At 42.2% G+C, this 142,887-nt stretch overlaps 6 protein-coding genes, 1 long non-coding RNA gene and 1 other non-coding gene across 14 annotated transcripts in view; 5 read left to right on the forward strand and 3 right to left on the reverse strand.

Moving 5' to 3' along the window:
- The first annotated feature begins 6,539 nt into the window (after positions 1-6,539).
- On the forward strand, positions 6,540-51,781 carry LOC115573938 (pleckstrin homology domain-containing family G member 1). Of its 2 annotated transcripts, none has more exons than XM_030405047.1 (17): positions 6,540-7,021; positions 26,296-26,867; positions 32,275-32,375; positions 33,464-33,533; positions 39,520-39,566; positions 41,779-41,929; positions 42,377-42,508; positions 43,294-43,476; positions 43,588-43,683; positions 44,075-44,161; positions 44,569-44,602; positions 44,771-44,863; positions 45,210-45,271; positions 45,366-45,551; positions 45,637-45,756; positions 45,842-47,711; positions 47,815-51,781. In XM_030405047.1, exons 2-17 carry the CDS (start codon positions 26,445-26,447, stop codon positions 48,810-48,812), a joined length of 4,653 nt encoding a protein of 1,550 aa, XP_030260907.1. In that variant the 5' UTR covers positions 6,540-7,021; positions 26,296-26,444; the 3' UTR covers positions 48,813-51,781. The 2 variants fall into 2 exon arrangements, with proteins under 2 accessions (XP_030260907.1, XP_030260906.1); XM_030405046.1 differs by lacking the exon at positions 6,540-7,021 and adding an exon at positions 15,342-15,869.
- A 1,377-nt stretch (positions 51,782-53,158) lies between these two features.
- tcp1 (t-complex 1) lies at positions 53,159-58,141 on the forward strand. Its single transcript, XM_030405567.1, has 12 exons — positions 53,159-53,310; positions 53,817-53,902; positions 53,993-54,121; positions 54,435-54,532; positions 54,625-54,735; positions 54,869-55,050; positions 55,561-55,687; positions 56,196-56,371; positions 56,513-56,636; positions 56,925-57,117; positions 57,248-57,411; positions 57,714-58,141. Exons 1-12 carry the CDS (start codon positions 53,238-53,240, stop codon positions 57,925-57,927), a joined length of 1,677 nt encoding a protein of 558 aa, XP_030261427.1. The 5' UTR covers positions 53,159-53,237; the 3' UTR covers positions 57,928-58,141.
- Positions 53,564-53,701, forward strand: LOC115574705 (small nucleolar RNA SNORA29). Its single transcript, XR_003982560.1, has one exon. It is a non-coding gene; the product is annotated as a small nucleolar RNA SNORA29 (small nucleolar RNA).
- A 49-nt stretch (positions 58,142-58,190) lies between the features above and the next one.
- On the reverse strand, positions 58,191-63,092 carry acat2 (acetyl-CoA acetyltransferase 2). Its single transcript, XM_030405568.1, has 9 exons — positions 62,918-63,092; positions 60,829-60,963; positions 60,513-60,694; positions 60,150-60,267; positions 59,914-60,057; positions 59,682-59,804; positions 59,399-59,553; positions 59,205-59,315; positions 58,191-59,100 (listed from the first exon to the last, which is right to left on the reverse strand). Exons 1-9 carry the CDS (start codon positions 62,976-62,978, stop codon positions 58,930-58,932), a joined length of 1,200 nt encoding a protein of 399 aa, XP_030261428.1. The 5' UTR covers positions 62,979-63,092; the 3' UTR covers positions 58,191-58,929.
- A 784-nt stretch (positions 63,093-63,876) lies between these two features.
- Positions 63,877-70,485, reverse strand: wtap (WT1 associated protein). Of its 2 annotated transcripts, none has more exons than XM_030405188.1 (8): positions 70,263-70,485; positions 69,652-69,689; positions 69,480-69,535; positions 69,320-69,378; positions 69,048-69,175; positions 67,737-67,915; positions 65,232-65,386; positions 63,877-65,092 (listed from the first exon to the last, which is right to left on the reverse strand). In XM_030405188.1, exons 2-8 carry the CDS (start codon positions 69,679-69,681, stop codon positions 64,434-64,436), a joined length of 1,266 nt encoding a protein of 421 aa, XP_030261048.1. In that variant the 5' UTR covers positions 69,682-69,689; positions 70,263-70,485; the 3' UTR covers positions 63,877-64,433. The 2 variants fall into 2 exon arrangements, with proteins under 2 accessions (XP_030261048.1, XP_030261049.1); XM_030405189.1 differs by lacking the exon at positions 70,263-70,485 and adding an exon at positions 70,036-70,196.
- Positions 70,486-71,857: 1,372 nt separating this feature from the next.
- sod2 (superoxide dismutase 2, mitochondrial) lies at positions 71,858-74,847 on the forward strand. Its single transcript, XM_030405190.1, has 5 exons — positions 71,858-71,995; positions 72,603-72,808; positions 72,999-73,115; positions 73,861-74,040; positions 74,171-74,847. Exons 1-5 carry the CDS (start codon positions 71,949-71,951, stop codon positions 74,314-74,316), a joined length of 696 nt encoding a protein of 231 aa, XP_030261050.1. The 5' UTR covers positions 71,858-71,948; the 3' UTR covers positions 74,317-74,847.
- A 24,977-nt stretch (positions 74,848-99,824) lies between these two features.
- The window catches only part of fndc1 (fibronectin type III domain containing 1), a 43,841-nt gene continuing 778 nt past the window's right edge, over positions 99,825-142,887 (reverse strand). The window contains exons 2-22 of one of the 5 annotated variants that reach the window (XM_030405981.1): positions 134,982-135,173; positions 132,823-132,891; positions 128,088-128,333; positions 127,820-127,918; positions 127,201-127,318; positions 126,441-126,628; positions 125,787-125,894; positions 124,864-125,052; positions 122,105-124,771; positions 121,821-121,936; positions 121,370-121,481; positions 120,858-121,208; positions 118,971-119,045; positions 117,813-117,971; positions 113,767-114,003; positions 109,263-109,371; positions 104,443-104,522; positions 104,107-104,136; positions 103,383-103,544; positions 103,150-103,272; positions 99,825-100,629 (exon numbers count right to left, since the gene is read on the reverse strand). In XM_030405981.1, the coding sequence (XP_030261841.1) occupies positions 100,514-100,629; positions 103,150-103,272; positions 103,383-103,544; positions 104,107-104,136; positions 104,443-104,522; positions 109,263-109,371; positions 113,767-114,003; positions 117,813-117,971; positions 118,971-119,045; positions 120,858-121,208; positions 121,370-121,481; positions 121,821-121,936; positions 122,105-124,771; positions 124,864-125,052; positions 125,787-125,894; positions 126,441-126,628; positions 127,201-127,318; positions 127,820-127,918; positions 128,088-128,333; positions 132,823-132,891; positions 134,982-135,173 (5,546 nt within the window). In that variant the 3' untranslated portion in view covers positions 99,825-100,513. Of the gene's footprint in view, positions 100,630-103,149; positions 103,273-103,382; positions 103,545-104,106; positions 104,137-104,442; positions 104,523-109,262; positions 109,372-113,766; positions 114,004-117,812; positions 117,972-118,970; positions 119,046-120,857; positions 121,209-121,369; positions 121,482-121,820; positions 121,937-122,104; positions 124,772-124,863; positions 125,053-125,786; positions 125,895-126,440; positions 126,629-127,200; positions 127,319-127,819; positions 127,969-128,087; positions 128,334-132,822; positions 132,892-134,981; positions 135,177-142,887 lie in introns of those variants that run through there. The other 4 variants (XM_030405979.1, XM_030405982.1, XM_030405983.1 and 1 more) reach the window with 4 other exon arrangements.
- LOC115574449 (uncharacterized) overlaps positions 138,524-142,887 on the forward strand; it is a 5,434-nt gene continuing 1,070 nt past the window's right edge. Inside the window, exons 1-3 of the long non-coding RNA XR_003982488.1 lie at positions 138,524-138,668; positions 140,897-141,010; positions 141,120-141,430. This is a non-coding gene — a long non-coding RNA (uncharacterized LOC115574449). The remainder of the gene's footprint in view (positions 138,669-140,896; positions 141,011-141,119; positions 141,431-142,887) is intronic.

Genomic DNA, 142,887 nt, shown 5'->3' on the forward strand with positions numbered 1-142,887 from the left:
CCTGAGCCACTTACACACCAGCCTCCACTTGATTGATGGATCATGTAGCCGGTGAGATTTCAAATTAAGTAATATATAGTTTGTTAAAGTGTTTTCAGAGCCCTAAACTTGGAAGTTTATGTAGTTTATGCGTTTTTGCTCTTTGAATAGGCTGTTTTTACACATATGCACTTGTTTTTGACTATTTTATATGCACAGAGTTTGTATAAATAAATAATATAATGTGTTTTTGTTCCTGTTGCTCTCGATCTGGCTAATTTTAGGTCACAAAATGGCATTTGTTTTTCATAGCCATAGTCCTGGTCAGAGCTGCTGTACTGTGTCCCCGGTCAAACTGGCATCGTTGTTTTCAGGGCGTGTTCAGTCCCGCTCTGATGTCCAGCTGCATTCACCAGGACGTGGCTTCGCTACAGCAAAAAGTATTTTGAGTAGCAGTTAAGCTACGTTTGAATTCCTGCCATTTTGTACAAATGAAACCTTTCAAGACAGCTGTGTCAGATCTTAAACTCTGACTGTGAAGGAATCCAAAAAATCCTGCGCACTGTCAATCACTTATACTGATATTAGTATAATGATATAGTTTAGGATACCACGTGTTCACTTGTGATGTCAATCTTTGCACAATGTTCTGCTTTTTAAATGCAGAAACCCCCCAAAAGTATTACTATAATCTATATGGTTGCCCACGTTACCACAGGTAAAATGCTCCATCTCAGTGTTGTTTACCTCAAGATTTTCAGCATGTGGGGCCGGAGGCTGTGAATGCATTACATGTTATATATTTTGTTGCTCTGGGATGTAGAAAATGCTGTGTCAGGGCGTCTGTGGGTGTTGAAGTGTTTATGGGGCCCATCTTCCTCTTGGTCACATCTGGGCCGAGTTAAGACCTGTCACTAACATCTGCATTTACTGTAAATACGAGGGGAGAACATTTTTCCGAGCTCCAGAGTCTTTTAATGGCTTTCTTCAGACTGGAGACATATTTCTAGTCTTGGTGTCAGAGTGTTATTACAGAGACGTGTGACAGCAACTTAAAAGCCATCAGCTGGACCACAGTTTGAATTACTGTTGATACGGTAGCTCGCAGCAGAACTTGGCCTCCGTGTCCATCAAACTACAAACTCTTGAAAGAACACAGGCCATGAATCTATGAATCACGTTGCTTAGCAACTATTAAAAACCTGCTAATATCTGAAATCTGAAATGTTACTCTGCTCTTCCATCCCTCTATGTATAAGGCAGACTTCTTCTGTAAAACATTCACTTCTGTGGATACTCTACAGCCAGTATGCCGGTGCTTAAACGTATGTCAGCAGTTGTCTTTCAATACAGATTTCCTTTGAAATTCTAATGAATTCATAAAATGTATTCATCATGAAAGCTTCAAAGAGTGCCAGTAAAAAGCTGGGCAGAGCAACATTTGCTTCAGTTTGTTTTTACTGACAATGTAATGCAGCACCTGCATGGTAACGATGTGTCGACTCTAATTTCTATTTATTTTAAGCTTATTACGATATATTGGATTTCAGTATAATACGGTAGGATAACTGTGTTTTGCGGTAATTTTACATCAGCATGTTACAGTTTATTTACAGAAGGCAAATACATCTGTTTAATTTAATTAATATAAATCCCCAAAATATAGCACCTTGTAAGTCATTCAAAACATTTATCAACACAGTGCGAAGAAACAACAGCGTTGATGTCAAAGACTTCTTTGTACCGTGTTGCAGAGATATCTTGAGAAGTTAGCATGCTAACCAGCTAGCTCCAGTCTGTCCTGTCTTCTAATGATACTTTGTACCGCAAAAGGTGACAGTCTTGTAGTTTGACCGTATTGCTGTGCATTGGATAACACACTATTACCCTAATGACAGAATAAACATTCAGTGGAATATTTATCACATATGTCCGTTTTATCTACATGCAACTGATGAATATTTAACAGTGCTTTAAGATACTGTGGCAAAGCCTCCGTAAATTTGGAGCTATTCATTACAGTGTAGTTTTGATATGTGACGTGTCATGTGTGCATAGTTTTAAGTACGTTCATGCTAAATGCAGCTGCGTCTGCTAAGAGGGACTTATACGATCAGCGTTGAAATTTCTGCCTGTTTTGAATGGCTCAATGCAGATCAGTGTAGGGTTTACTCCTAATTTTGGGCTTACTGCTTACAAAACCCCACTATTTACTTTATCGTGGTGGGGGCTGAGAGGGCTGGAAATGAGAGAGAGAGAGACATGACTGGAGGAAAGTGAAGCCGGAGAAAAGGAAAAAAAATGAAAGGAAGGGATTGGAAAAGGGCAAAATAGGGGGAACCATTACAAGGAGACAGACGGCTGACGCTCGGAGGGGCGGAGGGGGTTACTGTTCGGGGGAAGAGCGATTTTTCTTTTGGTACTGTAAATAATAGCCCCTGCTTGAGTTGGACGGCTTTCACGGCTCCTTTTGTGTGCAGTGACATCTTAGGTTCCCCAAAGAGAGGAGAGGGCCGGAGAGGGCTCGGCTTCCAGGGTTTTCACTGGCATGGGAAAAGGCAGAGTATTAGCCCAATATGAATATGAGGGAAAATAAAGCCTCCGCAGGTCAAAGGGAACCTGCCAACACGCACTCCTGGCTCTTTATCCCACTCAAACCCACATAAGCAGACGTACGCACACACACACAGACATGCTCGGAGTGTGGCGCCTACACACACACACACACACTCACACACACACACACACACATCAGCGCTTCACCCCTGCTTTATCTCCGTCTGAGCAATAATGTGTTTTGGCTTGTACTTCTGTCGAGAGAAGCCCAGCTAGCGGTCGAGTTGTGGTGTCTCTTTCTCTGTTTTTAACTTAACTTAAAGCTTTTTAATCTTAATGCCAAACACGTGCACTCACTGAGATTCCCCCACATTCATATTTATAGCAGTGGTGGCAATATCAGTTTCTCTTTTTAAACCACACCAAGAAATATTATTTTAATCTAAGTGTGTATACAGAGCTGCCAAGACAAAGAAGTGATGACTCTTTCAAGAGGGCCCTTTAATGCAGACGATGATGATGTCATGGCTTTCTGCACTGAGGACACTTTGTCATACAAATTCTCTCCCACCTTTGATACACTTGATATACTCCATGTTTTTAGATTTAAGTTTTGTTGCAGGAAAACTTGATATTACATTTCTACTCTGCTTGATTTTTGGCACACTCTCTGGTTGTATGTGGCCTGCAGGGCTTACAAATTGAGATTTAGTACGGTCATTAAGTGGGTTTGCTGTTTTAGCTGGAGTTTGATGGAAGGTTTATATCAGTTTGATCTCCGTGCGTTTAGAGCTGGAGGTGTAAATCCTTCCCCCCCCAGCCGTCGAATAACCCATGCAAACTCTCCAACACTGCCACACAGTAATCCGTGAGGTCCAGTCCTCAGCGTCACACTCCTCTGGCATCATCCTTGTTTTTATACATCCGTGGCAGTGTCATAAAATAAAGAACGCGATTCTCGGACAAATAATTACGGCTGCAAGTGCGGGAAGTCATCAACATTTTTAATGGTTTTTCAGGAAGTTATGAACACTAAAATACCATTTATACAAAACGTCTTTTTTCAAATCATAGCAAATCAACTTTATTTATGTAGCACCTTTCATTCAAGCATGCAGCCCAAAGTGCTTCACAGAGAAAGATGATAACAACGAAGACAAAAATAAAGACAGGAATAGGCCACAGTTAATAAAAACGTGCACGTTTAGAGTAGAAATAACAACACTGAAGCAATTTTTTTTTTGTTGATAAAAACCAAATAAGAAATGCACAGGAGATAGAAATGTTAAGAACACTAGCTTTTAGGATTTAAAAACTAGGGCAATGACTGATGGGGCACCCAAAGTAAAAGCCGGGCTAAAAAGAAAAGTCTTAAGGATTCTTGTAGAAATGTCCACAGAGGTGGAGTCTCTGAGATCCTCGGGGCCATGGTGGCTATAAGTTTATTTTATCTAGTTTATTTTTTTCACCATCATCCTCCCTCTTTTCACAACAGCAGTAGAAGGGCAGGAACACAAAAGTATCCCACTACAGGTTCGAAAAACACAGTGTATTCCTCACGCCCCTGATGACATCAGAGAGACGAGGATCACTTTGAGAGAATAAACGTGCAAGAAATACGTTTTAGCTCATTAACGTTTCCTGCGCTGTCAGTCTGATGTCACCAGGAAGTCGCTGGGCGGAGGAGATGATGATAATAATCGTAATGTTGGGTGACGCTGTAATGACAAAGCCATCACATGAGGGTGATTCACCTGCGCGATGATGTCACATCCTGTTTGATTTTTGTTTTTTTTCATCTGTAAACAAGCGACAGGGGACGGGCAGGAAATGGTAGAAAGGGGTGGGGGACAGGGGTTTTCTTCCTGTTGTGAGTAAGGGAATCTCTAAGCTGCCGTCCAATTCACAGTCCCACTTTGGTTCGGTCGTTTCTGCTTTCCTGTCGGAGAAACATCAGCGTCAGTCAACACTTTAATGATCCTGTGGTATCCACCAGTGGCTGCAGACAAAAATAATTGACCTCTTTCCTCTTTCGCCGTTACAGACAGCTCTCTTATTCTGAACTTCAGGCAAACAGGAGTTGCCTGTGCACAAAGAGGAACGGGATATGACTAGTTTCCTCTTAATAATCACACAGTTGAAGGTAGCTGCTGACATCAAAACAAGCTGCACTTAACCTACTTTCTCTAAGTGTTTTTGTGAGGCTGCAATCAACAAAACTGGTCGTGATGAGTTGATTTAAGGTCCAGATTAAGCAGATCAGTTGGAAGAAATAGAAGATGCTATTCAACACTTTGTTGTCATTAGTGTTTAATCACCTGAAACTAAGAACCATTATATATTTGTTACCTTATATCTGGAACAGCAGCTTGACTTGTGCGCGGAGGTTTCATCCGTGATGCGGTGATTCTGGTTGCCTGTGAAACGATCAAAATCACTGCAGATTGATCGACCGATTACTTGTTTCATATCTTCAGCTCTGCCGTTGATTTTCCTTTTGAAATTTCAAGCAGATGTTTCTCAGAAAAATGGAAAACAAACTGGCCCTAACCTTCGCCTCAAACAGTGATCGCATTACCTTTGCTGAACCTGTTTATATGCTGTTCGTCTATTGTTTATGGCTCACTGTGTATACCTAGAATGAATACGATTTTAGAGATGACCTCCGCCATTAATTGTTGTTGTAATCATATATTATTTGGTCAGCGATAACTCAAACAATCACAGGAGACTGTTGAAAAGTCAGTTTCGTCTACTCTTCTGTGTTTGACAAGCCACCTGACACTTGCAGTAAACTCCACCCATCTTGTCCTTGAAGCAAAGTAAAAGCACAGATAAGGGCGACCGAACTGGCAGGAGGCTATCAGCTTGTTTTTCCTCGACACGGTGCTATCGTCCGTCTTTGTCTCGGTGTGTTTTTAAAGTGCAAGGTGTTGTGTTGGGTTACAAAGGCTCGCCGCTGGGTTTGTTGGGTTTATCCAGGTTAGGATAATAATCGCTGACCCACATCGGCCCTGTTTGTGTGGTCACTGGTCACTGCTACAGTAGGTCACAGACAGCGGGGGCTGAACACGTCCCTCATGTTGATTGACGCTAAAAGTCACTGCATGCTCTATTGTGCGTGTGCGGATCGCGAAGATTTAGGTCATTTTTATTTTAGGGTTAAGTGCGTTTTAGTGGGTTCCTTATCAAAGGTCAATGTTTGCCAACGTCTGCGACCGCACAGGAGCACCACGTGCGGTTTTGTTTTCCCTGGAAAAAACTTTTAAGACCGGGGAAACCATGGAAGTGAGAAAGTGTGTGTGCTGACAGGGGCCAGGAGCTGCTTTATCAATCCCAGGAAGCCTTGCTACCAGGAGGCAGGAACAACAGCCGCTGGCTCCGAGAACGGGGACTTTCCTCCATCCTGCTCCGTTAGGATGCAGAACAATGACCGACTTACTCACACACACACACACACAATGAACGACTGCTGGATATTTTCTGTGTGTGCTCATAGGGGCTTGCTCACAGCAGGCCGAGCTCTGAGCTCTGTGATCTCTTGCTCTCTGGCTGTTTTTGGGTAGTCTAACCTCTTCCCCTGACCCCGACCTCTTATATCCAAGAAGCTGTGATATTGAAAGTGGCTCTGGGGACTCGAGAGCAAGAAAAACAGAGGCTCCAGACTGATCCTGTATGCAATGTGACCCACTTGTCGTGTTTTTCGGGGTTAGACGAGACGGCTCGTCCTTGCGCTGCCCTCTTTTTTCTTTCCTCTTCTGCATCAGCTGTTCTCTTCCTGTCTTGCCCACCCACACCCCTCTCCTCTCAATCATCAGTATCTCTCGATCACCCCCCCCCTTCTATTCGGTCTCTTCGTCACAGTTTCGATGACGGCTCCTGTCGCCTTTTTTTTTTTTTCTTTTTTTCCCAGTGTGATTTCTGTCACCAGTGTCGCCTGCAGTGCTGGCTGCTCTCCAGTTCTTGCAGCAGAGAGAGAGAGAGAGAGAGAGAGAGAGAGAGAGAGAGAGAGAGGAACGAGAGAGAGGGAGAGAGAAAAAGAGAGAGAGAGAGCAAGGGTCCAGTTGGAAAGAGAGGGAGAGAGACTAGTCTTGCAGCAGTAATTGGTCAGGAAGTGGGCTGCTTGGATGTGCGAGCACTTCTCTCCCTGTCTCTCCCCCCTCCCCTCCCACTGGGCAGTCAGTTCAGTTGCGTTTTTGCCTCCATCTGCTCCCCCCTCTCTCTCTTTCTCTCTCCCCTCTTTCCTCTCTCTCTTTCTCTCTGAACTGACCTCATAGAGGGGTGGACCACGGACCGGGCCGCCTTGACACGAGCCTACCTCTCTGAGTCAGTCTGCGTTTCTAAGACGGCACATGTACTGGTGTGAAACCCTTTTTTTTTTTTTTTTTTTTTTCTTAAATGCCTGGACATGGATCTAACCTGTGACAGGATACTGGGATACCAGCGGCTGAGGAAAGGCTAAATCGTGGGGAATGGTCTCTGTGAGGTGAGTGACAGGTTGTCTTTGGTTTTTGGATGCGAGAACTGGTTCCATCGCACGCCACAGAGGAGAGTTTCTTCCCTCCTTAAAGCTCTTTATTGAATCGTAATTGCAGAGGTCGACTCCACCAAACCCAGCCTGACCTCCAATTACTTGTTCCAAAGTTTCAATTAACTCTAATGCCACCTCTGCCCACTTGTCTAATTATGAAGCACAAGTACCAGTTTGGATTTAAGCTTGGGAGTCAGCGGTGAGCTCGGCAGTAATAATAATAATAATAATAATGCTTTCAAGTCTGTGTATGAGAGGACAATCAACATTTGTAGGTGTGTTTGTTATGTCTGGTCTGATTTGAGCCTGATTTAGTGTTCAGTTTTTTATTTTGTGAGAAAGATTAGTCTTCAGGCTTTAATAGAGGTCGCAGAGAAAGTTTGATAATGAATTATTGCTTGGTAAGTTATTTGACAGTGTTATTTAAGTACTGTAACCTCAAACTCTTACCAAAGTGTTTGGTGTGTGTGTGTGTGTGCGTGTGTGAGTGTGTGAGTGTGTGTGTGTGTGTGTGCGCCCATACACGTGTGTTCTCCTTTGTGGTCTGTCCTCATTCTGGGAGCTCTAACTGGAGCACCCAGCTTTCTGAGGGACACAGATTCACGGACAAAATGGGATGGACTCATTCGTTGTCATGTGTGACGTTAATCATTAAGATTTATCTCATGAAGTCATTTTGTTATCGGTTGTCTGAATTCCTTTCTTCAAAAACGTGGTCACGTTGTCTTGTATGTTAGATGGGACTGATTGGGAGTGACCGATTGATTGATGATAATGCTCAAAGTTCATAAATTCTTGGATTCACTTTCTCTGATACTTGTTATAGACGTTATTGTCGACCATTTTATAGGGTTTGGTTGCTTAATGGTGCACTATGTAATTTTAGGGAAGACATTTTAGTTCAGTTCAGTTCAGAAAACTTTATTTATCCCATACAGGCAATTCAGTTTACAGCTCCCAGTTATATTAAGTTAGAAAAGAAAGAAATAAAGAAAAAAAAACAAAAAAAAACAAACAAAAACAAAACAAGACATACAACAATCATTAATCAGAAGAGAAAGATCTTCACTGGCTACTTTTTTTTAATGCCTAAACAAACTATGGAAACACAATTTTTGTTTGACTTTAAATTTAGTTTAAATTTGGCGGACCGCATTTCTAGATTCAAACTGTCTACTGGACCTTATTTTCCTCTTAGGACAGCTTCTTTATTCAGCTATGAAATTAGTTTTCTGCCTTATTAATATTGCAAATATTACAATTCTGACTTTGAACTTCTTCTCCAAAACTACGTAACGCCCCTTTAAACACCTTCGGAAATTCTAAATATATATCAAAATGGCTTTCAGATCTATTCTTTTGCCTTAAGAAAAATCCATGACATAAATCTTGCAAATGTAACACAATAACATGGATCTAAGTAATATTTTATTTCATATTCATGCTATATTGGAGATAGAATAGGTGAACGGTACGTAAATGTTATTTTAGTAAGAGTCACGTGTTTCCCTAATGGGAGAAAAGTCCCTCTGTCTCCACTCTGCTGGTCTCCTTTCCTGGAGCAGGACCCTTGTCCTGCATTTTAATCTGAGGCCAAACACAGCTTCCTCCATATATCCGCCACACATGCTCACACACTCACTCAACACACAGTTACACTGAATATATATATACACACACAAATTCATCGCCCTTAAGAATCGGGACACTTACTTTTCGGTCAGTTCTACAGTATGCTACACAAACAAATATATGTGTCACTTAGCGAACTGGAGTGATTAAAAATGGGAGATCTGAATTAAAACAAAAGAAAAGACAACACACATTAAGGGCCAGTGTGTTGCTTCTTGTAATGTTGATGTGCAAAGAAATATCTGTCCACAATCCCCACGGCCAAATGATATTCACTTGCAGGAATTGAAAGTTATAATTCCCGTAAACCACCTGTTTTTCTGCTCTTTCTCCCCCGTCTCTCCTCCCCTATTTGCCCCCGCTAATGTGAATACCGACTCACTGCGTAGACGAATCCTGACATTATCTCCCATCGTAAATACTTTTCCTGGGTTGTTCTACGGGCCGGAGTTGCCACCCTGCTCTATCATTAGCTGCGGCTGTTGACCTTGTTGTTGTTGACGTAGCAGCTGTAGTTATTTCTGTGTGGCACTGTTGTTTAGTCTGCTGGAATGGCGAAGACGCTCCTTGTTTTTTTTTTTTTTTTTTTCCCTGGATTCTCCCTCCGGCTCCTCCAAATTTGAGGGATGCCTGCTCTTATATAAGCTGAAACCAGTGCTCCAGTCAGACTTCTGGCTGGCCAGAGTCAGAAATTCCTGGACTTGTCCCGGCACTGCGAACAGACTGCTGTGGCCCAGAGGGAATACCATCCAGGATTCTGGAAATCTCATAATTCTGGCAAAGGGGAAAATCAATAATGGTTATTACAGTCAATCAGGATAGTAGATTTTACACGGATAATATTGGCATCAGCACGGAACATGCTTAAGGCTTCTTACTGGCTGTTATCCAGAAATCCACTCACGATACATGGAGTCTGATTATCTAAGCAGACACGCAGAGGTGCTGTTACAAGCGTGCTGCAATGCATCAACAATTAGGACTAGGACTAAGACAGCAGTTAAGTGGATGTCTGTAATTTATACTCACAGAGCTAAAAGATGGGGCTGGTAAGACTATATCAACCAGCAAAAGCAAGCAAAGTTTTGAAAGTATCCAAACGGAAAAAAATCCCACCTCCTCTCCTGGGACTACGTGGACTGCTCTGTAGCTCTCACTGGCCAGCTGGAAGGTGTATTAGCGGCTAGTTCCCTTTTGTTCAACACTCTTTTAACTTTTAAGACCGATAGATAGAGAAACAAATGACTCTGTTAGATTCGGAAATGCCACAATCATGCAAACAAAGGCAAAATAGGCGTCGCTGACTTACCTCAGTCTGAAAAAGCTACTCGGCACGACGGTTACTGCAGTTGTGTGATTTATGCTAACGTTAGCCGCTGCAGAGGTGTGTCGTTGTAGCAGTGGCTCATGCATTGGGTGCAGGGGCTGCGTGCTTTGTGGTACCCGGTTGGCGGTTTTTGATTTAGTGATTGGAGTCGGGATGTAAAGAGATTCTCAACAAAGCTAACAAAAAGTGCTTCTGGAATAACCGAGCAACCCTTACTATTTGAAATTCTAGTGGAGATCGCAAAATATCGCTGCCAAATACGTCAGGATGATTTGTTTAAAATGATAGCCTGGTTCCATCGCTCTGTTTCTCATTAAAAGCCCAAATCCGGATGTAGTTGCCATCAATGGGAATACCAGCGGGTATACCTGTGTTTCTACATGCTACAGTTGAGAAATTCTGACCAAAAAGATCTTCATGGTAGAGATTAAAAATGGGATCTTCTGCATAGCTAGCTACCTGGCTAGTTTCATGAAAAATTGGCGGCGACAACCAATTGTACGACCCAAGTTTTTTTAAGGTGCTACAGTGACATTGAAATACACATACTGTTGTGCTTAGTCGTTGTTTTGGGCTTTTTTGTATGAATGCTGGTAGTTACCTCCAGACAGTCAGGCCAGCTGTTTATAGTTAGCATGCTAAGCTAAGCTAACCAGGTTTTAATATGGCCTTAATAGCTATGGACAGAGAACATGGACTCTTGAGTCTGAATATTTCAGTGTAAACATAAAAAAAGTGAGAGAAGGATTGATGCGGAGAGAATGTTTCCCAAAGAAATTAAAATGTTCATAATTTCAGCATATTTTTACATTCAACTGACAAAGCGGTCTCCCGGCTGTAGTTATTATGACATGAGTGAGTAAAGGGGATCGTCAGCCTGCATCAGGAGGACACGGGGTGGGCAGACATGTCAACAAAACAATGGATCTTTAACACAGGAGACAGTTGGTTGTTTCCAATTTCCAACAAAGACTCAAGGAACTTTTGTAAGGATGTCTGCGCTCGTTCCACAACCCTTACAATTGTGGTTATTACTGTAACCCCAGGGCTGGTTTTCACAAAACATAACCAAATTCCTTTTTGAAACCCAAACCAAATTCTTTCCACATTTTTTGGGAACAGTTTTGGAAGGCACAGACTAACAATTCTCTGATGATTGTGGCCTCAGTTTAGAAAACACTTGTATGTGTCGTCCTGGAGAGCGAGGACAAATGATCGAGTATGTATACGTTACTGTCAGACAGCGAGGAATTATATTTTCCAACCTTGGTGTTACTTAAGAGGGGCTAAAAAAGGGGGACAAAACTGTTCGTTCAGGGGGTTAATGAAGAGCTCAGGCGGCAAGAACAAAAGCTTCAAGAGTTGTGACACTTAAAGAGTCCGAGAGGAAAGAAAGAAGGAGAGTGTGTGTGCAGATGATCCATCTCACCAGCGACAAAGACGGACAGGGTCACAGAGGGAGGGGGAAACTGTATATGAATGACCCCTCCACCCACAAAACTCCTGCCATTAGTCACAGTCTCTCTCAGTCTGAATCTCTTCCCGTTTTCTCCGCCGTGTGCTGCATACGTTACCACAGAAACGTCCTCACTTTACACCATGGACAGCTGAGAAAATGAAGAAGCTGTCGGGCTGCCTGAGGAAGTGTTTGCACCTGATTTCACACATGCAAACACACACACAAACACACACACGAGCTGCCCGCTGCAATAACAACCATCAAATAAGATCTCCGCCTCCCTTCGCCTGCAGCCCTCCTTTCCTCCAGGACATGCTTAAGTGGTTGGGGATAGTTTTTTTTTTTATTTCTGATTGCACACACACTCTTCGTGCACTAAAGCACTTTCAAGAGGCTGCGGACTTTTTAAGTTTACAATGCGGTCGGAAAAACAAGCGATTGTGTGGCGTGTGTGTGTGTGTGTGTGTGTGTGTGTGTGGGCAGTAAAAGTTAAATAGAGTGTGTATGAACCCTTTGCCCCGCTTCGCTGTTTGCACTGCCTGAGTGTTATGAGGAATGGAGTGGTTTATTAACAATAAGCATTTTCTTCCTTCCTTCCTTCCCTCCTTCCCTCTCTCTCTCTCTCTCTCTCTCTCTCTCTCTCTCTCTCTCTCTCTCTCTCTCTCTCTCTCTCTCTCTCTCTCTCTCGATGTCTCTCTACATGCCACTCTGCCTTGGAGATGAATTCCTCAACTGCCGTCATAGTGACCACCACGGCGCTCTGAGCCCCGATCATCTTGGCAACCCCTCAAACTCTCAAACCATCAATTCCTATTCTGGGTGCATGAGAGAGTCTTACTGCCTTGTTATATGGCTTGTTGATAGCCTTTAGAAAAAAAAAAAAAACGGGGGGGGGGTCTGTTGGGAAATCTGTGCTCTGAGTTAGGAGGGAAATGATAAACTCCGAGACCAACTGCGTCCAGCGTGATGATAGGGAATAAGATATTGAGCTGGAGTTTGGCTGCTGTTTAGCCGGTTGGTACTGTATTCCCTCAGATAATACCAAATCCCTCCCTACCTCAGCGTTTTAACGGGAAACACGCAAATATGGGGAACCAAATGTCACTCTGGCTTCAGTTTCAGCTCGGCTATAACTCCCTGTGAGTCAGGCTCATCGTACAATTACCACAGTGCAACTCAGCTGTGCCTTTAATTAAACCCTCCCCTGGCTCCCGAATGCCCCACACCACAATTTTGCAATGCAGGCTTGTTAAAAAAAACCAAAAAAAAAAAACCTGATGATGACGACATGTTAACAGTTTATGCCCCAAAGTAAAAGGATTAAAAGACAAGCGTCACATTAATATGGTGTGCTGAAACATTTGAGACAATGGTGTCATAAATCTTCTTATCTGCCCCCTAACACAATATGACACACTGGTTCTTTACAATTCTCGGGCAAAAACCGAGGAAGGAGACTGTGACATTTCTAATATTTTACGTCAGACAGTCTGCCAGGATGAGTTGTCATTTGCCGGGTCAAACCTGCAGCCAAAACATTCAGGCTCATCTTTGATCCTTATCAATATTTCAGCCTTCCTGTCGTCCCTTTCACCCCCCCCCCCTTTTTTTAAAGCACTTAGTCTACATGTGTTGCAGCTCATGCAGAGGTTGTCATATCCAGTAAAAGAGGAGCAGTATTGTTTCCGTGGTCGGAGTGTCGCAGGAGGCCGTCGGAGCAAACAGGGGGCATCAGATAAGCCGGACTGCCGCTGTAGGTTTCTGTCATCAACAGGTCATGCTTGGCTGAACTGAGGAGTTTAGGCACTCCCTCCCTGTGTGTGTTTGCCAAGCTGGAGGTGCTCGTTATGTACTCTGTGTGTGTGTGTGTGTGTGTGTGTGTGTGTGTGTGTGTGTGTGTGTGTGTGTGTGTGTGTGAGGGGTGGAGCTGGCAGGGGGGACTCGTGTTTAGATTCGGAGAGGAGGTCTAGGGGCTTCGTGGTTCATCGGACCCTCAGACCATTAGAGAGAGGGGTCGTGCTTCTTGGGATCTGCTCTGTGTGTGTGTGTGTGTGTGTGTGAGGATAGTCCAGGGGGTCTTTATTATTGTATTGATGAGGAGAAGGGGGGGGTGTTAGCTGGACCCCATGCTGCTGGGACCAGTCCCTGTCTTTAGAGAGCGACAACTAATAGTCAACACATTTGCTTTAGTGCGCGAGACTGAGGGCCTATTGTCTCCCGTGTGTCTTCCTTATGGGCTCATGGCCTGTTCTGAACTATAACCGCTTTCTGACATTATTCACTTCAGACCACCTCTTTTGCTCGTTTGTATTTCTTTCAAACCAATCACATCCTTTTGGCCCATGCTTAACCTAGTGACGGTGCCCCTGGAAAATAGTGTAGAGGAGCTCTTTGCACGAGGGGCAAGCCGACCCGGACATTAAGATGTCTGAATCCCTGAAAGAAGGGAAGGTGAGAGGTGTAAACTTGTGCAGGTTTGGATTAGGCGGATTAGGATAATGGAAACTTGCCATTTTCAATGAGGAGGTCGAGGAGTTGCAGGCTTTAAACATCCAATGAGTCAGACTACAACCTGTAGACATATCCAGCGCATAGCCAGTACTTTTGGAGTACTTTTTAAAAAATCCGTACACTTAGACACTGGAAATTGTCAAGTATCAAAGGCTGGCATTGAACACTTGGTCAGATTCTTATCTTAAATCTCAGCATTCTTCCTCGTTGTCATTACAGATTGCAACCAACTGAGTACGCCTCATCGCACCCACCCCTATGATAGATGCTAAAATTGTGAAAGAGGCAAATGGGCCTCTCTTAAGCCAATATTTGGTTTGTCCCTGCTGGGCCACTGTAGAAACGTAGAGGTGCAACATGGCGGACTTCCACTCCCTCTGTAGAAATGTATGCTTATTTCTTATTTTCAGGAAATTAGGTTGTAGTCCTCATCAATCCTACACACTGCACCTTTAAAGGGTTACTCCATTGATTTAGCTACGCACTCTAAAAGTTGTCATTAAGATTAAGGAATGGTCACAGTTGAGGCAGCAGTGGGCGAGGTGTCCTGTCTTTAAGGCCCTAGTGTGAGTACAGCTCCAGAACCGATCCTACAATTACCACAATGCAACTCAGCAGTGCCTTTAATCAAACCCTCCTACGGCTACCAAATGCCCCACACCTCAATTTTGTGATGCAGGCTTTCTGTAAAAGTGCTGAGGATGATGACACATTAACAGTTAATTCCCCCAAGGTAAAGGATTAAAGAAGACGTTTCACATTAGTATGGGTGCTGAAACACGTGAAACAAATAATCTAACACAAGCCCGGATGGATGCGAACCCCTGGCTGATGTTCATGTACATGCTGAATCCCACTTCTGACATTTTGTGCGCCCATTCAGTCAGCCTGCCTCTGATCTGGGACACAATGAGCGGTGCAGTGTCTCGCAGTGGACGAGTAGCTTTTGTTTGAGCTGGCACCCGGCCTATTGATCAGCCGTAACCACCACCCCCTCCGCCTCTCTCTGCCTCTCTCTAAGTGTGTGTGTGTGTGTGTGTGTGTGTGTGATTTCTGGAGCTGTGCGCTAACAGTGGCAGTTCAGCTGCCTGCTGAGCGTGCAGCAGACGAACACACACAAAAGGTGTCGCCAGACCCTACAAGCGTTTACTAGGGCCGAGCTAAAAAGTTTGATTTTGGGGAACGATGGTAGAAGAGACAGAATTGAAGGAGAGAGGGGGAAAGATAAAAGAAGGAGCAAAAAAAAAAAAAAGAGGAGAGGAGGCACTTAATGTGGAACTCCCAGCTCCTTGTAATTTGCTGCAGGAGAGAGAGGGAGGAGGAGTCAGGGGGAGGGGAATACCCAGCAGGGAGGGAGCAGCGGAGAGAGCAGAGGCCATTCACTCTGACACACACACACACACACACACACACATACACACTGGCATGCAAACACACACATGAACAGTTTTAGACGCACACATGCAGGCAGTGGATGTGTTGCCACAGGAGAGAGAGAGAGAGAGAGAGAGGGAGAGGGAGGGAGAGAGGCATTCAGACAGAGGAGATCAAACTGAAGTGAGAGAAAACCCAGAGAGGAGTGTGTTGGTGTGTGTGGTTTAGCCTGAGAGTTTGAGAGTTTTGGGCTCCGGTGTATATTTTGGAGGAGCGGACTTGCACGTTTGCTCCCAGAAGAACAAAAAAGGATTCACAATGACTGAGAGAATCTCGGAAATCTAAAGGGAATTTTTTTTCTTACAACACTTTGCTGGGAATACTGCTTGGAATACTCTGGATATGTGACCTGCTCGGTTTTCCCTTAAAACCTGCGCTCCTTTTCCAACCTCACTCACCCTCATTTCTATTGAAGAAGAGCCAAGCCACAATGCCTACTGGTAAGAGAGAGCTTTTTCTTTTCTTTTCTTTTTTTTATCAAATATATTCAGTCATGTATCCCAGCGTGATCTGATTAAAGTTTCTTCCAGAAGTGATTGTGGGACTCGATTCAGCTGTCATGTCTGCAAACCCCATCAAAACAGGATTAAACCATAATTCCGTTGAACAATTTGTCAATGAATGAGTATTTGTTTGAAAAATGAGAGTTAATGGGGCACAGTGTGGTCATGGACAAGAAATGCAAACTCAGAATTTTAGAATTTACACTATTCATGAGGTCACTCTACAAACTTTATCCATAACTGAGCAAATAAGATGTCCTCGGATGAAAACAAGGTCCACAGAACACTGTTTGAAGCTGGTAAGGTGGCAGGGTCCGCCACATATAAACAAAGTAAAACAGTATGAAATCGTGTTGTGCTTTAAAGTCAGTTTGTTTATTCAGTTTATTCAGTCATGAAAACAAAGAGAGATTGTTTATTGAGGTTCTCTTTTTCATCTCATTTACATTTCTTCCCCTAAACTACATAGTGCACCTTTAATAACACGTGTTGCACCACAGAGAAAGTATAAAAAGTGGTTCTTCTCAAGTGGCATGTGGCCAAACTTCAATCACAAACTTCATACGAGTCACTGGTGGTGGCTCTTTTTGTGCGGTGTGTGTATGAGTGATATTTTGTCCTCAGCTGACAGCACCATGTGAAGCGTCTCCTCGCCCTGCGTCTCTCAGCGGCACAGTTGTATGAACAGCGTCTCCTGGTTTGTTTTCTCACCCCTGGCGTTGAAGGGAGCGTGTTTGCTTTCCCGCAAGAAAGCCCTAATGATGCTGAGACGGTGGCGCACACTGCCTCTCTGCTGTTCTTTCACAGTTATAAATGTTGTTTCGTTGGTTGTTCTGGATGCAGTTTAATGCCAGAAACTTTTTTCAAGAGATGGCTTTTGTGTGTTTCATTTTCCCCGAAAAGAACTGTTACTGTATTCCTCTTTTTTTTTTCTAAGGCCACCCCATGTGTCGGCGTCCTCTTGCTGGGTGTAGGTTTGACTGAGTGTTGAAATGCCATTCTGCTGCCTGTGACCCAAATTAGAGCCTTGAGGGCAGCAGTTGGGGGGTGGCTACAAATGGGGATGGAAGAGAGGAGAGGAGGAGGAGGGGGGGAATAATTACTGTTTAGTGCAAACTCTTTGGTTTAGAGGTGCCAGAGACAATGGACCCCTCCGTCCTCCTCCTCCCACCCTGCTCGCCCCAGTCCTCTGGGGAGGTGGAGGACATCTGCCCCCCATCCCGAGCGCTCACGTGCGAGGAGCTGCAGCCCTGTGGAGGGGTGTGGTGAAGGGGGGGCAGGTCCCTTCGGAGTAATATGAAAACAAATCAATAGTGTTCCAATCATACAATCAAGCAAGTGCACGCGTAGCTACAGGAGGGCTAACAAGAGAGTGACTGATGTGGATGCAGAGTCCGGCAGGCAAGCGTTTTTCTCCGGGCTGACATCCAGAGAATGAGGCTAGTATGTCACACTCGGAGGGGAGGGCCAAGGGTGTGTGCGGGACAGGTCGCGCGGGTGTCCCAAGGGTGGGTGTGAAGAGTGTCTGAAAATAGGGAGGTGTAAGTGTTGCGGGGTGGACATTTCTTTTTTTTCCCACAGGAGGCTAAACACCGGTGCTGTCAGCTGAGCGGTACGCCTTACATCAGCATTCCTCGCTGATGTCCAAACACAGAAACTCCACTGCTCGTAAACAGTGGGCGAAGATAAGAAGGTGTGGATATAAAAACCCTGTGGGATGTTTAATTGTTTGGTTTCGCTCGATCATGAGAAAAAAAAAAAAAAAACGCCATTTGTTGCCAATTAGCCTCCCAGCTGTGTGTGTGTGTGTGTGTTTACTTTAACCGCGTTTCGGGAGGCAATGAAAGCCGCAGGAGTCTATTAAGTCGCACGTCAAGTTGAAGCTTCCGTCTTTGCCAGTCGTGACGTGTTGTTGCGGAGATGTTTGAAATGCTTTTTTCTCCATTCCTTACTTTCTCCTTCTCCTTCCATTCTCCGCAACATCTGCATCATAATGTATGTCCACGGCTCTTTGTCGGTCCGGTGATAAGTTGCTCGGTGGAAACCCCGCCTCCCCGTCTCGAATCCCAACCTCTGTCCTCTCTTCTTCTTCCGCCTCCCGCGCCGCTGCAGTCGTCCGGCCGCGGTGTGAAATCCCGAGTGACACTTTAAGGCCCTTAGCGTCAGTTGAGATCAGGCCTGCGTCTCTATCAGAAAACCTAGAGACTGACCTTAAGTGGACGCGGCAGACGTTGTGAGGCCGCAGCCAGACAGACAGCGCGGGCTGAGGCGCCTCATTGTGCCGCTGCAGGAGAAAACGGTGTGAAGACGAGGGCGCTGGGGGGAATTCGGTTGATTGGTTTGAGATGGAGAGAGGAACCTCTGAGGGCTTGAGTTCCACAAAAGGCGGGATTCAAAATGAGCGAGTGGGGAATGGAAAAGAGAAAAAGGAAAGAGGGAGTGGGTGGTGTTTGACCTTTGGCCCTTTCTTCTCATCTCTTCTTCCTACTTTCATTCCTCTGGGTGCTCTCCTCCTCATTTCTCACTCTCTCTCGGAGACACACATGCGCTCTTTTCTTCATCTTTCCGCCGTTACGTTCGCCTCTGACTTCCAGTGCTATGAAAATAACAAATTCTTCTTCTCTGCCATCAAAGCAACCTCTGGATTCGGTTACAATGTAAATGCACCAGGACCGTAAAGTCAGCAACAAGCTGCTTGGCAGTGAACGCCATCTGGTAGGCCTGTTGCAGAATAAACAAGAACACACACGGACAAACAAGGCTGATTAGAGGAGCTGTGCGAAGTGTGTGGTCAAGTCCTGTCTGGTTAAAGGGACACTGCGTAGTTCTGGAGACGAAATTCAAAGTCTAAATTTTAATAGTTACAATATTAACGAGGTTATTATACAAACATAGAAGTATTTATTATGTTCCTTAACTGAATAAACAAGCTGTGCTCAGAGGAAAATAAGGTCCCCAGAAGCTAGAAAGGTGGCAGGGTCCGCCACATGCAAACAAAGTAAAACCGTATATAATTGTGTTGTCCTTTCATGTCAGTCTGTTTTTCAGTTTATTCAGTCATGAAAACAAAGAGTTTGTTTATTCTTCCGATTCAAATTTCTTCGCACAAAACTACATGGTGCACCTTTTAAATCCTGGAGATATTGTTCTTATTCTGTTTCATTTGGAACAACTCCGCCTCCTTTTTTGTCTTAAATGGGCTCAGTTGTCAGTGGAGCTTCCATCCAATGGGTTTCTTGAATGTGCTCTCAGAATTTAATTAAAACTTCTCTTCAGGCGACAATTAAGATCATCTGCAGGGTTTATATCCCTCCTGATCATTATGTATGTCAGCAATTTGAGCGTGATTAGGGAGTGTTAGGAACGCGTGTAAATATGAGCCCCGGTGGTCTGCAGCCGTACACACAGTGGGCTGGTCAATGTGTATTTTTACATAGTAAAGTATATGCTTGCAGAGGGATGGTCTTAGCCCGGAGGAATGTCCTGTGGAGCGAACTTGGAGTTACTTTATATCCTGCCAAACATATTCTGAGTTTGAATGTATCATAAGGAAGGAGGGAAGAGGAGAATGGCAGGAAGGGAGAAAGAAAACGGCAGGAATCGAGAAAGTGGCCGGAATGTCGTTAAAACTTTAGTACGAGCGGCATTAATGAGGAAGGAAGGGGAGCGATGGAAAGAAGAAAGGCGACAGTCTTTTTCGGCTGACAGAGCCTGTTGTCCTCGCTGACGTCATGTTGGAAATGATGCTGATGGGAATTTTATTTGCGCATCCTCTCAAAATAACTGGCCTGGTTTTGTTGGTGGGGCAAATGATATAAAGCAGATAGTTCCATAGGCTCTGGTTCTCAGTGTCAAGGCCATTAGGAGTCGGTCAAACGGCCAGATCAGTGTGTCAAAGATCGAAGATTTGCTTTGCCTCCAAGCCTGCAGTTCCTTTTGAAATTATTATTTTGACAACCTCCTCCTAACGCAGTGTTTGGAATCGCATTTTGTTCTTGGTGTTTTCATGAAGGAAGATAAGAAGAGTCGAAGGCTGTTTACACTCCTCACAGTCGCGTTTCGACGAGGTTTATCTTGCTGGTTGTAAATTTCGCCGTTTACCTTCAGTTTGTCCCAACGCAGCTCCAAACTTGCTAAGCACTGAGTAGCCATCTGTCGCTGATATTTCCTACCCTTTTAGTGCTGTTTCCTGCATATTTTGATGCGGGAAAAAAAATTCAATCATATTTATCTATTGTTTGTCTTAATTTATCCATAGATCCATAGATTATTCTAGCAGACCCCTCCACTTTTATCTGGTCCTTCCATCTCTTCTGCTTCATAGTACACCACATAATATCAGCACATCGCATTGCTCACTTAATGTGCGTCACTCGATCGATCTAAAATTAAAAAATACACACACAATAAGGACATCATGTCATTGACAGTGAGCCAAGCAGCATAAGCGTAAATAAAACTGCATCCAAGTCTTTGTGGCGTGTCCCAGCCAACAGCGTATCTGCCCTTTTGTTGGCCGCTGTAATCATTCATCCTCTCCAAACCGACCCTGAACCGTTCCCTCTCTTGCACGACTCGGTCCTCGCTCGTAGCAGAAATGCCTTCAAAGTTCAGCCAAATCTAATGTGAGCCGTCGGAGCCAAACCAAGTGGGTATTTTCCAGTCTTTTCAGTACCAAGTCCCCTCTTTGATTTCCCTGGGTTTTATTGCTGAGGGACACTCCCTGGAAGTCGCGTGCAGGCTTTGTTGTTGGACCCAGCGAACTACACATTGTCGTTTTATTACACTTGTCTTGAACCCGATGATTACGGGATGCCGCGCAGCTCGAAATAAACACGCAGCTGTCCTGTCTCCGGAATCTGCATATGACATAATTTCTGACATATTTTGGTGTAAAAGTCCAGAGAGGATGTTCACATGCCCGTCGCAAAGCCCTCACAGAGCTGTCTGTGCTGTTGGAGCTACTTCTGAGGACCATCGGGGCTGTAAAGGGACGAGGGTGCTCACAGCTGTTTGCTGACCACTCCAGAGTAAAGAGCACTTCAGGTGACCGTAAAGTGTGAGGCTGAAGTGGACGGGTTAAGTGTAGCATGAGTCATTAAACCTGGCCGGACAGGTAGAGTGGCCCGAGAGTGACGGCGTCGAAGGAGGAGAGTGTTCAGGCCCCAGTCGGAGCAGCACATCAACTGTTTAAATTTAAATTAGTGTGTTGTTAATTCATTGGAGCTGGAGCGACTATTCAATTAATCGATTAGTCTTCAAATATGTATGATAATCAGTTAATCATTCCAGCTATTTTTCATTGAAAAACATCAAACTTTTGTCGGTTTAAACTTCTTAAATGTGAAGATTTGCCGCTTGTTTTGTCATGTATGACAGTAAATGAAGGATCTTTGTTGGTTGGACAAAAGAAGCAATTTGAAGATTCTTTGCCATTTTATAGGTGAAACGATAAAAGACAGAAATGGTGAACATAATCAGCATGAAATGAATGAAAGAAGATCTAATGAAAGTAATCGTCCAACATCCAACTCAACACTCACTGAATTTCTGTGTTTCCCTGCCTCCAAAAAATGTTGTTTCCTGCTTCAAGATCATCACTTTATTCCACTGTAAGGGCCCGTGTCCACATGATGTTTTTGTTCGGGCATGAAAACGCTGGCAGTGCGCTCGGGAGTGCTGGATTGAAGAGCTTGTGTGGTGAGAGGAAACAACACAGAACGTTGGTTTTGAGCGGAGGTCGGCTGCACAGCTCACAACAGCCTGGCAATGCAACGCTCACCAGCAGCATTTAGTGTGCGGCTTTTCTGTCTCTGTTATGTTTCTGTCTGATAAACTCGGGATAAACAGACACAGCCAGAGCACGTTTTTTCTCAGTTTTCTTGACGAGTCCATCCCGATCTAATATATGATTGTATATGATCTAAATATAATGATCACATTCTGTGAATAACTTTTGGGTAATTTGAGATTGTTTTCGACTAAAATAAAAAAAAATTGCACCGTTAAGTGTTCGTACTTTTAGATGTTCCTTTAAAGATAACATTTCTGCCTTTAGTCATTTTTTTAATCCATATTTTAATAATCAAAATAAACGGGAATGTAAAGGTTTTCTAATCAAAATGCATCAGAAGGGTTCTGTTTACTTGTGAGAACCACACTCTCCTAAAAACTAAAACACCACATGTGACTCTCAGTGTTTTGTACCCTCTGTGGACTCTGTCAGTCTTCAGTCTGGTTCTCACTGTTTGCCTTCCAGGCAGCCTCGATGTTCAACATATTAAACTTGGCCGAATACTAAAGCGCCCGAGCTCTTTGTCTTTTTCAAGTTAAATGAAAGCCAGAGATTGAAGCCAGGTTGTTCAGGCTCCGACTGATTCTCTCCCTCTCTAGCCTGGCAGGAAACGCAGCTATCACACACCACCCTAATCCTCACATGCAGGGACACACACACACACACACACACACACACACACACACACACACACACACACACACACACATACACACACGCACGCGCAGAGGAGAAACAGTCCCAACCTGCGTGCTTATGACCATAATTAGAGATCATTTACAAGGATCAGGTTGAACATAATCTGGACAGGAGGTAACTAAAGCTTGGCCATCTTTGCTCCCTGTCTGTGTCTGTGTAGCGAGTGTGTGTGTGTGTGTGTCCAAGAGCCAGTTCACCCAGGAAACGGTCGGGGTGTGCCCCAAACATGAAGCTGGAAGGTGGGAAGGAGGGGCTGGGCAAACACAAGATGGAGCAATCTCTCTCTGAGATGTTTGGGTTTCACTGCAAACGGAAACACATGGCCTCTCTGTGTTTGCTCGCCGCGTATGTTTGTGTGTGTGTGTGTGTGTGTAACTGTCTGTCATGTGCACAGCCGTATCTAGCTGCAATAGCCGGTGCGAGGACCATTAAGTTATTAGCTCGGTTAGTGTTATCTGAGGAGCGATAAACTTAATGCATTTAGTGTGATTTACATACATAACCTACTGTGATAAGGAAGTAAATATCATAGATTTGCCAAAGAGTCAGTTACCTATTAATGTTACGGTATGTGATATAATACAACCCATTGTGCTTTGTGTGCGGTTACTTAAAAGCAGCATGTTGCTTATCCAAAAAGCCAAGGCTGTTGGTTTATGTGTGTGCGTTGTTTTCCTGCCCTCAGATTCCTCCTCCTGTCTGATCTGTAATTGTTAAAAAAAAGTGGGTCAGGCACCGGGAGCGCAAACATTTGGATGGATGGACGCACGCACGATGAATCGGCTCCAAACTTGTCTGAGGAAAATCCAGTTTTCATGCCACTTCAGTTTTTTGGACGCTCCAATTCCTTCCTGCTTTTCTTGGCACGGCTGTGGAGCGAAATTAAAACTGCAGAAAAGCTGCGATTCAGCGCTTCAGACTCGGGCTCTGCCCCTCAACGCAGTTGTTTTTCGAGATTTCAAAACATTTCCTTCTGAGGAACAATGTAACCAGGAACTCCTTTTTCTATTCCTGTGAAAAACACGATGGTTAGGAGAAGCGGGACGGACTTAAGGGACATGACTTCTGGACTTTGGACGTGCACTTATCAATACTTCTTTTATTAAGAATTGTTCAAATAATAGAATATAAAGATAAGATGCTACTAAGATACTTTGCATTTCCCCCTCAGCTGTAATGACTTTTAAAGCCTATTTAGCTCGTTTAGCTGATTGTTTTGGTTAGCCTGAATACTCCACAAAAGAACAGAGCGACGCAGGAATGAGTCCTGAAACCTGGAAATAAGTTAGCATATTCGCACATCCGCTTCCTGAAGTCAGTGGGTTTCAGTTTAAATGTCTGAAAGAAGGTCTGTGTTTAAAGGTGCGATATATAAGAATTGTGGTTGAAAACTTGAAAGTATGTTCTGAAATTATCTAGAGAATTTTAAGAAATAGCAGGCGTCATGATGTCTATGTCATTAGCATGCTAACCAGCTCGCCCCAATCTGTCTCAATCCAAAACTCCTGTGCCAGCAGTGTGAACACCAACACTACCCCGGCGCTCTGAGCTCGGGCTGTAAGTGTTTCAAACTTGTGTTTCAAACTTGTGCCTCAAGCTGGCAAAAAATGTTATCAAATCTGAAGTGTGGTAACGCAGGTTCAGTTTCTTGACTTAGTACCAGAACAGCAGTGGCTGCCAGAATCAACCCTGTAATCTTACCATCAGAGGCCGGTCGAACAGGCACTGTCACCGTGGCAAAAAGACCTCCGAGGTACCCGTTTGAAAGGTGAGAGAGTGGATATGTACTGGGATTCTTTGTGCTTGTTCTCAGTTTCACCTTTCATGTTTTTTGAACGCGAGTCTGTGATCTCCGACGCTTTGAAGTGAGACGGGGGTTTAGGCTGAACTGGTGCTGCTGGCAGCGAGGGAGCGACACCGTCCTATAGTGCATTGAATCTCAGTGTTGCCACAACACCGGAGCTGCAGGGTCGCCGGTGTACAGGGCTTTGATGATAGAGGCCCGTGTCAAACTCCGACCGAGCTGGTACGAGGAGCTCTCTCAGGTTGTCCTACCCTTGCTTGTGTTTGTTTTCTCCCTGTTTTTCCCATGAAAGCTGGCCTTTCTGCGAAGCGAGACCTTGGAAAACGTTGAAGGAAACTTGGAAGGCTTCTGTTTGATATGTTGCATGTGTGGTTTCACTTCAGCTGGCCAGGCTGGGAGGCCTTGAGAGAGAGAGCTGGTAATCATATCTTAACGGATCTCTCCACAGACACAAGGTTGTGAGCCAGTTTGGCACCGGCGTGACGCCAGATAGACTCCTGTATCTGCACACACACACACACAAACAGCCAACCTTGCCTCTTAAAATAGGGCTTTCATTCATTGCCTCAGAGTGGAGTGTTCTCAGCATCACACCGTCAATCTTGTTGTTTAGTTCAGTCCCTTTCGCAGTTTTTTTTCCACACACAGACATTTATCTCTCGCACAAATCACAGTTCTGTTCTGTTCTGTTACTCTTCTTTGTATGTGTTTTCTCTCTCGCTGTTCAGCTCCTTGTACACAACATGTTTCTTCGGGTAGAAGTGAGGACAAACCTGGGAGGGCTGGCGGCCCTCGTTTGGCGGGTGGTCAGTCAGACTGTGGTCAGCTGGAATGCCAGGAATTGGGATGCCAAACAGATAGAGACTGTAAGGCTATATGAAAGTGGTATTGTAAGTGTCCGACGTTACATACAGTGAGTCTTTTTAGCATTTAGTGGGAGCGAGGGAAATACAGGGTCAGTGTTTGTCGAGCGTTTGACTTTTTAATTTGAATTTTAACGGCTCTGTGTGAGACTTTCCAGTGTCAGTAAATCGACGGGACTTTAAAGTTTGAGTGTCGTGTAATTACTGTAAACAAACACGATTTTACAGGTGCATGAAATAGTAGTACTCCATGTTGTGTCCACTCTGATTAATGGCCCCTATTACTCGTTTGTCTGCCTAAGATCTTTAAAGGAGTAACTCTGCCAATTTAACACATTAAAGCGTCTTTACTGGTCTTGGGGAGTTCTACAGCATATGTGGAAAAAGTAGTATGAAGACTTTTGTGGCTCCAGAGGAATCTGAAACCCTTGATCAGATTTGAAACAGCAGAACCAGATATCACCTTTTTATTTCTTTTCAAAAGCTTTCCGCCTACAATACCCACAATGCAACTTAGCCACTGAGTGATATCACTGGAGGCACTCTTGCAGATTACAAGCAGCTTCGTCTGGAGCCACCGAACGCATTACATGTTTTTTTGTGTGTCAGACAGCAACATTGTATATGTGACCATTTATTTGGAAAACACAAGGACAGGAATTCCAACGTAGGCATGTATAAGAGATACCAGAGGTCTAGACTGTGGTCATATATGTTTGCAGTAATTATACCCAGGCATCGTGACCAATACATCACAAACAGTGTATTTAAATATTGCAATGGGCAGAGCCATTGTGTCTGCAGGGGCTGCATCGGTGTGGATGTGTTGCTACTTATGTACAATTCTGTGCTTTACTTTGATAATATATACATTTCAGATCTGATAATCGATAATATTTTTGACACCAAGACAGGATACAGTCGTTGATTCAAATTTGAAGCTGGACTGTGCAGCTTTGGAAGACTCTCTAGGCAACACACAGTAACTGTCTTGCTCATCGAATTGCTTGGAAAGTAAATTGGACCAGTTGTGCAAATTTCTCCACCAGTATGCACTTGACACTTGATGGTAAAGTGTTTTGCTGTAGTTTCACTGAAATGAACAAGGGAGTTGGTGTGTGAACATGTTTCTATGTGTGAGGTTGCATGAACCCCACCGACTGATAAAGAATCTCTTCCTCTCTCTCTCTGTTTCCTCTGTAGACGATTACAACTACCTGCCCGATGTGCTGCCTCCTCTTCCTGAGGTCCCGGACTCCGGCTCAGTCCTGAGCTCCGTTGACATACAGGCCCGCTGCCTCCGCAACCCGGCCTTCCGCTACACCTCCTCCCGCTACTGCTCCGCCCTCAGCATGGACTCCTCACCCGACAGCGCCGAAAGGCCAATCAGTTACAGCTCCACGTCCTCGTCCGCTTCGTCCCGGGACAGTCACTGCTCGCTGGGCAGCCGCTCCACCCTCGTCACTGCTCCTCACTGTAACCCGGTGACCTCAGATCGGGACTCCGGGGCGATTCGGTTGGAACTGGTCCCCGCCCGGCAGCTGGGATGCCGGGAGGAAGATGACAGAAACGATGGAGGGATGGACACGGGGAGGGGACAAGGGAAACAGGGCAGTGGGCAGAATGTGACAGAACATTCGGAACCTGAGCAGAGCCCAGACGGGGGAGAGCGGACCGGTCAGGTGCAGGCGCCCAAGACATATGTGGACCGGGTAGTGCAGGAGATAATTGACACAGAGAGAACCTACGTCCAGGACCTGCGAAGCATTGTCGAGGTAAGAAACACTCTTCCATAGTGATATGTTGATAAAACACAAACTGTGTCAGTATTAGAAGCAGAAGGATCCTTGATATTGGCACGACTTTAAGGGTGTATTAGCACATTTGGCAGGAAATCAAATGCAGAGAGAGGCCTTGAACAAATTTGAGGATTATATCAGCTCCACATGTGGCCTCACACAGGATGTTTGTTTGAATTTAAAAATGTTTAAACAGACTACAAGTAGTAAAATTACCAATACAACCGTGTAGAAACACTTGATTACAAGGTAAAGTCCTGCATTCAAAATGTTATAAAGCTCTTAAACGTACCACAAGAAACCGAAACCATGGACAAGTCATGAAAGTAAAAAGATTGTAGATGGTTGAGTTTTGACGTATTGAGGTGTCTCAGAGTCAGTCATCATATTAGCTACATACATTAGCTCATCGACATGCACACTGCAGACAGCTTAAATCGAATTGGAGCATGTAGTTGTACGTTTCAGAGGCCACACCTTTCCATCTTTCCATGAGGAATATGGGCCTTTTTAAAACAACAGATAATACACATCCTTCACGTCTTTGTGGTTTTCCTCACACACGTGACACACACCGCTCGTTTGCCTGCCGGGAACCTCCGATACAATAAGGTCACCTGCGCTCGCAGGCGGGGCTTACCGAGTTACGCGACACCGCTGCCTTTGTGCTGCAGGCACAGGAACACATTCAAAACTTTTTTTTTTTTAAAGCGCACACACGGATAAATACGCTCTTTTTGTGGGGTTGGCTTTGAACTGCAAGGACACACATTGCCTCTAGTCAGCGCTTTATTGGCTTTGTTAAAGATTGGGTGTAGTGGCTTGTGTCAAAGGTCGCTCCTTTCTCTTCCCTTCCTCTTTGTTTCTCTGCTCAGCTCCTTTTAGCTCTTTATGAAACTAAAATTAATGTTGTCTGTGCTCAAATGTGGTGCGCACATGTGATGTGTGTTTTGCATTTTGCACCCTGCAGCCTAATTTGAATTGATGGCGTCAAATGCTGAAATATTTGTATTGAAATTGTCGTATTCTGCATGTGTTGGAGCTTTTTCCTACATTCTTCTTTTCACATTCCCAACTCCTGTCTGCGTGCTATTTGGGGTTAGAAAGGTTCATTCCGGGGAATAGCTGTTGTGCAGGAAACTCGTATCCCTCAGAGACGCTGTAAGCGGGAGGAGTGAGGCTTCGGGGTTCTTCTTGTCCTCCCCTCTTTGGACACAGAGGTGAGGAAAAGGGGGAGAGAGGGAGGAAGTTCGGTAGAGGGGTTTAGCTCGGAGATAACAAAGTCTAAAGTAGGTTAGGAAAACACAGAGCAGAGCTTAGGAGCTGCACTTAATAGGCCTCTACTGGCTTTACTCTGCAGACCACCCAGCCCTGGAGGACCACACTTACATGGCAGGACAGCTAATTCGTCACCGGTACTTTGGATAAAGACACGTGCATTTAGCCTTTCCTCACCCCTTTTAATGACAGTTCCAGTGAGTGCACAGCTGATGTATTGCGCTGATTATATCTGTATGAATAGAGCCTTTTAGCATGACAGTTTACCTACACAGCAGACAGCTGCTGGACAGCACAGCACTGACCCGCCTATTATCAGCACTGTCCTACGTGAGCCGGTCCCACAGTAATCCCTTTTGCCTGTGCTGCTTCCTGCGAGGGAAGAGGGTGTTACAGCCTGAACACAAATATTTACCCAGACTCCCCCCCCCGGGCTCACCTGTGTTTCATCTGTCAGCGGCCCGAGATGTGGTCCACGCTCACACTCCCGCCCAGGCTGCCTGTCGGTGAGCTGTACTTTGTGAATTCAGAGTACAATTTTTACGCCAACATGAGCCCATGTATGGCGTTTTTTAAATGAGGGCAAACCTGTCAAACGAAAAAAATAAACAATTGACTCCTTTCCTATTGCCAGTCGATGAGTTTGCCTTCCTGTTTTTATTTCCGGTGAGTCACGTTTGAAGTCATGAACGCACCCGAACAGGAAAAGTATGCAGCATGGGAGCCAGTGACTGTGTTACAGTGGTTACTTTTTAATAATGCTGACTGAGGGATGACTGAATGCTGCTTGAACGTAGACAGATTGAAAAGTGTTACGCACTTAACTTCAATGTGCGCAATAGCATCGTACTGGAAAATGGGCAAAAATTAGCGTGTCCACCCCGGTGTTGTTTTCATCACTGCTGTTTCGCAGCTAGCATTAAAAGGGCGTGCTAAATATTTAGCAACAATGTCACGCAGCATACCCAGGTAACGAGAAGAAGCTCACCTAAAATCATGTCATGATCATGATCACCTAAACAAAACATAATTCCATAACACCAAGCACCAAACACAAAAGCAACAAAAACGGTGTGCGCCCTCCAAAGCTGGCGCTAGCAATCATAGTGTTTCAACTGGCCCTGAAAGATCAACATGATGCGACCTAAGAAAGCCAGTGCAAATAGACAAAAAATAAGCAAATGTTTGATGACATGCACAAAAGCTTTAGGCCAAGATTTTAGTTTTGAGGATCTGAGTTACACATTTAGATTGACAGGAAGGTTGACAGCTATGTCGGGGGTCACGTGAGGTCAGAGGGTCATGTTTGGATGTTGTTGGCTGCCGAAGGTGATGTGTAATGTGATCTAAATATAGAAAACAGAATGCTGAATTTCATCTTTGTTCATCTTTTGCGTTCTTCTTGTCTGTTTGCATGGGTTTTATTAAGCTGCAGTGTTCGAGTTGAGCTCTCAGGGCCGTCGCACATTTCTGTGTGATCAACCCTCCTTGGCTCGATCAGTGTGTGTAATGAGGCCAATCCGTTTTCCACAAACAACCCCAAAGACAAAGTTCTCATCTTTCTTTCCCCTCCCACTCCTCCTCCTCCACCTTCCCCTCCACTTCCTCCTCCTCATCTTCCTACTGACGTTTTCCACTCTGAGAAATTGGAAGCAACGCCAAACCATTTGAAGTTAAGATTGGAAATAAACTGGAAACATCGCATCAAACTTGGCCTGCATAGAAACATCCAACACAATGAGATTTGGATGTTTTGCACTCGGCATTGGTCCGGAGGAATGACTTACTACTGCGGTGCAGAGTGAAGGAAGCGTTTGGTGTGGAGGAAAAAGAGTGTGTACTTGAGGAGGTTAATGGTTAACACGAGAAAGTATCACGTTTGTACATGTTATGTCTAAGCAGGGAGTGTACCTGCATGCGTGTGTGTGTGTGTGTGTGTGGATCTGAACGCTGCCCATTGTCAAGCTCAGTCAAGCTTTGGCTGAATGCGATGAGTGACTGGGTCAGGCCGGGTCAGATCGGTGACCCGGCGGCTAATACAGCATCACATTACACATCACCTCCGATAGCCAGCGAAATCCAGACATGACCCTTTGACCTCACGTGACCCCCTGATGTAACCACCAACCTGCCTGTTAGTCTAATTGTGTAACTCAAAGCCTCAAAACTAAACGTTGGCCCAAAGCTCTCTAAACCCTGAACAACCAAGATGGCTGTCATTTGTTTTAGCTGGGATTATTCAGTCTCTTTTTTTTTTTTTTTTTTTTTATCCCTCCCTTCGCCTATCCAAACACAGTTTAATGGCCTGCTCAGACTCAGCCATATAATAATAATTATGATAATAATGGCTAAATACATTAAACACTACCAGGAACAGAAAATTGCTGCAGCAGACTGGAAATTTTGCAAACAGACTCTACGTCTCTCTGCTCCCTCTTTGAAAACACACAAGTGTTGTGTGCTGAAATGATCAGTGGGTGTGTGTTTGTGAACGTTCGGGACAGCCTTGTACTTTTCTCAGTGTTGTAATGTCTCTCCTGCCCAGTCGCAGGTTGTGGTCTGGTTTGAAATCTGCCAACAGGATGCTTCTGCCTCCTCAAACCCGTATCCAGACCGCTCCTAGTGTAGAGTTTGAATACAGCTGCTGCGTGGGTGATTGAGTTGATGTTTGTGTGCGTGAGCAGGTGTTTTGCGAGGCTGGTTGGCAACTTTCAGAGTTTAAAGGATAAGTTCACCCAAGAATGAAGATTCAGTTGTGATCTGCTCACCCTCATGTTGATAGAAAGTCTGGGGGAAGTTTTGTAGTCATGGTAAAACAGCGTGGCAGCATTCAGCATCTCAGGACTTGGAGATTTCTGCAGATAAGCTGTACGGAGTCATTTCATGTCCATCTACTTTGGTTGTTTTGAAGAATGCTGTAATGCTGTTTTGCTGTGAAGCTCCAGAATTTTTTTTGTGAACTATGACATTTTTTAAAACAAATTTTTTATGTTTTATTTATATTCTTTTTAAGATGCTTTGTAGGAAGCAGAAGGAGACGGATGTTTTGAGACATTTATTGTTGAATTCCCAGCGGCTGGCAGCAGTAGATGTAAAAGTGGTATTGTTTGGGTGCTTTATTGATCAGCCACGCCGCAGAATACTGAACAAGCATGATCAGTGTGCAGAAGAAGCTTTTAACAGAAAAACATTAAAACAATCCGTCTCCGTCTCTGACACCTCTCACTTTCTTGCTCCAGGGCAGACTGAGAGCTGAAGCCGGTGTTGTGTCAGCGACTCCTCTCTAATGACAGTGATGGACGCAGTGATAAGAAAACAAGAGAGAATAGACTTACGGTTGTTTTTCAACATGGGCGAACCTTTGTTTCCCAGCATTCGCTCTCAACCTGATGACCTGTGCTGTTTCCTTATCAAACTGTTTACACAAAACAACGCTGTCGTTATCTGGATTAAAACAGGTTTTTACAGCAGGTCAGAACGAATTCTAGTGTGGGCCCTTTCTACTTTAAATCTAATCAAATCTTTGTTTTGGTTTCTGCTTTCGTATGAGGGAACCTTTTATTACCGGTGTTTCCCACACATATATTTTACATGGGCAGTTTGCCCAGGTGTAGTAGCGGCCGACCAAGTAAATTTGGTGACTCATTTAAACATTTTATATTTTCTGAGTTTCATTCTCTACCGTCGTCAAAGCCGACACAACTTGATTGTTTTTCGCCAATACAGACTCAATGGGAATATGATGCCTGCAAGATGCAAAGTGAGACGAACCACAGCGTTGAATCTTTTGGAGTCTGGGTTGAATTTGGAAGCTAGTCAGCAAGCAGAAATAAAAATAAAAAAAACACGTTTCTGAAAGCCCTGAATCATGATGCTAACGTGTTATTAAAATGAATCTTAAACTAAAGGAATGTTACTTAAGCAGCTCTAAAAATGTGGCTATTCACACATTAAGTTGTCAATGTGCCAAGAGAGTCGTGGGCTTCGAAGTCCGTAGGAGACTCGGTGCGAGCGGTCCGTCAAAATCAAGTGTGTGTGTGTGCCAAGATGGCAGCCAGGTACAGTACAGCTCCATCATGGCAGCTTTCTCTCTGTCTCTCTGCAGGACTACTTGGAGTGTATCAGTAACCAGTCTCGGCTGGCTTTGAGCTCTGAGGATAAAGGCTCTCTGTTTGGCAACATCCAGGACATCTACCACTTCAACAGGTACAACACACATACAAAAAGAGACTTGACTACTTCTTCATCTTCATCATCCCAACAATAAACTTTGGCTGATGTGATGCGTCCCTATTTCCTTGATTTTCAGGCAGCTCCACATTTTGAAGCGTTTCAACAGATTTGTCAGTTTCTACTTGGACGCAGGCGGCTGAGAAAATGTCCCAAATTTTCTGATTCAACCCCTTCATGTGAATATTGTCTTAATGTTAGTGATCAACTCAGGAAACAGGTTTAACTCCTTCTGTAACGGGTCTAAACTCAGACATATTTAGCGAAAAACAGTCAGTTTGTTAATAGAGACTAGAACTTGACTTTGACTCGCCCCAAAAGGTCTAAAAAAAAAAACAGTTACACATAAAAACGTTGACTCTCTCAGGTTCAACAAACAATGTCCTGCAAATAGTGAAACTGGGCTGAGCCACCTGTTGATTTCTGGGAAGGGCGTTGTCGCGGCAGTCAGGTGTGTGTGTGTGTGTGTAATAAGTCCCCGTCTGCATATTTGTGTCCTCCGGCACCACTCTTAACTGTGTGTTTGTGTGTGTGTGTGTGTTTTTGTGTGTGTGTGTGTGTGTGTGTGTGTGTGTTTGGCTAGCTGAGCATCAGCCATGGTGGTCTGGAGACACAAACACACACACACACACACACACACACACACACTCATTTCTCCTACCTATTCATTTCTCAGCTGTCCCACAGACAAACTGGCCTGTAAAAAGGAAGCATGAAAGCGGTTTGAAGCGATCACAGTGACCTCATGCTTCAACCATGAAACAATAACTCCCAACGGTGGCCTTTTTTTCCACACACATTCACACACATACACACACATGGCCACACATGGGAGATGCCTGTTTCAATTCATGGAAGTTTCTCATTTGTTCAAAGCCGAGTGCCCTAAGACCTAATTTCTGTAGTCGGGGTGACTCTTGCTCCTGAATGTCTCAGTTTGGAACAATGAGTTGAGGGCGAGTCGTTTGTATTCACATGTTCACATCGACTACTGATCTCACTGAGCGGTGTGTGTGTGTGTGTGTGTGTGTGTGTGTGTGTGTGTGTGTGTGTGTGTGTTTCAGGGACCTTCTTCATGATCTTGAGAAGTGCAACGCCGACCCTGTGGCCATCGCAGAGTGCTTCGTATCCAAGGTAACAATGGTTGCCTCCCTGCACCCCTTTTTTCTTCACCTCTCCACCCCTCCATCTCTCTGTCTCCCGTTTTGAAATGAACATTCACTCAAGTATCATATCATATCATATCAGAGTCTAATGTGAACAGGTCATGGTCCTGAACTGATCCGTACGCACATAAGAACATTAACACGTCACAAAACTTCACATGCAGGAATTGAAAACATCCGATTTGATGTGATTTGTGAAAAAAAAAAAAAAACAGTAACATATGAGCGAAAAAAAACTAATTGGATTTGGCCACTTGTGCCTGCAGTGTGAATGTAGCTTACTCCTCTGCATTTATGAAACAGTTAGAGTTACTTGTTTGAGACACGGTCTGGTTGAGCCCCTTGTATTTTACATTTTTTTAAGCTTCTGAGTACTTCTACCTCCGCTGTCTGTCTCTCTGCCCACATGCACCCTCCTTCTCTTCTTGTTGAAACTCGTTCAAACAGCTGGTTCCAACACACACACACACACACACACACAAATTAGAAACAGACAATGTTCTATTACAGGAGATTAATTTACAAAAATCAGATAAAGCTGCTGCACGAAGTCAGTAAACTTTATTAAGCCTCGTGTTATTTTTTGGTGGTTTGAATGTGTGTTTTGAGTGCGACAGCAGGGCAGGAATTTTAAGGACCGTCCAAATGTATAATCACCTTTTTTTTTTTACAGGGGGGGATAATAGCAGGGCTTCACCGAGACAAACTGGACTCGGCAACTCGGCTATCTCTGCTCCTTCTGTCTGTGTTTCAGCCTTTATTCCTCCTCTGCTCCTTGCCCATCTGTGCCCTCAAAAAAAAAAAAAATGATTGCATGATTATGTCCCATGATGACTTGCTGCATTCCAGCACTTCCTCTGAAACACTTTACATTCCCTCCTCCCTGCCCGACTGCAATTACACCCAACACCACAGAGCAACTGTCTGACCATCAAGTCACAGACTCCCTAAATTCAGCAGCTGTTGTTGAGACAAACCCGTTTTATAGCAGCCCACAGCAGCACTCTGCATAATTAACTGGGATCCATAAACAAACCAGCGTGATGACATCTTGTAACCCACTGATTCATGTTACAGTCGCAAAAAAAAAAGGCTTTACGAGAAAAGAAGCCGATCTCAGAAGAGCCCTTAACCTGAAATACACGCATCCTATTGTTGACTTTTTATTCTGTAGCCAGCACAGCATTCATTATAAAAAAAAACAGTATAACATCCTCATGGTGTTTACTGTGTGGTTTATCCAGAGGTTAAACTGGGTGAAAGCCAGTTGAGAGCAAGGCTCAACCTCTGGAAGTCAATAAAACACCCTGCCCCTCATAACTGCTCTCTCATGCAACTCTCACTCGACTAAAGCAACCAAAAACAGGGAAGTTCTCCCACTGTAGAAAAATGAAGCCAAAATGTCCTAAACTGAAGCGTGCAAGAGGAGGAGACCCATACTGCCACCCGCCACGTTCGTGATGTTTTGGCTCCACGTTTGGGGAGCGGTCACATCGTCCATCTTTACATATGTTTATACCCAGCCGGTTATTTTGCATGGATATAGTTTAGCTGCAGACCACAGGTCTAATATGGTGCCTGCATGGTGGCCATGATTGTATCCCAAAGTAGTCCTACATTTTACTCTTGGGTCATTATGACTGTCAAATTTAAATACAATACATTAAGACGTTTCTTTCCTTGTAGAAAAGTGTCAGGATGTCGTGGCATCGTTTCAACTGATTACACTATTTACACTAGACTTATTAAAGAATATTACATATTAATGGTCAACATTTTCAAACACAATAAACAGCCTTTTCTTTGTTTCCCTTGAAGAGAGTCACCAGACTCCCTTTAAAAAATGCTCAATTTTGAGACTTGTTGAGTTACAGGAAACTTAATAAACTTTGTGAAATGCTGTCCACAACACTTTCTTGACTTATTGGGCCTACTTGTTAATTCGGCTGACTTTTTACATGTAGATATTTCTGTCTTTGTGTAAAAATTGTATCTGTTTGTAGGTGCACATTTGCATATAAAGTGGAGGTCACTCAAGAAGCATGTTGAGACGCCTTCCTTTATTTACTCATATTCATATGAGGAGCAGCTGAGATGAACATACAGTATCTTTAACTGTGCGTTTAAAGAGTTGGCGTCTTTTGGCTTCTATAGATTTTACAGTGAGTACGAGTGCTAAATCATTTCGTCACCACTGACCATCACACTCCCTTTATATTGAGACATCCAAGGACTCACATTCGTGTGTGTGTGTGTGTGTGTGTGTGTGTGTGTGTGTGTGTGTGTGTGTTTATCATTTCACATGCATTCTTCTGGTAAAAGGGTTGCAACCAGGGTTCTTTTGTATTGCTGAAAAGTTAGTCACAGTTGCTAAGAACCAGAACAACCACAAAACTTTTCTTTCGCTATCTGCAGCGTAATCTGCGCACACAGACAGACACACACACACACTCGCACACACACTAATGCGTTTCTAGTCTGAGCACAGTGTTTGAAGAAGAGACAGATCTCGCTGTAAATCTCTCCCTCTCTCTCAGATAATTGGCTATCTATCCTCATGTTCTCTGACTGTGCTATGTGTTGACTAAGCCTCCAAAGCGTTTTTATGGGTTGCTACATGCTGACTGAAGCACAGAGGGCACAATTACAACAAGATCTTAAGCTTTTCTTTTTTTCACCCCTACCTGATGACTCAATGTGACCTGACCAGTCTCGACAAATCGCAACAAAGCCGGCTGATTAATTACTTTACCCTATTTTTTGTTTTTGTTTCAGTGTATCATCATTAGCAGCCACCGCTCAGAAAACTAAAAATCTTTCTGTATAATTTTCATCTAGATTCTGGAAAAAGATATGTTTGATTTTTCAAAGTTCAAAACGCTCACATGCAGCATTTGGACATGCTGATTATATGATGTAGCTATAGCTTGTATATATTTCTTAAAGGGGAAGTTTATTACAGATCTGAGCTATTTCAGGGTCGGCTGGTTTCATGGTTGGCTTCAAAGAGTTTGTGCAGACATGTGTGCTCGGCACAAATTTGTAGCCCCGTGGAAGCATTTGTGTGTCTTGCGGTCTCGTGTTCACCGTCCAGACGGATATTAAGAGTGTGTATTAGGAGTGTGTGCTGGTGTGTGTCATCAGAAATCAATGGTGGCACATCTGGTTGTGTTTAGGCCTGGTCTGTGGCGGCAGACTGCTGGAGACGAGGAGGAGAGCTCTGCTCTTCAATTTAGGACGGTTCCCACGGAGCACCTCAGGCTAACAAATCATGAGAGTGTGTGTCTGTCCATTTGTGTGTGTGTGTGTGTGTCCAGTTTGTTTTCAAGTAGTTTGAATTGTATGGTGTAGCTTGAATAGGAATGTATATTTACATAAAGCAAGAAACAAAACATTTACATGCATTCAGTCTATGTATACTGTAAGTTTACTGTAAATGACATGTTGGAAAGTGTGTGTGAATGTCCATGTTGTGTGTGTGTGTGTGTGTGTGTACACTTAATGGACGAGGACAGACTTCTGTCATGTGACCTGTGTGTTTATGATGTCGCTTCCTGGTAGCTGTCCACATCCTGCGACCCCCGAGTGTTTATGGACACAAATAGAGTTTAATTAAATGCAGTTATGCAACAGTATGGGGCTCATCTCCCGGCCTCCAGGAGAGCACAAAGAAAAGGAACTCAAAGTTATAAAGAAAAAAAGCCAAGGATATTAGTGGAATATCCTTAAAAGATCGATGAAGAGATGAGATAGAAATCTGGGCGATCCGGAGTTGGAGAGCACAGGAAGCCCGTCTCGTTCTAGCTTTGACAAGTTACGCCGTCTCTGGTGTCTTTGAAGCTCAGAGAGGCATGCAAGGTGGGAAAAGTCTCAATTAAAGGGGCGGCGATGAAGTATGAGGGGATATTTAATCCGAGCGCTCAGGGCTGTTGGGATCAACAGAGACTTAAAGGCCAGGACGAAAGGCTAATCATAAGCTACGGGGTTGACTTTCAATTAGTAGCCGTGAGCGGAGGAGAGAGGATGCCTTGTCCGTGGGCTCAGAGTGTGCCGAGTCGTAAACAAGAAATAACCGGCGAGTCATCGAAACTTTGTAACATTGGTTTTCTATTTTAGTATATTAAAAAGCATATTAACTTTATATTAAAAACCAATCATGTTGAAAAATGTGCTGCTGTGTTGTAAGAAAATGCAGACTTTGTTTTTGGTTCCAGTTGCCACTGTGTTCAAATCACTTTCGTATGATATGAGAATTTATTCGCAGCCTCTTTAAACTCGCTTTGGTTGTGTCATCCAAGTCTGCGTCAAGTTTTGTCAGAGGATTGTTCTGGTATTGTTGTGAGAAAATGGAGTAGACTTTTCAAATTAAACTGCAATTCAAGGAAACAATAGTGTAACGCTGACAAAAATTAATGTGGACCTCATGTTGACTCTGATCCGTCTCCAGTCTGCTCACAGGTTTTCCCACCAAACAGAGATGAATGGAAACTGAAGACGATCAGGAGTAAAAACAGAGAAAATGACCTTCAAGTTTTGTAGCTGCGCAATAAAGAAAAATATGATTAATCATAAAACTTAAGTTTCTTCATATAGCACAAGCCAAGAAATGACATTACAAAGAAAATGTCATTCTAATCGTTGTTAGTATATATTATAACAAACTTGTTGCATATGTTGACATTTAGAGTTGTTCTGAGTCTGTCAGGCAGGTTGTGCACTTATAAAAACTAAACATTGTGAAGTAAATGCTGATTGCACAGTGTAATGTCTATAGACTAATAACAGTGTCTGCGTTCAGATCGCTTGCCTATAAAATTCACTTTCACCATTCAGCTTTGTCTGCCACTGGGCACGAAATCTCCCAGGAAAATGAAATCAAGCTGGCAGCCTGGCACAAATGCTATCTGCTTGCACGTCTCCATTATAGCCTAAATGATTGAATGGACTCATGTTGTCTTTGTGACGGCAGCACCAACAATACTTTACAATTAAACCTTACAAAACTTACAAATGCTGAAAGGGCGGAGGTTGTCTGTTACCACTTTTCGCTCTATTTTTTTCGAGGCGCATATTATACAACTAATCATTTTGCACACTGCTGCGTTGTTTTTTAGTTTTGTTTTTTTTTCAGTTCTGGCCAGCTATTGCTAACAAACAATTTCATATGATGTGTGAATTTATTTGCTGATTGAAACTGGCTTTTGTTGTGAAATCCAGCTCTGTAAACATCAAGTGGGAGTGACTGTTATGAGCAAATGGAGTAGACTCTTCAAACTAATCCACACTGCAAGAAAACAAAAGTGTAACACTGACTAAAGTTAATGTGGACCTTATGTTCACCATGATCAGTCATCAGTCTACCAATTCATTTTCTTATCTTAGAAATGAAAGGAAAACCAGTGACTCTGGACTGGTTATAAGGAAACAGAAAATAAGTTTTAAATGGGCACTATCCAACAAACTGTAGCAGTTTACATGTATTAATCATTTTGTAAGAAAAATGGACTTTTGGGTCTCATTACCAACTCATCAAAACCAGCTTTGAAATGCCTGAAGCTGGTTAGGCAAAAAACAAAAATGCTTTTTTTTTTTTTTTTAATCTGAGCTGATCAGGCAGGTTTTGCCCTAACTTATCAAGTTAATATAAGTAAAGTAAGTCAAGTGCATGATTTGTTGTTAAAGAGCAAAACTTGCAAAAACACTTCATGGGCCTTTAATTAGTGTAAGTGTAATTATGTCGCGGAGCCCAAAACCACCAAAAGGTCAAAAACAAAATTCAGTCAGAAACTCATCCTCATGATGGTGAACATGATGAACATCTGCATATTCATCCCTCAGCACACACACGCCCACATCTCTACATCTCACACCTTTTCTTCTCCTCACTCTTCAGTTCGTCCTGTTTCCTGTCAGTAAAACACATGACCTAATTCTGTCCTTGTTGTGTTTCACAGAGTGAAGAATTCCACATTTATACTCAGTACTGCACCAACTACCCACGGTAAGACCCCAACCAGAGTGTGTGTGTGTGTGTGTGTGTGTGTGTGTGTGTGTGTGTGTTACAGTACAGTGTCTCCTTCACAGAGCCCATCTTCTTGTTGTCCTTGTCATCCTATCTTGATCTCACCTCCACATACCGTCGTCCCAGCGTCTCACATGGCTCCATTGTGCACATCGATCAATGCGTTTCCCTCTTTTCTCCCTCGCCGACGAACTGACACGCTCCATAGAAGCCACCTCAGCAGGAGTCGAAGTGTCTACCTACAGTTGTGCCTCAGGGTCTCCCTCCCTCCCTCCGCGCTCCGTTTTCTTTCCTCTCATTCTTTTATCCGCTGCCTATTGACAGAGTTACAGCTCGCACACTGACAGACGGGGGTATTATAGTTGTCACCTTATCATACCATACACCGTTAATGTTTTATTAAGCTTTGTGTGAGTGTGGTCCTGTGGGGGATCGCTCGGGAGGAGTGATGTGGAGGGTTTTTTGTGTCGGTGTGTACATTGTGTGTGACTTAAATGGGCTGAAACGTGAGGCTGTTCTTCACGCCAAGACAAACTGCGCCAAGCAAACACACCTTCTCCTACGGCTACCATTCTGATGATAAGAAAAGGCACGCGGGGTAGAAACTGTTTACAAGCTAATGACGACTAATTGAACGCTGATCTTTGTGTGTGTGTGTGTGTGTGTGTGTGTGTGTGTCGCTGTGTGTGTGAAGGGGCTATTGTCAGCTGTTTGAGATAGACCTTCTCCCACATCCACACCACAGCTGGTGACCCCAACCAAGGTCACACACGACAGACACACACACACACATGCACGCAGACACACACGCGCATACATGGGAGACACTCGCAATCACAAATGCACACGCGCGCACACACACACACACACACACACACACTCACAGAGGCTGCAGATGTACCGCGGTCATGCTGAGCTCTGAGGTCGGGTTTCCTCCAGAACAATGTAAGGCCTGTGTGGAGCTTCACTGGAATTTAGGCATGCAGACATGCACATGCATGCGCACGCACACACACATACACACACACACACAAAGAAACAGAAGAAAGCCGAGCAATTCACCACTGTCTTTCTCTGTCCTTTTCCACTGCGCGTGTGTGCACACACAGACACACAAACAGCCTACATTTGGTCTAGAAAGGTTTTCCCCCTCAGTAGGTCACACAGCAACGACAAGTAAATTAACTTCTTACTGCTGTTTTAATAGAATGTGTACCAAACACATGATCAGAGTAATCCAGTAGTTTAAAGTCTTTTAAAAATGCTATACAAACAATAACCTACAATCACCATTTATTGACTTTTGCAGCTCTCACAGGACTTCTACAGTACCTGCTTTATAATAAGAAAGACATGAAAACCTCACCCTCTACAATATGAGAGCTGCAAAGGTCAATAAATGGTGATTGTAGGTCATTGTTTGTATAGCATTTTTAAAAGACTTTAAACTACTGAGCCTGTAGTCAGAAACTATGCTTTAAACGAGCCGTTCCTTCCACGGGGTTGTGATGTCACAAGTATTAAGTCACCACTTTAAGTCACCACGGTTAAACAGTATTGGGCGGCGCCTGCTCAGACTTGTGACAGCTGACCAATCAGAGCAGACTGGACTTTTCAGGAAGGGGAGGGCCTTAGATTTGCTGGTACTAATATAGAGCCATCAGACAGAGGGTGAATAGAGGTGCTACAGCAAAAATAATGTGGTTTATTTAGCATTAAAGCATGCAAACATTTTGTGGAAGGATTCAAACATTTTAGATTATGCGACCTTGAAGTGGAATAAAACACATTGCAAGCAAAAAATGATAAAAATTAATTAAAAAAGACATTTATTTTTACATGCGTGAAGACTTTATCCGAGCAAAAACACTGAACATTAGATGCCTACAAATGTGCTTCCGACAGAAGAGATGTGGGACAAAAGCAGATTGTTTACGCACGCACAGTGTAGTGCATTGGGTCTAGAGCATCACAACTGAAATATGAAATAATCATATGTATTATTTTGCACAGATTTCTCTTTTGAATATCATGCAAATACTCAAATGAATAATGTGATATTCATTTCAACAAAAGGCGGATGAAAGGTTGGAGGACGATCATTACAGCTCTCGTTTGTCATCACAAACACAAGGTTTACACTTTTACTACAAATCCCTGATATCTCATTCGTCGTGTCTCGTCTCCACAGGTCGGTGGCTGTGCTGACAGAGTGCATGAGGAACAAGGCGTTGGCCAAGTTTTTCCGCGAGCGCCAGGAATCTCTGAGACACTCCTTGCCCCTGGGCTCCTACCTGCTCAAGCCAGTGCAGAGGATCCTAAAGTACCACCTACTGCTGCACGTAAGTAAAAAAACAGTTACTTTTCACCTACACAAAAATGCACGGGCACAGGAGAGGACACCGGTGGATAATGTATGCCAACATAAAAAAATGTGTCAGGTTACAGCATTTCTGAGTCCTCCCCAAATAACAGTCTCCACTGGAGAAGCCAAATGTTTAGCCATATGGTGCTCAGTATGTATGTTCCTGTGTATGTGCTTGCATTGGAGTGTGTTTATGTGCAGAAACACACACACAAACACACACACACACACACACAATGAAAAAAGTCCTCATGTCACTGAAATCTCTGATTATGTCTCATATTAAGAGTATTGCGATATTCTGACTTGAAGTAAGGAAAATTACATAAAATCCTTTTCTATCTTTTTTCTTAGATTTGAGTGTATGTGCATACATCATGTCCAAGTGCTAGCTCCTAGCGTTATGTGTGTGTCGTCCTTACAGGAGATAGCCAACCACATGGAGAAGGACACGGAGACCTACGAGGTGGTGCAGGAAGCCATAGACACCATGCAGAGAGTGGCCTGGCACATTAACGACATGAAGAGGAAACACGAGCACGCCGTCAGGTTGCAGGTACAGCTAGCGCAAAAATAAGAAAGATTCCGTGTATTTGTGTCTCTCAGTGTGCGGACCTTTCCTGAATCCATTAAATGTTGAGCGTGTGATCGCCCCCACGATGCTTCCTGCACACTTTTCACATCTTTCATTATTTCGAGCCTTTCAAGGAGCCGATTATTTTACAGTCCTGCACAAAAGCTATGTGCACTCTAGGTTCTTGAATCAGACGAGGCTCTGATCCTCCCCACGTCTTTCTTACACAAGTCCCCGCATTTTCCACTGGGCTAATGACGGCCTTGCATAGAGAGGACACATAAAAGAGAAGCTTGTTTCTTTTATCAGCTGGGAGCCAGAAGGGTCAGATGAATGCAGGAATGTGTGTGGAAGCGTTTACTCTCGGTGTCTGGAGAAAGGGTTGGCTTGCTATTACATTTTCCAGGATTTTTTTGTTTTGTCCGCTTCATTATAATTATTTTCTCCTGTGTACCTCTCTTCAACCTTTTTATTTTTAACCTTATTTATATCCTTTATCTTCATGCCATCTTTTCAGTGATCCATCTATAATTTTATATTTTATGCTTTCACTTGTATCTGTTCATGGTCTCCACGTTGTTTTGAGCTCTCACATTTCAAAGCACTTTGTAACTGTGTTTAAATCTCATCTATGAGCACGTCAAGCATCTTTTTCCAGCCATTTTCTTTACCTTTTATCCAAGTATGGAATATGTTTTTAAAATCACCTGCTTTGTTTGCATTTTTACCTGCATTACATTTAATCAGTTTTTCTGTGCTTTCTGCAGGAAATCCAGAGCCTGCTGACCAACTGGAAGGGACCCGATCTGATCGGCTACGGCGAGCTGGTCCTCGAAGGAACGTTTCGTCTGCAGCGAGCCAAAAACGAGAGAACTCTCTTCCTGTTTGACAAGCTCCTGCTCATCACCAAGAAACGCGAGGAAACCTACACGTACAAGGCTCACATACTGGTCAGTCGGGCTACTTCCAGCGACCCGAAGAGACGCTAGGATAACAAATGTTTCTTCCCAGAAAAAGATTTTCTAACAAGACTTCCTACTTGTCTGGTTTTTCTTTTGCAGTGCTGCAATCTGATGCTGGTGGAAGTTATTCCTAAAGAACCGCTGAGTTTCAGCGTGTTTCACTACAAGAATCCCAAACTTCAGCACACAGTCCAGGTATAGAAACATTGCGCAAGAGAACACACATCATAACACAAGACGTCCAAGTCTTTTGTGACTGTAATTACATGTTTTGGTTGAGCTGTGAGCTATCCGCAGCCTTGAGCAAGAGTGAAATAAGAAAGTGTGACAATTATTTGCAGGTGTCTGATTGTTTTGTAGATCGTCCAGGCTCACGCTCAGAGAGATGCTCAGACATGTCGAGTGCTAAGAAGCTAATGCGGCCATTGTTGTTACCTAACCACTGTGTTTTGGACAAGCACTGAAAAATATGAGAAAGTCTGTGTGATGTAAGAACGTCAGGGTTAATCCCGACCCTTTCAGCCACCTTCTCTGAAGTTCATGACTGACATTATCTTCTCTGTGATGTTTCCAACTCTGCCCTCAGGCCAAATCACAGCAAGACAAGCGCATGTGGATCCTACACCTCAAAAGACTCATACTTGAAAACCATCCTGCCAAAATCCCTGCCAAGGTAAGAGCAGCTTGTCTCCTGACAGCGTGTTCGCTGATGGCATAAACACATAATTTGAGTAGGATGTATTGGAAATGTCAGTCCCTTCTCACCCACTTCTCTTCTCCTTCGTCTCCGCCTTTCTTTCCCTCTGATTTTTCTCTATTCCTTTCATGTCTTTTGACAATTACTGTTCTGTCTGTCTGCCGTTGGCCATGTTTAAGTGCAACCTGAGGATTTCTCTTCAGGGGTGAAGGTCATTGAGAGGGTCCGCTGTGATTACATAAAGGGGCTGCTTGTTAAGTGTCAAACTTGAGCAAAGTTGTTAAGCCAGGCCTGTAATTGGGCGCCACCTTGTGGCAAATCTTATGTTCTTGCACAATCTGTAACCTGTTGAACTCACCATCTTTTTGATATTTGAATTCTAGGCTAAGCAGGCGATTTTGGAGATGGATGCGATGCGTAAGTGCCAATTTACACACAATCTATAGAAAAACGAATTAATCAAAATCATTAATCTCTTGTCCTCAAAATCTACAAAAAAAAATTTTATGTTTTGGGTTTAACCATATTCATACATTTTAATCATAATGTATTTGTTGTGTGACATCTTTTCTGTCATTTCTTTAGATCATCCAGGGTTTCATTACAGCCCTGATGGAGACAAGAAGGACTCCCCTCAGACCAAGGAGGGTCCCACCCCTCGAAGAGGACGCAGGAAAGGTGAGAGATTAAAGAATGTACCGTTTTTTTAAAAAATGTATTACTTTGTGTGGAAGCTCTCTCCTGCCAAATAATAACTAGGTATCTCTAAATGATGACGTAGTAGGAATATGGAATATGGATGAAATGAACACAGACAGAATGCCCTGTCAATATCTATCTATCTAACATTGAGCAGAAATGACCCTTAAGTCAAAACATTGCGAAGGTTTCTCATTATTTTGAAACACCAACTCATCATTTTAATTAAGTTTCTCTGTTTTGATATATTAAGTCATTATTTAGAGTCCTTGTTCTACTTATTTTGTGAAGAATTCATCCATTATTCCTTTGATTGATTTCCCAGAACCTCTATCGAAATTACTGAGGAATGCCAAGCAGAATGCTGCCAACACGGATGGCGAAAAGGTGAGCTACGACCAAAGATGATAAACAGTTTTAGTTAGAAAAGCATGACTATGATTTCATTTTACTTAACACTTCATGACTTGCTCCTCTTCAGCGGCAAAGTCTGGGTGCCACCCTACTTTCACCAGTGTCCCAGCTGGCTTTGGGCACGATCGGCCGCAGCCGCAGCCTCATCAACCAATCACAGGAGTCCCTAGACCCTGGGGATCACTTTGACCACAGTGACAGAGAAGAGGAGCCGCATCAGCAAGATGCTGATGATGAAGATGACAGTGGCCTGGTGAGTTTAAAGCTGCCCAGTGAAGATCCCACTTTAATCTTTGGTCCTTCAGACATGTTGTTAATGCCGAAAACTGTGCATTCAGGGAGGCGGAAAACGACTGCGAGTCCCCGGAAGAAGCAGCAGGAAGAGGCTGAACCCTCAGGCATCTGTCGATAGTATAGAACAGTGGAAAACCTTCAACATGAGCCCTTCAGACCTACAGGTATTGATCACAAATGCACAAATAATCAAATTCCGTCTGGATGTTTTTCAACTGCCTTTACAACTTCTGCTTTTTTTTACCATAGAAAGCAAGAGAGTCCCTTGTGAGGGAAGGAAGTCACCACCCTCCACTTCTCAGGACACCTAACGTGGTTGAGGAACCGCCAGAGACCCCCATTCCATCCGTAGTAATCACAGAAAGTGACCATTCTGTGAACAATATCTGGGCAGACCACCGAGCTCGCAGGGCCATGTTCCCAACCCGCCAGAGAACCATGCAGCCTGATGACGAGGACGAGGACATCTACCAGATGTTTGTCCCCACAGAGCCAAGTGGACCGGAACCAGAGGCACCGTCAGAGAGGTCTGAGGCCACCTCTTCACCCAAGACAGCGCGGCCCTGCAGCTGGCACGACGAACAGGTTCCCACCGTGCAGGTTGACCCTCCTCCCAATGGGAGCAGAGTCCTGCGGAGGGCGAGCAGTGCTGGAGAGAAGGCTACAGAGGCTATACAGAGTCCTGATGATGACCAGTCTGGCCATAGTAACTTGGAAGTTATCCATACTGAATCATCCAGCAATGACATATCTGGATCGTCCTCAGCCGAGCAGCTGACGATAGATGATATCGAGAATGTGTATGATAACATCAGTTATGAGGACCTAAAGAGCATGGGCCTCGTGAGAAGAGACCCTGAGGAGAACCAATCACGGAAAGAAACCTCTAAAGATGTACAGGGTTCCCAGAGCCAAACAGCAAGGTTACCAGGTGCTCCAGAGGTTCCAGCGGTCACAGAGCCTTTGATTGAACCAGACAGTTCATCAGAGAGCAACAGATCCTCCACACAGGATGGGAGGCCACATGGGACATGTGACCTCAAGATAGTAGAGGAAAACATCTATGACACCATCTGTTTCAGGGAGCCCCCAACAACAGAGCTTAAAGGAATGAGTAAAGGTAACAAATTAAAAGATGAGAGGGACAGTCTGCTGGCCTCTGAACAAGACCTGACTGAAAGCCTCAGAGGGTTCGTATCTGAGGAGAGCCTCCACTTCGGAGAGGATGAGGAAGCAGACACATCCCATCCTGTCCCATGTCCCTGTGAGCCGGATTATTCTTCCTCCTCCGCCTCTGAAACTTTCTCTCAGCGCTCCCATAAAGGCGATAAGATGTCAGAGCAGGTCGACGAAATCTGGAACGACCTCGAAAACTACATCAAGAGCAATGAGAAGAAAGCCGATAGACTTCCTGCTGCCTTCCCTGTCAGTGCCAGCGAATCGCCCAAGAAGGCTTCCTCGGTCAAAAACAGCCCTACAAAGCGAGCGCATGTAAATAGTCCTCTAGCAGCCAGCCCTCCCACCAAGAGTCCCCCAACACATCAGCCTAAAACTCCACCTGTCACCTCAACGCCGTCATTCACCATCCCGGTCATCAACCTCCCCGACCTTCAAAGTGAAGACACCCCTGCAGAGGAACACCATAGCCCTCCTCCTGCACAACGCCCCCTTCCTGTCACCCCAGAGCCCCTCCCAGGCACAGTTAAGAACATTCGTAAAAGACTGGCTCGCCTCAGCAGTGGCAGCTTCCGCCTAGAGGATGACGACCTGGTCGAGATTCCTCAACGAAATGTAGCTCAGAAGGACATTCCCATCAAGGACCTTCATAGCTTGTTTCCCGGGGAGCTGGCAGGGCTGGACACACCCATTGCCTCGTCCTCTCTCTTGCTCTCTCCTCTGGGTGAATCTGTGGACTTCCCCCTCGACCTGATGGATAAATCAAAGAGCCGGGTGTTCCTGATGGCAAGGCAGTATAGCCAGAAGATCAAGAAGGCCAACCAGCTGCTGCGTATGAGGAGCATGGACCCTGGAGACTGTGGCACTCGGGCCAGAGCTGAGAAGAAGCAGAAAGACCTGGCAGCTATTTTAGAAGAGAAGAAACAAGGAGGCGCTGCCATAGGTAACACAAAACATTTAGCTCTCGGTGCTGTCTTTTCCCTAAATGTAAGATCTTTTCCTCATTTCCTCACACATTTTTCACATCATTTGTCTCTCCTCTTCAGGTGCAAGGATAGCAGAGTACTCCCATCTCTACGACCAGGTCATGTTTAAAGAGCCTCCTGGTCCAGCTGGTCAGACCTCCACAGCCCCACACCACACACACCCAGGGCTGCCATCTTCTCCGTCCATGCCTGAGACCTCCCTGGAGGAGGAATGGCTCCACTCCACTTACAGCAACGGGGAGCTGGCCAGCTTCATTTCCTCATCCAGTGAGGTGGAAGATGGCCGGGCGTCCTCAACCCCGCATCGCAGACTTACCTCCTCCTGCTCCATCCCTTCCCTCCAGAGCTTCCCTCCCTCTCCGAGTAGCCCACCGTCCCAGAGGTGGAGCATGACAGCGCCGAGTGAAAAAGAGGAGCACGTGTACAGTTCCATCAAGAGACATCCTTCCTTTAACACTCCATCTTCACCCTCCTCAAAGTCTCCCCCATCCACTCACTGTCAGTCAGTCGGCTGTCTGGGAAGCCAGCAGCAGGAGAAGAACCAGTCTGGGCTCAAATGTAACGGACCCACTGTGGGTCAATCCACAGACAGACTCCACGGGCCCAGTCTGGGTCGTGCTGGTCGGCAGAGTAGCCTCCCAGAGCGCTCCACCCAGGGACAGTCAGACCTCACTTTACATGACGGTCAGCAGGTGGTGGTCCTGAACCGGGCTTCTGCACTGAGCATACTCAGCGCCACCCAGAACTACCTGGCTAATTTTAAGGACAACGGGGAAGATGATGATGACTATGTCGAGATCCGCTCAGAGGATGAGAGCGAGCAGGAGCAGGTCAGGTTGGCGCAAAGAAATGGCAGCTCAAGCAATCAGAACAGGGGTCTTGTCCATTCCCAGAGTCTGCCGTGCACACCAGGGCACTCCTGCGAGCCACTGAGGTCTTTTGACCGTGAACAACTGGAGAAGTACCTGTGGAGCGAGCCGCAAGCATCCAGCCAACCCAAAATTGTCCAGTCCCTGAGGGAGAAGTTTCAGTGTCTGAGCTCCAGCAGCTTCGCCTGAGTCCATATGACAACCAAAACATATATAAACATACAGCATATAGCAACAAAAGGGACACTGCTGCTTTGCCTTGAATATGCCCTACATCATTCAACATCATAAAACATATTAAACATAAACCATCTCTCAACATAGATCAGAAACAATTTCTTTGACTGCAGACATGTTTGTAACAACTAACCTCTCTGTTACAGGGCTTCAGTGTAAAATGCACAGTAGGTTACTATTAATAGTCGAAATGCCACATCAAAGCCTGCATGTGAGCTGCCTTAGCACTTCTTATGTATGTTTCAAAGTGATCCCGTGGGGAAAAGTTAGCAAGAAGTGGTCGACGAAAAAAATATTCTCTTTCTAACTGCATAGAACACAGTCGCACAGCGGCCATTTTCCTCAGACATCACAGGAAGGGTGGGAAGCTCAATCTAATAGTGCTGTATTCTAGGGTGCAAATCTTATAAAGGTATGCAATCTGTCAAATTGTTATAATTTCACTGCTTCCTGATTGATTATAAACTACAACTACACTGTAACTATAACTACAAGGGGTAGTTTATAGTTTGTAGCTTTCATAAGACAACAGCTAACTTAAGCATTTGAACACATTCTAGGTGGCGTAACTGTTTGATAAGATATGATTAGAAAAAGGCTCTAAATTAATTCAGACATATCAACACACGTCTTAGAGACTTATGTCCAAACCTGGAAGTAAAACACACGGGATGTACTCCAACGGTAATGTTAACTGGAAAGTTGTTAATTCATTTTATGACAGCTAACGTTAGCATTGTACCACATTCTAGCTAACACTGCTGTTTTATATGATACAAGTGGGAAGTTGAAATAAATTCCAAAATGTTTGCACACATCTTAGAGACATTTGTCAAAACCTTGAAGTGAAACACACGGTAATATTGGCTAAGACGTTGTGGAGTGCTAACATTTGCTCATGAGTTATCAAATCTGTTGTTTTACCCTAAAATGTGGCTGAATGTGTCCAGATTGTAACTATCCATCATCTTCTCAGTTGCTGATGAATTCGGAAGCACAACATTAACGCTAGCTAGAATGTGGTCGAATGAATCGGCTGCTGTCTTACGGAATCTAATCAGTTATCAAAGATGTTGTTTACCTTGAAGTTTGAAGTTCCTCCAGATTAAATTCTTTATTGTCTTTACAGTAGTTACTCATTCAGGAAGTAGTGAAATAATACCAGTTTGCCAGATCACCTACTAACCATGTACCACAGCAGCATTACATTATCCCAGCATTCAAGTTTCACACCTTGAGTGTGACGTTGGAGGAAAATGGCCGGCATGTGAATAAAGTCTATCCAGTGCAGCTGAATGGATTCAAACTCTTTCTATTACTTCATATGTGAGCCTTGTGGAAAAGACTGGAGTCGTAGGAACTGACTCCGCCGGAGAACTTGCCGTGCCAATAAACTGTTGTACAGACACACACAGTAGTTCAGGATATCTGTTACTGATTGTAAAGAACTAGAATCTCCCGCTGCCCAAACATTTTGACCTGAAGTACAATAATCAAGTCTTTTGTGGACCTCCTCGAGCTCTTTCTTTTAATTTGCTGTTAAGATTTTTTTAACTGCATTCTCAGCACTAGTTAATCTTAACCAGTGTAGGAGCGGTGAACCACGGCGGTGGCTGGTGTGTTTTAATTGTGCTTTCACTATCAGACCGTTCAAATTCTGTGGTCTTCAGATTTGCTACTCAGGCTAGACTGTCACTTTAACAGCTTTTTTTAGCAGTAAGGATGCAGCTGTAAAGAAAACACTGTTCGCTATTACAAGATCCAGTTAAGTTAAGTTTAACTCGACTTAGACCTGTAAGTCTATTTGAAGTTATTGTATTTCACTCTACCCACCGCCTTCGCCATCACTAGGGTCGTCACGCTTTAAAAATCAAGAGAAGACGCTGATATTTTAGATGATCTATAAGGAACTGTAGGGCTTCATATTTATTTTTTAAAATCTGTGAGTAAATCAGATGTTTTACACGTTTTCCATCACGCAGAGTGAAATGTGCATCTCAACAATGGGATGACGGTCGTTTTTTTAAATCACACTACTTTTAACCTTTGTTTTTAAGAGGGACCACGAATGAGAGTATCAAAGAGAGAGAGAGAGGGTTAAAAAGACTACAGTACTGTATTTGGTGTATATTTTATTTTTCAAACGGATAGTCAGCTGTTTGTTTGCTTTGTTTACGTTACGGGACACTGTCACACTACTGATATTGCATCCACAGTCACAGAAAGAAGGTCAGATCTAATAAGGTATATATAACACATATATACATACATACGTTTTCTCTCCCTCACACACTTCAACTCCACAAAAGGTGTCCTATTTATATAATTATTTTCTTTTCCCCCTTTTATTTTGGCCCTTATCACTTTCATTTTAAGCCACAAACAAAGTTGTAAAATAAAGTAAAATGTATTTATTAAAAGGTGGTTTTCATTCAGATTAAGGGGAGCGCAGACAAAAATTTGAAATACTGTGAATATTTTCAGAAGTGGGTTTTTCTATCACGCACTGCTCGATTAATACAAGTTCCAAATCACAATAAGCACATGGACAGTTGAAAAGCACAATCTCACAGCCCACTGTTCATATCAGGAAACGTGCATCGAAAGCAAGTTAGGAATATGAAGTATGTTTTTGTTTTTGTTTTTGTTTTCATTGTACATTTTGTCCTCTGTTTCACTGGTGGGGATCGTCTGTCTCGTTGACTCTGTTTTGCACTTTTCTGTCTTTTTTTTTTTTTTTTACATTTTATTTGTAAACACTTTGTAAAGATGTACATTTTAGGAAAGTTATTCTTGTATGCCATAGGTATGCTTTATAATGCTTTAATGTTTAAGTTAAGTGTACTGTATTTTTTTAACTGCCTAGTTGTCATTGCTCAACAAAACAATGTATTGGAGGTAATAAATTCAAATTAAACTCATCTCTGTGTTTTTGTCATTAAACAAATATATCACCACAGTGAACATCTTACAGAGGTTATGTTCATCAGTATTTAAGTAAAGAAGATAAAATAGATGGCGTCACACTTCCTTAATGTTTAAACATGGAGCTCGGTGAACAATTTGTTTATTACCAGGGGTGGAAGTAACTAATTACATCTACTCAGATTACTATAAAAAAGTTATTAGTTTATTATATCTGTTATTATAAGTTTATATGATACCACTTATATACTTTGAAATTCATAATTGAGATCTGAGTACAATTTGGATTGATATGTAAACCTTCCATATTATTTTGTAGCCAAAAATGATATCTGATCACAGATGGATCACTGAAAACTCCGACATGACAGACTGCTATTGATAAAGCAAAATCAACCTTTAAAAACTAACTAATACTCTGCGCAGCATTTTAGAAAGAATACTTAACTTAACTTAAATACTTTTAATACCAATAGTTTTACCTATAATTGTGTAATATCTGAGTAATGTAACTGTACTAGTACTTGACTACAGGTTTCCAGTACTCTTTCCTCCACTGGTTGTTACATATTGGTAGAAACTAAGAAATTAATTTCACAGACTAAATTAATTTCCCAAAATCAGATGGAGTATAGTCCAACCAATAATATATTTATTTTTTGGTCAACACCAATATGTAAGTTTGAGTTAAAAAATCTGACAAAACGAGATTTTCAAAAGTAAAACACAATTAGTTTTTATGTATAAGGATCTCTTAACAATTATATTTTTGTCAACAAAAGATTTACTGAAGAGTGCATTCAATAACTAAAATTACAAAGTTGTCAAAGCTCTCTGTCTGGTGTCTGGCTGAAAATCTTACATTAATTAATTGAGACAGTTTCCAAATTAGCTTAAACATATATTTGACATTTCTGTAATTTGTTGTTAGTACCCACAGAATATCACTCAATACAAGAAAAAAATTTTACAAGAGGAAAAAATAGACCAAATACTAATAAAGATCAGACAAAACATATATAAATTGAAAACGAAACACAGAAAGAAAAACATCAACACGGTAGACTTTGAGATAAGCTCCATTTAAAATTGCAGGCGCACTGTGAAACATATTTCAGTGTCAAAACACCCAAACCAACAGCAGAGGGCGCACACGCAGCCCACCATAAACTGGAAACAATGAAAGAACCAAGAAGAAGATGGTGAGGCATGCTGGGAAATGCAGTTTATAAGAAATAATGTTACAAAACATTATTTTCTAATTTGATAAAGGGGCTTTTTCATGTGCAGCTGTAAAGTTGAGATTCTTTATGTGATCAAAACCCCTTAATCGGTAATTTACGGAGTTTTTTTTGGATACATTTTCTTCTCGAACCTTCTGGTTAATGCCGGTTTACCCATAATGCACCGCGCCCCTTCCCTTTCTTCTCGGCTCTGTGGTGGTGGTCGAAAATGTCGATGTTAGACGGTCCGTTAAACGTGCTCGGCCAGAGGACAACTGGCGAGTCTGTCCGCACTCAAAATGGTACGTTATGATGCTGCTTCGCTCGGTATTTCATGAGCGCTTTGTGTATTTTCTGTGCGTCACGAGCGGCCGGCAGCAGAAAGGATTTCATTTACTGCTGCGAACACACGTGTGGCTAATGCTAATGCTAGCTAACTTTCATGTCGAGTTTAAAAGTGTCTGCCCGGTCTCTGGGGGGATTTAGCAAGGCGCAGAAAAGTGTGCTGTTCAAGTAATGTGTCATTTATGCCAAAGACTTTCCTTATGAACTCTTAGTCCCATTTCAGTACCTTCCACTCCTATCACTATGAATGGACGGCTATGCTAATGGGATAGAAAAACACTGTCATGGTCTGAGGGTGTGGCTAACATACTGTGTACCTCACTAAATAATATGACAGAACATAATATCATCGACAGAGATATTGTTATAAGATGCAACAGCCATGCTATATATGTCCTTAAATGGACATATATGGTAATTCAGTTATTGTTCGCTAGTAGCAACTTCCTCCTTGTCTTTGCAGTCATGGCCGCAGCATCCATCGCCAACATCGTCAAGAGCTCCCTCGGACCAGTGGGCCTCGACAAGATGCTGGTGGACGACATTGGAGTATGTTTCTCACTATAAATCATCTATTCCTTTTGCCATTTATACATTGTGGCATTGGTTGCTCACCATGTCTCATGTACATATTGACAGGACGTGACCATCACCAACGATGGAGCCACCATCCTGAAGCTGCTGGAAGTGGAGCACCCAGCTGCCAAGGTCCTGTGTGAACTGGCTGACCTGCAGGACAAGGAGGTCGGAGATGGGACCACCTCTGTGGTAAGTAGGGTCAACAGGTGCTCCTACTTGGTGCCAGACGCTGGCATGTCTTTTTTGCTGCCACTGTAATGAGTTAAAAAGCTAATGTCCTGTTTTAGTACCATGCATCTGCATTTTGTTACGGATGTGTGGCTATGCTAACAGGAGAGAGAAACAGTCCGTTAGTGTCTGAAGGGGTCGAGCAGCCTCATCTCTGCCACCCCTAATGAAACAATGGTACAAGTTTTATCGCTATGATGCAATGTATTCTCTGTAGGAGATTTAAACAGGTCTCTTTTTAATGTACATCATGTGACCTGTTTATTTTTTAAAGGTAATTCTTGCTGCAGAATTGCTTAAGAGTGCAGATGAGCTTGTGAAGCAGAAGATTCACCCCACATCAGTCATCAGTGGATATCGTCTGGCTTGCAAGTAAGATGTGAACAAGGAAATACCCTGAGTGTTCAGTAAATAGATTCTGATTTTTTTTTTTTCACACGCAAAAATGTTTTTCCATCTTCCAGGGAGGCAGTTCGCTACATTAATGAGAACCTCACCATCGGGACAGATGACCTGGGCAGAGAGTGTTTAATAAATGCAGCCAAAACCTCCATGTCCTCCAAAATCATTGGAGTGTATCCCTTTTTGCTGTACATTGCATAAAATGTTTAGTTTAGATTAAACTCACGTGCCTGTAGTTTGCAGTAGGTAATTTTTTATGTATGTATGCAACTTCAGACTTTATCTGCCTTAATCCTGACCCCTCAGTGATTCAGACTTCTTCGCCAACATGGTGGTGGATGCCGCCATGGCCGTGAAGTTTGTGGACGGCAGAGGAGTGGCCAAATACCCCATCAACTCTGTGAATGTGCTGAAAGCCCATGGTCGCAGCCAGAAAGAGAGCTTCCTGGTTAATGGGTATGCGCTGAACTGCACAGTCGGCTCACAAGGTATGTTAATTACAAAGAAATTCCCAAAGTTCACATTTAAAGTGTGAGGGTTAACTTGCCTCATTGATTGCCACTGCAGCTGAATAGACTCCCATTTAAGTTTGCTGCTATGTCCCATGTGATGGCTAAGCAGTGATACGCGTGGGAGACAATATATTGGCTTTGAAAGGAATGACGACAGTAGTTTGTAAACTGTGGTGCCTCTTTTCTAGCCAGACAATGGAAAAATAATCAGAAGTATGATTACATGTTTTTCATTTTCGCTAGTTTCGAAGCAGCATTTGTACAGAGTCTTAAAAATTTGGAAACTAATGAATTTTAACCAGAATGTTTTTGAGGTGAGGAATAAGCTTGAATGCGAACATAATCTGGTGTTTGATCTTCAATATCACTCATATAAATCATAAATCTTGGATGTAATCATACAGTCTGTGAGTTTTTAGTTTTGGTCAACTTAAATTCTTCGTTTGCGTGTCCTGTTGATCATGCTGTTTTTGGGTTCATCTAAAGGCATGGTAAAACGTGTCGTCAACGCTAAGATTGCTTGCCTGGACTTCAGCCTGCAGAAGACCAAGATGAAGATGGGAGTCCAAGTCATCATCAACGACCCAGAGAAGCTTGACCAGATCAGACAAAGGTAGAATATATTTTCTATGTAATATTATCATTAAGAATTATCCCATTTAAATTTGCTGTGATGCTGAACCAGTAGTATACACAGTGATACGCGTGGGAGAAAATATCAGCAGCCCGAGTCAAGGCAGCAGCTTCTCGCTGGGCTGTTTACCATGACTATGGGCTGGACAGTTCTGTATTATATATGTGATGAATTTCATCTTAATGTTTGTGATGAAACTGAATCAATATTGTAATAATGCATCTTATTTATACAGCGCTTTTACAGCTCTCAAAGACGCTTTACATACAACTAAAAACAGAGGAAAAATACATAGAGAAATAAATGAAAAGTACATAGAAGGACAAACAATGTGCAAATAACTATGTATGTTTTGTGATTACGAGAACTGATGGGGGTCACATAGAAAGACAGCTATTGTTGTTGTTATTATTATTATTATTATTATTATTATTGATAATGATAATAATAATAATAATAATAATAATATTGGATGTTGTTTCTCCAGAGAATCTGACATCACCAAGGAGAGGATCCAAAAGATTTTGGCGTCCGGTGCCAATGTCCTCCTGACCACGGGCGGCATCGATGACATGTGTCTTAAGTACTTTGTGGATGTCGGAGCCATGGCAGTGAGACGGGTTCTGAAGAAGGACCTGAAACGCATTGCCAAGGCAACAGGAGGTAAGGTGGCAGCAGACTACAGTTTGTGCCTATTGGCTTTTGTGTTACTGGTCTTTTAACTGTGAAATGGTTTTAATGGTTTGGTCAAGTAGTCTCATTAAACTGAGATATAATGGTGATGTCGTGTTTGTCTGTTCTCAGCCACCATCTGCCCCTCTCTGACCAATCTGGAGGGAGAAGAGACATTTGAGGCCACTATGCTGGGTCAGGCTGAGGAGGTTGTGCAGGAACGCATCTGTGATGATGAGCTCATCCTTGTCAAGAAGTAAGAACTACAACTATATGTAGTAGTTTTGTATACTTAATAGTGTTTGTTCTTCTAACACTGATAAATGCAGCGTGATCAGTACAACTGTAGATTAAGAACATTTCAGTGTATGTAATCATACCTCATCTGTAGTTCTGACAGGAGTTGTGATAAACTGAGACAGGGAAAAGGATTTGTACGATCTATAGAACGCAGAAGTCCTTCATGTTCATCTACACATAAATGTACCACAGCTATAAATGTTAACTGTCTTGGCTCCTTTCTCCTGCTTTTGTACTCTCTCAGCACCAAAGTACGCACATCAGCATCTATCATTTTGCGCGGGGCCAACGACTTCATGTGTGACGAGATGGAGCGTTCGCTGCATGATGCCCTCTGTGTGGTGAAGAGGGTGCTGGAGTCAAAGTCTGTAGTTCCAGGCGGAGGTGCTGTGGAGGCAGCTCTGTCAATCTACCTGGAGAATTATGCTACCAGCATGGTAAATGTTTGTCCAGCATGCAGCTGCTGAGTTTCTGGGGTTGGGAGCTTGAATTTCTTTTTTTTTTTATGAAGCAAGATGGTTTGAGCAGTGTTGGTTGTGACATTTATTTAATTTTTGGTTTCTTCAGGGTTCCCGGGAGCAGCTGGCTATTGCTGAGTTTGCTCGATCTCTCCTAGTCATCCCCAAGACACTGGCTGTGAACGCAGCACAGGACTCCACTGATCTGGTGGCCAAGCTTCGGGCCTTCCACAATGAGGCTCAGGTTAATCCTGAACGCAAGAATCTCAAGTGGTGAGTCTTTCCTTAAGGCAGCAGTCATGAAACTAAAGTACCTGTTTACAAAGTGGCACAACAGATTTAGCTGACTATTGTTAAAGGCTTTGTTAGAGATGATGCTCCCTTTTTGGTTGCGCTCTCTTAAAATACTGAACTATCATAAAAATGTAACAAAGATGCAGGAGCAGTAAGCATTGAGTGTTTACTTGGAGCCCGATGAACCTTGAAAAGTTTAAGTGTTCAGTTTGTTTCAAGGGTGGTGACCTTATTGTGTAACGTAGAACATCCAGTATTTGAATACTTTGGTTGTCTTACAGGATTGGTCTGGACCTGCTGAACGGCAAGCCTAGAGATAACCGTCAGGCTGGCGTGTACGAGCCCACCATGGTCAAAACGAAGAGCCTTAAATTTGCCACCGAGGCCGCCATCACCATCCTCCGTATCGACGACCTCATCAAACTGTTTCCAGAGCCGAAGGAGGGCGGCCAGTCGTATCAGGATGCCGTGCAGTCAGGAGCTCTGGAGGGTTAAGAGGCTGTAATTGGTCCTGTCCAGTTCGTCTGTATTTATACATAAGGAGCTCTTCATGGCTGTTGCTCTTAGTGTAGGCCGTGCGTGCACTTTGCCTGTTTACTGTTCTCCCACTCCCTCCTGCTTCCAGAGGAACTGCAAGTGATTTGTTTTTGTTTTTTGGACACTTAATAAAGCTCCAATGGTTGTAAATGACCTTTGATTTGTTAATTCACATTGTGTGGCTGTGGTTATTTGACAGACTTTGAGAAATGACTTTCAACCAAGTTTTAAACTCTATGGCTTATACTTCTTTATTGATATGATTACAGGAAACATCTTCACAAACATCAGGTTATGTACAGGAAGTACGAGGTTAGAGAAGGCTGGCACACTTAACCTTATGGCACTTAGCTGAGGTTCAAGGCTGCTGTCTGCACGATTGATCAGAGAAAGTGGAATGTCAGTCAGTATCTGAGTATCAGAGCAACATATTGAGTGCTTGAAACTACTCAATTACACCATAAGTTACACTCTACAAATACTTTTCTTACTCAGCAACAGTTGCGCTTTGCCTTCACAGGTTTAGTGTTTCACTTTTTTTAACTGCAGGGTCATTTTAAAGGAAAAATAACCCATCTTCATTTACTAACTAGTATGGTGCATATCTACCAGGTTTTAAGAGCGGTTCTTCGTTATTACTAGTTTTATGTTAAAGCTGTCAGTATACACTACACTTAACATGATCTAGATGTCTTAAATCCTCTAAAATGAAGCCACATGCTACACAGCTACAACCTGAGGAGGGTTGAGTTTAAGTTCACAGTGAGACTGGCAAGCTATGGTCAGATAAGATCCAATCACAAAATACACTTGTCGCTTTTACCTCAAATACAGTCATTTGGAACAGCCCAGGAAAATTACCATTTTATATCAGTGTAAACAGTGTCTGTATCCCTTATCCATTTAAAAAGATGAGATTAAGTGCAATCCGTGGAGCAGCATTAAGGGTTTTTTTTTTTATCAGACTCTCTCCACGCACATGGCGATGCCCATCCCTCCTCCAATGCAGAGAGACGCCACGCCTTTATGTCCCCCAGTCCTCTGAAGCGAATGCAACAAGGTCACCAGCACTCTGCAGCCAGACATACCGATCGGATGGCCCAGAGAAATTGCACCACCGCTCACATTCACCTGAGGAAATGAAAACAAACATTGGACTCAAGTGATGACAGACAAAGGGCATCCAGCTTGTGCTTTGGGCAGATTGGACAAAAATTGCACAATAAAGCTGTTACCTTGTCAGCACTGAGGCCGAGCTCTTTGACCACAGCAATAGACTGGGCAGCAAAAGCTTCATTGATCTCAAATAAGTCGACCTGGTCCAGCTGCCAGCCCGCTTTCTCAACCTGTCAGAGAGGTAACAAGGAGGATGAACACAAAGAAGCATTTTCTCAGTTGCTGTTGCATTCAGGTGCGTCGGATTTCTCACCGCTTTCCTGATGGCCGGTATCGGTCCAGTACCCATGATGGACGGGTCAAGGCCAGCTTGAGCCCACGATACGATACTTGCCAATGGTTTTACACCACGCCTCGCAGCCTCTGATTGGCTCATTAGGACAGTTGCTGCTGCTCCATCATTGATACCTAATGTTACAAAAAAAAACTGCTTGATACATAACATTGATCCAAAAAGCTCGCACTGACATCTGTTTGGTTAGTGAGTTAAACATCAGTGACATCATCATATGTTAGAAAAGCACCAGCTCTCGAACCTGAGGCATTTCCAGCGGTGACGCTGCCACTGCTGTCCTTAATGAAGCAGGGTCTGAGTTTGGACATGCTCTCCATGTTGCTGCCGTGCCGAGGAAACTCATCCACTTTCACCTCCACTGGACCTGGAGACAATAGACAAGTGTTACAGTGAACGCACACCAAGGACAGATTAAACAATTTCTTCCAGATAGCAGGATGATTTAGATAATAAATCACTGAACAACTCTTTACCTTTTCTGCTCGGCACCATGACTGGGACGATCTCTTTATCAAAATGTCCTGCTTTCTGCGCTGCCTCAGTTTTGTTCTGGGACTGGACGGCAAACCGGTCCTGCTCCTCTCGACTGACTCCCCACTGCTTCGCCACATTCTCAGCTGAGAAGGATACACAGGATTTGTCACGTCGACGAACACTCATATAGAGGCGCGACAATCGTTTGTTCACGTGTATTCTCAGCTGCGCTCACCTGTGATGCCCATGTGGTAGCCGTGGAAAGCGTCTGTCAGGCCGTCAGCCACCATGGAGTCCTGCAGGGAGGCGTCGCCCATCTTCACACCTGCTCTCATGTGCAGGGTGTGAGGAGCCTTTTGGTGGAACGAGGACAAAAATGTGACATCATCAAGTAACTGAAACATCGATACTAGCAAGAATATTTCTGTGGTTGTAAATTTTTTTTTCTTTTTTTCAATAATATGGCCAATCTGATTCCTCAAACTCTTACTAAAGGTGTCATAAATACCTTGTTTGAACTTCAATCATTAGTATAAGCGAAAGAGCCAGCATTTTTCATTTATATTAAGCTTTTAAAGACACTCTTGTCAAAGCCTACCCTGCTCATACTCTCCATGCCCCCTGCGACCACCACAGTGGACTCTCCAGCCTGGACAGACTGAGCTCCCAGACACACAGCCTTGAGTCCGGAGCCACACACCATCTGGCAGCTCCACGCCGGGACAGGGTAGGGGATACCTGCCCCGACGCTGGCCTGACGTGCCGGGTTCTGACCATGACCTTGAGCACAGAGAGGGAAAAAAATAAAACACCATTGAGAAAATCTGACTGATATTGCTCAACAGTCGTTAACATGACACAGGAACACTGGACCTCTCTCACTCTCTGGTCTCAGTGGCTTCCTGAGCTTTCACCTGCAGTGAGGACGTGTCCCATGATAACCTCAGAGACCTCTTCTGGCTTCACCGCGGCCCGTTTCAGGACGTCCTTGATCACCACTGAACACAGGTCATGCAGAGGGACCGTGGACAGAGCTCCGTTCAAGGACCCTGTGTAAAAATGGGGAGAAGATGTTGTAGCATGAGCACACCATGGTGCATATTGGTCTTTTCATACAAAGGAGGGTAGATAAGCATGGAATGCTGTTGAATTAATGTTTCATTATACATCAGATATAGTTGGATTTAAAGCATTTGATTGACAAAATAATTCATCTGAAAATATTACCTTGAGCTCAGGGAACCTGTATGGGTTATTTTTCATGATTTTGTCTTGATACCATATAAACTATATGATTAACTGAAAAATTAAGAACATATTCCTGCAGATGAAAAACAGATGAACCCCAACTGATTGCTCTATCTGAATCAACAACTACAAGACATACTTATTATTACATTTGCTGCTCTCTTTACTGTCAAGTGAAGTGTTTGATACTGAAATGTCTAACTTTGATACAGTACCTTAAAAAATAGTCTATACCATATTTGATACCACAGGGAAAGGTGACACAATATAGGGGGCACAAAATGTCATTTCCTAATTAAAAGACGAATACTTGTACTTTGTTAAACACTGCAACATCTAATTTGATTTAGATCTTGAGGAGGTGGGACTATGTAGGCACTGCAGCAATGCATGTGTCAACTTGCACTGCTGGAGTATCGATACCACAAAAGATGAGTATTCAAAGTATATATAAAATATTCATTATTGTTACTTTGATACTTTTGACAACAGTAATTCCTCTTATTTCCTTATTGAGAAATACTTGCTACAGTGATCCATATTGTGTCTTAAACTAAGATGGAAATAATAATAATAATAATATTAATAATAATAATAATAATAGTTGAACTTTAATCCTGACTGTATTATAGTTTCACCTGTTCATCATGTGATTTCTTTCTTTTTAATTCTCTTTTGGTTTACTGTTGTATTTAACTTATTTTACTAATGTTATTGTATCACTGGTTTATATCTTATTTTGTACATTTCACTAATATTCAAAATTCTGTTTATTGTCTTAAAATGGGTCCAGTGTGTGACCCTGGCCTGGAAAACCCACCGATTGTTACTGATGTTTCTACTGTACTGTACAATTTGTAGCAATCACTAGCACAAGAATTTCCTTGGGAATTAATAAAGTTCCATCTTTTCTTACCATTTAGCAAAGCTTTTGACCAGGTTCTCAAAAAGGTGTCTTGTGGGTCAGATCGTAAGCTTTTCACACCAACTCTGTCACCAAATTCCAGATTAAATTTGAGATTCTTGAGATCACTTTTAGAGCTCTGCATAGGCAGTCAAACACAAGGGGCCCCTACAGTCCTCTGATCGGAGCTTACACGTTGTTCTTCACTACAGACTCAGAAAGCAGAATGAGACTACATGGTTGTGGGCTCTTGAACTGTCTCTGTCATCTGTGAAGTTCAGAATTTACCTGTTTGGACTTGCATTTGCTCAATTAATTAATTATTTTTGGAGGCACTTTGGACATCTGATCAACAATGCTGCCAAATAAACAAACTTTTTATAAAGTTGCTATTTGTCATTTAGGAGTGTCCTGCTGTTATATTGACACCTTCACTGAACACACAGTGGCCTCACTGTCAAATCACACCTTAGAGAGGAGGAAACCAATCAGAGGAAGATCGTGCTCCGTGGCACTATGACCAGCCAGCCAATCACTGATCACAGAACACTCCGGACACATGCGCGAACCAATCACAGCGCCGCAAGACTGGGCGCATTTGCCTGAATGAATGGGCATCAACCACTTAGGCTAATTAAACAAGACAAATGATGACACGTCTGTAAAAGCACAATATACAACTAAATTGATAGCTACAATAGTATTTAATGTATGATACAGTTCATGTGACCACAGCGACACCGAGCTGCGGCGCATGTTAGCAAACACTGGCTGGTAGCAACAGTAAAGTAGCAACGTTAGAAAGTGTTTCAAACCGATGTGTTCGCGTTTAGCCGGGTATTAAGTCTTACCGATTGGTGTCCGAGCAGCAGACACGATGACAACAGGCTCGGAGTTCATTTTGGAGTTCATGTCTGGGTCCGTGCTTCAAGGTGCTGTTCCTGTTTGCCCACACTGCAGTCAGCTCTGTTTACACCGCGGACCTGCACTGCCTCCCTGACAGAGCTGCACCGAGGAGGAGCTGTGCAAGTGTAACTGCAGCGAGGAGGCACCACAGCGCCCCCGTGTGTGCAGGAGGACAACTACAGCGTTTCGTTTATTTCATCCTGAAGCCACTTTTCATTGAGCTGACAACAATAAACACAACAAAACTCATTATTGTATTAATTTAAAAAATCTGTTTATATCTTATTTTTTATTTTTCATTATTTTTCACACCACGCCTGCCAACTGTACTATACTGTAATATACTTTTATACTCAAGCTTTCTAACTTTGATCTTTTGTATTTGTACTTATAATGTATACTAGTTTATATTTTTATATATTACATATCTTCTTCTGTATATGTATTTTCTACCTTATTTGTATCGTTTTTTATATTTGCATACTTTTAACATTTGTATTTCATATTATCCCCATTATATCATAAAAACAGCATTCAGAGTGGAAGGAAATTTTATACGTGGAAATATGTTCTTGAACTGTACATGACAATAAATGCTTTGAATTGATTTATTTGCACATATGTATTTTTTCTACTTATTCTCTCTACAATTTCAGTCTTCTTCAAAAAAATATTATTATTTCCCTCCTAGGATTAATAAAATTGATCATGTTACGAAGCCGAAATTATGTTCACCTGAGGTTTATGATGAAGATCTAGAATTAATTTTAACACAAAGCAAACCCCTCTTGTATACATTTTTTATACATGTATTATTGACTCAGTGGAGTGGACTATTTTAGGAGGCCTTTTCAGTGTTCTTCATATTAATATATTGGTGGTAGTAACAATGGCTTTCACTGTGTAGTATTAAAAATCTTTATTGGTATTTGGTCAGTACATGAAAAGGACTGAAGTCAGAATAATATGAACATCGCATATAAACTACTCACAATTCAACAGAATCTTTTGAACAGAATTTTTTTTTCTTCAATGAAAAATTAAAATTGCATTAAAAAAAAAAAAAAAAAACACAGGCCAACATCTAAAAATGACCTTGAATATTGCGAAGCTACTGCAATTCAGTGATTTTACTGACTTTTGACGATGAGTTACAACACCAGATGCCCCATTTCAGTGTCAAGAGCTCAAACAAAAACAGCATAGACGTGCTCAAATAAACAGCAGAATGAAACGGACTAGTTTTAAATCATACATCCACTCACTTCAAATCTAACATTAACCCATACCTGTTACATCCCTGTTTAGCAACACAAATGTGACAGAGGCATCACGATAGGCGAGGGGAGGAGGGTGAAAACAAAACGTCTTGGACAGCAGTGCTGTGTTACAGACTATGCGTTTGTTGCCTTGTTTGTATATTGTATAAAAAAAAGAAAAGACAGTACATGTCAAAGTACATTACAAAACCACACTGTCGCCCGTGCTGGAGTCCAGGCCGTTCTGAGCGTGCCGTGACCCTGCAGTCCTGGTGCCCTTGGTTACCAGGGCAGCCTTGTCCTCATGGGGGTCGGTGGTGGAGTCTGTGTCATTCGAGTGCTGAGTCAATGATGTCTCGCTTCCCGTCGGAGAGTCCACGCTCTCGTACCCTGCGCTCAGCTGGCTCCCGAAACCCACAGGTCCTCCAACTCTCCCAGCAGCAGTCTGACTCCCTGACGCCTCCTCAGAGTGGTTGGACAGCTTGGTCTCAGCTTCCCCGGGGCTGGAGACCATTGGGGACATGGGAAAGTCTTCCTCTGTGCTGCTTACCTCCCGGTACAGGCTGGGTGTGGTGGTCTCGCTCCTCTGGGATGAGTTGCCGTTGCTTGGTCCATTGGAGACCCTCCCGTAGTCTTTGCCCATTGGTTCGGAGGGTGCACTGGCCTGCTCAGGCTGGGTGGACGGCTCAGCGGACGAGCTGGAAGCAGCGGGTGAAGTCCTGCTGGGTCCTGCTCCGGCCATTGACCCCTGATTTTGAGTCAGCTGCTGACGAGAATCTTTCAACTGCTGCTGTAGGACGAGAATGGTGCTCTGCATCCCCTCCACCTCCTCGTCCAGCTGGATGATGAAGTCATTCAGCTCTGGGAGAGACGGGAGATCAGGAGCAGAAAAAGAACAAAGTCAAAAACCAGCTCAACAGCAGTTTGTTAAAGAAGTCCACACTTGATTCCAAGTTAGACTGGTCAGGCTGAAAGATGTGAATGCTGCTCATGTCCTCACCGTCTTGGCTGCTCTTGAGCTCCTCGCTGTACTTCTTCTGCAGGGCTAACTCAGCCTCCAGCTGGGCGATGCGTCCCTGCGACAGCTGCCTACCCAGCTCCTGGTTTTCCTGAATCAGCATTCGACACTTCGCCATCAGTTTCTTCCCCGTTTGGCTGCAAGGGAAACAAGTCTCACATCACACAGTGAACCAGGAGACAAAGGTGACAGGCAAAGAGGTGCCACTGAATCTGTCCCAACTGACTGGTCCACAAGCTAACATAACTCTTCAACCTAGCCATCCCTGGACAAGATTCTTATTATATCAATTTGATTCCAATAAAATCATAAGGAACCCAATTGGATCTTCTCAAGAAAATAATGTACATTTATTTGAACTGAACAAAAGTAAATTTTTTCTTTAAATTATTAATATTTTGAATATCTAAGGTATTCACTATGGCTCCATAGCACACTATATTGATCCACATTTTATGTAACTAATACATCCATTCTTACACTCTTAATTCAACATGTTGCATATTGACGACAAGTGAGCACGTTGAAAAGAACTGTAGAAATTTTTACGCAACCAAATTGTCACATTCAAACGCACTCGCAGTAGAATAGAAAATGTCACAGAGTTATATTAAAATTGACACGCTACAAAAAAACTACAATTTAAATATCAACCCTTAACTGAGTAGCAAAAAATGAAAATGTGCTCTGCCACCAGGCACCTGTTTCGTGTAGTCATCACTTTAAATACACAGGAGAAAGTGTTTCAACAGTAAAATCAAACAGCTTGAAGTGCCGCTTTCTCAACAGGTTAAAGAGCACTCCAACAGTCCTGCACACCTGGTATTTCATACATTAGCAGTTATTGTGTTTATGCTTTACCAAAGCCCTAATCAAGAAGCCAAAATTGCAAACATATGACAGGTATACACATTATTTAAAACCATAACTGCCATCTATTTATTCTTAAATACCTATGGAAGTCATCTGGCCAGTGGAAAGTTAAATATAAACATTAATTAATTGAATGACTAAGCAACTGTACCCTCTAAAAGCAGAAGCAGTCATTAAAGTTTAAACAGCTCAGAAAACCATGTAAGTTACTCCTAATGTTGTCCATTAAAATTACGCACAGCACATCATTTAGTTAACTGCACTTCTTCTCAGTAGTTTAGTGGTTATCATAACCATTTGTTTTTCTTAAGGACTAGGAAGATCTACGTTGTGTATACACTACCAGTTCTAATCTCACCGTCTCACATAGGTGTGAGAGTGTAGTATGGCTTTGTTTTAAAAAGACATGAAAAGATAAAACAGATTCCACGTGCGTTTCTTTCTGAAAACAGTGGCTAAGATCTGTGTCACACAGGCGAGAGATAAGTATCTCATCAGCTATTAGCGTTAAAGGCTGAGGGAGAGATCGTGAGGTCAATAACAAAAATACACAGAAATACAATGAATACAGTTCCATCAACTCATAACATGACTTGTTAAAGACATTTGCATTCACAACTTGAAAAACAAGACTCCGTGCACCTACAGCAGTGTGTTTGGTATGGATTTGAGGAATCAAGCAAAGCTCAATTCATTGTCAAAGTTCAAATGTTTTTATGTAAACAATCAAAGCCAATCGTCCTTCTCGGTTCACACACACTGCAGTAAGTGTTTGTTTCAGAGAAACAAGAGAAAGATCAAATGAAATGCAGATAAAAAGAAACAAGTCACAAAATAAAACATGTAAATACACTCTACCGTGAGTGGGCCCATGTTCAGAGACACAGGCGACTGGACCCTCATGCCTGAACCACAGTGCTCTGTGGACCGAGGATCTGGCTCCGCTCACAGTCTTAACACCGTTTCTAGTGGCTCTTCCCCCAGAGTCTTACTTTTAAATCCTAGAAACTGTCCTCACGTTACTGCAATGTATCTAGACTGTCCAAAAAGTCTTTACGTTTCTCAGGCCGACTAGAGGGGGTATGTGTGTGGTGTAATCCACAGTTAAATGTCTTTTTAAACCAAGTATGGGAATTGTCTGAAAATGTTCGATTGCTGCTTTAGGCTAGGGATGCTCCCTGCCTGACTCACCCTCCACCATGACCCCCCTATTTAATATGTTTACTGTCTGGTTTGAGCTGAGGGTGCGGGGAGGGCATATATCCGTGTTGGGAAGTGAGTGACCACCTCTTCAGGAACAGTCCGGACTCCTTCAGGCCCATGGACGGTGAGGGGATACGAGGGGAGAGAGCTGAAACACAAGTGTCACCTGACCATACTGTCTTTTCACTTTAGGTTATGTGATATGTAGCTGGCACAGTGCAAGAGTACAAAAACAGTTTTGTTCTGCAGTGACTGGCTTTCTGTAAAGTCTGAGTCTCGTGGTGAGTACAGCATTTGTCAGCCTTCCACCCCACCATTGTTCCTGCATGCCTGCAGTGAGCGTGAGGGTGGGGGGCATGAGGAAGTCTTGACTTTTTTGTGGGGTAGGGGGGTTATTTTGATTGTCTTTACCTATCAGGTGTAAATTTCCAGGCACTCAGTTCATTTTGGGCCTGCTCCAGTTTGTCTTTAGTCTGTTCGAGTTCAGCCTTCATTTTGAGGAAAAACAAGTTGATGGCTGGGTCCACCATGGATGACCGCAGTTGGGCCGCACTCGGCTGCTGGACTTGCTTGAGGTACTGGATCTGGGTCTGCAGGATAAAACAAACAGGTGTTAGTGACAGGAAAAGTGTAGAAGTACTTTATATTTTTATGAACACCAGTCCTTTAGCATCTCCAGTCATGAAGTCACATATAAAAATGTACCTCGATATCAGATGAATTTAAACAGTCTGGTTCTAAAATCCACCAATATTTTTAAGATTATCTGACAACTTTTCAAACCTAAATCTCTGGATAACAAACTGGAGATTACTAAAGGTCTGGACTTTTGTGCGAGTGGAGAGAGGTCTATCAGGATTCATCTTTAATCACAAAGCCATTTGAACTCTGTGATTAAAAAGATTTTGAGCTGCTTTTGAAAGACACACCCAATGAATTTTCATTCACAGAAGACCAGACAAGTTCAAAACAAACAAAAACTCACCTGCTGAAGTCAGTTATGGTGACCTCAGAACTGATTTAAATGTAACTGCATTAGAGGCAAAAGGGTGCAGCTAATATGCCTCAAAACACAACAGCCATCTGAGAACTATTTCAGTCACACATGGTAAAAAGTGACAACAGGGACACAAGTTAAAAACCTTTCTAACCCGAGTCCAGCAGTGTGTGTTGTGTTTACCTCAGCTGCCCTGTAAGAATGGCAAATGCTGCCATAAAGCCCCTGGGTGATCCACTGAGCTGTCAATCTGATAAGACCAAAGGCTGCCCTCTCTGACACCATTTACCTTTAACCTACATGCCATGCAAATGAATGAACATAAGGTCTGGTGCAGTGCTGAAATGATCTTAATTGGTAGACTAGTCTGCAGAGACTAAATTGGAGGATTCCAGCTTTAACAAATGATTATTTTGTATCTTACAGTGTACTTTAAGGTGTATTAGCCAACTTGAAGACATGGCAACTGGATTTGATTTGAAGCATTTGTCAAATCCAGAAATTACACACACAAAAAAGTCCAATAACTAATGAATAGTGAAAGTAATGGGTAACTACAGCCAGAGAGTATCTGGATTTTTGTTAGAGATCAGCAATTCTGGCACAGCGCAAAACATTATTACACATTGTAAAAAGTCCATCTAACGCCCTCGCTTTGAGTAAAACAATAATGTATCCCATAATTACATCAGATGCATGAACAAAGTGGAGGAATAGATACATACTGTGCACTCTTGCATCTCCTGCTCCTTGGTGGCAAGTCGCATGACCAAGATGTTCTCCCTGCGTGCAGACTCCTGCTGCTGCTGCTTGAGCTTCTCCTCCGACTCCTTCAGCCCAGTCACATCATTGGCTAAGACGGGAAAGAGGGGAAGGAAAGAAAGTGCATCAGAAGACGTGTCCCTTTCTTCTCAGGCAGCCAATATAGTGATTACAGCTGGCAGGAGAAACCCTGTCGTACTGGATGACACGTTTATGTAACAGCAGATGTACTTACAACACAGATCTGCATATTTTGCCTCCAGGACCTGGACATATGCTTCATGCTGCTTCCATCTGAGAGGAGCAGAACACGTGTAAACATTAACAGCTCAAGCTAAACAGATCAAGTTTCCCCCACAACATTATTAATCTCTACCTGTAGAGCTGTTATTTACCTTGTGCACAGCTCCTCCCTGGTCAGGGTCTTCATGTCAGATTCACTGAGGCGAACCTGTAGAGAAGATGGCCAAAGGGGTGAGTTAGATACAGAAGCCCACAGTATAATCAGGCTCGTATTCAGACAGGAAGGTTTTCTTAAAAAAAAAAAAAAAAAAAAAAGACACTCACCTTCTTCGGAAGAGGCTCCTCGTTGGTCATTGTGAAATCTAGAAGTGAAAAATGACAGAAAACATTAATCAGGGCTTGGTGTCGTGTGTTCAAGCGACTGGCTGCATCATCTCCAGCTGTAACGCGCTGACTGTCCACACGCAGTTAAATATGACATGTATGACAACTTGGCTCATTCTAAACAAATACCGTGGTTTCCCCTCAGCCAAATGAAGCCAATGTCGGTGACGAGCGAGTTAACTACTTGCTCGACCAAAATCAAGTTACCATTAACCAGCCCATAAGAGGTGTCGAGCCTGTGTTAGCTGGTGTGGCAGGCAAGCAACGATGGTCAGCAAGCGATAGAAATAAGCTAAGCAAGGTTAACTCTGGCGTGCTACTAACATTTAGCATCCGCTAGCAAAATAAATACTAGATGTGAAAGTAGACGTTCGAGCGACAGTATTTCCTTTATGTTCCGCCTGACAGCATGCAATTCTTGGCTCTGTTTTCGGCTCCTTGTTATCACAAAATGGCGGTGAAGGAAATGACTCCCTCCCTTGCGCTCCTTTTCCTGAAACTAGCGGGCTCTTGGCTGCAGATATCGGGCCTACAGCCCTCACAACACTCACCAGACCCGTTTCCCTCGATGTTTTCTGGGACTTCTCGGCTTCACTAGTTCTTTATGAGGCGGATAATTGCAACCACGTTAAAAACTCGCTGTTAATCTATATGTTGTTGCCTCGGTTCGGCGTGATCAACATCATCTTCGTCACTGAAGGCAGGACAGAATGGCTCTAACCGAGCTGCTGCACTCGCGTTGCTGCAGCGCACAACCAGAGACGGGGGAGAGGAAGAAAGACGTCTCACTCCGCCGCGATTTCCGGATCCTAAAAAAAAAAAAAAAAAATACAAAGTGAGACGAGATACCTGAAAAATTCTCAAATACAGAAATGTTTACTGTTAAATGACAATACTTCATGATTTTTTTATTTCAACGAAAGACATGGAACGTGGTATTTCCTCATTATGATGATTTTGATTATTATTATTGTTATTATTTTGGTATCAGGTTTTAGAATGCAGTGCACGTGGGCATATGTGGAAGCTTCAATTTTCCGGATTAATTTACCAATGAAAAGTCATTCACCGTTATGATCAGTCTGTTCATTTTTAACACTAATAATCTGATCGTTGCCAAAATTACTGCCGGGTTCCTGCCTCTCAATGTAAATATTGGCAAGGTTTTAAAATCTTTAATGTTGGTTTAATGACACAAGCAATTTAACGAGAGCTTCTTGGGCTCTGGGAAATCATCTTGGAAAATTTTTAGTAGGCCTATTTTTAATGACATTTTGTAGATAAAATGATTAATTAAGAAAACAATATGTAGACTATAATCACTGGCTGCAGTGCTCACTTAGTTTTTTATGGCAGTAGATGTAGTGCTGTGCTGTGTTGCCCTGTTAATCAACAATTCTTAACTATAAAATTCCTTTAAAACATATTTTATTTTTTTATATCTTTGTCATTATTTATATTGAGGCTCCTCATACCCCTGGGTCTTTATGCCTGATTAATTTTTGTTTTTTGTTGTTGTTGCTCACAATTGCATGAGTGACAACATCCAATTATCCAATCCATTATGTTTTATAACAAACACTGGGGTCTTCTTGGTTTTAATCCCTGAGTGATTCATTCGCTTTAACATGGACGATCTCTGGCATTTCCTCCGATGGATAGATGATGTGTTCACGTGATTTTTTTTATTTGTACCTCACTGTTAGTTGTGATAATTATTATTGTGCATATTACATGTACAATTTAATTTTTCTATATTTATATTATTGATATTTTTTTATTTTATAAAATATTGTGTATTCACAATATAATTGCTTATTTCAAAATGACCATGTAACATAATATAATATCATATAATCGATAGACGTGAGAACATTGTTTATATAACAAAATATACTTCAAAGGTGCCTCTTGCACTTTTACTGAGGCCACAGAAACCAACCAGCAGGGCGAGTTCTAAAAAATTTATAGAAGAGGGGAGGAGGGAGGGGTAAATGCATTATCTCGTGTGTTTAAATACATTTCAATATATTACGTTGTCATTACACACACCATATTATCATATCTTTCCAAATTTAAGAATTGAGTAGTTGCTTTAATTTTGGCAGTTTAAGTTTTAATTATTATACACTCTCGCTACACCCCCACACGACCATAATGGTACGGTCCTGGGTCTGTCAGGTTGAAATTGCACACTTTCAAGGGCAGTCACCAAGAGTGTCTACTCTATAACGTGTATGAGCTCTATCGTGAACATGCTTTGCAGAGTTGGTCAAATACGCAGGTAAAACTGATATATCAACCTACCGTTTGGTGCCATTGCTCGTCCAGAATGCACACGGAATTAGATCGGCTGGCTTCCGTCAGGGGCGACTGCTCGTGAACTTGAGACAGTTGTTTAGGCAGAGCTAACAGTTAGCTAGCTTGGATGCTAAGTTATTTCATCAGCTCAGCAAGGTTAGCGTGTGGCGCACCAAAATAAAGGGTGTTTTTATATTCGGGCACACTTGAGAACATCTAGCTAACTCGGGGCCTCCAGGCCATTCAGCTAATATCTAGTTAACCACTTAACTACTGAATGTTAATTCAAAACTAATGTCATAATGTTGGGTAACTTTAAGCCAGCTGCTGTGGGCTTATCAAACTGATGCCACTTAAGCTAATAAACCTTCCTGTTCTAGGCTGTCCTGGGCTAATATTGTGCAGTTTAATCACACAGGCGTCACTGGTAGCCAAGTTACTTTTGTCTCTCTATATATTTGAAACTGGTTATGCTCTGGCATATCATGTCAGTTTCTCTTTCCAGCTAACCTTACACTATCCTGTACTGAATTGTATTTCCAATAGTGTGTTTTGGTTGGTAAATCTCTCTCGTCCCCTCTTTGCTTCAGGTGTGCAGCCAGCCTGAGCCAAACTTTGAACCAGGTAGCTGCATCGAGGCAGAAGCACACGCTCCCTGACCTGACCTACGACTATGGTGCCCTGGAGCCCCACATCAACGCAGAGATCATGCAGCTGCACCACAGCAAGCACCATGCCACATATGTCAACAACCTCAACGTTACAGAGGAGAAATATCAGGAGGCACTAGCAAAGGGTACAAACATAAAAGCAAGCATTTCATATTTACTGTATGTCAGGAAAACGTTTGGATGTTTCCGAATATATCAATATATTCTAATCTTTTATTTGTAACTGTAGATGTGACTCAGACGTCAACAGTCAATTTTCTTTGGACAGATCTGATGTCTGCGTATTCACTTGCTTGTGTTTGGCTTGTATTGTAGGAGATGTGACGACACAGGTTGCCCTCCAGCCTGCTCTGAAGTTTAATGGAGGAGGCCACATTAATCACACCATCTTCTGGACAAACCTGTCGCCAAACGGAGGAGGCGAGCCACAGGGTAAGGCAGAAGTGCCTCACGCTACACTTTGTTTTGTAGTTAAAGGGGCACTACGTCATTTTGGAGAAGAAAGTCAAACCCAGAATTTAGACTTTTACAATATTATTAAATAATACAAAATCAGAAGTATCTCATTTTTTCTAAATCTGAATAAACAAGCTGTTCTCAGTTGTGAACATAGTTTGCTTCTTCTCTTCTGATTAAAACTTCCCTCCCCAAAACTACACAGTGCACCTTTCAGTTAAACCTTCATTAAGCAACACATGAATCTGTAATGTCACGTTAAGCTCGTTAATAGTGCTAAACCCACTGTGAGTGAACAGCTCCCTCTGTTCAGCTTTTAGTTCAACATAAGCCACCAATATAAAACAAAGACAGCCATTCCCAGTGAGCAAGCTCAGACAAGTGAATGAGTAGCTTGCAAAGTATCCAGTATGATAAAGTTTATGATGTTTTTGTAAAGATTTTCTTCAAAACCAAGTAGTAAATATTAGACTTGCAGTCATCAGGTGGGCAAAAAATATGACTCAAGTGCCATTGTGCCCCCTAGTGCTGAAAGATGCTGCCCTTTGCATCCACCATATTGTATTACTTTCCTCAGTATTATTTATTGCAAAAGGATTCGGAGAAATAAAATAAATTGCTTAACATTACAATTTCATACTTTGTTGAAAATGCTTTCTGATTTTGTTTCTTGCTTTTAATGTCTAGCTTATGTCTAGTTTGTCTGTGTCACTACCTGCAGGGGAGCTGATGGAGGCCATCAAGCGGGACTTTGGCTCCTTCCAGAAGATGAAGGAGAAGATGTCTGCTGCCACAGTGGCAGTGCAGGGCTCGGGCTGGGGCTGGCTGGGCTACGAGAAGGAGAGTGGAAGACTTCGTATTGCTGCTTGTGCAAACCAGGATCCCCTGCAGGGATCTACAGGTCAGTTGACAACAGATTTGACCGTCTTTCCACAGCACATCAGTTATATGTTATGCTCATACATTCTATTGTCAGTGTTGCATATGAAATAGAGACATCACGGTAATTGTTTCCTGTCTTTGACCCTCAGGTCTCATCCCCCTCCTTGGTATCGATGTATGGGAGCATGCCTACTACCTTCAGTACAAAAATGTGCGTCCAGACTATGTGAAGGCTATTTGGAATGTCATCAGCTGGGAGAATGTGAGCGAACGTCTACAGACTGCCAAAAAGTAGAATCTTATCCTCGGATATCTCCCATATCTTCTTTCACCTTGACCTAGATCAAATAGTAGTTGCAAATAATGTTCAGGTTGACTATGCATTAAGTTCTCAGATGATCATCTGCTTCAAAGTTGATTGTTGTTAATATACTGTCTGTGTGGCAAGCATAACGTCCTGCACACGCACACGCATGCACACACACACACACACACACACACACACACACACACACACACACACACACACACACAGGTTGAAGCATCTTAAAATTATTTGCAAGTTCTTTTTATCTCAGGTCTGTTCCCAACCCCAAGACTTGTTCAACGCACAAATAGGCCTCCCTTTACCCCAAGGCTGACTTCTGTTAATCAAACCCAAACACTGTCTGCTGTACATGTGAACTAGGTATCAGATAACCGGAGTGCATATTCAGTGGGCTTTTCTTTGTCAGAATAACTCACACCAAAATCTGACAATATTATTGCAGTCCATGTATTTGATGTATTATAATAAAATTATAGGATTTCAATTATAAAAACTTGATTGTTGGTGCTTTGTTATTCTATTCCTGTGTGTTTGTTACAGTCATCAGAAGTTAGCGTTCCAGAGTTATTCATGTCAGAGAAGGATGACGAGGCTTCTTTTTACTTCAAATCAGATCTTCATGCTTTCCCTCGAGGATGGTGACGATAAAAGATCAGATCACTGTTACTGGCTGCTTAACACAGGCCAGTGAACTTCTATATTAAAAAACATTGTTTTTGGTTGCATGTTCAAGATAAGCAAAGTTTCACCAAATTTGGTGAGGCATGTGGGATATTTAGCAAACAAGAAAGCAGCTCTCTTCAGAGAGCTCTCTCCAGGGCTGTAATTATCAGCAATCATCGTATTTATCGCTCCATGATGGTTATCACCATTTGTTTTTCAGCCTGTTCTTTTCTAAAACATGGCCAGGTTGGCTTCAGTCCAATCAAAAGATTTAGTTAAACAAGATATGTAAACACTTGTGTCCTGAGTGGAAAAATCTTTCTTTATAAAGTTATTGACCACAGGTAAAGTGTACACTCCATGATTCGCTTTTCTTCTACAGTGTTAGCAGAAGAGGGCAGTGTTTCCCAAGGTTTCGTGCTGTAGATGTCCCTGGTTCACTCAGATGAATGCTCACATTTTTCTTTGCACAAATTCCAGTGTATTTAAATCATGCCTGTATGGTAGTTATATGTTTGTGTATAAATCAAAGAAGTAACAGTTAATAGGTCTCTTCATCCATCCATCCATGGACCCAAAGTAGAATTTAAAGCAACAAAACACAATATAACTTCCTGGACAAAGGCAGTTTATTGGTCTTTATCCACAGATCTTCAAACACTGACACAGCTCGGGTTGACAGCTTGAGTCAGACCTGGATAGGTGACTCAACAGTCAACTATCTCTCTCCAAAAAGCTACATTTTATTGCTTTAAAATGCTTTAACAAGACGCTGTGTGACTCATGAGTTTGTCAAAAAAAGAGGGGTTTCTTTCAAAATAATATCAAGTACAACTTTACTTTAGCTGTACAAATGGCTTCCAGCTGGCTAATCTCCTGTCAGCCAAGTGACTCCGCTCTTCCTTTCAGCGATTAGGACCAACCAGTTTGCCAGTGGGCAAATCACATTCCAGAGATCTCGCCCTTTCCTTTAGGTGGTGTCATGATGTGGAGGTGAAGTGGTTTTTCAGTGGACATGGCGAGTTCAAGCACATGGTGACCAGACTCCAAATCATGAGTCTGGAATCGGCAACATTTTGGTTCTATTAATTATGTAACATTTTTGCCAGAGTTGGCTAATTGAATGAAGTAACTGAGTCAAAAAATGAAAACATGTCATGCAGTGAATTATTAGTTATTGGTGCAGTTTGACTCCATCTTAACATGGATAACTATTGTTAAATCTGACCTACATGCCTTTTGGGACTTATATATACACGGTATATCAAACTATTATGATGTGGCAGGAACCAGCTGCAGCAGGAAGCCTGCCTGTGGGAACAGACAAACTAATGACAACGGACTTCAAGCTGCTTTTTGGAGTGAGCGACAAAGAACTGCTTCCATTTATCAGAACCATAAATACTGGCTCGCAGACTTGAGTTTTATTTGGGAGGGTTTAAAAACAGAAGTCTCTCCATTTATAAGATGATGGTTTGTCTAAATGTGGCCTACTTTTGCTCTGTTAAAGTTTGGGTGTGCCAAAAATTATTTCCCTCTTCCACAAGTCGTAAAAAAAATAGATGGAATTCACTCAGGATAGAGTTTCTTTAACCTCTGGAAGTGGAAAAAGGAAAATATTGGGGAAATGTCTCAGTCACTGAGTTTAAATTTTTGAAATCTGTCCTTCTTTTTCTCTCCTCTCCCTTTTTTCTTTCGGTTAGCGCTTTTTCCTTAAAACTGCCACTAAAACCTCTGTAAAAAGAGCTGAGAGTGAAACATACACTCAACTCTGTGGCTTATCCAATTTTCAGACTCCTTCCGATAGGACCTTTGGGACATGCACATGCTGATAGCCAAGAAGATGTTTAAGCACATGCTGATCAGTCTTAGAAAGAACTTTGAATTGACCTCGCAAAACCATCTGGTGGTGAGTCAGGTTAACTTTCAGTTGCAACAAAGAAGGCTGTTTTCTTGAGCTTCCCTCCAACATACACACACACACACACAGATGCACACACTTTGGGAAATACGAGCTCCGCTGTTGGTGCGGTTTCTCAGTGGGCGCAGACAAGCATGCAATGAGGCTCGCATGTGGCTTTGTTTCACATCCTTATTTGTCATTGTCTGGGCATAAGTGGTGGAGGTGTGTGCCCATCACGTACTGTATTCTTTACTGATTCAAACTCGGTATTACCGCACACAGAGGGTTTTATTTTCTTGCACAACAATGGTAATGTTGTTTAAAATTTCAAAAAATAATGGCGGACTGCCAAGAGAGAGAAAGCAACTGACATGATCACAAACAGTATTCATTGTTATCATTTTCTATGTCTCGCTGGGCTTTTGTTGGGTTTTTTAATCACAGAAAAAGTGTAGAGGAACTGACAGACGTATGAACAGATGTTTGGATGAAAGCGGCAACTACAGCAGATACGAGCCAAGAGCAGGCCCAGGCCTACTGCATCCGTGGAGGTTCACTGAATGCGGAATAGCTCAATAAATTTGAAACATTTTAGTTGTGATTTCAGAAATTACAAAAACAACTTAACTGTACAGTATAGTCACCTGTAACTTTGGAAAACTACATGTTGCAACTGAGATTGATGACTATTAACAGGCAAGTGGAGGAGCCAAACTGTCCGAAGTCCAATAGATAGACAAGAGTGAAGTAGCCTAGCTAAACAGTTCAAATAGCTAATCAATTATAACAGATAAATGGTTGAAATACTTTGCTAAAACTTGTGAATAAATGATGAAAAAGCTAAAATAGCCTAATAGATAGCCTAAATCAATGGTCAGTAAAAGTTAACTCATACAGTGGTTATAGCTAGAAGTAGCTAAATAACAATGGATATGAAATAATTAGCTAAAGTGAAGTAATAGTTAAAAGAGAAAGTTATTAGTAATGATTAATGGTGGAAAGGCTAAAAGTAGCTTCATAGATGAAAGGCCAGTTAGCTAAATGTAAATGGGTATAGCTAAAAGTACTAGATAATTAGCTAAGTAGCTAATAGATAGTCAGTTCAATAATTAGCTAAAACACAGTCGTGAAATGGTAGAAATAGAAAGCTAATAATAATGAGTAAATGGTGAAAAGGCTAAAGGCAGGAACACACCAGCCCAACCGTTGGACGTCTGAAGCGTTTGGAGAGACTCGGACGAGGTCGGGAACATATATGTTTGGTGTGTTCAGCTCTGTCGGAAGCTTTCGGAGCCGCGCGGACGTTGTCGGATCCGACTGAGCATGCAAAGTCTGAGGAGGAGGGCCGTCGGACGTCTGAGCCATTGGATCCTCTGATTGGTTGTGTGCCAGCTGAATGGCCGTTCTGATTGGCGGTGTGCTAGCGAATCAGCGCGGTGTGTGGGAGGGACGGAATACTGTGTGCGCTTTGTTTTTCTATGTACTCCGTTCCGTCATTCCCCGTTTTCATGTTTTGCAGTAGTGGCACCAGACTAGTTGTTATGTCCTTCCAGGACGAATTAATTTGTGTTAGTTTGGTAATGCCTTGCTGCATGTTTAGTATGCAGCTGTTTTTTATCGGAAATAGTTAAGTTTCGTTTTGATCGCAAGTAAAGAGAGTTGCGTGCAGAAGGATCTTGTTTACAACTCACAACACAAGCGCCACCCGCTTATTGCATCTTGCGCAAGCGCAGAACGTCGACGCTACTGCGGAGCTGGCAGCACGTCGAAGCGGTGTGTTCAATGCAACTTTTCTGCTGAACGGGTCAGACAAGAGGCAACGGAGTGGTTGGATGGTGGTCGGATAAGGCAGTTGGACGTCTGGGCGGTGTGTGGGGGGCCTTAAAAGTTACCAAATAGAGAAATGGTTACTTGGCTAAAGGTAAATGATAAAATGGTTATAGCTGAAATTAACTGATAGTTAGACTAGCTAATGGGTAATCAGTTTGGATAATTGGCCAAAGGCATAGATAAATGGTTAAAACATGTTAAGTTATAGTATTGGACCGCCCTACTACTAGCCTATTAGAAGGATAAATCAAATGGATCAGTCATTAAAACAACCCTGACATTAAGTTACCTACATTTTGAAATTTGATTGAATGCAAAGTTATTGTAACAATTCCACCTCCGTAAATCAATAGTCTGAAATAACATCCAGTGTAAAAGTGATTTAAGTGAAAACATCTGGAACATGACCAGGTTTCTGAAAGAGCTGTATGGTGGACGGAAAAGGTTGTGAACCCCGCAGCGTTCACACCTGCCATGAAAGATCAATACTTCTCATTCACCTCTAAGCAAATCTGATAAGCTTTGCATACTTGTCCTGTGACTCTTTCCTGAGCTGAGGTCAAAATCTATAATCTCGTCTGTCTCCCTAACTCTTGGAGCTTTGTCAGCACATTTCCAGGCTCGAGACGATATCCTCCGCCCTGCAGAGCTCTCCCACACTGTTGCCTGATGTGGATTGCTTGTGCTGTTCGCCCTACACAAGCCGTCGTTGTCCCATTTGGACTGGAAAGCTATTCGAAAAAGTGAAGTGTCAACATTAAGGAGGTAAAACTTTCCAGCATTTGCCGTCCGTTGTTCCTGGCAGCGACTGGTGACGGAGCTAAAATTCAGGGCACCCGTTTGGATCCGAGCCCGAGTCTTGAGTGCTTTGGAGAAGGAGCTCTTCACCAGGCGCTGAGAGCCAGGAACCAAACCTTTCAGTGGGTCTGAGGCAGGAGGGTTTTGTGGGAATCTTTGATACCTCCGCCTGACAGGGTGATTGATTCGTCAGGACGGCTGAGAAGACCAGACAGACAGCGAAGCATCCTCAAGAGCCTGAATAAATAAAAAGACAAATACAGTATATTTCATCAGCTCCCCATGACCCCTTTGCCACCGATCGTGTTTCATCTGTGCATGAACATTTCTTCCCCTTGGAAATCTCTTTGCGAGAAATTCTCCTCTTTAAAGAAAAAGGAGAGAAAAAGCTTGTTTTAGCCGAGAGGGTGTGACTGTATCTGGTTAATTCCTCTCGGTTACGTAACAGTCACTTTCACCAGTGAGTCTAAAGGCTTGTGGACATCATTTAGGCAGCAGAGTGCAATAAATCACTGCAGGCCCGGGGTCATTTAGGTTTATGTGGGATTGATCCAAGCTTGACAAATCCACATGGATATCACTGGCTTTTCTTTTTAAAAATGAAATGCTCTTCTTGTTGCCAAATCTAGCTCATGCTCAAGAACAAAAAAACTCCAGACAAGAGATCCTTCTTTCCATGAAATGAACAACATTCAAACTCATTTATCCTCGTAAAACCGAGATCTGCATTGTTTCATGGTACATTTTACAGGCCTACAAATCTGTGATACAGGAGCAGCGCTTGAAGCTCAGAAGTGAAACACTTTAACTCCGACACATTGTTTGAACGTTGTTTGGAAATGATTTCCTTTGCCTGTATTTTCTCTTTTTCCATATCCATCATTTCTGAAGCCGCCTTCTCCGTCCTGGCAATTAAAAGCCACTGGTTTTAATTCAATAATCCCCCTGGATTTAATCAAGTGTTGCTGTCAAAAATTGGCCTTCTTCTCTCATTTTTTTGCTGAGAGTCAGCACTCAGCGGGTCCTCTTTGGCCGGGCACTCAGGATGTCAGAGTGGAGGAGACTTTTAGACTTTCATGCGCAGCAGACTCGACTTCCTGTCTGCCTGCTCCACAGTGCTCCCACTGGATTCAAGCAAGAAAACACATCAGTCTTTCCTGGTGGCCTCGTATTAGGAAGAACCTTCACAAACACATGAAAACATCCCTCCTCCTTCAGCTCCAGGTATCCACAAAGGTGGCTGCTGGTGGCAGACAGGAGCATGGCAGCCTCTTTGGTGTCTTTCATTGGGAAAGCCTGGAAGAAACTATAGATTATTGACAAGTGTTGGAGATATCTATCAGATAGAGACAGCATTTGGTTGATTATTTCACGCAGCTGTTTCAGTGTGATTATGTATAGAGCAATCCTGACATCCTCTTGGCTCCAGTAGCATTGATATCTTTCGGATGACCTCTCAGAAAAATCATCCGATGTTTATGAAGTCTTTGGTTGAAGTCCAGCAAAGAGTGAAGCATGAGGGACAGAACGCTGCGAGCCAAGAAGGATCAAAGAAAAAAAGATGGCCGTATCTAATCAGTAACACTGTCTTTACAAGGTGACCGTGACCGGCTAACAGATCTGATTATCTGTGGACGAGACGGTTTTTGTGGATCAAAAGAATGGCCCGGCTTTTCCCCCCCCCCCAATAACAACACTGTTCTTATGATCTGTTTAGGTTAAGGCACAAAAACCACTTAGTTAGGGTTAGGAAAGCCTTGTGGTTTGGCTTAAGTTCCGACGGTCGGACTTGTCTAATTGGGATTCTTATGACACATAAACTGTTTTGAAAATGATCCCTGAAATGTGTTTTCCAGAGTACTGTAATCTGGATTTGCGCAGAGATGAAATATGCGTGAAAAAAAAGGATCCAGAGTTCTCTTGACATAATGAAGATACTGTTTCCACCAATACTGCCTCAGAGATATCTTTGACCTTATCGCTCTGCACTTTCTTGTTATTTATTAGCTGAGATATACGGCGGTATCGTCATGCAATAAAGTAATATCAGCCAAAATATAAATGCAGGCAATTTATCAGTCTAGCTTTAATTCATGTTTGATAATAATGATAATAAATCTAACATACATCCAGAGAATATGAATCTAATAAGGTGTAAAATGTGAGTTGACATTTATCTTAAATCTTCTTCACGCTTGTATGTGACATACAAGCGTTAAGACAACACAACCAAACAACTCTCCATCGAGCCTGTGAGTGTAACAAACCAAAAAAGGGGTGTGCAATGTTTCGTGTTTGAACTTGACCAATTATAGATCAAAGTTGCACGTTCGTGAGGGCTGAACAAGACATAAATTCTATTAGTAGTACAATATATGCCAACACACTGAGCTGTGTCAGCAATTTTTCCCTCTTAACCTTTACCAACACTGTGGAAAGCTGGCTTTGTTAGCAGCAGCAGCAGAAGATATTTTTCTTCATAGGGAGGTAGAATGAAGAAGAATCTCCTTATAACACACTGTCTGGAAAGCAGGGCCTTTGGCAGATGTGCATGAAGGAGAATTGAGAATATAAAGTGAGTTGAGACTTATTGTAAGTCAGTTTACAATGACTCTAAGTAACTAAATACCATTTTTATTCCACATGGATACTGATGAGCTTTCCTAAAATAACATCCATCCATCAAACCATCAATCCATCCACCAGTCTTCACAGACCTATTTTCATTCAAGTGTACAGCCAGCTGCAATCATTGCAACACCATTATGTCTTCAAGAAGAGGCAGTCCAACACTCCAAGGGTTAGGGAGACAGACGAGGCTTTTCAATTATGAGCATGACCAATTTGTTTTTTTGACACGTACGGACACAAACATGCCATACAAACTAATTCATTTATCATATACTGTGAAAACAAATAAATATATATGTATATATTACTGTAATTTTACAGGAAATTGCCAGCTAATATTGCAGTAAATTCCTGGTTGTATACAGTAATTACTTTACAGTAATATAGTGTGTTTTTTCATGTGTTAGCCTGTCCTTATCATGTGTACCTGTGGACAATGTTAGACCTGTTGGCCTGTTGTTTGCCTGTTAGCATGTTAGCGTGTTATTCATTTAGCATGTTGTTAGCCTTTTAGCATGTGTAACTTACTGTATAGTGATGCACCCTACTCACAGCATTTCCTCATTATGTACTGTTTTCTACGGTTGCCTCAGAGTGCAATTTAAGTCAAATTCACAGCAGCTGATTGTAATATTCCAAATTATTACCCGTCATGCATTGCAAAAGCATAATTACAGTAATTGCCATCAGAATTCACTTTGAAAACCTGCTTTTTAAGTATTTCAGTTTGACTGAAAAAATGTTGTTGCTGTTGAAATGGCGCTCCAAGGCACTGCCCAAAAAGTCACAACCCAGTGAGTGGTGATTGCTGAGTCATCATCGAGATCAAACAGGAAGTCCCATTGCCTCTGACATGCAATGTCCCGGATGACTGAGAAACCTTTCGCGCTCATTATCTGACATGTAGTGGGGTTCAATAATCATTGCATGCTATTTTAATCTGAAAACGTCTCTCAGCGGACCTCATATGTCATGCATAATGAGATCATGCTGGACAGAAGAGAAGGTCGTCTGTATTTTTGCAAGAATCCATCAGAATCCATTCATCATTCTGCTCTGTTATATTTCATTGTCTGTCTAAACACATCTCCACATGGAAAACTAGGAGCAGAAACCAGCATGGAAAAAATGACTCGGTCACAACAGAAGGTATTTTGAAAAGAGAGGATGAAAAAAAAGGCTTTAGGTCAGAAGCCACATCCAGTGTCGCCGTGGTAGATTTTTCACCCCCTGCCCTCAGAGTTTGAAGGAAAGAAAAGATACGTTTCTGTAGGAGTTTTAAGTCTAAGGGGAGACATTTGGAAGCTTTTTAACTCATTTCCTTTCCTCGTCTTGTTTCACCTGCTCTAGGCCCTCGCAGGTCTGAATCCAGTTTGAAATGGTGACTTAATAACAGAGCAGAGGGTCCAACGTTTGTTAATAAGTCTAGACTGCAGCTTTGTAACGAGAACCAGACTGGTTAAAACCCTCGAATGTGGCGTGAAGTGTTGGTAGCTCGTGGGTAAGGAAGCAAAGATGGCACTGGAGGCCAGAGAGGATGTGGTGTCAGATGAGGTACGGATAAAACTAATTGACATAAAGGGGCAAGCCTGGAGGTCAACGATAGAGTCAATTAAATAAGAGATCTAGATATATATACAGTGAAGGTAGATCGAAAGGTTTTACGTCCATGTTTGTGTCCTGATGTGTGTGTTTGTGTGACTGAGATTCTTCCTGCCAGGGGATTTTCCATAGTCACTGCTGTGTTCGGAAACAGATGCATTATTGGCAGTCCAACCAGTAGTCGGGTAGGAAGTCTAAGAAAAAAAAAGGCCTCAAAGCATTCTTCCCGCTGTCCCAGCTAATTTCACACTCACCCTCTTTCTCACTGCCATTCCTTCTCTTGATACAGCCTCTTTGGCTGCACCGAGTCCTCTTGTTCATTTTACTCCCACCGCATTTATTTTACTCCAAGTCTCGGCCTGTTCCTCCTCTCGTCCTTCCACTTTTCCTTTCACAATTCTGGATTAAGTGTCTTCTTCGCAGCCATCGCCTGATTCAAAACAAACATGCTGATTAATGTCAGTGTTTGAGAGACAAATTTCCAGGACATCCTTCATTTCCTGCGAGCTGAAATCTTCCACTTTGATGACAATGTCTCATTAAGGCGGGACAGATTTAGCTAACAAGTAATTCAGTCTCTGGCCCGAGACACACGCTGTCTGTTTCTCCCACTACTCCTCTCCCCCCTCCTCCCTCTGCTGCTACTCCATCCATGTGAGGCCATTCGGCATCAGTGTAAGTCTTTAAGGCCGCACGTGAGTGACCTCATCCACACACATCTGCAGCAGTTTTTTTTTTTTTTTACCACCATGCGGGGCCTCAGCAGTCTGCAGGGGTTATGATCAACACATGCGAACATATTGTTGATGACTGAATCAACACGGTAAACACATCTTCATCCATTCAGACACATTTGAATGAAGACACACTTTCACACACACACACACACACACACGCACACACAGACACACACACAAAACTAATCATGCTCAGCGATGCATTTGATTTGACATTCCTTATAAACAACCGCACAATAGAAACTCCCCCAGCTGTGGAAGAGCTGCTCACTGTCAACACAACAGCTCGGCTATTTAATGCATAATTAGCAGCGCAAGACAGACCATGTCCCCACTCCAGTTGCTCCACTTCAAATGGTAATGATAAAATAATTACTCTGTTAACCCGGCTTTATTTCAGCAGGAGCTGAGCGAGCCTCTCTGTGAGGCTGTAATGCTTTTCGTTTGGACTGTTAGATAGGTAAAGCTGCCAAAAGACTGTGGGCAGAAGAGCCAGGTGATGATGCGAGATGAAAGGTCAGAGTATTCACAAAGATCGTACATTTCAAAATCATTCTGATCCACAGTAAGTGGATTTGAGAAAAAATCTGGTCAGTAAAGTCATCTGTATTCTTCGCCTGGGGTTCAAGAGTTTCTGAACCAACATCTGTGCCAGTGTAGCTTGTAGATGTGAAGGTATTTCACTGGTGCAGGATTTAATCTGACGAAAAGTCAGATGGTCACGAACATCAGCAGGATTTATCTGAAATTCCAGGAAATTCCGTCGTCATCTACTCACCACAACGCCGATGGAAAGTCTGGTGAAGTTTCTTAACCCATGAAACTTTTCAGGAGCTTCACAGCAAAAAACAGTGTCGCACCATTCCCCCAGTAAAGTGAAATAGATGGGGATTGTTACATTATTTGTTAAGCCAGAATCTTCACCACAGTTTAGCATTTTAGCATTGCCTAAGGCATTATTTCGCGCCTACGTGGAGCAATTTTTGTTATTTTCCATTGTTTTTTACATGAACGCTTTGGTAAATACATCACCGAAATATTATTACCTCATGAAGCTATAAATACTTTAACTGTCTTGAACACATCTTGTAGACATTGGAAACATTAGCACTCATTTGTAGTATCTGCCATCCCGATATTTTAAAGTCCAGTATTCACTCCCCTCAGCTCTGTTTTTGGTTTGCTACCGTCTTCTGAGAGAAACATCTGGCTCGTCATCCGTCAAATGTCCATCAAATAGTCTCTAAATTTGCCGTTTGGTGCTGGGCAGGTAGTTCAAAGTGTTTTTATAGAACTTCTTTTTGCTGAGCGGCGAGGTTAAAAATGGTGAGAGTGAACCAAAACAGTAAGACTGAGTCTATAAAACCAAAACAGTGAGTTGACAGATATATGATAGATATCTGCAGTGCCAAGAGAAATCACAGAGTCAGGTGATAATTCTCTGTTGTTTTGTCACCCATATAATGTCACACTGAGCCATTTGATCCATTGTTACCATAAGAATGTTGATTAGTGCAGCTTTAAATTATTGAGTGGTCACACTGCTGGAGTTGCCTTCCCCGCTGTTAATGAAAACATTCAGACATACGTACAGCATCTGTACTTCGCACTGTGAAGTCACACCCACGACCTCCATAAACATCCTATGTTGTTCTCCCCTCGTCCCCTCCATGTGCTTCCGTTTTGTTGGCCGCCGTCTCGCCTCAGCCAGCCAGCCAGCCGACCCAGGCAGCTCCTGTTGTGATGAGACTTTTCCATCCAGAGCCGTGGGACTGGGCCAATCAGCCAGAGAAGAGTCGGGCCGGCTCTTTCACAACATCTCCTGGCTCCCTCATCGAGGATGTTTTTTAATGCAGAGTGATTAATAATAGATTAAGTTAAATATTGCCTTGGAAGCATCATTGGGAAATTGCATACAGAATATTTCCATGTATGACTTCCCTTTCACTTGAGATGGCTTTTCAAGATGTGATGTTTTTTTTTTTTTTAAATCCAGATTTAGTGGTGTTACGCATTTGCCAGGAAGGGCGTAGAGCAAAGCATATCTTCAATCCCCAGATTCAGACTCAAAAGACATGAGACTACCATGGTGTTTGGATCGAGCATCGCCTCCACTCGCCGAATCGATTGTAAACATGTTTGTGCTCATGCATCGTATTTGTGTCCTGCTGCTTGTGTTTGCTCTGTTCGCAGGCGTGTGAGCAGCATGTGCCTCGCACACACATGGAAGAACTTGTGTTTCTGTTTATTCCACATCTGTTCGCGTCCCTCTCTGTATAAATAAATCGTGTACCTAAAGTGCTTTCAAATGGCAGCTAATTGATCAGTAACAACGTCGATCATGAGCCCAAGGACCAGACGGGTTACGTCTTTCTGTTATCCAGATTGTTTTTATGTGTTGTTGTCTGTCTGTTCCCCCGGCCGCTGGCCGAAGGGCGTAACATTTACGACCCCAGAAAAGTCAGACAGGGTGGGAGAGAGCATAAAAGAGTCATGGAAAACTGAGGCATGTGTCAGAAGAACAAACAAAAAAAAGGAGATTTCAACAAGATCAAGGCTAGAGGTGGTCACAATTTGCAAACACTTCTTAACATTTGCTTTAACTTGGCGTGGACACCGGATAAACTTTGACACGTTGGGTTGGTTTAACACGCCTTTCGGGGGTTGACTCACCTGACACCATCCGAGCTGTCCTGATCCACCTGTGTGGTTTTCTCGCAGGTTCAAACAAACGCTTATAATTATTCGCAACAACTGTTTTTTCCCCTCCGACGTCAGGGCCAAGGCTGATTGACTTTGACGGATGACAGATGCGACATGTGGGGATGAATTCCAAAAACATAACGCACATATTCCACCTTCATCTGGCATATGGGCAAAGAGGAATAAGTCAACTCGTCAGAGTTTCTCAGGTCAATAAATGAGCTGAGAAAGAGAGCGAGAGAGACATAATAAACCAAAACAGTTTCCATACCATGCTTGCATGCAGAGACATGTCTGCTTTATGTTATGCAACTGCCAGCCGTGCCTCATTTTATTGTGTGTTTACAATTTAACCTATTCTGTCGACTCCACGCTGTCATACCGCGTGCACAATATTCTGTGTTTGAATATCCCGTCAAGTTACTTAATGTGATAGTTGTGAAAGTTTTAGCACCAATTTCACAGTGGGTTACAGTCCTTAGCTTAGACATGAGTCATTACTACTGCATTAAAAGAAGGACAACCTCCTCATTCAGACAGCTGTGTTGGTGCAGCGGGGTGGAATGTCCCGAAGAGGTAAAAAGAGAAGGCTCGTTGGCCAGCAGGTGGAACGCGGCGACCAATTCTGACGATGGAAAGGTGTGAAGGGATTTATTCTACTGTTATTTCAGTTATACTGTGTCCAGAAAATGATAATTGCCTCCAAACTTTCCAGAGCAGAAAAATCCATCATCAAAGTAGTGTAGCAGTGTCTCGGCGTCCGATCAGCTGAATTTTCTGGTTTTTATTTTATCTTCTCATCGACACCTTTAGCAACACACCAAAACAGCCTTGTGTTTTGTTTTTTTTATCACTGGCATAGAAAAAATTATATCTTTTGGTAAGTCTAGCACTTTAAGTGCGGCTTCCACCGACTCAGTGGAGATTTCTGAACAATGATCACAGCAGAGAAAGGGTGAGCTGCCTGGAACAATGTCTCATTATCTTTTTCATCTGAAGAGGAACAAGGAAACCAAATTATTGGTGTGTTTGAATCTCTGACCTCAGATTTGTGTATATACAATGGAATTAACATAGACCATAGTCAAATGGCGGCCGTTTATCCTCTGACAAGTATATCAAATATCATACTGCTGTGTTCCAGGCCAGCTGTTTTCCTATTCTTCCAGACTTTATGTTAAGCTAAGCTAACCATCCCCTGGCTCTTGCATCATAGGCTATTTAGCCTAAGGAATATATATGAGAGTGCTGTCAAACTCTTTGCAAGAAAGGGAACATTTTTCCAAAATGTTGAACTACATGTCTGATGATCATCATCTACCTGGCGTGAATGTGTAAAGAACAGTGATGTAACACGTTACTCTAATCTGACCACTTTTTTCAGTATCGAGTAATCTAACGCGTTAATATTTCCAGAACAGTTATCAGATTAAAGTTACTTATTCAAGTCACTGTGCGTTACTATTAAAATATTAAAAAACTATAAAAATGCACTTCCAATAAAGTGAGTATTGGCAAAACCAGTTGTCATTTTTATGTTGAGGCGGCGGGGTGTTGTCGGCAGCTGCTCAATGTAACTAAAAAAGTAACTTGTAATCTAACTTAGTTACTTTTAAAAACAAGTGATCAGTAAAGTAACTAAGTTACTTTTAAAATGAGTAATTGGTAATCAGATTACTTTTTCAAGGTAACTGTGGCAACACTGGTAAAGAATTAGACTAAAAAAAGCTACAGTAGCTTTCCCTGACACATCTGCCCCCGCCTCTCTTTGCACACAATCGTACTGCGATGGTGAAGTGTTTTGGAAGGATAAAGTCATGTTCGGGCAGTGTAAATATTAACCTTGCTGATTAAGATGATATCATATCTTTGAACTCAACAATGGGGTCCACTGTTTTGGTAAGTTAACATGGAGAAAAATGACTTCCAAAACAATAAACTTGTCAAAGGTTGATACCCCTGCCAATGTTGTGTTTTGATTATCAGGGAGAGCCGCTCCTGGCCTTGGCTGCGACTGGCATGGACTTTTCCGATGAGGTATTTGTATCTGCTGCATAAGTGGAGGATAATAATGAAGTAATAGAAAAATTGAGCAACTTGGCATTTGACAAGAGCCGTAGAGGTGATTTAATGAGCTTTAATCCAATGGTTTGTAGCCATGCCCAAGATCTGGAGCACAGTGCCAGATGAGTGCAGTATCAAAAAGGTGGATATAAACCTATTTTGATGTTGGCCTACCTTATGGGGAAACACTTTAAACTTTAAGTCCCCTTATGTTGCATAAAAATTCTATACAATTATCTATACAGTTACCGTTGTTTTATCTTGGGTGCTCCACTGGTGCTACGCTCTCAGATAACATAAATTAAATTCGTAAGTAGTCATGTCAAGTCTCTGTCCTTAGACTCTTGATTCAGATAAGGAAAAACTTACCCAAAGTAAACTTTAAGCAAGTAAAAAACAAAGGAAGAAACTTCAGGAAGAGGGATCCTTCTCCTTGAATGGAAAATTTGAAAAAACAGTACATACAGAACATACAAACAAAATCCTAGAATATAATGATTACAATGACAAAATATATTACCCAAGTTATTATTAGAAATATGTGAATATATGTGGATCCAGGAGGACAAAGGGGCTCCACACGGAGCTCTTCACCAGGGTGAATTAAGTGAGCACTGATCAAAGTACTCATTGGACGGACATGACTCAACATGGTTTAACTAACTTATAAAAAAGAGGTTCAGGTGTAACATATTTTGTTGAGACCCAAATGCAGGAAAAGACAAACACAACTGCACCATTGGGGAAACACCACAGATGATTCAACAAAGACCTAAAGAACTAAAGACTAGACTTAAATACAAACTAAACTAACAAGGGGATGAGGTACTGATGGAGGCGGAGAAACACAGGTGAGAGTGATGTGTGGTAAAACAGGAGGAACGGGCCAGGGAAAAAAACATTGGGAGCAGGGCTACACTGAGGAAGGAGATGCGGTGCAAGTGTGGAGGGAAAATGAGGCTGGTGAGGAGCACAAGAGGGCACCCCAGACTGCACCTAATAACATTTTCTCCACTAGAGTGACACCCGAGAGGACAGTTTATCATGTTTTATCCACCTTAAGGTTATCCAAAACTGTATTTTCTTCCACTGCCTTTTTATCCATTCTATCTTAGCTGACCATATGAGATAGGATGTCATAGTGGTTTAGTTATCCAACAAGCCAAAGCCATGGGAACAATAACCCATAAGTCTAAATCCCATCTTTGTGGTTTATGGGCCAATTAAAGAGAGCATTATCTCAGAGCCAGCGGATCAGGGAGGATTTACTCAAATGATCGAGCAGGAAGATGAAGTGTCATGAAGGTGCGCATGTGTGCTGTGTGTTGACACAAGTGCAGTTGTTTACGAGCAGTGCGCACGCCGGTGCAGATAATGGCCCCTGGGAGAAGTTCGGCGCACCCTCGGACCTCACACAGTCACAGAGGAAGGTCAGTAGCAATCAGCGTCAGGGCTTAAGTGTAAGGAAATACCCCACTCTACCAGAGTTAACAACGTCTGAAATCTTCTCCGCTTTTCCAGGTCTGTTTCCATCGCGTTAAGTAATTTTAGACATCCACGTCAATAAATGAGTTTAGCCGTTGACAGAATTGGGATCTGCTGCGGCGCTTTCACTCAGCTTGACCTGATTACCTGGAAATTCGTTTTCCTTGAATTACTGCCTTTAATTGTGGCGTGCTTTGTGTGTGTGTGTGTGTGTGTTCCTGAAAACAACAGGTCTTTTATAACGGAGAGTGTGTACTTTTTTTAAGCAGGCAAGCTGAATGAATGTTGGCGACATTTCCTGGGCAACGGGAGCTGAGTTTTAAAGACTTCCACAGCATTTCATGACACAAATAGTACGTCTCCGATTTCTTAGCTCCCCGTCACCATACTGCCTTTTTTTCCCCCCTCTTGCACCTCCTGCAATAGGAAATGAGACACTGGGGCTTGTATTTCAGACGTTCACTTTTGCTTTGAGATAAAGATAACATGTCTAACCACTGATAATCTGGAACGACAATAATGATGTTTTTCGACTCCTTTATGCTGACCACTCAATTCCCCCCACAGAGTTTGTGAGGTTTATGACCTTTGCGTGTGCCAAAAGAATGATATAATTGCAGAGGCTCAGCAGGCTGAGTTCATAACTGACTTTTACAATGAGCTCAGAGCAGGGCAAAAAAAAAATAAAAAATAGAAAAGCGCTTCAACTTTTCATCCAAACTCCATTAAAAGAACAGTGAACTGAGAGCAAAACAACCAAGTCTCTGTCACTGCAGACTGCCTGTTATGTCATCCTGGATTTTGGTAAATATTATGTCTCTGAGCAATTGAGAACTCCCAGATCTTTTATTTTCATAAGATTTTTTTGTTTTTTTTTTATCAGAAAAAAGCTTTTTTAGAGGGACGGGACACTTTCTCTGTCCGCTCGGTTGTTTATGGCTCCTGTTTGTGCTAGCTGGTCACTTCGTTTCCAAGCGATACTGCCAAGGATACATGATATTCCCCCTTGAATCTCTGCGTATATCTCTCTCCTGCCAGTTCGGTTCCTCTTCCAATACATGTAACATTTTATATATATGCTTACATGAGCTGAAACCTCAGGACTGTATTTTCTGAGGACCTTATAACCTCCGTGTCCATCATGAGTAGTATTAAACCAGAAGCAGCAGCAGAAAGTGACAGAATCCATTTCGTTATCAGCAAAACAGCTGATGTTTGGACACGACACATAAATATTCTACAAGAAATTGAACTCTTTACCATGTTTTATCTAGACTGTAAGAGAAAAAATACAGCATACAGGAAGAAATGAAAGCTTTTGAATACATGCCGGTGATCTGCTAACCACATATTACATTGTGAATCAATAAAACAGGCCAAGAATGATTGTTCTGCTGGTGCTGTTTTTGTTCTGCAGACTCTCGTGGCTTCGCTGAAACTGAATTTGCTGAGTCTACTCTTTTGAACTGGAGCGTCTCCAGCTGGCCCGTGCCAGAACAGGTCCTGTGACCAAACTCAATGACTAAACAGTGAATTATGCACCTAAATCAGCTATCACAGACAAATAAATGCCCCCTTTTATTCACAAAAAGGGAAACCTCAACCCTGAAACATTTTAATTCAGCTGTCTGTTTGTTCTTGATCCCACAGAAAACTTCCCCAATGCGAGTTATGTAATGTCCCGCAATATTCCCATTGCAGCTTTAAATCACTTTGATAGGATCATTGTTCTGAGGTGGCTCTAATCAATAATTTTAGGATAAAATAACAGAGCAGTGAATAATGTGAGAGAGCTGTTATTAGGCCAACCCACAGAGAGTCGTCACCCTCTCGCTCTGTAGTTCCCCCCAGCTATTCAGAACGTTTCGATGTCTTCCAGCGCATTGTTTTGGTTTCACAGCCCACAACTTAGCGCTTTGGTTCACTCTCACTGCTCTCATCGGCATCGAGTCCAGCAGCCGGCAGCGCTTTCGGTGAAAGAAAGCTCTCATAAAGTCACTGTACGCTACCCGTCAAGCTCCAAACTGCAGGCGGACAAAGTTAACAACTAGCTGGAGAAGACTGTGGAGCATTTAGCAGCTAAAGACCCAGATATTTCCCAGAGTTCTGTTTTTTCTCTGAGGTGGAACACCGAGCCAAAAGGATATCGTCCACCATAAATCCGATTTTTTTGTGTGTTTTTAATAATTTGCCATCTAGCAACGCCAAAGCATCCTGGCTCTAGCTTCATACTTAAATATATATGAGAGTGGTGTCAATCTTCTCATCAGATATATACAATATATATATACTTATATATATACACGTACACATTGGAACCTATAGTATTGCCTTTGATCACATAAAAGTTCATGCTTGATTACGGTATACACTTCTTTGTACACAACTGCGATTATTCAGTCACAAGAAGCATTAAAGTTTCATAAAGGCATACCATTGCTATTACCACAGACATAAAGTCATTATGGCTGTTTGATACAGATAAAAGCAACTGTTGACGTGTATAAACTGGCCGATACAATCAGTTTTTGGCAGACAATCACTGTTTGACACAACTCCCTGACATTTCGACAACAGCGAGAGCAGCTGCGCGCAGGCCCCATGTGTCTGCGGGTTGCCAGGTTGTGCTGACAAATGGGTCGAAATTGTATGTTGCATGTGGTTTGCGTGTGTAGATTGGGTTTCATAAACAATCTGTCACAGTTCCGCAGAAAGGACCCGAATGCGAGACACACAGGCGGGCAGGTCGTAAAGAAAAACGAGGTAGCTTTAATGAGCTGAGGTACAAAATCCAAAAAATCCGAAAGTGCAAACAATAAAATGGCAGGGGACAAAAACTGGCAACAGATAGGCAGGCTAAGGGAAATATAAAAGTAGTGCAAAAAAAACCCCGAAAGGACAAATCAGGAAACCGCAAAGAACACAGGGAGGGAACACATAGATGAAAAAACAGGACTGACAACAGGACTGGTGTGATAACAACAAAGAGTGAGGGAACAACACAGGCTTTAATACAAACTGAACTAACGAGGGATGGGATGAAGGTGGAGGGAGTGGGAACAAGGCAGTGCTGACGAGGCTGATGTGAGACAGGTGTGGGGAGGAGCACAGGAACACAGGAGGGAAACGGAACACTGGAGCACAGGTGAACAGGAAGTAGATTGGTTGAACGATTTCATCAGTAGCTTGTGAATTACAACGTGCACTTCAACATTTCTTTTCTTACAATTAGCTTTTTACCTGTTCTCGCCGCAACAAAAAAAGCATCGCCGTTCCAACAATCAGTGTCCTCCAAAACTTCTTCTGTGGGAGAACATTGTCGAAGAGGGGAGAAAGTGATGCAGCACACTGAAGTGAAATGGGTCCAACAAACAGACAACACATTCACAGTCTATCAAGTATCACTGACCTATACGTTTCTGTGCACAAACAGCAGGAATAAAACCCGACATTGCTTGTAATATTCCTGATTGTGACTGTTTCTCACTATTTGTTTTTTCTCTCCTTTCGGCCTCCGACTGATTCTCGTTGCGATGATTTCAGCTCTCTAGAATGAAGTCTAACTTTTTCCAGCCCAAATAGCGTGACCCACTTCTATCAAAAAGAAACAAAAAAAAAAAAAAAAAAAAAAAGCAGCATGTGGAAAACAGTTGAGAAGACCTGCATTCTTTCACAGCTACACATTTTTGGTTATGAGTTTTTAATGTTCCTGTTATTAAGCAATTTTATGCAATATTCAAATGTATGGAAATTTAGCCTTTCGAAATAACTACAATAAATCCAGGAGAAGCTTACTGGCGTTTAAAAGTAGCTGAATTTATGATGTAAGATCCACGTGTGGAAAGTCAGCTGGGCCTGGACTCAATCAAGCAACCGTGGCCTTTTGCCCCTTTTTTTTTATTATATGAAGGATCTGCAGTTCGCTCTATGCACAGACTGAAAACTATTACAGAGGATCTCACACACGCTGGAAAATAGCTGACATGTGATGTTTTAGAGCCGTGTCATTACGGCTGGATGTCATGGTGTTAGCTTGGATGAAAATATGTAAAATTTCAACATCTTTGGACCCATTTAAAAGGCAGGGTTCGTGTGTGTTTGCGCGTGTTTGTGTGCATGTGTGCACTGTGTTGATGTTGGTGATGGTGACGAATCTCTCCCTCTGTCTTCTCAAATCACCCTTTGGCTGCACTCCTCGATCAAAACAGATGCAGCCAATCGCAATCCAACGCTTGATCCCGAGTTCGATGCTGAAGAATGACAAAGTAAATTCTTAATGAAAAGCGAAAAACAACAACATCAGGGGATTCTACATTTTGTAAGCCAGCTCTTGTCTGTTCCTTTGGTGTAGAGGACCAGCCGAGACCACCCAGCCTGATGAGGACAGACTCCACCTAAAGGATTGCATATATGATGTGAATGTCGTCTTGAATATTCTCTCATCAGTATAAGCTTCTCTGAGGAGCAGAGCTGCAGCCACAATCAAGTAATCTGATGACCAACTTTTTCAGGAGAGTTTTTGTAAATGTGGGGAAATGAATTTCATGCTCTAATCATGTGCAGCAAACAGTAATACAAGAAGAAAACTTAGAAATAAAGAATGTGGCTCAATGCACTCCTCTTGGAGCTACAGTAATTTAAGCCAAACGGGCTGGTTTACGTGCAGAGTACGATCATTCCTTCCTTTTAATCAATAGTTTTGTATCAGTGCGTTTACCTAACTGGCAGTGACCACTCGACTGACATGCTACTTGCTGCAAAACGTATTGATATATATCACTTGCAGGTGCAAATTGAAACTTGCTTGGCCTGCTGGAAGATGCAGATCCTTCAGGGCAGCTTTCACTCGGTCTAACGGTCCAAATGTCTGCTGTCGCTAGCAATGAGCCGTTTTTACAGCGGACATTTTGACTTCCATTTGCGAGAAAAGCATAAAGTGATGACAACCGAATTCTATCTTGCAGATTGCAACTGTTTGACTCTACTTTTGTAATGTTATGGCCAGTTTTCTGTTAGCTCCTCATTCATTTTTAATTATCTGAGGACTTTATGAGCATGCTGTGTTGAGTTAAACGTTGACATCATTAAAAACCCCTGGTAGAAAGATAACCACTTCCCTACATCAAAATGTGCACTGTGAAAACCCTCTATATACTAGTTTTTGTGGGGGCTAAGCCAGAGAGGCAAGTTGAAGCTATAGGCTAAATGTTCTACAAACAATATCATTGTCTGTTTGAGTTTCGTTTTATGCGGCTGCCTCTCTTTATCTCTCCTCATTTTTTCCCCCCTTTCCCCCCATAATTCAAATATCTCCCACTACATCACTCAAAGCAGAAAATCACCAACAGGCACAGTCAAGAGATAGCCAAGCTAGATGTGGAGAAGTCTACCAAGCCAGTGTGACATTTTTTCCAGGGGTTAGTCGATCAAACCCGAAATAAGATGACCTGCATGTACCGAAAACAAAAGCCTCTTTCACCAGAATTGTATGTAACATCAAAATCATTTTTTATGAGGATTGGTTTAAGTTTCACAAGATCAGAGCTCTTGTTTGAAGCACTGGTTTTTATTTTATTATGATGAAAAATGCTGTTAAAATGCCCCAATTAGGGAGTTTGAGCATCACATGCTCTGAATGCTGCATGTGTTTCAGGTCTTTCCAAGAACGCAACGCCTCGGGGGAAGCAGGAGTTAAAATCTTGGACCGCTTTCCTGTTTTCCTGCTTGCAGCTCTGCGTCCTCCCATTGTATTGGTTAGAGTTTATCTATTTTTCTTTCCCCCCCGACAGAAGTCATCATTTTTTCAGACCGGGACACACACGCACACATATGATTCGAAAGTAGAAAAGGGCTGATGACTTTATCCTCTCTAACATCTGTAGCAGATGTGGTAGCCTTTATGTACATGTGTTCATCAAGTGTGTTTGTCCTTCTGTCACGTTTTACTTTTTGTTCTCTTTTTTTCACCATCTTCTTTTGTTCCTCTCAAGCAAAAAACGTCTTATGTTTGTGTATGTCCATCGTAAATCTCTGAGCAGGACGAAGTTCCCCGTAGCGCTTTGCATTACATATCATTATTCTCTGCTCAGGTCAAACGGTGCTGCAGCCTGCAGCCAACGAAAATATTTTGGGACTTTTGGAGTGACTCATCACTCATTGACACCACATGGCAGCAGAGGCTTTCATCCACACACAGTGTACCTGGAAAATATGCTTGAAATGCGACAACCACCCTTCATGGTGTTGACAAATTGGTCAGCTATTACTCCAAAAACAATCATTATCTTCCCATCAACGCCCAGGGAAATATTTCATGCCCTCTGAGCACTGCGTCTGCATTTGATGTCTTTTAGATCTCACTACCGGAGGACATCGGAGCCAACCTCAACAAACTACTGCATGTGCTCCTCAGATAAGAGACTTCAGGTTAGACCTTTGATACTCGGCACAGTTTAAGGGGCTGTCCGGCTAGTTTGCCAAACTTAACAAACACAACTAAGCTAACAGGCAAACGGCTCAGTTTAAGTGTACAGCAAAGTCATACCATGCAACATTAGAAAAAAGCTTTGATTCTCATGATTCTATTCTTAAAAATTCAAATAAAACCACATCTGCGAGGTACAATCAACAAACAAACAGGTAAACAAACAAGCTAACAAACTAGCATATACAAAGTTTTGCCAGCTCACCAATAAAGTGTTGGATGTTTCAGTAATGCATCAAACTGTCCTCTCTTAGTCACATACTCAGTCAAAAACACAGTATGCCATGATTGAATGGTGCCAATATAGAAAAAACTAGCAAACTGTGATCTGGATAGATGGATAGATGCTTGAGTGGAGGGTTGGATGTATGGATAAGATGTTTTTTTAAAAAAACAAAAACAGGTTTTTTGTATGTTATTTTAAAGGCCCCTCTAGGGATGGGCATTGGAAATTAGCTAAGGCTATAAATGCTATGATGCTTTTTGTTGGATTGTTGTACAACCCACATGATCTGTATCTGTCCCTATTAAATAAACTATATAAAATAAAAAAATAAAAAAATCTCCGATATTTTTGCATAATTTTATCTGTAAGAAGACTGTGCTGAGTATAGGAGTGTTTATGCCCATCCAAGAGCCTACAACAGCAAATTATTAATCATGCAAACAGGTAACCAACTCACTCTTCTTTCTCCTCTCTCCTGAGCCACTTACACGCCAGTCTCCAGATGATTGATGCATCACGGAGCCACTGAGCTCTTAAATACGGTAATATATAGTTTATTGCAGGTTTGCAAAGACATGAACTTGGAAATGATGCAAGTTTATGTAGTATTATGTGCTTTGCTCTTTGAATAGGCTGTTTTTTCCACCAAAGCACTTGGTTTTGACTATTGTATGTACACAAAGTAAGTGTAAATCAGGAAATAAAGAACTACAATGAGTTATACCCCTGTTACTCTCAACCGGGGGTATTTTGAGGTCATACAATGGCATTTCTTTTCCTTTTTCTAACCTTCCAAAGAGCTCCAAACCATGGCTGTGATCCAAAAGGTTCAACAACAGCTTTGAGGTTACTTTGGGCTGGAGTGGGATAGGCATTTAAGGGTAATTTTACACAGATTTCCAGGAATGGTAACAATGGATTTTTCAATGAAGTTTTCTATGTCTTTATTTTTTGCACTAACAAGGACAAATGTAATGCCCTTCTTGGCTTGAATATCAGCCAATAATTAGGTGTTGCAGTGACAAATGTACAGCACAATGATAAAGCCTCTTGGCTCTTGTGTGTAAAGATTTTGTTCCATTCCTGGAGGGCTGATGGGGATTAATAAGAGTGATATGTTTGCTGCGTGTCAAGAGTTTTGCAGTATGTGTTGAAAACGAGTAGCCTGGCTGCTACTGAATGTCATCAATTTCATTCACCGACTCAAAGCTTACTGTTGTAATCACTGTCGGACAAGGGCAGCACTGGTTCTGCTGTTAGGCTCCCAAGGAAAAGTAATCAATCTCATGGAGGAAAATTAATCCTAAAATCTCATAACTGTATTAATGATTAATTGGCAAAAAATGAAAAATAAACTTCTCCCTTCCATAAAGCCTCATTCGCAAAATATTTTCCACCTGGTTTATTGAGGCACTGACCCACTTATGATCACAAGTTTTTCCTTTTTTCAGTCAGTCGCATTACACAGATGGACTATAACTTGAGTTCAAACAGCACAGTGAAATCTGAGCTTCATAAGTGGATTAAGGCATGAAATATAAAAGTCTTCTCTTCTGTCAAAGATGTTTTATCTCAATTTTGAAATGTTTCAAGAATATTCTTACAAGTCCACCAGGTAATTGGATTAATGCTTGTTCTCAAATGATTCAAATGATGATTGGTTTTACAAATGTGTGCAATACGCCTCTCCAAATGTAACACAGCAGGTGTGAGTCCTGTTTCGAAGAGTGCTGAGAGTGAGAGTCAAAGCCTTGCATTCAAAGTCCTGCTTAAGTTACAGAGGTGTTATCACCAAAGTGAGGACAGTGGATTTACTGAAGCACTTTTTTAAGATCAAATGTTCGCTACTTGTACTTTACTCCATTTTATGCAACTGTATACTGTCCACTGTATAATGAGCTAGCCCCATCCATACCGATCCTAAGCACCCATGCTAGCGCTTTAAGCACCGACACCAAGCTATGGGCCGCAAGCTGTAATAAAAAAAAGATTAATTTCTATAAATGTATATAGTGGCAAATCAAATCAATGTATAAAATGTGCTTTACAACTCCAACTTGAATATTTATGGGGCAGCATGTTAATAATCTGCACGTGGCTGACGGCTTTGCCCACATTTACTCATGGCATTTTGTCTCACTCTCTCCTCTCACCTGCTTCCATCCACAATATGTTGTTTTTGACTTTTCATCTGTTTTTCACAGTTGCTGTTTCCAACTGGCTGAACCAAAACGTTCTTGGTTACTCAGATCTTCCATTAGGTTGATGAAGTGGATCTGGATCACGTGCAGAATTTTTTTTTGATCGAGAAGAACGTGGCAGCCGGAGAAGAATATGATATGATTCATGTTTTTGGATTGCTGTGGTTTCCATAGCACCTTTATTCAATCTCCCACAGTTCCTGAGCAAATATTTGGTTATTTTATTCTTTGTTCATATTACATACAAAACTTACACAGTAACTTTTAATGAATTCTGGGGGATACCAAAAGGGTGTAAAAAACAAACAGTATGATGGTTTAAACACACAAATAAACAAACAAAATGCAGCTGTCGGAAGCCGTTACATTATGAAATACAAATCTCACAACTGAAAATTAACAGACCTATACAACTCCTTAAGTGTCCATTCTTACAGTTTTGCTTTGCAGCTTGTGCTTTGGTCCAATGTCAAAGGTTTGACCATGTGTGTGCATTACTGATGAGATAAATAACACTGGGTGAGGACCGGTCTCTGGGATAGTTGGTAAGGACACTTTTTCAGACAAGAGTTAAACTAAGCTAGCGCACACATGCTTCTTTTATCCCCTCATATACAGACTGCTTTATATAAAAAGTGCACGGTAATGATATACATTGAGTTGTTTTAAAGTACTATATTCTCTTTCTGTGAAGCTGTAATAAATTCGTAGTGGTGTCTTTTTTCTCATCGCGGCAGGCAAAAGTCTGTTTTTAAGGGCAGGACCAGTGACGGTAAGCGCCTGCAGCAGGATGCAGAAGGGTTGCCCTTGGTAACAATGTCTCCTCCTCCTCCTTTGTTACCACTTCCCAGGGATTGGTACCCCGCATTCATACCAGCCAACAAATGGATGGGGTGTGCGCCGGCCGATAACTCCAAATGTAACTGGCTCCTGTCTGTACGCACGATAAAATCCTGAAAAAGAACAAACACAAGCAGTCAATGGCCATTTACGGAAATTAATCAGGACGCTTGAGCGCGTCTGGATATAATCATCATTCAGCACACGTTCGCAGCCATTTAGTTATTTCTCTTCTTGATTCTTAATGACAATTTGTTTTGAAGATCCTCTTACAGCTTCATTGATGAGGTTTGTGATGTTCTGCATTACTTTCTTCTTCACTAAATCCCATGACAACGTAATTACTTCATCATGCTAACACGGTTTGTCTGTGTGAAAGCCAAACACCGTTCATTCCTCTGCAGACTTCTCACCAAAAACGATTAAAAACACTTCAATGAAGCCACGATGAACATAGGCATTACCATAGATTATTTTGAATAAATAACATCCAGCTGTTGTAAATACTGGAAGGCATCAATTTTGTGTTAATCTGCAGCCAAAAATTGTCCTGAACAATTGCACTCGTCCATTTCCTCCTGTTTGAATAAAGTTTGCTACAGTTCCCAGCTGTTTTATGGAATTACTGATTTAAAAAAAGAAAAGAAATGGTAACACATCTAACCGAGCTACCGGCAGCTAGCTACAGTTGTTCCCTGTTACAGACTTGCCGAAAAGTGAAACTCTCGCCAAAAAGCAACCAAGGCTTTATTTGTGATTGAATATGAGTCAAACCTTCGTGTAAATGCGTAATTACTACAAAAGAGGCACTTTTAAGATTTACTCGATCCCCGAGTGCGACCTAACAGGCAGAAGAGTAATGGTGGACCTCCTACCTGTTAGGTCTTCATGTTGTGTCGAGCCTTCTTAGTGTTTTAAAAACAGCAATTGTGATGCTAGCGCAAGAGTGCCCCTGCACCCCATTGAAAATTAGCTTGCCCAAAAACGAAACTACGGTAAATCTTAAAAGTGCCTCTTTCGTCGTAATTATGTATTTACATTAAGGTTTGATTCATATTCAATCACAAATAAAGCCTCGGTTGCTATTTGGAGAGAGTTTCACTTTAAAAAATTTCATGACCGATCAAAATTGTACAACTTTACTGGTTCATGAAAACTATTCTAGACCTAAATACTTTCTTGGAGTTTGATAATTAGGTCTGCTATGACAGGTTATATTGATTGAATGAACTGTGACAAATCATTAATCCCACTGTGAATTAATAGTTTATAAAATGTTCTGGTTCAAAATGATCGTTTTATTTACATTGGTATTACAATTCTGTTAGCTGTTTCCAGCTTCTAACAGGGTTTGTGAGCCAATATTATAACAAATCATGTGGTACCTGTGTTGTCTTGGTAGTTGTCAGTTGGTGGGGAAAATAATTCAACAGTAACCGCCCAGCATACTACACTGCCCCATTTTTAGCTAGCTTAACAAGCGTTAGCTAGCGTTAGCAACGTCAACATTTGCTAGGTTAGCAACAAACCGGCTACCACTTGAGGGGCAGACGATTCGAACGTAGGTAGGGAGAGGCTGTGGCTGAACGTAATCAACACCTTTCATGTCAAGTTCTTATAAAGTCACGTTGCATTAAAAGTGACATAATTGGACGAATGAAATTTAATGGCAACAGATGTACATAAATCTTTGAAACACTGTCAGATCATGCTGGAACAACGTGAGTCATCAGGTTTTTCCATGCCAGCTTGAGTGCATGCTGTCATTAAAGCAAAAGGGGGACATACCGAGCACAAGGACATTCTGAAATTCATGAAACATTTCTCACCACTTCACTCAAAGCTTCTATTCATTATAAAAAAGAAAGTACCACATTTGAAACAAATACAAAACAAAAATTCTGACTCATGGTCTATTTGACCCCACTGTACATATCTTCAGTGGGAACCAATGAGTATGACACTGAGTGCTTCAAACAGGGAAAATAGTCAAGAAAGGTATCGATGAATGAGTGAGCACATTGTAAGTTGTGGTCTTCTTGCAGGATTTGTTTACAATGGGAAATTTATAGAATTTGGTCATCTTGAACCTTTGACTACAAGCCAAACTCAAAGAAATGCATTCACAGGGAATGGTTCTGGGAAATCAAACTCAGGAGGCAAACTTTACTGTGTTGAAAAAGGTTGCTGTTAAATAGTCGACGTCTTGGTTGTCGAACACACCGACAAGGGAAGGTTTTCACAACACCTCCCCATTTCAGCTACACAAACCACATTTGGCTTAAAAAGCTGCCGTTTACGAGTAAATAACGTTCACTTTGGTGGTTTAATTATCTCAAGCAAGTAATGTCATTATGTAATGAGATGACCTGAAACCAGTAATTGCTAAGAAGTTATGTTATAACTAGGAACATGGTCTGCAGTAATGGAAAGCATGTGAGATTTGGTCTAAAACCCTGGTGGGTCCTTTAACAAGTATTCCTTTAAATGTTTTCCTGCATCTGTATTCAGCATTGACAAGATCAACACAGCTGGTGGACACGGGGAGCGGGATCACATGGAAAAAATGATGGGTTTGATCTAAATGTCACGGCCACAAACAATCAATGTGTGTATAATGTGTTCTTGTTTACCTTGTGCTGAGGGCAGATTATTTGAGAGGTATGCCGGGCCGGTCCTCCCGTCCCTGTAGGAGTCCACAAACTGGCAGTGGTCCTCTCCCTGGCCGAGCGTGTCTCCTATACTGTAAAACGGCTCTGTGGTGGTAAAAAAAAAAGGGAAGTGCTTGTAAGAATTAGGATATTTTCAATAGTAGAAGGTTTATTATCTCCAAAAATAAGTCATATAAGGCGCAGTCATGCGTTACCTCTGAGGCCATCTCCCATGAAGATCTTGTATCGCAGCGAGTTACACAGAACCACACCGACAAACTTCCTGTACCACGTCCGCTTGACGTACTGGCTGCCCTTACAGCTGCTGTGGGCTGGGTTATACTTGAAGGTGAAGGGAACCCAGATCGGTTCTCCACCTGAGGAACAGAGAAGAGAAGGAGATACACATAATTAAGCATGTGTTGTTGTTTTTATAGTCTGATATCAAAGGCAGCCAGATGGCATGTGTTTTATACATGCTACCGAATTCAGTTTATATCTTGTAACCTAGGTGTTATGATGATTTACTTTCGTTCACTGAGCTACAAAACACTGACATGGGCATACAAAGAAAGCATACGACAAAGTCCAGGCCTTGCTGAGTGTGATGTCATGTGAAAAATGACGAGTACAAACTGCGCTGGCTGTGGCAGAAACACAGACAACAACGGGCTGAAGGAACCTTTTGGCTCCTTGAAAAGTAGCTGCTGGGACTCAAATACTTTGGGAGGAAACGTGGCGAGAGTGATGTCTCTCTGCCAGTCGTCTAAATCCTTTGCCTATGCACAGTAGCAATCAAAGGACTGCCACTGGTTGGAGTGGTTGAGGAGTTGAAATCCTCTCATGTTGTTTCACCGATTGATGTCTCTCTCTTTTTAGAGAGCTTCGGTAGGACATGGCTTGTCGAATTAGAGAGGCGTTGTTGCTGCCTTGACTTACCAGGCGGTCTTTCGATGAGAAGAGGATCGTCTGAAAGAAAGAAAGAATGCGATCGTGTCACGAGGGAGGAAAAGCACACAGACTGTATAATGGGTCCACCTGATTTTTAGAATGAAAGGCGCATAATTCCCTTAACGCGGTGTACATCTGGTAGTCTGCTTCTACAGCAGAGATGGTTTTGTATTTGAATAACTTGCATTGCAATAAAATCACCAGGACATTTTCTTTAAGTGCCTGCATACTGCAGAACAGCAGAAAGAAGCTCGACTGAGGGTCGAACTGCAGTCAATGGGGTGTCCTAGAGTTTATCTTCGCAGGTGCTGACAGGATACGCACCTGATTCGGTGACATAGGTGAGCGTCTCGCTGATGGGTCCCAAACCAAACACATTTTTGGCCTGCACCTTGAAGTAGTACCTGAAGGAAAACGAACCACAGCGAGAGGATTTAATGAGAGATTCAGTCGTTGAAGTGTCATCCTGCCAGTGTTGTTGTGACCCGATGAAGGTGTGGAAAATGTTAATGACCATAGCAGATGACTGGGCATGCTTCAGTCAGCCTTTAGGAGTAGTCTGTTTTCTATTGATATGAATCCAAAGTGAGCGCAGCACAATAAAATGGCTATTTGGCTCGTGTTGAAGGGAGAAGGAGGGGGGGAGTGGAGGAAGGGTGCTGAGGGAAAAACGAGACATCTAGACATGTGGAGATTAACAGATAGGAGGAGAGGATAAGGATGAAAGACAGAAAACAGGAGAAAGGTGGAAAAAGTAAAGCACAGGGATACATGTACGGTGAGAGGGAGTGGATAAATGGCAGGAGAGGCCTCAGAAGAGAAATTTGTCACTGCGAGCTCATTAGCTTTTTCTTGACGGAGCAGAGCAGTGAGTTCACCTTGTCTCCGGGTGTTGGAGGAATTATTAAATCCCATCACATCAAAAACAATGGCAGTGAGTGACAGCTCTGAGAGTTCGCAAACGTTTCCACTGTAGATGTGTTTGTGCTTGCCTCCAAGTCTGCAAGGTCACATACAGTAAGTTCACGGTCTGTTGATTCCCAGCCAAAAACTTTCACCACGTACCGCCACGAGGCCTGGAACCAATCACCACAGCCACGTGACAACAGTGACCAGAATATATATCAACAGAGAGGGAGAAAGGAGTAGAAAGAGAGCAAGGCAGCTGCAGAGAGGTGATGTAATGAGGGAAGAAATTGGAGAAGGTAAAAAAAAAAAAGAGAGAAGAAAATATGTGCCAGAATATAAAAAAAGAGAAGAGACCACAAGATGCTTCATCAAGCCAAGCTTAGCAATTTGAAAATTTATTTAGACTGTTGCTCTTCTTGTTTTATCTTTGGAAGAAGATCTATGTGATAATTCTGCAAGACAGGCTCAAATTCGCCTCATACATGTCGATTCTTAACTGAAAACTATTCAGACTTTTATTGACACTCATAAAGTTTATGTTTGAAAAGAAGAGGAGAAAGAAGCAAGGACTCAAATTCACGACATAGCTGAATATCTATCGGGAGTGTCACGATTCTCTAAATCCATGATTCGGTTTGAGTTTGGATTAAAAAAAAAAAAAAACAGCACTGATAGTTACACAGTTGTTAGACTAGCACATCTGGATATGTTCAGATCAACAAATCATTGTATTTATGCCCTGACAACTATCACTGGCATTTTCCAGTCCACTTCTTTAGACAGCAGCTTGACTTCATTTTGGTGATGTTTACAGGTTAGGATTGGGCGAATTCAAATGATTCGCACCAATATAAAGATTCCAGAGTTTTAAAACAATCAAACAAATAAACTGTCCTTTGAAGATTCAGAAATAAACAGAGTTGCAAAGTTTGGTTTCTCAAATCTGTCCAGAGTGACCCCTCTTTCCAAACAAATCAATAAAGGATCTATGACAAAAAAAATAAATAAACCCAACACTTCTGGTACTTGTCAGTTTATTTTCTTCATGCACACAGGATAAGTGTCTGGAATTGCATCTGCAGGCTAAGCTAGTCAAATCTTATTGATATCTAGATAAATTTTTTGGTCTATAAAACACCCCAAAATTGTGAAATTGCCCGTCAGAGTGAGCCCAGAGTGATATCAAGTTAGTATGACAAAATCGTTTTACGATAATGTAAGACAAAGAAAGGCAGCAAATTCCCACGTTATCACACAGAATAGAATCAAGAAATACTTTGCATTTTGGCTTGCCGATAAAAGGTCCAGTGTGTAGGATTTATTGACATCTAGCGTTGAGGTTACAGATTGCAAGAAACGCAGCAGCCATCTCCTCACCCTCGCCTACAGTGGCTGCTAAAAACTGATAAAAACTCCAGAGCCAGTGCTTTATTTGTTTTTACTTATTTGTCCATTCTGAGCTACTGTAGAAGCATGGAGGACTTTGTGGAAGAGGACCCGCAGCCTTTGTTAATACAATTCACCGATTTTACGGTAACAAACTCACAACTATGAATATTATATTCCATTTCTACCAATAGATGTTTCCCAAATCCTGCACACTGGACCTTAAAACAATGGCTGGGATTTCATTTCATTTTCGTCAGCTTATCCGGGGCTGGGTCGCGGGGGCAGCTGCCTGAGCAGGGACACCCAGACTTCCCTCTCCCCGGACACTTCCTCCAGCTCTTCCGGGAGGATCCCAAGGCGTTCCCAAGCCAGCTGAGTGACATAGTCACACCAGCATGTCCTGGGTCTTCCTCGGGGTCTCCTCCCGGCGGGACATGCTAGGAACAATCTCCTGTTCCATTCTTCCCTCACTCGTGAACAAGACCCCAAGATACTTAAACTCCTCCACTTGAGGCAGGAACTCTCCCCCAATTTTGTAATTTGTTCAGATGTGTGTATGTACATACAGTATGTGTGTGTATTTAGGACTATAGTAAATCAGTATTTCTGGCAACCAGAAGGAGCCTGCAGCATGGGAAATGCCAACAGTGTCCCATAAACCATCCCAGGATGAACCGTAACCACAGAAGAGGCACTATCGTGGATACAAACTGGTTGCCAGGGAGGGAAACCCTCTTTGTAGGCTCCTGGAAAACTTTACCCCTCGCACACAGCTCTTCTGTTTGTGTTCAGCAGCAGGTGTTTGGCCTCCTACTCTCTAAAATGTGACACCTATCATAACACCTCAAGCAGATTCGTGCTTTTATATCAGGCAAGAGGATAGTTTCGATCCTGATGCACTCGCACATCTGAAACAGTTTTTCTCCCATGGTTAGATTACTTGCTAAAAAAGAATGCATAAATAAATTTTAATGGAGTACCAGATGTGGAACAGCCACATCGAGACAGTTTTGACAGTATCTGGTTGGTAACATGTCACAGAAGAAAAAACATGACCTTCATCTCTCATCTCAGTTGTACAACAGATCTTTGAAGTGTCAGATTAATATACACTGCTTGTACGTATATAACTACAGCTCATTCTAACTGTGTGTGGCCTGTTAACAGTTTACACTTCCATAAAGACTTTGACTGACTCATTACTTGCGTGTCATGCTAGCTATTTCACCTTTGTGTCTTGCATTTATTCAGCTGGCTTCTTGATATTTTAGGTTTCTGTCAACAGTGGTATGCTAGCTGACGTTAGCCAGAAGGGCTACAATGGAGATTAGCATGGTTTAACAACTTTCTGTAATTATGTGTTTCGGTGAAAAACAAGTCTGCATGAGTGGGTAACCATGGGTTTTCCATTATTCAGCAAGAACTGGAGGTGAGATTGTATGTGTTTCTCAACAGTGGTATATAGCTAACGTTAGATTCAAGGGCTGGGCTAGGACACAACATTGGTATCAGCCCCAGTCAACATGGGTTTACTTTTCTTCAGCGAGAACTGGAAGTGAGATTTTAAGTTTCTATCAACAGTATACTACTTTAGCTTTTAAGGGCTACAGTACAAAATGGAGATTAGCATAGTGCGACAATGGAAAATAACAAAAGCAGCAGGTTAAACGAGTCTGGATGAGATAGATGATGTGGTCGACACAGATTTTCTATTCCTTAGCAAGAACTAGAGGTAAAATGCTACTTTAATTCCATCAATAGTATGCTAGCTAACGTTAGCCTCAAAGGCTACAATGATTACTGTTGCTTGGCAGCACCATCAGCTGCTCCTTGATGCCTTTCTCATTGGTTGTTGTGGTCCAGATCAGAGAGTACTGATGCAATCATCCAGATTTTAAAGCATAAACATCACACATGTTTGATTTCATTAGACCATATAATCTGCTCTAGTTGAGTAAATGATAAAATAAATGCACATGTGCCTATTTTGATCCATTAGCCCAATGTAAAACTGTTGAAACTGTGCAACTGCTGAGAGGCGAGAGCACTTTAAACTTTCTCTGCATCAATCAAACTTACAACTTACAAGAAAACTGCGTCATGCACAGATGGAACAAGAAATAGGTTTAATGGAAAGAAATCCTGTCCTCCCTTGGGTCCATGTGCTAAGGGCTGTTTCCATGTATTTATTTTGAAAACCGTGACTGTCTAGTACGACAAGGTTGTGGAAACATGCTTTAATAACCGAAACAGACTGAATAGATGGTGTTTAAGTGTTAGATAACGTGCTGTATTTACGTTCCACTGAATTTTCCACCATCTCAACAGAGTTTGACAGCGCGTCACATCTTGGTGTGGATCAAAACCTGCCTCCATTGAGCCTAACTGATTTGCTTCAAACTCAAACTCACACGCTGCTCTGATCAATGTCAGCTTGGTTTGATATCACAATAGGCAACGCACTCCTACATAAACATGGGAAAAGACCAACATACACATGAGCATTCATACATGAAGTCATACACAAACATCCAGACGAGCTGCATATTCTGTGCATTATGCGATGATGGGATAATGATATAAACACTCCCAAACGGAAATAAACAGTCTCGAGCCACAGCCAGGCACCTGCACTCGAGGCAGCAACCTGATACTAAACATTACATGCAGATCAGGGCAAGAGATCTGGCAACTTAGCAAATCTTTGTTTGTAGGTTCAGGTTCTTTTCCTCTATGACTCCCATGTGTGAGATGATACCGCAAATCACTAAGCCTCTCTTCAAGCATATGTACAATACCCATGCATACACAATAATATAAACACAAAGCAGGTGCCAATGTATTACCTAGAGTTGGGTTTGAGGTTCTCCACAGGCAGGTGGGTCCCACTGGAGGCTCTAGAGGACCATCTGTTGTTGAGGACATCATCATATGAAGCACTGTAGACCATGTAGCCTGCAGGGAACAATCCAAAATAAAGGTCAGAGCTTTTAGAAGTACTGTAGCAGATACCAGCAGATACATGTTTGTGTCAAGTTTTTAAGTGAAATGAGATTTAACATTAAAAAACTAACTCAATATTTTGAGACTCTGACATAAGAGTCAGCTGAGGCAATTGATACCACTCTCATATCTGTAAGGTAATGCTGCATTCGAGACCACTCCGAGCGTGAATTGCCATAATTTCTATTTACTCCCACTTCACGCGGGAACAGTTGTCTAATACCTTGTGGAATGGTTTGCATGTATTTGTAGACTACAGTATTTGTTTTAGGCTAGTGAATGGAATATTCAGATACATTTCTGGATATAAAAGTGCCGTAAAATAAAATGTGTAATGGCATCTGTTACCTCACGTCTCGTTTTCCCTCTATTTTGTTTAGATTAGCTACAATACTGAGGGTTCAATAGTGTGCGCACTTGCCAAAAAAACCTTAACATTTGTTATAGTCCGCCAGTATTTTTGTTAGTTGGAAGTTGGAAATTGCAACAAGGAAATTCCGACCTCTGACTTCGACTGTGTTAATGTAGTAAATCTATGCTACTACCTGGAGATATAGCATAGCTTAGCACTAAAACAACAGCATAACTACCATACACATTATTTCTCATGGTGGTCCACCGGAAGGGACGTGACTTTGGCTCTCTAGTGGAATGTGATCCACTCGAGTCTGACTCTCTCTAAATCCGTCTAAAGCCAGTGCAACTTATTTTTCTTTATCAACGCTGGACTTAAAAAGTATCAACATTCAATTCTTTTTTGCGTAGGTGGTCTTCCATATGTATATTTATCTGTGAGGGAAAACTGCAGCCCTGGCACTTCAATAATTGATGCTGACTGTCCTCCAACCTGCCTGCATCTCTGTCTGTTTTCTTCTCCTTTCTCTGTCACGCAGACTAATCCTTAGAATCCGGCAGGCAACCTCAGGTCACGTGGCTCGTCATCACTCATGTCAGAAGTATGGAGGCCGGCTTCGGCGCACATCAAACTACCAACTGTTTCTATTGGACTTTTTGAGTCTGAGTTTCAGTTTTTACTGGAGCTGCACCAACACAGCTGGCTGCTGACAGGAGAGGAGTGAATACTTGCTACTTTGTTTTTTGGCTTTTGGTTTTTCGTTCCTTCTTTTTCTGCATTAACTGATGGTTTGACAGAGAGGGTAGTATTTAGACTCTTGCCTTTACCATCTGCCGCTGTACCCTATCTTTTCCAGCTTTAAATATAAACGTATTAAACATTTCCCAAGAAGCTGGTACTTTAAGCCAAATTCAACACTTAAAATACTCAGTGAATAATGTGCGTGCTTTGCCCAAAGAAGTTCCTCAATGAATCAGAGTAAATGGAACCAGAAGTTGGGTTATGATGTCCTTCATCTCTTGAGTCCACTTGCCCGCAGCTGTTTCCATCCACTTGTTTTGAGAGCCATGACCCGTAACTCGTAAGACATGGCTGTGCAAACGCTCCCTGATAACTAAAACAGCGCTTGTGATTGGATCTGCATGTGTGAACTGTACCTGCATATGTGCATGGATCAGTCAGATGTCTGCTGTATTTACAGCAAATGTCTTTGCAGTACAACAGTATTTCAGATTATGGAGGAATTCACACAAAAAAGTCAAAAGAAAAGAAAAGTTTAAGGCTAATTTATCACTCAACACTTAAATAAATTAATTTCTGGAATGCAACCTGGTCTCAAGATAAAAGAAAATCACAGGGAAAATATGTGAAGTGGGAAACAATTGTGATTAGGTGCAAAAATGTCCAGGCAGAGTTATACAGAAACTGTCTAGATAATGTGTGAGCAGAGCGTAAACACAAACAGATGGAAAGAAAGAGAGGAAGAAAACACCAGTGACAGTACAAACCATCTATCTGTTTTACGCATCAGAGTACGGACCAGCCCACAGCGTGACCAGGAGCTTGTGTTTCACTGCCAAAGACAACACACTGCCTCACTGGCTGGCTAGACTGCTACCTCTGATAGTCCACCACGTCTCATGCAGTCGGCTCTTATCTTCAGTCTCTTCTCCGTCCCCCTTTTTTTTTCCATGTGTCACTTTCTCGGGTCAAATGAGCTTTGGTTTTTCCCTGAGAAACTCTGAGACTGAGTACAGTCTGTTTTTTTCATGATTTATTCACAATAAACTTCTGGAGCGAGTTCTTAAAATCTGAGTCACGAGAGATGCTGGTAACATATTAAAGGCATATCCTAAATAAAAACAGATGAAAGGGTGATGAAACCGAATCACAATCTTATGTAGTAATAGTCTGCTGAAGAAATGCTGACATGATAAATCCGAGTTTAACTTTATTGCTTCCTCGTATGTGAAGGCAAATATACTAATGTTATTTTATAAGGAACAGCGTCTCAGCTTCTAGAGAGAAAGCTTTAGCCCTGTGTCTTTTTATGAATGTTGATACAGGACATTTTTTCAAACTGTGAACAAGAGAACAGAGTTTGTTATCTACTGTTAGTGATTTAAGACATGTAATTCATTGCAATATTCCACATTATTGATTGTTATTTTAAGTTTGTATTTCATTCAGAAAGTTGAATTAATCATGCTAGGCTAACTCACCGCCTGTGGAAGCTAGTTGGCCCCAAAGAGGGGCATCTAGCCAGTATAACTAGCGAGTCTATCTATATGTCTATTTCATGGGTCCAGTTGTGCGGACCACAAAAGGCAAGACTGTCAGCAAGTCACCCCGTCACCTTAATCCAGCCAAAAAAACACCAGCAGTGCTCCAAAATCACAGCTCACAACAACGCACCCAGCTGGATAACTGCCTTTGAAATATAAGTCACGCATATATTTAAAAATGTGATATTGATTCATAGCAGCAATGATGTTCAGACGAGGGCTGGAAAATTGTTTCAGTTATTTCATTCTTACTTTATCCACGGTGATATGCTTTAATTTCTTTCTTGTGAGAAAAATTTACTTATTGTAAGTCGCTTTGGACAAAAGCGTCTGCTAATTGACCTAAACGTAAATGTTAATGTAAATATTTTTGGAGTACGATCACAAAGATATACTAATCAATAGAGGTGGTGAAAAAAATCGATTATTGATTAATCGCGATTATAATATTGACGATTATGATTCGATTATCAAATTTCCAAAAATCGATTTAAAAAAATAAAAATAATAATAATATATATTTTTTTTTTTTGGTTTTGAAATAGTAATACAAACTGGAGTACTCCTCTTACTGGCTTCCGCTACATGGTCCACAGTCTGGAGCCAAGATATGTTATTCCATCCCGGAGCTTTTTCACACTTAAATCGATTCCAAATCTTTACAAGGAGACAAACCTTTCTGTGCAAGTGTCCCTCAACTCTGCACACAGGGTAGCAATAACGTGCGATGCCTGGACATCCAGAGCTACTGTCTCATATGTGACCGTTACAACTCATTTTGTCAGCAGTTAATGGAAGCTAATGTCCTACGTACTTCAGACGAAAGCTATGGATGATAGCCACACAAGCGCAAATATGTGTGAGTTTCTCAAAGCAATGGCAGGCGAGTGGAGAATAGATAAACACGACCTGGTTCTCGTCACCAACAATGCTTCTAACATGAGTCCGGCTGCTGAGCTTGGCAGCTTTCTTTTAACAGTGAAACACTACATTTAAAACAAATTAAAAAATAATAATTTTGATATTACAGTTACACTATACAATATTGAAGGTGCAGTGAGGTGTTACTCGAAAGATAAGTAAAATAATTCAGCAGCTGACTGATGTTAAATGGAAGATCAATAATCGTTAATAATTGAAAATTGAATCGATAATCGTTAATAATCGAAAATCGATTTGTAATCGAATCGAGACTTCAATAATCGGAATTGAATCGAATCGGGAAATTGGGCCGATTAACCACCCCTACTAATCAAATACCAATACAGATATTAAGTCTGTCACCATCATGTTTTGACCATCCTGGCCAGCCGGACTGCTCCGGGGAAGAAAGGAAGAGTCGGAAAAAGAGCCATGCTCATCCAACATGGTTTAAGGCTGCTCCTTGCTAATGTCCGGTCTCAGGAAAAGGACATGGACAAATGGGACTCAGGCTTGCCAAACAATGTGCAATAAGAAACTGTTGTGCCAACAGGGACCCGTCTCCACCACAACATCTCAGATTAAAATGTTGCATTGATGGACAGACTGTGTTCTAGTCTGACAGCGGGACAAGGAGAGGTGGACACTGTGTTTACAACAGTGATGCCCGGTGTTCACGCAGTCAAAGTGGGTCGACAGTGCTTCCCAGATGTCAAACTTTGGATGTCAACATGTTATCATCACCATCGTTTTGCTTCTATTTACAATTACTTAATAATTTCTTACCTGACACCATGTCGTCCTTCAGTGGGCGGGCCCAGTCCAGGATGATGAATGAGTGGCAGCCCTCCATAGCAACCACGGTAAAGTTATGAGGCTTGTTTTTGGGAGGTTGCTTCTGATTGGCTGCCAGGCTCTCCTTCTCTATCAGGTCTTCCAGGACGTCGACCTGAAGAAACTCCAGAGCCTCCGTCAAGGAGCACGGAGCACCCGGGTCCTTTCGGATGTAGTCCACATAGGGAGCTGATGGCAGGAACAAGTGATGGTTAAGCAGTTCAGAACTACATCATTTTCTGATAATTAAATTCAATTTTTTATCTTCTTTTATTTATATAAAAAAAAACTAAATTTGATAGGTACTACTTTGCCATATCATACAATCCAAAGTAAGCTTGGTCACTCAGATGACCATTCCCTATCTTCCCTTTGATTCCTCTCCTCCCCAATCCATCTTTTTTTGTTGCTTTTCAATGGCTCTGGAAATGCCAGCTGGACCTACAGCTGTGAATACTTCAGATATCCCACAATTCCTAGTCTGACTTGGATTTGGAGGGAGCCGCTGGAGCCTGGAATCGCTCCCACCACCCCAGATGATTGGCCCTCTGCGCGGGCCAAGAGTATAACGCGTGTCAGTATCTTCACATCAACAGCCTGTGAGGCTGAGCGGATTAAGGCTGTTACAAGCTCCTTCTGTATGTGTATACGCAGGCATATGGCTTATGTATTACACATTCATACACCGAAATACTTGATCTGTCGTCAAGGTGAGCAGATTTATGTGTCTGTCTATACACAGGGTGCTTGTAAGGCTGCATCCACATATCCAGGAGCCGTACAGAAGATCCAGATGTTTTGCTTTGCTCAACACTAAACGTGCGTCGCCTCAGAAACACACTGTCTTCGTCTGCTTTTTAAAAAAATAACCAATTCCAAAAACACTGATGAAAAGTGGCGCGTGTGTGCCAGACGTGATCAAATGTCACTTCGAAACAGCATCAGGACAGTTCACATAATGCCATCTCTAATGTCTGGTACGGCATAAATTAGCATCGTAATAGTCCAAACATGCTGGTACTCATTTTCTAGTCCAATGTGGCAAACCCCATCCATCTGGATCTTCCTGTAAAGCGGATTCAAACAACTGCAAAGAATTATTAGTTAATACTTTTTGTCACATGTCTGCCTCGGGCTAGATTCATCTAAACATGCCTGGCGTGGACAGATAAAGAGACAAAGGGGAAGTCTCTGTCAGACAGTTCATGCAAAGGCTGCTGAAGTGGACCTAAAATATATTGAAACTCATAAATAGGAAAGAGGATGTCTCTGCATTGAGCCAGCACAGCCTTCGTTCTGTGCTGAGGTCAGCACCCTTAACTTTTATGATTTCCACTGCTTTCCTCCTCCTGCCATTTTTTTCAATCTCACGGAGAGTGATGGCTTTCAGATGGCTCTATGAGAGGTGTGCAATCATGAGATATTCGTTGTTTACCAAGATAAATGGGGTCCAGGGTAAGTCATGTTATCGTTCTGCTGTTTGCCTCCGGAGCAGATTATACCGATAGTGCTGTCTTGCACTGATAAAGACATAGCTGTAAATCTTCCCTTTTAAAAGGTTTCTCACAAATATCAACATAAATGACTGTGACAAGTTGCTCTGAATCTGTCGATGAGTGAAAGGGAGGGGGATCCATATCATCGCACCAGCAACAGGATAATTCACGTCCAGAATCAGGATGATAATGATTGACCTGAATCTGCCCTTTATTCTAAACACTCCACCAATTTTTATACGTCAAACTCAATTGACTGTGGCTCTGGAAGGAGTTTTGTCAAGTCTGAAAAAAATACTCATGAGTCATTTGTTGTGTGTCTTGGCGTGAGTCGCACTATTGGAATAGTACTATCCAGTGTTTTTGGAACTTGACCCATCCTGGCCAATAAAAGTCAGGATATCTCAGCTTCCATGGCATCAATTGTGACCATTGTTTTCATACAAGCTATTTATATTAAATCCTCTTAATACTCGTAGGGAGAAGTCATTTCAGCTATTACAAGGCTATGGCTTTTCTAACTTGCTACTGAAAAACGAAGGGTAAGGTTTATAGCTAGGTTTGCAAAGACAGTCTCAAAAGAAAATATAAACTTTTTTACAACATGGTTTTGGGTAAATGGCCACGATATAAGCAAGATAATCCACTGTACAAAAAACTTAGCTTGCTTTAGGGTTATATTTAGTTCTAATCTGAAATATCATGGTTTGATATTTTAACTGAACAATAACCATCTCAGAACAATGGTGCCCCATGTTCAAAAATATGCCATGAAAGTGCCCCTATGGTAGATAAAACATGATAAAATACCCTCTAGAGTGCCCTACCAGTGGAGAAGATGGGCTAAGTGCCATCTCAGTTGAAATATATATATTTTCAATCATGCTCAAAAAGTAGAATTTAAGACTGCACATGAGCAATATAATAATCATCAATTTTTATACCTTATACTTTTGTTCCAACTACATTAACAGTAAGAACTTTCAAAGGTATACAATAAGTACTTAGTATTTTTTGTCTGTGGAGTAAAATGCTGCTAAAAGTATGTAGTTGTGGTGTCTTCACAATTATTTACAGCTGAATCATGACAAGAAAGTACAGTCGTTAAACAAGCCAATATTAAAAGGACCTCTGACATCTCGTTATTTTTAGAGGGTTGGAGTCAAGTAGATGTTGTATTTATTTCTGTCAGGAGAATATTGTGGTCTGTTTGTGCAACCAGATGAGGTGATGGTGAATGAGAGGCCAAAATAAGCACACAGGATCAGTAAAAAGAAAGCAGGGGGCCGAAGTTTACTGGGATCAAGTCTGGAGACTCTGAACAACGTGTCCTCAGTGAACTTTATTATTATGATCCAATAACGGTTGGATGGAACAGATTTGAATCCATTTTCCACAAAGTGATAAATTCATATTTTCATGTGCAAATTTCGCAAATTAGATGTTGAGATCTTAGTAGTTTGAGCTTACATTGAACACCACTGTAGCTTCATTGACACCTACATCTAAAGTCTGACAAGGTCATATACTTACGAAGTATTGCTGAAGAAACCAAGAGGGAGGTCCGGCAGTATTACCCCGCCACAAAACAAAACAGAACTCCCATCAGCCTACCATTATTTACAGCGCTGAGAGACCCTCAGCACAAACTCATGACCAGGGACACAAAAAAAAAATAGTGTATACTCAGAGGCCAGGCATGCTCAATCAGTCATGCTCTTTGGTTTTCTCAGCAATAATGCTATTTATCATGCATGTCAGATAAAGATAATATGCGTCTTTCTCTGGCATGTGCACTAAAATATACTGACAGAAACCTATAACAAGTTTTAATCTCCTGCTTCTTGTGAGGGACGAAAAAGTTTTTTTTCATACATCCCTTGAAAGTATAAAACTTTACATCTGAGGAGGTTAAGTTCCATTTTGAAAATCCATCATGCAAAATGGGAATTTGATATTAAAAACTGATTCAGTTAATTCAACACCTGGCCTCGCAGGTGGTAGTGCTCTCCTGCTGATCCAACCAGTAATGGTTAAAGTTTGCCCGTGATGGACCATTGATTCAACCAATCGCCAGCAAAGTGTTGCAGTGCCTGCCTTTTTCCAGCAATATGTTCTCACTCCCAACTCATCAAATACCGCACATCGGTCAGTGGTCTTAAGCTTCAAAATAAGATCCTCTACCGTGCCCTCTAGCGTCAGATTTGGACAGGAAGGGCTCTGTGGTCAAGTTAGCAACACTGTGTGATGTGCAATTTTCGATTTACACTTTCAAAATAAAGATTGCTGACAAACAGTTCATATAGTTTGACGTATTATGACTTTTAGGCTGTTATTATTGCTATCAAATGGTTGCGGTTTGGTTAGGTTTACACCTTACCCTACTTGGTTAGGGTAAGGCAAACAAAAACTATTTGGTTAGGTTTAGGCAAAAAAAAAATACTTAGGTATTATGCAAGAGTAAATCTACATGAACATGCACTTATTTCTTTCATTGTCTACCTGTGAATCTCTTCTTCCCACTGAGGTCATACTCTGATGAGGGGCCTCTGTTGTTGTGTCTGGTTTCTGGCGCTGGAGCAGGGATCTCTGTGGTGGTGGTGGTGGTCGTGGCGGTAGTGGTAGTTGCGGGTGGCATGGTGGTCCGGACAAAAAGCTCATCTGGCAACAACACATGTGTTTTGATTTAATCAGATGTATATTATTTACATCCTGACTCAACAACATGCTGCTGTGTTTCATTAATCCTTCCTAATTGGCACCGTGATCCATGTAATAAGAGTGTCAAACTGATTTAATTAATTGTCAGCAGATGTGGGAGCTCACTTTGAAAGTAACCCCCTTTTTCCCCCGAAACACCCAAAGCTTCATTCTTATGTAATGTTTTGCTACCCATTTTTTCCATGGGAGGGGGGCTTGAAGACAACGACTACTTCACAACTCTCCAAGGCTGACAACTGTGAAGGGATTCGGTGGGTGAAATCCAATTAGTTTTCATCAGTTTTTTTCTGTGCCGCATCAGTGGACCTTGGCATTACATCATGGTCCACACACATGCAACCAGCTTTGAGCCATGGCAGGGAAATGCTAAGAAAATATTGCGGTGCTCAATGTGTCTTTTCCGGCAAAACCAAAAGAGGAAAGAAATTGTTGAACACTGCTCACATGCAACAGATTCCTCCAGAGATCCAAACACCTGTAGTGAAACTACATAGTTCAAATCTCACATCAACCAAACACTGCAGTTTTGATTCAACTCTGCGTTTGGCTGAAGCCTGTCTTCATCTATTGTATTACAAAACAATGTTACAAATAGTAAATACATATGCCAGGGCATTCTCTTCAGCTTAGTAATGCAGTTCACGTGCACTATGGGCTCCGTTTTTGGAATAAAAGTTATTAAAAACAGCCCATAATGGAAAATTTCCCAAAACCCAGCAATGAACCAAAACCGAGCCAAACAAACAAATGAGAAGAGAAACAAAGCAAGGACCACAGGCAAAGCAAACAGGAAGAGCTTGCAAAGAGATCCACTGACAGATAAACAGACAATTAACAAACAGTGCAGCACACAGTTGACAAACAAAGAGCATATAGTGCAGTTGAGTCCATCCCAGCCCAGTGGCGGTAGGTCGGTCTGAAGCCAAACTCAGCCAATACCTTTCTCAAGAGCTAAAGCATCAGGCACCATGGTCACTGTAACCATGTGGTCCATTTCCATCCCTGAGGATTCCTCTGTCAGAGAAGTAGAACAAGCTGTAGCATCAATCTCACATGACTACGTAAACATAAACATATAGACGTGTACACTCACACATCCATATATACACAAACCTACCTGAACATATGGCCAGTGTGTAATAATTGAGTGAAAAAAGTGTTGTAAAATCTTTTGTCCCCACTGTCTCTAGACTTCACCACAAAACATCTTTCCAGCTTTCAGATTTGCTGGACTGTGTTTTGAGGTTTGCATCGTCCAGTGCAGTGAGGCCGCAGTGAGAAAAAACTGTCATAGTTTTTGTTTGTTCAGGGAAAGTTTACTCATTATAACAAGGAATTGTTGTGAATCAGTATCTCTGTGTTTATTCTCAAAGAGCTTCAAAGAGTAAAATAAATATTTGCAGGATGAACACACTAAAAAGATTAGTTCAGTTTAAAAGAGCTGCAAATAAATTTTATTATGTCTTAATTCTGGTGCCACCTGTGGACAAAAGCAGTATGAGCTCTACCAACTCCTGCCATAAAGTTCTTGATCTGGCTAGTGCATGCATTTGTTTTGAAAGTGACAAAAAACAAAAAAACCTACTTTGGATTTGGATTGTATTTTTTCTTTTTTGAAACACAGCTGTTTGCAGGATGCATTGCGATGAGCTAATACATCAATCTGAACTAAATAACTTGTAGAAATACAAAAGAAATACACAAGTTAAGAAATGTATTCAGTGATTTACGTGAAACTGGGTCATGTTTTATGGGGAAAATTTTCCCTTGGGCTGCTCTGCCTTGAGAAACTCTGAACAGATAGCTTTACTTGTCGCTAAAGTAACTGCTATCAAACATACTGATAACCAGCAACTTTTCCATGAACACCTCTGGACCAGAGGTGTGTTCACAGGAAGCTGCCAGTCCATGAAGAGTCAGTGTCAGCAACTCAATGTTTGGGGGTTGAGAGGGGGGTAATGTACATTCGGTGCTATTGGCTGCCCCCTGTTTTTACAGGAAACATGTAACCATGCCAAAGCAAATAGCCCTCTGTTAGCCATTTCATGGGAATTTTAACAAGGCCAGCATAAATTGTTATCAGTATATGCTGCTGCTAATTTTTGGATCTGAAAGAATATCGACTGTATATAAAATGGCCAGTCTTCTTGGTGATGATCTTGTTTGCTTATGTAGGTCAGAGGCATCAGTATTAGATTGAGACTATTTCAAAACTAGTTAAAAGTTCCCTTAAGTATATTTAATTATTTTAAAGTAACAACTATAATATAAATGATTTATTCAGTTATGCCTGTGTGTAATTAAGTTTCTTTTATTGTCTCTGTGCGATAATGCTAATGGCAGTGTGCAACTGACAGCCCGAAGTGTGTTTAAACCAGCAGTACTCTGACCACAGCCAGGCCCCAGATGTGGAAACTTGCATGTGATTCCTGTGGTCTCACGTAGACACACACATCTACACACACACACACACACACACTGACCAGATCACACAGTTATGACAGACACAGTTATAGAGTTATAGGACTCTGTGGGTATAGACAGGAAACACTCGTGGCCTTGGCCTAGATGGATATGACAAACAAATCAACTGAGAGATTTAGTGAAGTCATACTTATTTATGTTCATTATTCTGGCACTAAAACGTTTCATTTAACTTGACTGATGTTCTGTGGAAAAGCTATGTACTAAGTAACATTGCAAACTGGGGCCATGCAGTATTTTGTTTCATCCCTCGAGCAAAAAAATCTGCATTTAGATCAATATTTTCTAAATGCTGTCTGCAGTGTGTTATGATGAACATTAAGTACTCCCTCAAAGACTCACCCTCTGGATAACAGTCCAGTATTCCCTCTGGGTCAAGCACTGGATACCCATATTCATCTGTTTTGGAGAAGGTTCCGGGTGGACAGGTTGGGAATGGTAGTGCAGTGGTAGACTCCTCTATGAACCATTCAGTTGTGGTGGGTTCAGGTGTGGTGGTAGGAGCCAGGGTGGTGGTGGTGGTGGTTGTGGTGGTTGTGGTGGTCGTCCTGAGGTGAGGAAGGTCCAAGCCAAGAACAGGTTTCCCTCCAACCATGAGGACCTTGTCTTTGGGGTTTACCACAGGCCGGCTATCTCTGCCGTGGCCAAACAGAGCCATACCGTCTTGGTTTACCAGAGGACTGCCCATAAGGTCTGGTGGTCAGTGGAGCAAGGAAGAGGGGAAACAGAATATTCTTGACTTTGTCTTGAACAGAAAGCTAGCAGTCATTATGATTAAAGTATTTTCTTTTACAAGTATTCAAGCTGAATAATTTATGTTGAAATGTCATGTAAGATTGAATGAAGCATATCACCAAAAATCGTGCGTCCATCCTCTCCAAGGACAACTCTCTTGGGTTTGCCCTGAGAGTCCTGGAGAACTTGTCCGTCCTGGTTCATAAGAACACCCTGCTCCAAATCTACAACCTAGGGACACAAAAAGATTAGCTAAATCGGCACTGAAATCTATAAAAGTAAAATGTATTGGACAGGAACAGTCAATTCAGGGAATCTAAGCCAGGGAAGCTGTTTCTCCCTTATTTCCAGTCTTGCGTCTAAGCTAAGCCAACCATCTACTGACTGGAGGGTTAGAGTATTTTGTCATCTAACACTGTTAAGGAAACAAGTGAGCACATTTTTCAAAAATTTTAACTACTCCTTAAAAGATATGCATTGTATAGGGTTTAGCTCAAAGACTCATGAATAATCTTCTTTCAAATGTAAGATCAAAACTATGGTAACATGCCTTTCACAAAATATAGTTACCCATTTGGTTCCATCAGGTCCAGTGATAAACTTTTGACCAACGGCCTTGCTGGTTCCATGAGAGGAGGAGGATTCTTTCTCATTTGTTGCTGTCAGATTTGGTCGTCCATTTTTACCTAATGATTATATATTGTAAGCAGAGACATTTGATCACTAAATAATGACACATTATCTACAGTATCATTTAACTTTTTGCGAAAGCAAATCCTTGCAACTTTTGCGTAATACAGTACTTTTCAGTGGCAGAAAGCTTTTATTATATGCACTTCAACAATTAACTTTACCATTTCCATTGCCAGGCTTGAGTTGCCCTCCATTGGTTGGTTTTCCTCTGACAATGGGATAGCGAGTCCTACCTCCCTGGCCCAAAATCCTGTCTCTAGATGAGGATGAAGATGCTGAGGATGACGATGTGGACTGGGAGTTGCCACCAATTAATCCCCCTGTCTTCGTCACGGTGGTTCCACTGCCAGCATCACGATCTGAGGTCAAAACTGGCTTGGGCACATTTGAGGAAGAAGAGGAATCAGTTGATGATGATGATGATGATGAACCAGAGCCAAGCCTTGAGTTCTGTGCTGGCTGTGGTCTGATGGGAATCCTAGATCCACCAGACTGCCTGTTAGCCAGCAGAGGAGAGCGTACCCTCCCGTTCACGCCTACACCAGGACGACGATGAGTTGGTGAGACTCCAGACGGTGATCCAGGTCTTGTCCTGGAAGAAGTATCCACACTCTGATTGTCCTCTACGTTTCTCTGAGGATAAACTGAAGTTATAGGATTCTTGTGGGCTGCTGTGGGGTCTGTGAGTTTATCATTTTTTCCACTGGTTTCTCTACTCCTCTCATCAAGATAATCCTTATCATGATCATTATTATTGCCATTAGTGGTTCCTCGATGAACAGGCTCATTTGAGTCTCTGTGTCCATTTGAGGAATGATGTGAATTGGAGTTTGAAGAAGTGGCTGCAGAAGACGAAGAGGATGACGATGAAGAGGATGAGGTAGTTGGGATTCTAGGGACGCTAGATGCTGTTTGTTGATTAGTCAAAGAAGGCTTAACTGAACCTGCTGCGACTCCATCCTTCAGTGAGTCATGAGTGGACGTTTTTTTCAGATCTTCACTAGTCTCCTGAATCCTGGACACTCCTGCAGCACCTGTGGCCCCTGAAACCCTAGTCGGTGTCCCTGTCAAGACAGGTGTGCCAGCCCCGACGGAGGATGAAGTCCTGGTCAAAGGAGTTCTGCCATCCTGTCTGGAAGATGACGTTCTTGTCACTGAACCAAACCTGCCTGGGTAACGACTAGCAAGCCAAGGGAATCTTTCTGCAAAAGAGCGGCTAATTCCTGTACGAGGAACTGTCCGTTTTTCATTACTGCTCACCTCCCTTCCCTCTTCCACTCTTCTCTCCTCCTCAGTTGGTTGTGGTTTAGAACTTGAAGTAGGGTCCTCAACTTTGGTTACCTCTGAACCTATGTTTTTATAAGTGTCCTCATTTGCCTCTCTGATCGTTGTGTCTCGTTCAAGTGATGTTTGTGAACTCTGTGTGTTGTGTGGAGTTGTAGACCCGTGAGATCCTCTGTGTGAAGTTGATTGAGATGAGCGTGATGTGTCTGTGACAGATGGTTGGTTTGAGCTGCTCTGCGCAGTGAATGGATTGATGCCTGAGCTCTGTGAAGTTGTAGACCCTTGAGACTCTGATTTGGACTGCAATTTATCCAAGTTATATGGATCTGATGTTGCCTGGCTGTGGGTTCCCCTTCCTGAAGGAGACTTGGAAGTTTCAGAATTGAAAGTATCTGATGTTCTGTGGTTTTGAGTGGTGTCTGGTGAGGTGGACTGTGATGTTTCTGAACTATGTGTGTTTGATGTCGCTTGATTTGGAGTTCTGCTCGGTAAATTCGCCTGTGAGGTGACGGAAGGTTTATGACCATTCAGTATTCGAGTTGAATTCCCTCTAAATAAAATTCCTGGATGTCTTCGACTGTAACCATATCTAGAACCATAAGCAAACCCATTGTTGCGCCCTGCTGAAGCTGAGCCTCTACCTACAGATGTAGCCTCCATCTCTTTTACAACTGTAGTGGAGGGTTTTGCATGAGTTATGCTGGGCTTATCATAGGTGTTTTTGCTCTCTGGATATGTGGACGCCACATAATCCTTCCTACTGGCTGCTGACTCTTGGCTATGTGAAGAGGAGGATAATGAGGTTGTAGAAGGTGAAGATGATGAGGTGGAATCAGAAGTAGAGGAGGTAGCAGAAGATGAGGAAGATGATTTAGATGAAGACGAAGAGGTGGATAACGAGGAGGAATCAGAGGAAGAGGAGGTGGCAGAAGATGAGGAGGATGATGCAGATGAAGATGAAGAGGTGGATGATGAGGAGGAAGCAGTTTTGGATCCTGGTTTTTGATGGACCCTGACTTTAATGGGCCTTCTGGCCGGTGGTTTGGGATGAGTGGCGGCAGGTTTGGTTGGGGAGGGCATCATAACTTTGAGGCTGGGGGTGTCAGTAGTCAGGGGCTCTTCATCAAATTGCTCTTCATCCTTAGATTCAGGGGCAACATTGTTGTCTGGTTCTTTTGTCTCTGGTACAACCTCCATGGTTGTTGTCTCCACTACTGGAGGTGGCGTTGTGGTTATTTTCGCTTCTTCTTCCTCCTCCTTCTCTCTATCTTGACCTCTTCCTCTGGACGACCCTCTGTTCGCTGTGTTCCTGACGGAGCCCCTTACAGAGGAGAAGATGCTGTGGTAGGAGCGTGTCTGGGATAGTGGGCGTACACGCCTGTTGAAAGGTACAGCAGGGCGTGGCTGAGGGGGTGTGGTTGGTTCTTCTTGTACTTCTGTTGACTGGACATCAGACTCATCAGGGTTGGTATCTTGTCTGGAAGGCGTATGGCTATTCCTGCGGCTGTCCTTGGCTTTGGGGAGCGATGAGGCAGCACTGCTAGCTGGCAGTGGACAAAAATTGGTAAGAGGATTGATTAATCATCTTTTAAAGCATAAATGCACACACATACTATATTGAGAGAAATGTGCTTACATCCTGGCATGGCAACACTGAAGGCTTTGCTTTGTGGCCCCTGTCCTCGTCTGTTGGTGGCTTTAATCTTGAAGATGTACCTCTCTCCTGGTGTGAGGCCATCTATGGTAGCTGTCATGGTGCTGCCACGATACGTTACTGTTTTCATTCCAAATGGCTTCATAGCAGGAGCGTAAGACAGGATGTAGTCTGTGTGAAGGTAGAGCATGAAAAATTGTTATGAAGAGAGGTTGTGTGAAAGTGTATACCAACATTTTTCACTTTTTCCAACAAGCCAACAAAGTGATGGGTTTGTAACAATTTTAATATTCAAATTCACTGAATGTATTTCTGCCACTAGGGTTTTCCCAATCAAAACAAAACAAAACAATGATTACAATTGCACAGACTCCCATTAGACGTAATTTTCATAATAATTTTCATTAGTTTTTTCGTATTTTAACACCCACTCTGTATATTACCTTGACATATTTTTTGTATATCATTTATGTATGTGCCAACCAGATTGCTGGTTAGAACAATTTGTGCTGATTGTTTTGGCCATCCCCTACTATGACCAAATGAGTCAACAAGTCATAGACCAACGGTATATTTAACGCTGCTGTGTGCTGCAGCTGTAATTTGCCAGACATAGAAGCAACCAGAAAGATCCTGCTCACTGCCGTTCACGAGTCAACAGGACCGCCTCTTTATAAAGTTCTCTGTCCTGATTGGATTACATGGGCAGGGATGCCAGAACAATTATTTTCTCTTCTACTGTATGAACAGGAGGAGGACAGACATAATAGTGGTCACTGTTGGAATATAGCACTATTTAACACTTGTTTTAATAACAAAATATCACCTAGAGCAACTTTAAGTAATGAAATCGTAGCAAAAAAATGTATTTGTTTTTATTTTGGCTTTAATCCTCCTGGTCTGACCTCGTATCCTCCCATTTGGTTCTTCAGGTGGATCCCATGTTGCAATGACAGCAGTTCCTTTCCCTCGTAGTGGCTTGACCTCAAAGTTCTCTGGTGGACCAGATGGTGCTAGCAAGTGAGGAGAACACACGTCAATGGAAAGACGGAACTGATAGGAGGAGCAGCAGGACAGAAACCAGAAGCAGCATAGAGGGAGCAGGCTGAGGACGTTGCCACTTAAAGCATGTTAAAACAGTGGTTTGTGCCAGGACGCTTCAGCTGCTGCCATACATTGTCAGGAACCTGCCCATGAGATCTTGTATGGGACTGCAGATGGAAGGCTGAGCTGCAAGCCAGGCAGTAAATGCTGACATTCCAATGAACCGCAGCTCAGGAGCTGTTATGACACAGTATAAAAGCTGCAATCACGACAGAGCTGCAGCCAAAGATCAAATCAAATATCAAATAGGAGTAATAGGCAGTGAATGTGATGAAGTGCAGTATGAGAAAATATGAAGAAAAGAGCTAACAGACGTGGTTACACAAGACTGAATTCTTTTCTGCAGGAATAAACTCTAATAAAAATACAGCTCTTTGGCTCTCTATAGCTTTTTCTCAGAAAAATAAATCACTATTCATCACTTCTTCTTCTCAGCAGGCAGTGGCTGAGCATACCTGACTCAGGGGTCCTCTGAAAGACGGAGACGCTCCATTTCCCGTGATTTTCTTCCTGAGAGATTCTGACAGAGAACTCGTACATGCTGTCAGCAGACAGGGTGTCTATCATTAGTCTCCTCTGAGGGCTGTCCTTGTACTCCCAGCGCGCTGACTCACCCTTTTCCCTGTACCTAACTGTGTACGATCTGGGTAAAGAGAAAATTGGGATTTATTTATTCGAGTGGAGAGGATTATCATTCTTTACCTTTAAAGGTGCAATAGTTAAGATATTAAGATATTTATTAAAACTATCAAAAAATAACCAAAAATGATCAACAGTATGTGAATATATATGACTTTTGACGTTTTATCACAGATGTCGACATATTGTGCTGAAGTATCTATCAAAGTTAGCATGCTAACCAGCCCAGTCCCTTCCTGTCTCAAAATGAGAGTTTTTACCTCAAAAGTTAGCTTCTGATAGTATAGCTCAGGTCCCCTAGCGTTTTAAGTTAGATCAATAAACAAATTAAACTCAAAAAATGTCAAGAGAGTAAATACTTGTATACCTATTACGTTTATATAATAGAAAAATAGTGCCATACACCTGTTGATTTAAAATTTCTCTCTTTTGCAGGACAAAGATGAATTTAGTTGCCTTAACATAACACTTCCTTCAAACCCGACAAATAAAAGGCTATTTCTTACATAACGAATCTATACATTACTTTCCTTTTATGTCTCTTTTATAGACACACACACTTAAACAAATTCCCACCTGGATGTCCCAGGGTCGACCTTCCCCATCTCAACAGCAGGGTCAATCCAGGAGATGAGGACTGACTGTGGAGACATGACCCTGACACTGATATCCTGTGCCTCGTACTCCGGTGGCTCTGGACAACACAAACAGACACATACAAAAAAATATGGGTAGCTCCAAACCAATAATGAAATTACCTCTGAGAATGCATTGAATTTGTTTATAAGTGAGCTGCTGGTTTCTGTGATTTTGGCTCAACATGCCAGTTTTAACCCTCAGCTTACTGATTAATTTAAAGGTGCAATGAGTAAGAATTAGCCAAATTTCACATTCATGCTTCAAACTAATAGGGGGCAGCATGTCTCCAGAGTCACCGCTAACTGCTGCTAACTGTAGCTGCCATTAGCTAGGGGCTCTATCAATGGACTCTGCCCAGACTGGAAGCTCTGTGATGGCGTTATTAACTTTCAGAAGATCACCTCTTGAGAAACAGACTGGCTAGGGGCTGGCTTGTTAACGTGCTAACATCAATAGATAATAAACATAATTCTTACATATTGCACCTTTAGGGATGCAAAGAAAGACAGATACATGTGCAGTGGAATGCAGTGATGGTCTATAAACCTATGGGTACCTGGTGTGGTTGTTTTGGTTGAGACCGCTCTGTTAGCCGATGCGCTCTGGCCTTGGGCCTTCTGTGCCTGCAGTGACACCACATGAACGGACTCAGATGCTATGAATAGAAAGGGATACCAGGCACGGCCAGGGTTTACACTATGGACACTAAAGATAGTACAGACAGAATTTATACACTTAGCTCCTTTTCAAATAAAACTAGACAGAAATAGTGGTTTAGCCTGTTTATCTGATGGTTAAAGGGTGTAAAATGTGGGTCCCCTTACTTAGTTTTTGTGTGTTTCGGTTCCTCTGGTCAGACTGAGGCTTTGTGTGGTGTTGGCGTCGTCTTTCAAGTGGGGGGGCTCCAGCCGAAGCTCTCTCAGGCTGCCTGGGACCCGAGGAGGACTGAGGGGCCCTCCTGTGTGTCCTGGTGTTGGACACGCCCAATGAGTGAGCTGTTCTGCCCGCCCTGGCAGCCCGCTGTACAAAGGGCTGATTTCTGCTAGCTCTTTGCGGAGACCTGGCCGGAGCTGTTGGTAGGACATAAAGGAAGAGAAAAGTCAGAGTTCATCTTACCTTTATGGCCCCATTGCTAATTCATAAACTGTATTCTGTGCTGGGTTTGCATTGTTGAAACTTAATCCATCAGTGACAGTAAACACGACCAGTTGTCAAAGAGGGGATATGCTATGGAAGCGCACCATGTCCCCTGTCATCTGCTCCAACTTCTGCTGTCCTGCTTCATGCTTTAATCCCACCGTAGTGGTGACTCCATCCTGGACAGCTTCTCAGACATTGACTCAGACAGCCAGACAATCCCCCTCATCTGGCTGCAGTGCTGAGCGATAGCATTGGCAATATCACAATAAAAAAATCCTCTATCCCTCCCACCGTTTTGTCTTCTTTCTCTCATCTACTCCCCCTATCCCTCGCTTATATTTTCTCATAATCACTGTCAGATGAGAGGGATCTGCCCTGTTTCCCATCAGGACAGCTTCCCGCACAGCTGGGTGAGTACTGACAAGTAAGCTTATGTTACAATGTGGATTTGACGAAATAGAAAGAGGACAAAAATATACAGTGATGAAGGGTTTCCCCGTCCAACAAACAGGTAGGGTGGACAAAAAGAGAGTTGTATTTCAAGAGAGGCCACCCCACCCAAATTGTTTTCTTCAGCTGTGGCTGGAGTTTTAGTGCAAAGGGCGTATGAACACATGTGTGGTGGACAACAAAGATGATGTGAAGAGGAATATAAATGCAAACAAGAAAAGCTCCAAGGAGGAGAGAGGAAGTTTGTGTCAGCAAGACCTGTGGACTCGGAGCACCCCAAGTCTTTAAGTCTGTCTGTCTCTATCCCTCGCTCTGATCTGCCAGCACAGCTGAGTAGATTTCTCCCCTTTGGATCGAGACAATACGTCAATGTCTGTTTGGTAATGCAACAACTGTTGTTGCTTTTCCGCTCAGCCTTTTCCTGTTTTCAAATCTTTCTCTCCAAAATTCCCCTGCACCTGTGCAAGTTTCTTGGATAATCTGTATCTTCCTATTGTCTGTCAGCCAAATTGACAGCAAACTATGGCTTTTTGTATTTCTGTTGAATAAAAAATGTAAGAATATAAGAAATATTTAAATGTATCAACAGCATATCAAGGACGTTGACATAATGATGTTTCAATATATCTACTGTAAGTTAGTATGCTAACCAGCTAGCCTTGGCTCATCCTGGTCCAAAGCCAATGTTGTAGCAGTGTAAACACCAACAACACTGATGCTCCAAACTCACATTCTGTATTGCTAACTGCACAGATAACTGGGCTAACTAGCTTACGGCAGCTACAGTCGGCAGCAGTTACCAGTTACTCTGGTGACATGCTGCCTGCCTCCTATTTGTTATGAGTATGACTTGGACAGCTTCTTAAATATTGCACCTTTAAAGGAAACAAACAGAAGTGGTGTTACTTTTTTCTTTTTCATAACATTTTCTACAAATTACGTATTTACTGTCAATAGTTGCTTTTGTTCGCTTGTTAGTTCACAAGCCCACTGTATAAAGTGAAATATACAAGTTGGCATGCACGTTTGATTTTGAAACATAGTTCACTTAAAATTCAAATGTGATTGTCTTTGAATAAAAGTATTTGAATATTGTTTTGGATGTATGAAATGAACCCAACAGTAACATATTGGTAGTAGCTATAATAAAGTGTATTTAATTTCTTCTTTATGTGTATTTCAGCCATTTTTGACAGCTGTTGAGTTGACATTTTAAGAATAACGCTAACATGGGCCAAACCTCTGTGTCCGTCTGACACCCACTGTACCTGTTTGATTGTCTCTCTTCGTTCTAGCTGACTTAACAAAAAAACACATTTGGTTTTAATCAGCCAACCTCTCATGTTCTTTATTTTCGTCTTCCTCCTTCTGTCTCTCTGGAAAACCGTCACAGTGCATAGTTTGGCCTGGGTCACCACGCCACGGACCACAAAACCATTGACTCCAAAATGCTCTCACTGCCAGATCCTTTCTGTCTTTTCCTGGAAGCTCCATGGTCCGAGGTGCTATGAGCCTGGCCTCCAGACAGACAAACACTGCTACAGGGGAGACCCACCTCAGTCTGTTCACGCTGGTGGTCAAGAATGTCAATGTTGAGTGTTTACACTCTCCCCAAAAACTAGCTGGAGAAAACAAGGCTTTTATCCACAATCTATGACATTTCACCACTTTCAAAAGAAAATCTAAACTTTGCAAATATAAATTGGTTAGTTTGAGTCTCGCTGTGGTGTACAATTCTCAGTTTAGCCGTAGTTGAATTCATGCAAACAATTCTCAGCGGTAGAGCATTCCTGGAGCAGAAATGATCGACTTAACCTCAAGTGGCAAAGACAAAGTTAGCTAACTGACGAAACCCACAAAAAAAAGAAACAACCCAGGTCCAAATCTGGAAATGCAATGCTTTTCTTCATTCATTAGATAGAACAGCTAGTAACCTAGAGTACGATTAAAGTTAAGTTTAGTTAAACAGAGCAAACAAGCTGTTATTTCCTTCAGCGATAACTTAAGCCCACATTGGATGGCATTTGTCATGAGCAATTAGATTTAATAATTGCTCCATATATGCCAGTGTTTTCATTTGTTTTTTGCTGCAGGCTATTAAGCAAGTAAATAATATGAAATATTTACAGAGCTAATCAAGGATAACTAACAAGCTAATACTTAATGTTAACTGTCGAACGTCTGTTCCATCTTATGTATTGTCAAAACTGTTGTGTTGGTGTTGTTTGTGTTCATTTTAGCCTATATAAAAAACTCTCTGCACTTTAATCAATGGAGTTAGCAAAAAGTTAGTTAGCTATTGTTAATTGACAAACATGGCTAAAAAGCAAAAAATGTGTTCATTGCTATTGATAAATGGATGAAGGTAAAGCATAAATTAAGACCTTCAGCTACTGCCTTAATTCATTCAATATCTTTCACGCATAACTTGATTTGTTCACTGAGCTCATTAGCAAACCTAAAAGATCATTTAACAAACTTATAACAGTTGCCAACATGTTCCTAGTTTATGTCCATTAATGGCTGATAAACAAATTGTCAAAATTGTTATGTGGTGTATATTCTTTATTCATCCATGGCTTATCTAGTGTAACCTATTAATTTGAAATGTTAACTGGGATAAATAACATAAGCTCGTAGCTAGGTTGATAACTTGATAAGATAGGACTGCTTGCAAGTGTGCTTCAAAACATTCTACATGTATGCTTTTGCCCTTTCCTTTTCACTGGTTTTCACTCTGACTTTACTTTGACAGAGTCACAGTGGTTCTTTGGCTCCCTTCACTGACGTTTAACTCAACAAATGTGATTAACCGTGTCTCCAGAGAAGCTCCACCTCAAACAAATACGACTGAAACTCTAGAGCGGCATGGCGGTTCAGTGGTTAGCACTGTCATCTCACAACAAGAAGGCCCTGGGTTCAGTTGCTGGTGCTGATCCTTTCAGTCTGGAATCTGAGTATGTTTTCTCCATGTTCCATGCCACGGCACAAAGACATGCCAGTCAAGTGGTCTGGCGAGACTAAATCTGCCCATGGCACAACATGAAAACAAGTGCGCATGTGTCTACTGTGCTAGCCCTGTGGTAGACGAGTAAGCGTTTACATGACATATGGTTAAATGTAAAAATGCCCCATAAAGCTGCACTTGACTTAAGAAAAATATCAAGATCATCAAAGTTCCTTAAAGCTTAAAGTTAACGCCCCATTAAAAAACCACCAGTCGATTAAAATCAATCTGAAGTGACTGAGACACAATCGTTCATGTATGAGCTAATGTTTGGAAGCTTTATACACGTTACATTTATTCTTGATCGCTGACTTCCTTCCTCACTCCCTGACACACAGGGGACCCAATGAAATGCAGCGTTACCACGACTAAAGTTATGGATTTCTGTGGATCTAGGTATTGTTGGATACTTTTGAGTACACAGTTTAGCTAAATATATATATATCAACCCTATGTTAATCATTTTACATATTTTCTATCACTAGACTTATCAATTAGTTCACTGTGAACTCATAAATATATCCATGAAGTACACGCTAATCGCTCGCTTGAAATTTCCTGTCATTTTACAGTCTGTTGAAAGCACTGACAGGCAAATATGTGATAATTAATGTGGCGTAAACCATTAGAGGCAAGAAAAATACATGTAAATTTGAATCACCTGCAAGAAAAACACAACCTTGCCAAATATATGGGAATCTATGAGTCAGAGAGCAGTGTTTTTCCCCACTGATCCCGCTGGGACATAAGTGAGGGAATGAAGGAAAAGGAGACAGTCGCCCCAAGACATAGCACTGAATCATCCTCACATTTGTTTCAGTAGATCTTTTTATATCCATGATGACAGCAAATAATTTCAGCATCCTGATTTTAATGGATTTGACCTGATTTTGAGTTTTACAGGGGATTCTTTTGACCACTCCCATGCATTGTTAGTAAAGGCGCCTTGAGATCAGATTTACCTGCTGATGAGTTGCTGACAGGTGCACCGCCCAACACAGCAAAGCCGTCCAGGTTAACCCAGTCGGGGTCTAAGAAAAAAGAAAAAAAAAGAAAGAGACAGGATATAAAGTTAAAGGATGTTGCACATATGAACTAGTGAGCACACTGTAAAATTATTATTTGAATTTCACTGTACATTTCACTATACATGTACATTTATGTAGATGAAAATCACAGTAATATACTATCTTTCTACAGCAACATGGGCAAGAAATCCCTGTGAACATACATGATTTTGCTGGAAAATTACAAAATGATACTGTAATAAGCATCTGTAGTTATTGTAAATATACCAATTGACGTTTTGACATTAACACAGCAATAATGCATGTTAGCATATTATCATTTTAGCCTGTCAACCTATCAGCATGTTATCATGTCTACTAGCCTGCTGTAAGCCTGTTAGACTTCTAGCATGTCAGCCTGTGTACCATGTTTTACCACTTGTAGTCCAGTTAGCATGTTAACTTGTGTATCCTTTTGGACCACAAATAGGCCTGTTAGCCTGTTGTTAGCCTTTTAGCATGCGTACTTTGAAGACATGTCCAAGCTACACATACTCAAGGCATGTTCTAGCAGAAATGTTATTCCTCTTTCTTGTGGCGCTTGTGAACTTTTCCATGTGTATGCTTTGCATTTTCCCCTCAAAAAGTAAAGAAATCTCCCCTTCTCCTTTACTCTCCACCTCTCTCCCTGTTGCTCCTATTGAGCCTCCTCTCCATCTTTGTTGTTTTAACAGCGGCTGGCCAGACACATTAATGACGTGGAGGCAAACAGCATGGTGTTATTTATGACAAGTGATGCAGCTCTCATGCTGCTGAGGGAACAACACATGATCTGCAAGGAATTTCTGGACAGGCAGCGCTGAGATTAATGGCAAACTGTGCCGGAGCTAGAGAGACCGCAAGTCCTCCGCCACACTGGTCGGCACACACACACATACACACAAGAGCACAATCACAAAAGCATCTATGTGTGCATGTTTGAAGACACTGACACACCATACAAGACAATGTATGACTTCAACACTTGGCACCGCCCTACCCTTCACCACAAACACCACCAAACACACACATGTCCCAGACGCACACACACAGCAGTGACCACAACACAGGGGATTGGGTTATAGGAGCTGGGCTGGGTTTGGATGTGGAAAAGAAGGGCTGGCTGCAGACTTTAAGCCGCTGATGAAGTATGGCTCTAAGAAGCCAAGGACGGAGGAAAACGGAATAATGACAAAAGCAGGCTAGACTGTGTCAACACTGCAAACTGTATGTGTGTCGAAACATAAAGACCTGTCTTGTGTTTTACAGGGCGGTATTAGGAATTATACCAGAGAAGCTGTTAAGACCTAAAAATAATCTAAAGTCTAAAATAACTGGCTGGGATGGTGATTGCTGGTCATACAGGAACCCACCCACTGTGTTCTTTCTCTGTTTCTGGCAAACCGGGATGACAGTACATCCAATGATGAACTAATCCTCTGATGAAAATCAATCATACACTCACTCACATGTGTCCACACACCTCACCTCCTGGCGTCTCAGCTTTGTACACAGCTTTGCTCATCCCCTCCTCATTCTTGGCACTAGCTTTGAGAAAGTGCAGGACTCTGGGATCTGAAAGCTCCCTCCAAAGTTTGAGCCAAATTTCTTTTTCTTGCTCTCAGTCCATTTATTTTCCTCTGAATGACTTTTTTTGTCTAAGTTCCTTAGAAACACACTTATTAGCTGTGGGAATTAAACATCTTTTAGATTCAGTAATCAATGTAGGGATAAGAACATGTCAGGAATTCAGATGAGGGGTGATTCTCTTTGCCTGAGGTGTGGGGCGTTGTCAGGGAGTCAGATGAGAGGCAATTCTCTTCCTCTAAGGTATTGTCAGGAAGTTAGATGATCTCACAGCCACTGCCTTGCAAAACCCCAAAGGTTCATTGCTCTGGGGAAGGCATGATTAACACCTTTCATGAGGTCTGCATCTGTTGTCAAGTTTTTACCTGACAGTATATAAGTGAAAACAATCTGAAACTCGAGAGAGAACACTCCGCTTGGGTCTTCTCTCCATGCTGCCTGTATTAAAGAGATCTGATCAGTCTGCAATTCTTCTGTTTCTGCCTTACCTACATCCTCCAGTAGGTGAGAGCGACTGTCCTTTCCCACTCTAGTGAAGCGGTGAGACCTCGTGGGTTTGCTGGAGCTGATGACGAAGCGGTCCACAGGTCTTCCATCCAGATGGATAGAAGGCTCCCAGCTCTCCCTCAGGCCCCTGTCCACAGATGTCTGTTTCCCACTGTGTGGCCTCAGGGGCTTCTCTGCTGCAAAAACAAATTACATCATTAAATTATGTTTACGTTTTATGTGTATGTATAAAGTTTATTTAATGGTCTTTGTCCCTTTTTGTAACGGCGCATGCTTACTATTCAAGCTAGGTAAGCTGTTAATACACTTTTTATTTGATCGCACCAGACCAATATCCTCTGTTTATTATTATTCTTGGCATTTAAAAGTAACTCTGATTCTGATAAAGCATAAACTTTAAGGCGGCCCTGATAAACACAAACAAGTTTGATGGTTAAATAAATAAATGAGGATTGGGTTGGATGCTAAAGGCTCAGCATTATAAGCAAAGCTGAGACTCTCTCTTGGCTAGATTTGCTCAAAACAAAACAAAGAAAACAGCAACCACCACTCTGTTTTGGATAGCAACTGCCTCCATGCTCCTCTTCAAGTGCAATGCAGGACTGACAGCACAATTACCAACAGGTGAACATTACACCAAGATAATGAAGTAAAGCGTCGAGCGTGACTTTAACGCTGTCTAAAATTGTGAATTCGGCTTGCAAGAAAGAAACTGTAGCTGTTAAAAGCCCCCGGAGAGTGCTGCGTACATGGAGAAATAATTAGCAGTCACTTGAGACAGTCCAAAATTCAAAATCGCTGACTCGATTCATCATGCACAAAATCATGGCCTCGTGCCTGAGAGCTTGCATGGATGCTTAAACCTCAGCTGACTCAACCCAAGAAGGGAACATTTGTACAAAGTCTGACGCATGGAGAGAAAGGTGTTTAATATTGTTTATAACCCTTACCCAATAAGCTATACATAAAAAAAACTCGATCACTGCACAATCCTGATTCCAGAAAAAGTTAGAGAAAAGGTAAATATGAAGAGAGTGCAATTATTTGCAAAAGAGCTGTGTTAACCGGTAACAGTTTTACGAAGTGTTCCTGAGCCCCTGTGGTAATATCCTTTATACAATCATGTGTTTCACAAAGTACTGAACCTCGCCCCATCCTCGCTTGTGAGCAACTGAGCCTTCTGAGGATGCTCCTTTCACACTCAATCATGATGTTATCACCTGTTACCAATGAACCTGTTTATCCATGGGATGTTTTTGGTACATTCCATAACTGTCCCGGTCTTGCGTTGCCCCCGTCCCAACTTGTTTGAAACATGTTACTGAGTAATTTTGAGTTAAAATCGACAAAGTTAATGTTGATCCGTCAAGTAGGAATAAACGTTTTCAATGGTCACACCCTTGCACCTGATATACAGCAGGTCAGATTATAAAAAAGTAATAAAAAAATATGTATTACTAAAACTTCTGGTTGTGTTTGCTGTAATTTAAATAAAAAAGAAAACATTCATCTGCACCTTTTTAACCTGTCAAAAAATAGTGGGGGATGGCACCTAAATTATGTGCTGGTGTGCCTAACCAGTGTAAAAAGCTGGGTTTGAAACCTCGAATGATGATCCTGAAGCAACATTATTTATCATGTTGTATGCGTGAAATCAGTCAAACCCTGACTTGAATCCTTTTGTATTTTAGGGTCTCTACGGTGCCCCTCCAGCAGATATTATGTGGTGAAGTACCCCTTCTTCATCAAAAACATATCTTTCTGCATGCTGGTGCCCCCCAGCATACATGTGGTGCCTTTTTGTTTTTTTTGTTTTTTGTCTCTTGCCCTCAAATATCACAAGTCCGCCACTGGATGAGACAGAACCGAAACAGTACAGGTTGTGAGCTGTAAAACCAAAACAATAAGCTGAACGATGCTAAAGAGCTGAAGAGAAGAGAGAGCCTTGCAATAATCCTGTGTGCCATTTTTTCTATTGTTGATACAAAAATACTGATGATGGCAGCATTAAATCTTAATCTCAGTGTTGGTAAAAGTATTGGCTGAATGGTGAGGATCTGCGGTACCCCAACAAAACAAAAGTTGTGCAAGGTTTAATAGCACACTGATCATTCATCACTGTCACATATAATTGTTAGTACTGTCTGTGCATCTCATAAACAGCTGGTTCTTATGACTGTCCGTACTCCCCAAAGGTTTGCAGCAGCAGTTTCATTTTAGCATCGTCACAAAATCACTTCATCACTTTGAATCCTGGTTGTCTGCAGGTGTGCGCCCAGCTGGATTTGCACTCTCACTTTTCACATTTAGAAATAATTGCCACTCCGGTCTCGTGCGCTGCACTTTACAGACGGCCACAGGCCTTCAGAGGCCTACAAATGTTGTCTCTGCTCAACTTGGAGATTTAGTATGTGCGGAAAGATCCTCTCACTGATGTTTCTGCAGATCTTAGATAGCACCGGATACGGGTTTGATTCACACTGTGTCTGGGTGCATGGAGAGGGAGCAAGGGTGTTTTCCCAAAACAAAAAACAAAACACAATCTCTCCTCATTATTCCCTAATTAATGCAGAGTTACAGCAGAGACAGGTTTATCAGCTGTTCATGGCAGAATCCACTGACACCCGTCTGGACACACTTCAGTCACTTCCATCCTGTTTCCATTAAGGCCATGTATTGCGTAGGAAGGGATCTGTCCTCCTCTGTCCAGACATCATCCTGTGATTTTGGCCTCTTAGGAAATTTACGATCCAAGGGCACACCAGATATTTCTGATTAAATCAAGACTCCTTGAAGCAACGCAGATGCATGATTGCTATCCAAGAATAAACAGTTTGGGAAGCAACTGAGTGGCTGTAACATCATAATCTTATGGAAGGAGGCTTGGTTTCAAGGTGCTGCCATGGAAAACCAGAGCAATAATATAACATTTTCTATGCTGTGTGATTGTGAATGTGAAATGGAAAGACAGGCAGATAGACTGTGATTGAGTGAGACAGTGGAAAGTATTAAGTATGTGAAGAATGAGGGCAGAGCCTGAGGGTCATTATGTCAGTCACTTTTCTTTGATAAAACTGTGAAAGAAAGCGTGTTTGAGATGGATGCAGATTTACAGACACACGTGTATCTGCATGTGCGGTTCGGTGCCAGACACATATGCAGGTAAACCCTGAGGTCAAAGTACTCCTGTAAAAACGGCTCTAGAAAATATCTGCGCTCATGCACCTGTGATGCAGCTTCACTTTTTTACAAGAGCACCTTCTCACCTCGCCACAAAAATCACAGACGCTGACCCACCGCTCACCCCTAATGAGTAAGCCATTAAACCCTCATAACTGTCCTTCTCCATAAACACCCATCAATAATCAGGAGGGCCAGTTGAACGTGTGGTAAGGTGGAGGAGGCTCATGATGCTAAGACTGTCCATTCTATGAGTGAAGTCATACACATCTGTAGGTGTTTAGATAATAAAGTTATTTGCTGTCATGGCAACAACAAACGCATGCACACACTGACTGAGGTGTATTTTCTCTCCATTGACTGTAGGTGCTAGAGGCAAGTGAGGTAGAAGTTCCCACTTTTCTACTTCTGGGATTTTTTTTTTTAAATCATTGCAGAACACATACACTCAACAGACATGAAGGAAAACCTCAAAGATGTCTCTGCAGGTATATTTTTGCTGAGCCGTTTTGATGTTTGTTTTTAGGATTAGAATATATAGGAATAACGTGCGTTATCGCATTTTATCGTACTGTACAGTATTGTAACGCATTGTACCGTTTCATATCATGTCGCATCATATTGTACCACAGTGTATCATAACATATCATACCACACAGTACACATACCATATCCTATCATATTATATTACATTGTATCGTATCGTATCGTATCGTATCGCATCACAATGTTTGTATCGTATTGTTCCATATCATATAGTGTATCATACCTTACTGTACTGTATTTTTTTAGTATTGCTATTTGCTATTGTATCCTATCTTGTCTATGCAGTGAAGGTGGCTGTTAGATGAAAGAAAAACACACACTTAAACTTCAGTCTGATTGGTCAAGCTGTATTTTCAGATTTGGGTTTGAATCAAACTCCAACCATCCATGACATTGATTTCAAGGGCTTGTTTACCCAAATTACCAAAGGAATAACTCAGTAATTAAAACTTACCACTGGAAAGTCATGTAGATATAATCTGTCTCCGAGAGTTATGAATTTAATGAAATTTAATTGTGGTGCTCACAACTTTTTTTAAACATTCAACAGCAACATATCTTTTGCCAAAACAATATTAATCTGGACAGTTCACATGCCTTGCTCTCAACAGTTTCAAATAAAAATACTTTCCACAAGAGAAACAATCCCATGACAACTGTCGACAGCTTGTTCTGTGGATTTTCACCAGTAACCAGGACACTAATTCTGGAAAGACATGTTTTTAATGTTCTAAGTCCCACAAACAAAACTCCACTCTCTCTCATTCTAGAGGGTAAAAGGAGTCTTTTGGTTAACCTACTCTACCCAATTTTAGGATATTGTTCACTTTCTTGCCAGGAATTAGATGAGAAGAGAGAAGTGATATTTGAGTCTCATTCCCAACTAGTTAATATGACACTTTGGGATTGTAGGTCAGGTTGGTCACCATTCCAAAGTGTCAGTATTTGATAAGTTGGGAATGAGACTAAAATATCTACTTTCTTAGAAATTGGCCATTTAAATATTTGGGAACTGGATATATTTAGTCTGACTTAGAAGATATATTTACCGTGGGTACAAGCCTGCCATGAGATGACTACTTCACAAGGCATTTTGTTTTTTTTTATTTCTCACAACAATTCAACACTTACTTGGTTGCCGTGTGACGGTATGAACCTAAACAGGATAGTAGCCATTTTAAATGGTGCATTATTTAAGGCTTGACCGACTATCGAAATCATACTCAAAACAATAGGGGGCAGCATATCATCAGAGTAACTGCGATCTACCGGAAGTCAGCTGTATAGATTGCTTACTTTAGAAGATGTCTGTGCAACACAGTACATACACTTAATGATATCAAAAACACTATTTGTTTCCATTCTGCTGATCATTTTGGTTTCTTATATATAGCCTTTTTTAATGCTATGGTTTGCCTCCCCACGTGCACATCAAGTTCACCCTGACACTGTTTTGGAGGGGCACAGTTGCTGCTTCCTGGGTTTTGCGCCAGCCAAGATGATTGTGATTGGTTTAAAAAAATACAAACAAGCCAACGCGTCACCCCCCCCCCAAAAAAAAAAAAAAATCAGTGCGGCCAGACAAATCTGAGCTATCTAAGGTAGGTATTCATCGAGGTGGGGGGTTGGTGTCACGTCTTGCCTTGGGCCACAAGATTCTTGGTAGCACCTCTGTCAGTCCTCTTCCCTCACCTCTGACCTTCAGTAAACTCTCTCCAGTAATCAACCTTGTCATAAAGCCGACAAACCAGACTGCGACCATGACCATAAGTGCCCTCTGACTTCAGTCTGTAACAGCAGCACATCAATCACCCCAATGTTGGACAAGTTGCAGTCATTTTATTAATGGAGGTTAAGCCTCATTTAGATGGGTAAGAATGCATTTTATTTAAAGTGACAACCAGGAGTGAGTAATTGTTTAGTTTTGGAGGGCTGCATGCGTACATATATGACATTTATGACATATGACAGGTATGAACAGAAGCTGGCCAGTACAATTATAGTCTAAAAACCTACTTTGCTTCTCAAAGTTGGTGGTCACAAGCTCACTCCTCCAACCAATAAAGTTATATTCAAACATCCCCTCGTGAAGATGAAAATTGACATCTTACACTGTTAGTTTAGGCTGTCTTCCTGCATGCTCACATCTACTACTCATCTACACTGACAGGTGTGTTCATGGTGCATGTGGTACATGTTTAAACAACTGGGACAGCGCCCAGAGATGACATCATGACACGAGACATACCATTACTGGAATGTCTGACAGGCAGCCATGCTGCAGGTGGGTGGGAGATCTTGGTCAACTTACTTCAGGTGATCAAACATTGTGAAATGTATTTGAAAAAATAACTCAGAAAGCAGTTCAATTAATGGAATTCCTGATTATGCAGGTTTTCCTGTGAGGGGCTCCTGCAGGATTCCAGCATGTTAAGTGGAGCAGAGAAATTAAATTCCACCAGCCTGCAAGGACATGATTCCCTCTTTCCCCTCACTCTCTGTCCCAATTACTCTCTACACTTGACACTTTCCAGGAGTTGATGGACTGTAGCTGCATGGAAGAAGTCCACATTATTTATCATGCAAACACACAATGTTTCTGTTCTCTCTGTTTGCACTGCTCCCACCTCAATGTCCGGATATTCCCGTGAGCCAGATTTCATCTACTGTTCTGAGGAACTTCAGAGTGACAAGCTGATGACATGTGAGTGGAGAAAGTTAATAAGTAATACCCTCCTTAACACTTCTGTCAAAGTGCCCAGAGGAAGGCATTTAACGGAAAGCTGCTCCAGCAGAGCTGCTCAGCGGTCCACAGCAGTGAACTGTGGCTGCAGTAAGTAGCTCCCAGGTGTGAATGTATGTAAGTGGATGAATGGGAGGCAGGGTGTTGCAGAAAATACTTCCTAAAAGATGGAAAAGACATTGACTCAGAGGAAAAGAACACAACAAATAGAGCAGAGAAAGAAATTACCTCATGCGCTAAGTGCTTACAGTCAAGAGGGAGGCATATAGAGCCTTATAGATCAACTGACAGTATAAGTGGACCTAAGTACGTTGGAGAAAAGAAGAGAAGAAAAGAAAAGGCTGGGTGCAATTTTAAACTCAGCCAAAGGGGTTAGCTTGCTGCCCTCCAAAACTCCTCACGCTTTATTGCACTTTTGATATTTTGGGTATTTTCACTGTCTGAAGGATGTGGGCTTCTTTCCATGAAAACTGATTTTACAAACAGGGCTTAATAAACTTGAAAAACATGTGTGCTGTGGGCTACGTGCCCTGTCAGAAACGCTGCGCCAATTTATTATCAATTTGTCAAAGAAATTCAAAAAATAAAATGGATAAAAACATTAATCCTGTCTCTGTTTCACCATCCCTGTCAAACAGCTGATGATTGACTTTCGAGACACGCAGAAAAGCAACTCCGTACAAAGGGAGTGTGACAGAAAACCACTTTTTCATTTCCACCGTCAGCCAAATTAGTCACAGACTGGGCACCATACCCCCTCAGTAGAAAACACAGCACTTTTCTCCCATGATATAGCCTGACTGACATTTGTCATCATCTTCTAGTTGTCGATCACATTTCCTCGAGGATGTGTCTGAACTGTATGAGGTAAGGACTTGTTCCATGACTGCTGCTGAGACGCCAGCATCATATTTTCCCCCATAAGTCACGGCAGTCTGCGATTGCTGCGATTACACACTTAAGATAATTCTATTACAACTGCAAATGATAAATCAGACTATTCACTCTGAATCAATTATTCTAGTGCGCTCCTAGAAACTAGGATGAAAGGTGCACTGTGTAGTTTTGAAATCTTTAGGAAGATCTTCACAGATTTTTTTTTTCTAATGTCCAAACAAACTAAATGAACTCTCTTTGTTTTGATGAATGAATAAAGTGAATAAACAAACTGACCTTAAATGACAACACAGTCTCATACTGTTTTACTTTGTTTACATGTGGTGGACCCTGCCACCTTTCTAGCTTCAGACAGTCTTCTGGCATCTTATTGTCCTCTGAGGACAGCTTGTTTATTCAGTTAAGAAAAAAATACATATTTCTGAGCTTGTATTATTGATTAATTAATAATATAGAGTTTCAGTTCTTCTCCAAAACTACACAGTGCCCCTTTATTACATTCCAATAAGAAATGGGTGGAA

Source organism: Sparus aurata, chromosome 22 (assembly GCF_900880675.1).
Source record: "Sparus aurata chromosome 22, fSpaAur1.1, whole genome shotgun sequence".
Taxonomy (NCBI): domain Eukaryota; kingdom Metazoa; phylum Chordata; class Actinopteri; order Spariformes; family Sparidae; genus Sparus; species Sparus aurata.

Bases quoted from the DNA above. Each gene is read 5' to 3' on its own strand.
- tcp1 (XM_030405567.1), top strand. From the start codon at position 53,238: ATGTCGATGTTAGACGGTCCGTTAAACGTGCTCGGCCAGAGGACAACT. The intron at 54,122-54,434 runs GTAAGTAGGGTC...TATTTTTTAAAG, and splicing joins GAGATGGGACCACCTCTGTG to GTAATTCTTGCTGCAGAATT. The intron at 54,736-54,868 runs GTATCCCTTTTT...CTGACCCCTCAG, and splicing joins TCCTCCAAAATCATTGGAGT to TGATTCAGACTTCTTCGCCA.
- acat2 (XM_030405568.1), bottom strand. From the start codon at position 62,978: ATGAACTCCAAAATGAACTCCGAGCCTGTTGTCATCGTGTCTGCTGCT. The intron at 60,964-62,917 runs GTAAGACTTAAT...ATTTTTACACAG, and splicing joins TGCTGCTCGGACACCAATCG to GGTCCTTGAACGGAGCTCTG. The intron at 59,805-59,913 runs GTAAAGAGTTGT...TATTGTCTCCAG, and splicing joins CATGGTGCCGAGCAGAAAAG to GTCCAGTGGAGGTGAAAGTG.
- LOC115573938 (XM_030405046.1), top strand. The intron at 44,603-44,770 runs GTAAGTGCCAAT...TCATTTCTTTAG, and splicing joins TTTGGAGATGGATGCGATGC to ATCATCCAGGGTTTCATTAC. The intron at 47,712-47,814 runs GTAACACAAAAC...TCTCCTCTTCAG, and splicing joins ACAAGGAGGCGCTGCCATAG to GTGCAAGGATAGCAGAGTAC.
- wtap (XM_030405188.1), bottom strand. From the start codon at position 69,681: ATGACCAACGAGGAGCCTCTTCCGAAGAAG. The intron at 65,387-67,736 runs GTAAAGACAATC...TTTCCCTTGCAG, and splicing joins TGGAAATTTACACCTGATAG to CCAAACGGGGAAGAAACTGA. The intron at 65,093-65,231 runs GTGAGGACATGA...CGTCTCTCCCAG, and splicing joins GCTCAAGAGCAGCCAAGACG to AGCTGAATGACTTCATCATC.
- sod2 (XM_030405190.1), top strand. From the start codon at position 71,949: ATGAGCTCTATCGTGAACATGCTTTGCAGAGTTGGTCAAATACGCAG. The intron at 73,116-73,860 runs GTAAGGCAGAAG...CACTACCTGCAG, and splicing joins CGGAGGAGGCGAGCCACAGG to GGGAGCTGATGGAGGCCATC. The intron at 74,041-74,170 runs GTCAGTTGACAA...TTTGACCCTCAG, and splicing joins TCCCCTGCAGGGATCTACAG to GTCTCATCCCCCTCCTTGGT.